This window comes from Panthera pardus, unplaced genomic scaffold (genome assembly GCF_024362965.1).
Source record: "Panthera pardus isolate Hobbes unplaced genomic scaffold, ASM2436296v1 HiC_scaffold_3, whole genome shotgun sequence".
Taxonomy (NCBI): Eukaryota; Metazoa; Chordata; class Mammalia; order Carnivora; family Felidae; genus Panthera; species Panthera pardus.
The window spans coordinates 14,094,959-14,232,805 of NW_026526876.1; the positions used below are offsets into that span (position 1 = coordinate 14,094,959).

Here is a 137,847-nt window from a genome sequence, read left to right on the forward strand (position 1 = left end):
AGTTGATTCACTGGGACCCCGCCTGCATCCCCAGCAGCCCTAGGAGAAGCCAACAGCCCCAGGCTCTGGGGAAGCAAGTTTGAGGAGGTAGCCCTGCTGCCCTTGCTGGAGTGGGGGACCGGGTGCAGCTTGGGCAGGGGGAGCGCTCCAGCAGCTGCGTGGGCTCCCAAGCAGTGGCCAGCCCTGGGTCAGCTGGGTCGCAGAGCAGCCAGCCCCTAAATCATTCTGGGCCCGGCCTGCCCGAGGGGGAGGCTTCCGCTCCAGGTGGGTGACTGGGGCCCTAGCTATCACCTCCACAGTCTGTTTCCTCTTTCCTGTGCTGGCTCCCTTGGCCTCCAGGGGCAGCCTCCTCTTAGGTGGAGCCTCCCAGCTTCCGGAGGCCTCCGTGGGAGAGCAACAAAATACCTCTGAAAGGAGCCTGTGATGTTGGGAAGCTCTGGTGCCCCGAAAGTTTGTAGGGCAGGCAGCCAAGAAGCCCAGAGTGCCTGAATCTTAGGTGGAGAAGTGGGTCTCACTCAGCATGGCAGAGGGGGGGCAGGCACCGCTCACCACTCGCAGAGTCCCCTCCACATCACCCTGGTGACTCTGCCCAGCACCCCTGGGCTGGCTTTTCCTTCCCTCCCCGTGGTCAGCACAGAGGGTCCTTGCCCCCCAAACAGCAGGGAAAGGGTGCATCTCACTCCCGTGTCCACCCCGAACTCTCACCAAGGAGACGCCCAAGAGGATGGTGTGCTGTCCCCCTTCCCTCTGCTTTGCCTCTTCCTGTGCGCTATGCGCCCAGCCACCGGATGGGGCCTGTTTAATTGATTCAATTTGTCCAACAGTAAAAACACTCTGCAGATGTCAGCCTCCCAGCACCCCACCCCCAGGGAGGCAGCAGACACCTGCCAAGGCCCTGGGGCTGGGAGTCCTTCAGGGGCCACTACAGCCAGACTGCGGGGGAGGCCCCTGGCTCCCATGCTGCTTGCTGGGAGCTGGAGCCAAAGAGCCACCTATGGCTGAGGGACTGTTCCAACAACCGCCGAGAGGCATTCTGAATGCTGATCAGATTAGAATCTTTCTCAGGGAATTACGGGTTTTTCGGACTCCTGGTTCCAGGCAGATGACTCCTGTTTTGGTCAAGGCCCTATTCCTGGGGCCAGTGTTAGGGTGCCATCTTCTCCATCCTGTAGGGCTTGGGGGCTCTCTCAGGTCACTGTGGGATGTGAAGGGGACCGAGGATTCCCTGGGGCCTGACAGCACCCCCCCCCCCCCCCCCGCCTGGCAGCTCCCCCCATAGCTTGGTGGTCTCCTTGGTTGCCACCTGGTGGAAGAAAAGGAGCTGAGGCTCTGAGCTCCTAGCTTGTTGGGGATTCCAGGCCCCTGTGTAGACAGGGTAATCCTACATCTCAGGTCGGGGCAGACCTGCAGCGGCCTCTGTCTGCCTGTGGCAATGTGTTCGCAGCCACGGCCTCACTGGAAAATGCTTTCCAATGCATTTTCTGGCCCTTTCTGGAGGGAAGGTGGTGGGCTAGGAGGGAGGCTCGGACCTGAACCCCTCCCTCCGTGTGAGGGCCCCTGGCTCCTAGAGTCACCACTTTCTACCGCAGAGGGAGACCCCTGGAGCGAAGAGCAGGGATGATTTAGGGAGGGTGTGCACAGCTGGCCAGGCCGTGCTTCTTTCTGCCCCACCCCCCACCCAGTCCCATCTGGGACAAGAACCCTCAACCATGATTGGGAGGGGGCTGTCACCCGGAATACGGCCACGGGTTAGCCAAATCCGGACACCCAGTCTCCCCTTCGCAGCCCTCCCCCACGTGCACCTTCTCGGGAAAAATCGGGAGACTTTCTATCATTCACTTGTTACATTTTACAAAGATCCCAAGCTCATTTTTTATGGCCTCTTCTCCACAATTCCTAGGAGACAGGGAGAAAGCAAGGGTAAGGGAACCCAGCAACGGAGAACGGAAAGGGCTTGTCCAAGGTCAGACCCTGCACAGGCCGCGTGTCAGGCGGGTGATTCTTTCTCTTGCGTGTGAATAAGCTAGGGGCTGGGGGAGGCCGGGCCCCCCGAGCGGCCATTTTGGAAGGACGTCGGGCGGCGGCCTGCAGCCCCCCCCACCAGCTCCCCTGCGGCCCCGGCTCCGGGTTGGGGGGGACCCGGGCGGCCGGGAGCGGGAGGCGGGGCCCGCGGCGCCGAGGAGGAAAGAACAAAAGGGAGCCCCGCCCCCTCCCCCGGCCAGCCCGCGGCGACCAATCGTCGCGGCCGCTGCTGATGGCGCTCTATGATTGGCTGAACGGAGACCAATCCGGCGCCGGAGCCGCGAGCCCGTGCGGCCCCACGTGGGGCGGCGCGCGCGGCCCTTCGCGGGCCGCAAGCGGGCGGGGCGTGTGGCTCGGGGCCGCGCCTCGGAGACGGGACCGGCGACCGCGCCCGCGCTCCGGCCCTGGGACCCCAGCCGCAAGGCTCCCCGCGCCGATCCAGCCGTCGCCGAGGCCCCCCGAGTGCCCGGAGCGCGCGAAGTGCTGTGCCGCTTTCCGGGTGATTTGCTGTGCGGGGCCGGGGTGGTGGCTGCCCTCATTGCACACGCGGAGGTGAAGTGACAGCCTCAGAGCCACCCAGCCTGTTAGGGAGGAGGCCGCTGAGGACCCTGTTTCCTGATCCCGCTGCTTGGCCACGGAGCATCCCTTCCCCTGAGGGCCTGGGCGCAGGGCTCCCAGCCCACCCCAGCCCTGTACCCCCAGAGGACTGCGCTCAGGGTGTGACGGGGCTAGGCCCTGGAGGCTGGAGCAGGTGGGGCGGAAGGAAGGACCAGGTGGTCTGCTGTTGGGTGGTGGAGGGACCTGGTGGCATCAGGTCATTCATTGACTGAGTCAGCTATTGATGCTTCTACGGTAATGTCGTGGGGATACAAACACCATGGCCCCAGCGGGGGCTTGGGGGCTAGCCTCCCCTGGTTTCCATGAGTTACTCCAAGCTACACCAAAAGGAACATACAAGAATGTTCTTTGATAGGAGTAATTGACGTGGTCTTACATTTTCATAGCACCCTTGGAGGGGGTATTTGAACGGAGGGTTGAACACACGGAAGTCCAGTGAATTAACGGAGAGATAGAGTGTGCGGTACCCAAGGCCAGCAACAAAGGGGAGCTGTTAACCGCTCCAGACCTGAAGGGCAGCGGTGGTCCTGGGAGAGGCAGAGCCCGCAGGAGCTGTGACCTTGGGGAGAGGGGACGCTGCGACCTGGCACGGAGGAGAATGAATATGTATACTGACCTCACTTTCCTCCTGCCTGCTCTTCTTGTCTGCGGGCTCCTCATTGGCTAAGTCCAGCCAAGCAGGGGCAAAGGAGTCCCCACTCCTTTGGACAGCTTCTGGCTACTGTGTGCAGGGCAGCTGGGGCAGTAAGGTGTCCAGTGCCCCTTCTGAAGTGTGAAGAAAATCATCTTTGAAATGTTGCCGTTTTGTTTCATGGGCAGTGGCATACGATGTAAGTGAAACGCATGTGCATCCTGTGCGGAGGTGGCCTCCAAGTGGGTGGGGGAGGGCACAGCTGAGCCCCTCCCTCCTGCAGAAGCCTTTGGAGCCTGTCCTGCGAAGGCATCAGGCAAATGATGAGCGGAACACAGGCAGGGAGGTGCACGAACAGCGCTCCTGTCAGTGCCTATGGGCAATGAAGTACAGGCGCCTCTCCTCCTCCAGGAGGCCTTCCTGGTCGCTCCGGTTTCATTAACAGTTGTCACGGGGGACTAAATCCCAGTGGCGGGGACTGGCCTTGTTCACTGTCCTCTCTTCACGGTGGTCGTACACACTGGAGAATGAACGGACCATGCTTTTTGCCTGGGTGAGGCCAAAGACTGTTCCTTCCCTCTGAGGCGGGGGGCATTTATTTGCCCAATAAGCCTTTTTTTCTGGGGCCTTTCTCTGCCCAGCCAGGGCTCCCCCTCCCAGGGCCCCAAGGAGAAAAGGATGTGTTCCAGGAGCGAAGTCCATGGTCGAATAGCACGGCCACACATGTGTTTAGGATGAGGAAGCCTGAGCCAGGGACTCCTTAGAGGGGCGGGAGAGAGAGGACTCCTTGCAGACCGGGAACCAAGGAAACAGGTGGGACCTGAGATGGCTCTGAGGGGCAGGGAGGAGTTGGAGCAGTGGGCAAGGTGAAGCCAGGGGCAGAGCTGAAGCCAGAGGTGAAATCACGTGGCATCTGGGAGCCTGATCTCTATGTTCATAGGGAGCCACCCTGCCTGTCCTCCGAGGCTGGCTTCTTGCTCAGCACAAACCGTGTCATCCGTGGCATCACTGTGTCTGTCTGGGGCTTGTTCTCTTTCGTTGTATGGGCGTGCCACGGTTTACGGTCCCGGTCTCCGGCTAGTGGACACGGAAGCTGCCTCCAAAGTTTAGGAACAGTAGTGCTGTGGACATTTTAGCGCATGTCTTCCGGGTTTGTGCCTGGCAGCGGAATGCCGGGGAGGCAAATGTTCAGCTTTGGTAGATGCCACAGTCCTTCAGGTGGCGGTCCTGACCGCCATTTCCACCAGCAGTGTGGGACGGTCCTGGTGGCCCTGTACCCGCGCCAGCCCTCAGGGTTATTTGTCCTGTACTCTTTGCCATTTGGGGGCTGGGGGGACACATTCCATCCCTCGATCGTCCTTATGTCCCCGCGAATAGGATGCTGACCTGAAGCAAGGGGCCGTGTCCTGGGTATAAGACGGACGCTCTGGGAGGTGAAGCCACGGCTGTCGGTGAGCCCTGGAGCTGCTTCTGGAAGCCCAGTCTCCATGCTTTCAGAAAATGGAATGTGGCTGCTGTGGCTCTCTGGATGGCCGTGGGCCTGGAGCTCCCATGCGGGGTCAGGACTGGTGCGGAAGAAACTGCACTGGGGAGGGGACTCTGGGCTTCGGGGGAGGGTGGGCAGCGGCAGGGGCTGTGGGAGCCCAGGAGGGGCGGTGGGGGAGGGCGGTGGTGTCAGCAGGGCCAGCACCCATCTGGTGGGGCTTTGCCGGGTGCACGTTTGTGCCCAGACCCTGCGTTGGATGCCGGGACATAATGGTGAAGGCACACGGGCGGGGGCCCTGCCCTCAAGTTAATGGCAGTCCAGGGCAGCAAGGCAAAATCAAGGAAACCCACAATAAATACCTAATTACAGGCTGTGATGAGCTCCCTGTGCCGCGAGAGGGCTGACCTGGCCTCAGAGATCACAGACTCTTGAAGGAGGTGTCCCAGCAGCATGCGGATGAGGGGCCGGAGGAAGGGGAGGGCTGGCGGTGGGGGTCCTCGGTGTGTGGCCCGCAGCCACAGAAGGAGGAGCCCCAAGAGCCTAGGGGTGGGCTGAGCCATACCCAAGCTCTCCTCAGGAACTCCAAAATAACAGCGACTTCGACAGGGAGGCCTTTCTTTCTCTTTCACATGAAGGCTCCGGGAGAGTTTGGGAGGCTCCAGGGTCATCAGGAACCCAGGCCCCTTCTTTCTTTAATATTTAAAAAAATTGTTTTACTGTTTATTCATTTTTGAGAGAGAGAGAGAGAGAGAGAGAGAGATGAGAGCATGAGCAGGGAGGGGCAGAGAGAGGGAGACACAGAATCGGAAGCGGGCTCCAGGCTCCAAGCTGTCAGCACAGAGCCCGACCCAGGGCTCGAACTCACCACCGTGAGATCGTGACCTGAGCCGAAGTCGGACGCTCAACCAGCTGAGGCCCCTGGGCGCCCCAAGAACCCAGGCTCCTCCTGCCGGTTGGCTCCGTCATCCTCAACCGTGGCCTCCTCCTCAGGATCCAGTGAGGCTGCTCCAGCCATCAGTATACATTACCAGCGGCAGGAAGACACAAGGGACGCAGAGGAGCCTGTATTTAAGGACCTTGCCTTTGCACATGACATTGCTGTGCACCCCGCTGGCTAGAACTTGGTCCCCGTGTGGCACCTAGCTGCAAGGGAAGCTGGGCAGCACGCTCTCGCCCCTGGACATCAGTAACTGGAAACCAGGAGCTGCTGCTGAAGGCCAGAAATGACCAGTGGATCGGATCCCCGTCCTCCCTGCACAGAATATGTCCCGCAGCGTCCGGTGGCAGAGGCCGCGGGGTCACGGGGCATGCTGGAGCCTCCCCACGCTGTCCTGCTGGCATCTCACTTCAACTCATTTTCACAGATGAGGGAACTAGGTCTCAGGGGAGCAAGTGGCCTGTCCAAGGGCCCACAGCTGACAGGCCAAGAGAGGCAGGACCTGCTGAGAATTTTCCAGAACTTTTACCCACCGGGCGTGCGGTGGGGGTGGTTCAAGACCATGAGGCCCCCATCACTCCCTCACCCAAGATGCCTCTTCTCTCCTGGTCTCTTGTTGACTGAGGCTGTCGCTGCCTCCTCTTTAAGCAGGACACAGGAGTGACCATAAACCCCTTCCTATCTTCCAGAGCACGGGAGGCAAGGCAGGGACAGTGACAGGTGGCCAACCTCTGGGTGACCAGCGTGCCCTCAGCACTGGATGGGAGCCCAGGCAGAGAGGAGAGGACCTGGAGCTGCCCCTCTCAGTCCTGATGTGCTCCCCGCTGCGTCCCCTCTGCTCACCCCCACCCGCCCCACAGCGGATCAGCTCTCCGCTTGGGCCCCAGGGCAGCATCCTCCAGGGCCAGAACTCGGTCTCAGTCTTAGTCACTGATGCTAACTCCCTGCCGTACTCTCTGTCTTCACATTCACCTTAAAACTCACAAAGGGGCACACGTTTATAAAAATAAAAGCAGACATTTCCAAGGTGCATAAGGTCAAAAGTCAAATTCTGCTCCGCAGGTGTGCTGATGCCTGGGTCGCAGGACCCGGAGCTGAGAGCTGACTTGGGGGTGGCGGTTGCCAGACTGTGTCTATACCTGCATGAGTGCCGCACGCACACAGATGCACGCACTGTGCGCTGCCCTGCGGGCCAGTGCGCGGCCGAGTTTGTTCGGATGGCTGCAGATGGGCACGTGGGTGCTTCCAGTTTTCCGTGGGAAGCGTTGGCATTGCGGTATTTGTGCAGCGGCTTTGTGGGCGTGGGTCCCCAGAAACTCACCGCCCTCTCTCCCTCATCAGGCCTCCACCCACCCCTCCCGCCACCAGACCGCCTGCGGGACCAGAGCCACCGGGAGCAGGGGGCACAGCGGCCTGGAGGCTGTCCTCTGGCTGCCTGGGGAGAGGCGGCCGCAGGGCTCTGGCCCCAGGCACGGCGCTGGCCTCTGGGTCTCTTGTTCCTTGGCTTTGCTTCTCTCTGCACGCTGGCCTCCTTCTCTTCAGGTTTCTCCATGTCGCGGGGGGGGACGGGGCATGACCCAGACAGGGCCCAGCCACCTGTCCCAGCTTGGTTACCCAGTAGGAACACAGGGTTCTCTCTCCACGTCCAGGAAAGGGGCCAGGGGTCAGTGCACTGCGATCTCCAGGCCTGGGTCCCGAGCTGCCCCCTGCCTTGGGGGTGGGTGGTGGCTCTACAGATCTGGTGAAGGCAATTCCTGCAGGAAGCGGGGACATCTGCTATGGGAAGAAATGGCCGGGAGGCCCACACTCTGGCCCCGTGGAAGCCACACATTGTCCCTCCACTCGCACCCCCCCTACTCCGGGGGCCCTGCCTGGCACAGCATACTTCCTTCCCAACAGAGGTCGACCTGGGCCACTTCACTGTGACAGTGGGAGGTGACCTGGGCCACAGTCCCCTGGGGCGTGTCCACCTCCCTGAATTCTGGTCAGGTTCTGCCCGGTGTCTGCAGCCTGGAGGAGATGCCAGGGCTACCCGCTGCCAGCACGTCTGACACTGCACAGCAGGAGGAAAGAGGAGGGAAGGAGGAGAGAATAAAGAGCGTTCAACCCCGGACAAGTCAACATGACGTCCTTGCTTCTCCCCACGGGGTCACAAGCCACCGTCGGTATCTGTGACCCCTCTGCTGCTGATTCTCCACGTTGCCCTCGCCTCCAGCCAGTGCCTCGCGGGTAGGTTCTTTCCCTGCCGGGCTGATCCAACCTTTACTGCCCAGGGGGTTGGGGCCCTTGTGCCTCTTGCCCTCCTGGGGTTGCCAAGGTCTCCCACCAGCACATCAGCATGGCCCAGGGGAACGCTCCTGAGGTCCCCAGTCCCACCTGCGTCCTGGAGGCCAGATGGGTACTCCACACCCCCTTTCCCCATTCACTGGGTGTGGCCCCAGCTCCTATTTTCTGGGCTGGCAGTGTCCTCCCCTGGGAAACACACTGCAGACCAGCCTAGCTCTGAGTCAGGACAGAAAGCAGAACCGAAGATCACTGGTGTGACATAAGATGCTTGGCCTGCTCCCCCAGCTCCCGGACCCAGGCCCAGGGCTGAGCAAGAAACACCCCTTCTGCGGGTGTGTGGGCTGCACCCCCGAGCCTGGGCACACGTGCCCGGCTGCGCGTGGCCCAAGGGTGGTCGCGTTCCTTGCTGTACCTGTGCTCAGAAAGGAGTCCCTTGGTTGCAGGGACTGGGTGGGGTTTCCTGAGCACGTCGAGGGGTCCACAAGGCCCATGACACAGCCAAATCCAGAGCAGCGCCTACTCCTGGAGGGGACACGCCATGATAGAAGGACCCAAAGTAACCCACTGGCCGCTGCACAGCTGCCTGGTCCCCTAGGGTATCACAGTTGGGATCTGAGGTCTCTTGTTGCTGACAACTGGGTATTTGTCCGAGGGGATCCAGGTCAGCTACAGGGAGGAGAGGTTCATGGTGGGGTCCTTGTCCATATCCTTCCTGCCTGCCCACTGACGGCGGGGCGGGGTGGGGGGGCTGACAGGCAGCCCCGGGGCGGGTCACATGCCTGCCTGACCATTACTAGCTCTTCTGCAGCGGGGCCTCCGATGATATTGACATGAGCGGGCAGGCGCCCGCTTCTGGGCACCGTCCACCACGTCCGTCCGCTCTCCTTCTTGGACCTGCCTGAGTCATCTGTCAGTCGTTTGCTCTTTCCAAGTCCCTCATGTCTGGCCAGATGGTCAGACACTGCCCAGGACTCTGTGTAGACCTTGGCCTTGGACATCCAGGGCCTCTGGGATGACTGTCCTGTAAAGTTCTGTCCTCTGGGAGGACTGTCCCGTAAGGCAGGGCTGTAATGGCACCGTGGTCCCCTTGGGGCTGGTGTTGGCACACGGGCGAGCCCACGCTGCTTCCTCGGCCAGCAGATCAGGGGGCTTCACAGAGGCCGTGAGTTTGCAGCAGGAAGTCGGCTCCAGCGGCCTCCTGTGCCTTAGGGCCTGCTCGGCCTCTTCTGTGGGCACCCTTTCTGCTCCATGATGGACAACTGCTGGGTGTACCTGCTTATGCTCAGGTGGGCAAGGGAGCGCCCGGTTTGACAGTTGGGTCTCAAGGTCAACCCACTGCCCCGCAGTAGCAAATAAATACAGGATGTCGTGTAAATTAAAATTTTAGATGAAGGGCGCCTGGCTGGCTCAGTCAGTAGAGCTTGTGACTTTTTTTTAATGTTTTTAATATTTATTTATTTTTGAGAGACAGAGACGGAGTGTGAGCGGGGAAGGGGCAGACAGAGAGGGAGACACAGACTCCAAAGCAGGCTCCAGGCTCTGAGCTTCAGCACAGAGCCCCACGTGGGACTCAAACTCACGAACTGTGACATCATGACCTGAGCAGAAGTCAGATGCTTCACTGACGGAGCCACCCAGCTGCCCCCACAGCTTGTGACTCTTGATCTCCAGTCGTGAGCTTGAGCCCCACGCTGAGGGGTAGAGTTTACATAAGAAATTTTATTTTATTTTATTTTTATTTTTATTTAAAAAAAAAATTTTTTTTAACGTTTATTTATTTTTGAGACAGAGAGAGACAGAGCATGAACGGGGGAGGGGCAGAGAGAGAGGGAGACACAGAATCAGATGCAGGCTGCAGGCTCTGAGCCATCAGCCCAGAGCCCGACACGGGGCTCGAACTCACGGACCGCGAGATCGTGACCTGAGCCGAAGTCGGACGCTTAACCGACTGAGCCACCCAGGCGCCCCTTACATAAAAAATTTTAGATGAACAGTGAATAATTTTTTAGTATGAGTATATCCCTAATATTTCACGGGCCATACTTACGCTAAAAGTTATTCCTTGTTTATCTGAAAGTCGAATTAAACTGGGTGTCCTGTATTTTTACCTGCCGACCCCCATGGGCCAGGTACGCAGGCCTCCCTGAGCACAGCACGAAGCCAGGAGACCCAGGTTTCACTTGGGTCCCCCAGGAAGTCGGTCACCAGCTCAGGCTCTCTGGTCCACCTGGTCCTGACGCAGGCCTTCGCCGGCCTCCGAGGCTGGCCTGCGAAGCGAGGGGCAGACTCTGATTGGCTCAGCTTGGGTCACGTGCCCACCCGAAGCCAATCACCGCGCCAGAGGGGCCAGGCACCCTGATTGGCCCGGCTGGGGTCATGTGAGCGAGGGGAGGCATGGCGGCCCGCGTGGCTGCGTCAGGTGGCCCTGGGAGGCCTTCGAGGGCTCGGGACTTTCTCAGGTCCGCGGGCCTGGGGCGGCGTCGTTTCCCGCTCTCTCTCTCTCCCCGGAGGCTCGGGCGGAGGTTGTCGCCGCGCAGGTTGGTGCCTGGCGGCGGCCTCGCGTGCCCTTCCCGTAGGGACCCCCCGAAACCCGCTTCCAGCCGGCGTCCAGCGGGCGTCCAGTGGGGAGCCCCGGCCCCCGGGTACCTCGCCCAGCATCGGAGGGGCGGCTGAAGGGCGCGGCGGTGAAAAATACAATTACCCTGTCAGTGCGGGGGCTCCCGACACTCGCCCTGCTCACAGCCGGCCCCCAAGTCTGTTTCCTATAAGTGAAAACAGATTTCCTGACAAGGGGCAAGATCTTAAACTTGTTCAAAGGCTCCCAAATAAAAAGGGTGGTTTTAACTTTCCCCGCTCAGCAAACCAAATTGTAGGAGGCCTCTGAACCCTTCCATCGCTGCGGGAAGGGCTCGGGGTTAGCCCACCCCCACTGCCATCTGGAGCCCGAGCCCCGGCCTGCAGGCTCAGCTAGAGCATGGTTCCTACTGGTCTCAGGGCCAGCCCCGCCCAGGGTCAGGGACCCGGGCCCAGAGGTTGCCTTCCACGTCACTATTTTCTGAGATGATGCGGATGGAAGGTGGTTCCCACCCACCAACCTCTCCTTCTGCCCTCCTCTGAAAGCTGCTTCAGCTTGGATGTTTTTCTTTGGATGAAACCACTTAAAGGAAGCAGCTGACATGCCCCTAGAAGTACTTTCAGCTGGGGGCTGGGTTTCCTGGGAGCAGAGCAAGAGGGCTCCCTTCCTTGGGCTCCTTGACCTGGACTTCTTGGCCTCACTAAGGAGGGGCCCTGCTTAGCTCAGCTAAGCACAGCTCCTGTGCTGGCCATCTTCTCCACTGCCCTCTGAGCTCCTGGCAGGTGGGGACTTCCTGAGATCCCCTCAGCTCTGCATCCCAGTGCCTGGCAGAGGGCCCAGCACACAGTAGGTCTTCAGCATGTACTTGTGGAAAGGACAGATGGATGGATGGCTCAGATGCAAACAAGTTGTGTTCCTGCCAGGAGCAGATCACATCTTCTTTCTTTCTTTCTTTTTTTTAAATCTTTGAGACAGAGAGAGAGAGAGAGAGAGGGCACGGGAGGGGCAGAGAGAGAGGAAGACACAGAATCCAAAACGGGCTCCAGGCTCTGAGCGGGCAGCACAGAGCCCGATGTGGGACTGGAACCCACGAACCGTGAGATCACGACCTGATCTGAAGTGGGATGCTTAACTGAGTGAGCCACCCAGGCGCCCAGGAGCAGATCAGTCTTAGCAGGGACTAAGAAACCCCTTTTCTGATGGGCAGGGTGGCTGGTTCCAGGATGTTTGTAGCTTCCCCACCAGCCCTGGGTATCAGTAGGGGCCTGCTATCTCTCTCCGTCTAGGGAGACAAGACCGGTGAAGGTTTTTTTCTGGACCGTAGGCATTGGCCTTGGACACCTTGGGTACTGGGTGAGTACCTTGCCTTTTCTTCCTGCAGACAGGTGCAGTCTGCCTCGGGAGCCCTGGAAAATCAGACAGGAAACGCCCATGGGAGAGGGCCCCCGCCGACTGAATTTGGGGCAGCATGTGATGAAGAGAGCACCTGAAAAGTCAGGGTGACTAAGCTGGAGAAGGGGGGCGATGTCAGGGGAATGCGGAACCAAGCAAACAGTGTTCTGAGTTCGCGGTGGCGTCAGGTGTCCGTGGCCTTGTGGTGTGCTCCTTACGAGCCCTTCTCTGGGCTGCAGGCAGCTCGCTCTGTTAGCTCACCGCCAAGGCAGTAACAGGGCAAGTGTTTGGGTGCCATCCAGACACGGCTGCTTCCAGGCACCGCTCCTTCCTGTTTTGTTTGGGAGGGCCTCTCCCCAGCTGTCAGGACGCGAGTGGGCTGAATGGAGTCAGAACACGTGTCTGAACTTCACACATTTACATCTGATGTAAATGCTGGAGAACTCTGCTCACGGACTCCATCCCCTCGCTACTGTGCCAAACGGGGGCAGTTTGGAGGCTGCCCCGTCCCCTTTATGCCTGAACTGGGCCCTCTCAGGACTCCCAAGGGTGTGGGCTGGGGCTGGGAGGCTCTGCAGAGGTGGGTGTCAAGACTATAGAACAGTGGGTCGGGGGTCCAGCCAGGTCAGCGGGCCTGCCCCCCCCCGCCCCCCCCCCCCCGCCCCGCCCTGCCCCGCCCCACCCCACCAGCCGGTTACAGCCTTGACGATTGCCGTGTCCTGCAGTGGCCTCTCGCCGTCCTGGCCAGGCTGGCCACGTGTGACCAAATCTGCCATGCCTTGAGTAACCAACTGGCTTTTTGTTTCACGGGAGCTGGTCTGGGCTCCCGGTAAGGAGGGCGATGGAGGGGGTCCCTGTGCAGCCCGCCCACAGCCACCCAATCCGTCTGAATCCTCCTGGAGTTCTGGTCCCTCGCCGATCTGACGGAGACGCGCCGTGGGCCCTGTGTCCAACTGGACACATGAGAGTGTGAGTCTCCCGACAGGGCAGATCCCAGGAGCTGGGGCCCAGGGACGTGGCACCCGGCGCAGGGAGGAGGGGCAGCAGAGAAGGGGCTTTGACATCTCCTACCCCGGCTTCTGCTCGGAAGCCTCCTCCCTGGAGGCTTCTCTGCTCACCTGGCCCAGAGGCCTGGGTGTTGCCTCATTCGTCTTCCTCTGGTGCTGTTTGTCGCAGAGCACCTGTCTCTGCAGCCCCCATGTTTCTGCCATCCTTGGGGCTGGTCAGGGAGCTGCATGGGGCCATGGCATCCCAGACTAGCGTGGGGAGGGGGCGGCTTGTCCGGTGGCTTTGGGACCCCACCAGGCCTTCTGCACCCTTCAGGGGTGGCAGGTGGGTGCATCCCTGACACTTAGGTGGTTCTGTGATCATTTGTCAGAGAAGGGGGTATAGCCCCCTACAGGCACCCCCAGGGAAGCCCCTGTGAATCCCTGGGCTGAGCCTCTGGGGAGGCCGCAGGGACCCTTGGTGGACTTGCTGTGGCACCTTCCTGGGCCCTGAGGAATCGCCAGGTGAGGGACAGCGGGGCCCTCAAGCTGGGTGGGGGTAGAGTCTGGCTCCACTGCATCCAGCCTGGGTCCTGGTGTGTGTCCCCAACCCCAAGTCCTGTCACTGCTGGCCAGAGGATGAGGAGACAGGGTGCTTAGGCATGTGAAGGGCCCAGCCCTGGCTCGGCCATTGTCCTTTTTCCCTGGGGCAGCGGTGTGGGGCCCAGAGGAGGGCCCTGCCCGCGTGTGGCTCCAGAAATCCCTTCTGCCACCTCTTGTGAACCTCACCTTACTCTCATCGGTGGGCAAGAGTCAGGGACCCTGTTTTACAGATGAGTTTTCTGAGGCCCAGGCTCACCCCTGCCGCCTCATCCTGCCCACCTCCATCCGTCCTTCTCTCTGGAGGCCCGAGTCATCCGGCCTCTTGGTGCCCCTGCCAGTGGTGGGCACTGAGAGGACTCAGCCTTTAGCGACCCCCAGCCTGTCTGCCTGGAGCTGGTGCGCGGAGCGGCCCTGCTTTCGTCACCGGCCACTGTCCCGGCTCCGAGCAGGGGGCCCGAGTCAGGTGCCCGGAGCAGGGCACGGGAGGCCTGACTTTTAGAGGAGACGCAGCTTTGGAGATGTGCTGGCGTTCACTGGGAGCCCTGGGGACTGGGACGGGGTGGCAGCAAGGGGGCCGAGACCCCTGGACTCCCGGCAGGAAGCAAAGGAGCCTTTTAGGGGCACTCTCCTCAGTGCCACCTCCGTCCACTTCCTTAGCTGGTACCCGGGGTCCCCAGGACAGGTCCCTCCTTGCCTCTTGCAGGGGCCGTTGTGGCCCGCAGCCTACAGCTGGCCGTGTGCCCGATGCCCCCTCGCCGGCCGGGCCGCGGAGCCAACCTCTCACCTGTCCGCGGCCCGGGTCTGACACCAGCTCCCACCCAGCCCTGGGGCCGGGGCATAAACAATTTCAGCCCCGCGTCCCCAATTGGTTTGTGGTATTAAAAACGAATTGCGATCGGCCAGGTTGTCATTTCTGCCTGATAAAACATCACTCGTATTGATCTCCCCCACCTGGTGCCATCATTTATCCTGCTTCGACGCTTCACATAATGGCTCGTTTGTCTTGATCAAAGTGTAGTCCTGCACGTTTAACCCTTGGGGCTCCACTCGTGTCCACCCCCTTCCCTCACTTGGGCCCTGTTCTGTGGGCTAGGAGGTTCTAGAAGGCAAGGGCCACCTTGTTGGAGTTACGGTGGGAAGTGGGAGGCGACAGGGAGGCAGCTGGAGGGGCTGGGGGATGGGAGGAGGTGGTCCCCGCTTGCCGTGTCCTTGCGGTCACCTGCCCACATTCCCGGTTCCGTGGCGACCCTCCCTCCCGTCCCCTCCCGTGGTTTCCCGCCCTCAACCCCCCTGAGTCCCTGGCCTGGCCCCGTGCTCCTGGCCCCCACCTCAGGCCTTTCTCTGGGCACCAGCTCCTTCCCCTCCCCGGGGCTGGGCTGGCCCCTCTAACCCTGACCCAGGGCCGCAGAGGCAGTGGTCTCAACCTGATTGTGGACCCTCTGCCTACGGCCTTGGGTGCGTCCTGCTGTCCGGGAGACTCCATCCCGCGCCGGGGTCACGACCTGGCCTGTGCGGAACTCTGGCTCCAGCACCAGGCCCGCGTGCCTCCCAGCCACCGGCAGTGTTCCTCGGCTACTTTCCGCCTGCCCTGCCCTTCCTCCAGGACGGCCCGGGTATCCCCTCTTCCAGGAAGCCCGCATTGGCGGTTCCGGGGGTGGTGGTTCCTTTGTGTCCTTGGATGTCCCTGCCGGTCTGGCTGCAGCAGGGAGCTCAGTGCTGGAGCTACCAGGCCTGGCTCAGCCCTGGCGCTGACCGTGTGTGTAGTCCATGGGGGACGTTGTCTTGGCCGCGCGGCTGTTCTCGCCCTTGGCCGTCGGCCTCTCTCAGGGCCCACAGTGTCGCAGAGCTGTGGCTGCTGGTCCGGCATCCCCACCTTGGCCGAGGCACCCTGCTGGCGCCGGTGCTGGCTGGAGGACTCAAACCCACAACCTGCCAGCAGGAAGAGCTTCCCCACCCAGCTCCTGGGCCCAAGTCAGTGCCGCCCTTTCTGTATTTTGTCACCCCTCCCACCCTGGCCCCTCCCCGCTCTCTTGCCCCATAACTTCCCTTGTGACCTCTGGTGTCTGCTGACCTCCCCACACTGTACCCACCGTGCCCTGCACTGCCAGGCAGGTCTTGGTGTGGGCAGGAGGCGGTGCGCTTACAAATCCTGGCTCAGGGGCCCCAGGCCTTCCTCCCTGCCCTGGCCCCGTTTCCCGCCGCCGCACGTAACCAAAGGTACCGAAGGTACTGAGGCTGGGGTCTCCTGAGCCTCTGGCCCCGCCCTGGTCCCTCCTCCCCTGCCCACAGAGGCTCCCTCAGCCAGAACCCTAGGTTAGCAGGCTCCCCTTCCCCCAGAGCTGCCGCCCCCGTCCTATCAAGTCCCAGCACTCAGCCCGGCCTCTACGGTCTTCTCTGGACCCTCTCTGTCCCTCTTCCTGATGCAGCCCTCGGGAGAGTTGGGGCCACGGGCTGCCACGGCTGGAACCTCGCCAACTGACCTGCATAAAGCGGGGCCCGATTCCCGGACTGAGTCTAGGGGTAGAATGTGCCCGCCTTCAGGCACAGCTGGCTGCGGGAGCGCAGACTGTTTGGTTTGGGGCCGCTCAGAACAGATTTGCGTCCCGCCCCGGCTCTACACAGCCAGGGGCCTCCTGCTCAGGAGCTCGGCTCGAATCTCCTCCGCCTGGTGGGCTCAGAAGAGTTCCTGGGCCTCTTCCATCCCGTCTCTGCGCTCAGGGCCCTGGCCGGGTCACACGGCCTTGAACCTTCTCCTGCACCCCGGAGAGGGGTCACGTTCCCTGTGCTCTCTCTGGCCAAGTTGGTCCAGCAGAGGAAACAAGAAAGGGGAGCAGGCTGTCAGCAGGGCCGGCCGAGGGCAGCCCCAGTGTGGTTGGTGGTTGTGTGTGTGTGTGTGCACCCAAGCACGCACGCTCATGTGGGAGTTACGTGCCCACAGAGGCGGGGGGGGCAGGCGTCTGGGTCACGGCCCCGCTCCCCGCACTCACCTTCCTTCTGCATATCTGCCCTAATCTGAGTCCCTCACTGAGGTCTCTAATCCCAGCTGGGACCTCCCTCCCCAGGGACCCTGAAGGTGGGGGGAGAACAGAGTGTGCCTCCTTTCCGGCTAGGTGGTAGGGTTCCCGAAAGACCTCAGGCCTGCAACCTCGGTGGGCAGGGCTGTCTCTAGCTAGGAGCTTGTTGGGGTGGCTTCCCTGCCCCAGAGGTACCCCTCCTCCTGACACCCTCCAACCTGGGGACTTCAGCTCTCCATTTAACAATCTGGAGCACTGTTTATTACCTCTCTACACAGTCATCAGCTGAGAAAACGTTTGTTGAATGAGTAACTTCACGCCCTCCTTGAGGAGGGTGTCTGCTCTCCAGTGTGCCGGCACCCCTCCCCCAGCTGGCCACGGCACTTTGGAGGCCACCCTCCCCCCTGTGCCTTGTGGGGGCTGACCCTCCCTCCTCTCTTCTGGGACACCTGCCCTGGTCACGTGGACAACCTGACTCAGCTCTGGTGAGACCTGTAAAGAGGGGAACCTACATCTTGGGGGGTCACGAAGGCCAAAGCCACCCCAGAAACAGGTAGCACGGTCCTGTCACGTGTGCGGGGCTCGGCGCCCAGGGGCTCCGCTCTGGCTGACACGGGGACAGACCCGGCCCAGGCCTGGACGTGGGGCTTGGGCACGTCCGCCGGGACCCCCGAGCCTCCGGGGCCTCCAGGAGTTGCCGTGCGAAGTGCACGCGGGCGCCGAGGCACAGTTAGGACTCCGGACCACTGAACACCTGTACAATAGTTCATATATTTATTCTTAAGCAAGTTATCAATAAAAAATTTAATACTAAAATGCCTTTACATAGAGTTTGCTGTTCATAAAACCTTTGTGTTTTGTTTTTTTTTTGTTTGTTTGTTTTTAGTGTTTACATTGGAAAAAAAAAATCCAACCATCTTAATTTACACATGTACAATAGTCGTGCTTCGCCAGGTCTAACCACGGTTAGAGGGAGGGCCGCACCGCCCACGCGCACAGATAGAGGGAGAGAGAAGAGGCAGAGAAGGCGGGGGAGGAGGGCAGAGAATCGACACGAGGGCCAAGAAAAAGGGTTTCCTTCGCTCGGTGCCTGGGGTTCGAACTTTTGCGGCCGGGCTGTCCCCACTCGGCGCCCGGGCACCGGGCAGGTCTTCTCCTCCGGGCAGCCTTCTGCTTCTCCAGCCGCGAGCAGGCCCTCGGGCACCGCCTCCCGGGTGACCGCCAGGAATGAAATATTGCACTCGTGCGGAGACAAAGGGGAGAATGGGGTGGGAGAGGTAGGCCGGGGCGCAGGGGACCCCCCCCCCCCCGCCCCTGCATTTCCCACGGAGCCGGGAGTGGGAGGTGGGGCCGGGATGGTTTCCTGGCTGAAAAGGAAGGGGGCGGAGAGGGGCCGGGTTGGGGTGCCGGGCACCTGCCGACACCCCATGTTTCCCGGGGACCTGGGCTGCAGGTCTGTGGTCACACAAAAACTCGTCCTAAGGAAGTGACTAACGTGGGGGGCTTTCCGGGGGCTCCCAGTGGGTGTGGTGGCACATGAGGACATGTGGCCCTCAGTACGTTTCAGGGACAAGGGTGGTTGGGCCGCGTCTGGCTTGCCCTGTCTCCCTCTCGGTCTCTCTCTTGGAGAAGTGAAGAGGTGACAAGTGTTCTGAGGCTCCTGGGGTGGCGCCGAGAGTCTGGGCCACCCGTCCAGCACTGGGTGGAGGGCTGAGCGCCCCGGAGGGGTGCTCCCTGCACTCGGCTAGGGTGTGGGCTCGGGCGGGCAGGAGGGACCCCTGCTCGCTCCGCACCCCAGGCACCAACTGGTCATGCTGTCTGCCTTCCCAGTGGCCACAGAGAAGGCCCAGAAACCTCCATGTAAGTTGGTGGGGGCCAATCCCGTCCCTGCTCTGAGTGGAGGCTAGGCAAATTGGCCATCAAAACGGAAATCAGAAAGAACTTGGAATATCAGGAAATAAAATGAAAACATCACTTTTTCGTATCGATACTTAAAAATATTTGTTCATTTTTGTTTCGTTTTTAACAGAGGTAAGATACATTTATGGCTGCTGTCACGATCCCGGGCTGGGGGACCCGCTGATCCTGATTTTTATCTCAGCTTCCGGAATCCCTTCTCTCCCCAGGGACCCTCACCATCGCCCTCCTCCCCTGCCCCGCCCCCCAATACGGTCTTCCTAGGAGGTGGATTAAAAGGAAATAAAGTCGAGTGTGACTTCCATCTCAGCCCCCGAGATGAGTGGTGTACCCGAGGGTCCCCCTCCTGTGGCCGCCCCCACCCTCAGCTGCCTCTGTCGCCACAGACGCCCCCGTCGGAACTCAGCCAGGCTGAGCAAAACAGTGCATTTTCAACGAAAACCCCCCAGAACAAAGCCTAGACACACACCCACACACACACGCACACGCACACGCACACATGCACATACACCCTTGTCACGCGTGTGGGGAAAAAAATCCTTTTCCACTATTTTTTTCCATAAAACTTCCCGCAGAAATACAATATTTACATAGAGAAATAAATAGACAACACACCTGATTTCTGCTTTCCCTGGTGGGAGACAGTCGGAGGTACTAGGGAAAATATGGCTTGGATTCTAATCTCTCGGGAACGGCCGATGGGGATCCGGGGCGCCGGCTGGGCCGGCCCAGGCTGGACGACTCTCCGGACGGGACGGGCCGCACGCGGGAGCGCCCGCTCGCCAGGGACAGTGATGCGAAGCCGGCGCCCGCCGCGGGGTCAGGGGGTTGCATATTTGCTCCTGGCTGCGGCGTTGGTGGGGGGGGGGCTCCCCGGCTCTGCCCACGCAGCCGGGCTCAACACAGGATGGGCGCCCCGTCGGCTGCCACCAGCCGCCCCGTGGTGGGGTCATAGGTGCCCGCCAGGTAGTAGAGGTCCCGCCGGTCCTGGTCCTGGCACTTCCGGCTCCGTGTCATTTGCTCGTACTGCTCCCGCCCCACGACCTGGCACTTGTGGGAGATGGTCTGCACGTCGTTCTCGTCCTCGTGGCAGGACTGGTACAGCGCGTTCTGGGGGGGAGGGGGGGGCGGGCAGCAGCGCTGGGACCGAGGCCTCGCGCCCCCAGGGCAGGGTTGCTCGGTCAGCCTGTGGACCGTGCCCACCACCTGCAAACCTGGGCTCCTGCACACCAGAGGGCGGTGGGGTGTGTTCCACCTGGAAGTACGGGCCGTGGGGGGGGGGGGCTGCGTGCCCCCCACGGTGAAACTACCACCCCTTTCACAGGGAGCCATGGAGGCCAGGGAGGGACCCTGTGTCGTTTCCTGTGAGGCCCGGTGGTGGCCCTGGGCTGGGAGGCCCCGCGGTGTCGGGGACGGGGAGGGGGTGTTCACGAATGAGACTACTCCTCCCGTGTTGGCTGCCACCCCCCCCACCAGGTCTCCATTCCCCCAGGCCCCCTGCATGCCCCCCACCTGTCCCGGGCCCCCTTCAGGCTGCCCTGTTGCCCAGTCCTCCCAAGCTCCCCACTTGCCCCAGGGCCCCCCACAGGCTCCCCACCTGCCCTGAGCTCTCCTGCCCCAGGGCCCTACGGGGCACCGCCCCCTCCCCCATTCTCTCACCTTCCCATCACTCTGCCGCTTCCCCAGCTTCGTCTCCTCCGGGTGGTAGAACCACTTGACCTTCACCACCATGTTACTGCCCCAGGACTCCCACATGCTCTCAATGCGGCCGATGTAGGGCAGGTTGGGCCGCCCGGCCGACAGGAAGACGGCACAGTCCCCGATGCGCAGTGTCTCCTTGCCCCGGACGATGGCCTTGTAGAACAGCTTCCTGGCTTTCCCCTTCATGCCCCGCCTCTGCAGGGACACAACCGGAGGCCGAGGGCAATGAGGGGGCCCAGGCGGCAGCCAGGACAGAATGACAGGGACACACACACAAGGGGAGGGAATACGCAGGAGGGACAGACGGCATGTCGTGTGTGCAAGCGTGCGTGCACGGGCACCCCAGGTCCACGCGGGGCACCGTGGCGGCTGGAGGAAGGCCAGCACAGCCAGAGGTCCGGGACGAGGTGGCCACACCCAGACCTACCCTGCCCACCGGTCAGGATGTCAAGATCCAAAGCGCCCATAAAGGAACAGTGGACCTGAGGCGGGGGTGAGGTGGGGAGAGAGCACGAGGCGTCCAGTGCACACACGTTTGCAAGGACAACACGCCCCGGACAACCGGACGTCCACACGTAGAGTATTAGCAAAGAACAACGTTCGTGTCCATGCAACGAGGTGCTCGAGGTGCTCAAAACGCGCGGAGCTGCCTGTGTTGTTCACGGACACGGAAAGACGCGCAACCAAGCGGGCCTCTGCCGCTCGAGAAACGCTGGGGCGCCTGGGGGGCTCAGTCGGCTGGGCGTCCGACTTCTGCTCAGGTCATGATCTCACGGTTCGTGGGTTCGAGCCCCGCGTCAGGCTCGGTGCTGACAGCTCGGGACCTGGAGCCCGCTTTGGATTCTGTGTCTCCCTCTCTCTAACCCTCTCCAGCTCACCCCTCTGTCTCTCTCTCTCAAAGATAAACATTAAAAAGAACAATAACAAAAACAGGCTGCCTGCCCCAGTGCAAACATCCTGTACACGATCTTACAGGCAGAGACAAGGACTTGGAGGGGACAGGGTGGCTGTGGTCATCTGCCTTGTCCCATCAGGTGGCAAGGTTTTCTCTTTCGTCGTTTTCCTTTGATTTTCTTTCTTTCTTTTTGTTTGGTCGACATTAAATAGGACAACCCAAAGAAAGAAGCGAGAGAGGGAGCAGGCCGGCCTCCTGGGCACCAGGGGCTCCTCGCTGCCCTCCCCCTCCCCCTCCCCGGCTGGGAGACGGGCCCACCTACCTGCGTGGGGTTCCCCGACCACTTCCAGAGCTGCCGGGCAGGCAGGAAGGCTGAGATCTTTGGCCGGTTTTCCACGGAGGGCAGCCGCTGCCTCCGGGAAAGCTCTTTGGCTTTGGAGAAGCTCAGGGCCTCCTTGCGCTTGAGCTTGGACTTGCCGCCGCTCGGGCCGGTGCCCGCGCCCCCGCCGGCCACCGCGGCCCTGGACAGGAAGCAGCGCTGCGCGTGCGCGTGCGCGTGGGGCCCGCCCCCCTTGGAGCGCAAGGCCTCGGGCTGGGCCAGGAGGGCGGGCACGGGGTGCGTGAGGCAAGTCTGCAGGAGCAGCGCCGGGTCCTCGTCGTCCGAGCTGTAGGACGAGCCCTCGTCGTCCGAGGAGCAGAGGCTGGAGGTGGACAGGGAGCCCGAGGAGGAGGAGGTGGTGGAGCCTGAGGAGGAGGACGACACGGACAGGCGGGCGAGGAAGCGGGAGGGCACGCCGGGGGCCAGCCCGGGCCCGTCCTCCTCGTCGTCCGAGTAGGAGCTGTGACAGTCGCTGTCGCAAGGCAGCGGGAACTCGGCCTGGCCCGCGAACTTGCGCAGCGCCAGCCCCATGGGCAGCGGGTGCACGGGCGCCCGCCCCTTCCTGTCCTTGCCCACGAGGGCCGGGTGCGCGTAGCTGGGGCTGGGCAGGGGCCGCCCCAGCTTGGGCCCGAGGTCCTTGTCACCCATGAGCAGCGCCTTGCAGTTCTTGTTCTTGGGGGAGGTCACGCCCTCGTGGTCCAGCTTGACCAGGAACTCGCCGCCCGCCCGCCGCCGCGCGCCCTTCTCGGCCTCTGCCCGCTCGGCCTTCTTGGCCCGCAGCAGCTTGTGGGCGCCCCCGGGCAGGCCCGGCCCGGCCCCGCCGACGAAGGGCGCGTACGAGCTGGCCAGGCTGCTGAAGGAGTCGGCCCGGAAACCGTTGCCGAACACGGGCGCGGCCACGCTGTGCACGGGGAACAGCGCCTCCCGGGCCCGCAGCTTCTTGGCGCTGCCGTTGAGCTGGAAGAGATTCTGCAGCACGCCGGGCCCCTTGCCGCCCGCCGCGGCCGCCGCCTTCCGCTTCGTCTGCGCCACCGCCGACCAGCTCAGCAGCGGGCTGCCCCGGCGGCCCAGGAAGTGGTCCGAGGCCCCGGCGGCGGCGGCGGCGGCGGCAGCGGCGGCGGCGGGGGCGGCGGGCGGGGGCTTGGCGCCCGAGGTCAGGAGCTCCGCTTTGCCTGGGGGGAGGCCGGGTAGAGTCAGGGGGACCCCCGGCTCCACCCTCCCCCCACCCGGCCCCGCGCCTCCCGGTCCCCCACACCCGGAGGCGGACCCCCACGCCAGGGTTCTGGGTGGTCCCACGAGTACCAGCTTTGTCTTTGCTGACGGATTTCTTCCCCGGGGGCTTGGGGGCTTCGGGGCCTTCGTGCGCCTTGGGAGACAGGCTGGGGGCGGTGGTCTCGCCGGGGGGAGGGGCCTCGAAGGAGGCTTTCTTGGTCCTCCGGCAGCTGCCGGACACCAGCAGGGCGGGCGAGGGCTCGGTGCCTGCGGAGCGGACGCGCGGCCTCAGCGCTGTGCCTCGGGACCTGGGCGCTGGCTCCACGGGGAGGCCCCACCCCCGCGGCCCCGGCACTCACACTGGATTTTGAAGTCCGGAGGCAGCAGCCTGATGTTGGAGACGGCGATGTGGCCGGTGTCCCCGTCATCAAACTCCACGACCACGGAGTCCAGGTCCCCTTCCTCGTCACTGCAGGCACCTGGGGACGAGGGCCCCGTCACGGTCGACCTTGGCGCCCCCCCCCCCCCCCGCCTCCCGCGGCCCGGCCTGAGCGGCCACGGCACCACGGTCCATCACCCCCGCCTGGGGCACTGCCCGCTCGCTCACCCACCTGCCTGCCCCCCGGGGGCTCCACATCCCCTGCCTGGATGGGGGGCTGCTGGCGGCCTCGTGGGGAATTCGGGGGGGCTTACCTCGGACCACGTTGCCTGGATACAGGCAACGTGATTTCTGGCTCCAGTAGGCACAGACCCTCGTGCCGGGTGGGAGGTAGCGGCTGGACTGTGGCCGGACATCCAGCACCTGGAGGACCGGTGGGGGGGGGGGGGGGCGTGAGTGGGCGGGGGAGGAGCTGCGGGGGGGCGGGGCCCAGGAGGGGCGGGGGCGGCCAGGCCCACCTCCCCGGGGCGGCGCGTCCAATGGGGGCCGTCCCCTCACCGCCTCCTGCAGCAGCTGCTCCAGCGAGTAGATCCTCTGCCTGTTGCCTCTCTCGCCCTCGATGACGATGCTGTAGCTGAGGGGCGAGGGGGGCGTGGCGTGTGAGAGGGGCCTGCGGGCCGCGGTCGCCCACCCTGGCCCGGGCCCGCTGCCCTCCCTCCCCGCACCCGGGCCTCACATGTCGGGGGGCTGCAGGGTCCTGACGCTGCCCGCGTACAGCAGACTGTCCTCCTTGGGAATGAGCACGGGCAGCCCGTCCTGCAGATCCTCCTTGTGGATGGTGCACGAGCCAGCTGAGGGGACAGGCTGTCAGCGCCGGCCCCGCCCCCGCCCCCGCGGCTGCCTCCCGGCCACTCACCCAGGGCGGCGCTCTGCTCCGCGCTCAGAGGACCGCTGGCCCCAGCAGGCTCTTCCTCCGCTTCGTCCTCCTCCTCTTCCTCCTCCTCCTCCTCAAAGCTGCCGTTGTCGTCAAATGCAAAGTCGTCCTCCACAGCAAAGCTCTCCAGCAGCCGACTCACTGCCCGGCCCTTGCCCTGGGGGGCCAGAGGGGTCAACTCCCTCTGGAGGGGGGGGGGGGCGGGAGAGGGCTGCAACCCCGACTGGGCGCCCCGGGGGGGTGGGGACGCTACCTGCTTGCCGACAGCCTTGCTTTTCACCTTGCCCACCTTCCTGCCCTTCCCCAGGATGGCCTTGGCGTTGCGTGGCGACAGGGCGATGGACAGGGCCCCGTTCTTCCGCTGTTCGGGGCGGGAGGGAAGGAACCGCGGTGAGGGGGGCCCCAGCCTCCCTGCTCACAGCCTCCGCCGGGCGTGGTGCAGGCTGACCCCGAGTGTGAGTTCAGGGGTGTGGGGCAGGCTCACCCCCGGGCGAGCCACATGAGCGGGCAAGGGGGACAGGGTGGGAGCTCCTTCTGTATCTGACGCCCGCCCGCGGAGCCCAGGCCAGCCGGGGTGCCCCGTAGCAGGGGTGCCCGCAGAGCCTACCCGCAGTCCCGGCTGGAGGATCGTGCTCTTGCGTGTGGCCCTCTTGAGGCGCTCGCTGGCCAGCTTGCTGCCCTCCTCACGGCAGGTGAAGGCGCGGGCGGGGCTGAAGAGGGTGTCCCTGCTGGGGGTGGTCCCCGGCTCCGCCCGCAGGCCACCTTTGGCCTTGCCCTTGGCTTTCTTTTTGCCTGGTGCGCCTGGGGGCCTGCGTCCTGGGGCCCGCTCCAGCTTGGTGCCCACCTTGGCCTTCACCGTGCGCCTCTTGACCTTGACCTCGCTCTCTGGGCTGGACAGGCGGCAGGCCCCTGTGCGGGGAGAGGGCGGCCGTCACAGGCGTCCCGGGTGCTGGGCCCTCGGCCGCCAGGCTGGCCCCAGCCCGCCCTGGCCTCCTCGTTACCTAGTAAGCCCTGCCTCTCCTTCTTCTTCTTGGCCTTCTGGTTGGCCTCCATCTTGACCACGGAAGAGGGTGAGGGCCCCAGCACGGCCACACCGGCCCCCCCCATGCAGCGCCAGCCCGGGCTCCTTGGGGGGTGCCTCTGTCCCCAAGAAATCTATGCCGTTCTCGCTGTCGTAGCCGGCGCCTGGGGAAGGCAGAGCGTCCAGATGACTTGGTGTCACAGCGACGCCATTTTGGGGGCGGGGGATCTGTTCATCTGCATGCACGTGGATGGGCTGGGGGGCGGGGGGGAGGGGCAGGCACCTGGGCCGGCCTCCTGGTGAGGGTGCGTGGACGAGCACGAGCACGGGTTAGGGGAGGAGCCGCTATCTGACCTTCCTTTCCCTGTCTCTATTTTCCTTTCTTACACCCTGGGCAGTGGGGCGCCAGCCCGCGGGCCTGGGGATCCCCCTCCTCAGGGCAGCTCCGGCCCCTTACTGCCCTCCTGCTTCCTGCTTCCTCTCGCCCTCCCTTTGTTCTCAGGCGCAAGCTGGGTGCAGGCAGGGCGAGGCCTGGTGGGGAGGAAGCACCTAGTTCTCCAGGCTCCTGTCTCTGGACACGTGTGCCTGCTGGAGGCCAGATAACCCCTCCAGATCAGCCTGCAGGAAAGCCGCCTCCAGCCGGCAGAGGGGCTATTTTTAGCCCCCTTTCCGGGATGTATCCAGAGGCCTCTTTCTTTCCCGTGGTTCTCGTGGCCCCACAGGGAGCCGCAGGGCAGGGTCTCCTTCCCCCCCGGCTGCCCCGGCGGGGAGGCTGTCCCCGGGTCCCCCACACTCCACAAGCCGCCACCTGGCTCTGATGGCCGTCTGGGCCCGGCGGTCCCGGCTGCGGCCCTCGGACCCACTTGCCTGCCTCGTGTGCCGGGGCCACCGCCGACTGGGCTGGGAACTTGGGTGTCTCCCTGCTGCCGCCACCGCCATCCGGCTGCGTGTGCCGGGCGGCCCCCGGCACCTTGGTGCTCTTGGCTCTGGACAGCTTCTTCCGGATGCGTCCCCCTGGGGCGGCCTCCTTCCGCCTGAAGGGGCTGAGGCCGGCAGGCAGCCCCTTGCTCTTCACTTTCGGCTTCAGCTGGGCCACCTTGTGGGCCATGGCAGACGCCAGCTCGCCCTGACCGCTGCTTCTCTTGCACCGGACCTTTTCCTGTGAACGGGAAGGCGGTGGCTGTGCTCAGCCCTGTGGCCTTCAGCCTGCCCGCTGCCAGCGCCGGCTCACAAGTGGCACTTCCTCGGCCCCCGTCCACTGAAGGGGCCCAGGGGGCACGGGGCTCGGCCACTGGAGCCCAGCACCCCTATCCCCCGCTCCATGGCACCTCCCAGACCGCCCACCCTACTTGAGCTTGGGAGACGGACGTCGAGGGCCCGGGTGTCTGTTCTGGGAGGGCCGGGCAAGGTGACAACATGCTCAGGTGGGGTGACAGCTGCCTCCAGGCCACCCACTGCACACAGGGTGCACCTGACACTGGGTTCACTGCTGAAGACTTCGTGACCTATAACATCGTGCACTTTTTCTTTCTGCTGGAGTGAGCATCGCCAGCCCCAGTCACACCTGCAGGCCCAGGGCCGGCCTCTGCCGTGAGGCTCACCGAGCCCCAGAGCCCAGGGCGAGGCCGCTGCAGTGCTCACCGCAGAGGCCGGCTGCAGGCCCACGTAGACGCTGCTCTCCAGTCGGCTTTGCTTCCTCGCAGGCTCCTCGCCACCCCGCAGCTCAGCACACAGCAGGCTCAGGCTGGACCGCACCGCCCTGGGGGCATGGGGGCGCAGGTGGGCATGGGCCAGCTGCAGGCACGCCTCGGCACCCTGGCCCCGTCCTCGCTCTGCCCTTTCCCGAACGAGGCTGCGCTCCTGTGCCGGGCTCCTTGGAGCACGCGCCGTGCTGCCAGACGGCCCGGAGGCCGAACCAGTGCTGAGCCCCAGCCGCCTGCCTGCCGGCCGGTCCTCTCGCTGACCGGGGAGGGGAGGCCTAAAGCTCAGGGGCCGGGGCTCTGTGGCCAGCTGGACCACTGTGTGTCCCAGCTGTGGCCTCAGTCTTCACACCTGGGAAACAGGGACGGGAACTATTACGGCTCTCTGCAAGGGTGGGGGAGGTCGGTCCCGGTCCCAGGACTGGCCCTCGGTGAGTGCCAAGGCCAGCGGCCACCACGGTTTGGAACAAGGACGGTGTTAGAGAGGCTCCTGAGAATGGGGTCCCCTGCCTCCCTCTCCGCCACTGCCAGAAAGAGGTCGGGGCACAGTGGCCAGAGACACTCCTGTCCAGGGTCTGCCTCCCAGCCTCCTGGGACCCTGACTGCTGGGCTCAGACACCTGCTCTTAATCCCAGTTCTTGAGGGAGGGGAGCCTGAACCCCAGCACCCACATGCGGGGGGGGGGCCTGGGAGTCTACTGACACCAAGTCTCGGTTTCCCCATGTCCCACAGGTGTGGGTGGGGCCGGGCCTGTCACCTGCCCCCTCCCCGACTCACATGGTGTTAATGAAAATGAGTCACAGACGGAGCCTGAGAACCCTGGCTTTGTGGGGACAGACATCACCTTTCACCTTCCCGCCCAGAGAGGGGACCAGGCAGGAAGCCGGCTGTGCAGTGAGGCTGCCCCCACCCCCCACCCCCCCAACCTTCCACTTCCTGCCTGGTCCCAGCTGTCGGCAACCACCGCAGGGCACGGCCCGCAGCGGGGGAGAGCCCGGGATTCAGGAGGGAGCCGGATCCTTGAGGAGGGCGGGCCCGACTGTGTGTCCTTCCTTGTCCTGAGGCTGCTACCCTCCAGCCAGGGCCGGGCTTTGTGGGTCAGTGGAGGAAGTGTTGTAATGCCAAGTACCAGGCCGGGGATTCCGGGGACGGGGGCCTGAGGGCAGCTCGGGGCAGCCTCGCCAGGACCCCCTGACGCAGCCACTGGCCAGACTCCGGCCTCGGTGGGCCCTACCTTGGCCAGAGGCCCCGACAGCGCTGGCTGGTTCTCAAAGGGAGAGCCTGGGAGTCCCCTGGCTGGGGACACCTGGGCAGCGGGGGGAGGGGCAGCTCGGGGAGACGCCCCCCCCCCCCCAGCCATATGGCCTATCCCCGCCACCGCCCACAGGCGATGCGAACCCCCCTCCCTGTAACCTTCTCTGCATTTGCTAATGTTTTGTGACATAAAGCCCTGAGATTAATTTTTTGCCTCTGTCTTAATTGAAGGAACCATTTAGTGCCGATTTAACTATTATTACCAAATCATCAGGATTGATGCAGCGCGCACGCAGGCTCGCCAATCGCGTTTGGAGCAGCTCGTTGGATTTATGCAAATAGGTCTGCCGGGAGAGGCAATTTGTAGCCGGGAAGGACAATTATGCCCGGCCCGGGAGCGTGCCAACGAGTGCGCCGGGCGGGTAATGGATAATAACACTGCGCCGACAGCGTGCGCAGCACCGCAGCGTGACCAACGGTGTTACACGGTGCAGACAGAGAGGCTTTTCCGCAACGCCGCCTGGCACCCGAGGGGGCCGGGCGCGGGCAGGGGTGATGCCCCGGCCAGGTGTGTGGACCTGGTGTGGCCACGCACCGGGCCCGGCGTGGGGCAGAGGGAAGGGGAGAGGTCTGCAGCGGGCTCTGTCCGTGGCTACAGCTCTGGGAGAGGGGAGCTGGGTCCTCACGGGAGCTTGAAGCGGCGGGGGGGGGGGGGGCAGCAGCGTGCGGACAGGGGCGTCGAGGGCACCCTGGGCCCACCCCAGCCCCGCCACACGCACCCCCAGCCCGGGGCACCCCACGGCGGCCCACGCACCGGGACTTACTTGACTTTCTTGCCGTCGCCCCTGGGGAGCTGGCCCCCAGGACGCAGGGCGGGCAGCAAGCTGGGGTACTTGCGCTTCCTGGGCCGGCCGGGCCCCCGCCTCGCGGGGCTGCGCGAGCTCTCCTCTCTCCTGCAGGCCACGGGGGTGGGGGGGTGCTCAGAGGTTTGCACCCACCCTGGCCCCCCTGACAGGGGTTCAGCAGAGGGCACTGGCCTTGGAGGGCTGCAGGGGCGGGGCAGGCCCCCCCCGAGACTCGGGGAGCTGGGCCCTCACGTGGCCCAACGCGCCAGCCTTCCTCCCACGGCCTCCAGGGGCCATCCTGGACGCCAGCCTCCAGCCCAGCTCAGCCCGGGCGCGCGTGGGGTGGCTCCCTGACCCCGAGGTGGTGGTCCCGGGCCTGCACAACGGTGGGGGGGCCCCCCACCCGGCCCGCCTGGCTGCCGCCCGGGGCCCTACTCGTGGTCGTGTCTGCGCTGGAGGCGAGCCAGCTCCCGCTGCTTCTCCTTGTAGCGCCGCTGCAGCTCTGCCAGCTGGACGCGCATCTCTACCTCCTGCGTGTCCAGCCGGTCGATGGCGGCCTTCAGGGGGCAGACCTGGTGGGCAGGGGCACGGGGGCCTGTGAGCCCAGGCGGGACCCCACGGCGGGGGCGGCCGGCGCGGGTGCTCAGGGGGCCCCTTGGGTTGTGGCACCGGGGGCGACCTGGCCCCCCCCCTCCCCCCCACTCACAGGCTTGGTTTTGGGGGTCCAGGTGTCCTTCCGTTGCAGAATCTGCATGCGGGGGGTGAGTGTGGGAGCCCTGCAGGGGTCGGCAGCGGGGGGCCGGGCAGAGGAGGAGGGGCTGTCCAGGCCAGCGGCCTCCACCAGGGACCAGGCTGAGGCCAGCGTGGCCAGGCGCTGCAGGTCGAATGCCAGCACGTCCTTTTCCTCTGCGGGGGACACGAGGGTCAGTGTGTGTGCGGCAGGCCGGCACGTACCGCCCCTCACAGGGTCTCTTGTTGTCTGCCTGCATCTTGGTCTGGCCCGGACCCTCCAGGCTGCCCGGCTCCCCCAGCCACGAGGACCAAGGACCAGGGTGAGGTGGTGGGAAACAGCGAGATGGGCACAGGGGCAGGCACTGAGCACCCTGCCTCAGCTCCGGGGAGAGGAGAAGTCCCCCCTGGCTACTGTGGGCCAGGCCAGTTGGGGAAGCGCCCAATCCGTCTGATAGAGGCTTGTGGCTTATTCGGCCTCAACAGAAAGTGCCTGTGCGTTTCCTGCCCCTCCCAGATTCGTGAAGAGTGGGGTGAGAGGAACGGCCCAGGGCAGGGTCCGAGCTGAGCCAGTGGAGGGCAGCGTCCATCCAGGGGTGAGGCCTGGAGCGGAGACTCGGGACGGGGCAGGGTGGCGGCGGAGGTGGGGAGTCAGGCCCCCGCGGGCAGGCTGTTCCCACGAGGAGGCACAGCCAGGGAAGGGGAGCCGGCCAGGGGGAGCCCTGCGGGGTCAGACGGCTGCTGGGGCTAAAGCCGTCCACGGGCAGTTGTGCTTTTCAGGACCTACAGGACACACAGCTCCTCCGAGGTGGCCGGGGAGCAGCGATACCCCAGTGGCAACGAGCACATCGAACACCCTGAACGTGGCTTCTAATTCCACCTCCCTGGAAAGGAGCCTGGCTCCTGGGAGAAATGGCTGTTGCCAGGGGCAGGGGCAGTGTGTGGTGAGCCAGGAACACAGGAGGTGCTTGGAAGGTGAGGGGGACACGGCGGCGGGCACATGGGCCAGCTGCAGGGGCCGAATCTGACACAGCTCCAATCCTCGGTTAAATAGCGAGAGTGCAGATTACAACCGGCCAAAGAGAGTAAGAATCCGCGAGTCACCCTGCCACAAACAGGTTAAATGCACGGAGAGAATGCGTGAAGAGGCAGGGAGAACTGCTTCCAAGCACCTCCCTGCGAAATACTCGTTAACCGCAAAGGGGGGACGCGGCCATCAGGGTGAGCCGGCCTCAGCAATGGGACAAGGCGGCGAGGCGGGTGCCAGGAGCTGAAACTTCTGGACGCCGGTTCTGAGCTGAGGCCACAGGAGGCTGTGTCGGGTGGCCCCGGAGCGGGAGGCTAAGGGGCTCTCTCCTCCTAGGGCGTGGGCTGCTCTTCCCTCTGGAAGCCAGGGCAGGGTTGTCCGGAAGCCCTACTTCAGCGACAAGTCCCACATGGTGTCCTATCTGTTGGGGTCACTGTGGTCACCAGGAAGCTCCTTTGCTCCCCTGCCCGGGCGGCCCGGCCCCGGTCCTCAGGCTCAGCCTGCTGAGCCGGTACAATCCCGTGGGTGAGCCTGGGAGGGGTGGGGGTGGGGTTGGAGACGAGGTAGGGAGGGCTTTTCTTGGCTTCAAACAACACCTTGCAAAGCTCTGCAGCCCTGGGGGCTGTGGAGAGAGAGAGAGCCCCACCCCGATGCCCTGGGGTGTCTCTAACTCCTGTCCCTGGAAGGGCCTGGGGCCAGGCTGCCCAGACAAGCCGCAGCTTTGCAGACCTGGATCCCAGGCTCACTCAGGAGAAAAAGGGGCATCCACACTCCGGGACGGACAGGGCCTGGGCTCCCCAAACATCCGGGGTGGAAGGGAGGCTCAGGTGGCTCTCCAAGGGCGGGATGTTCTCGTGTCTCAGGGCTGGGCTCCTGGGTACAGACCTCCCCATCCAAGGCCAGGCAGACACAGGGTCTGACTCCCCGCCCTTCTCCCACCCGAGGGCTCAGTCTGGGGCTCAAGTCCCTGCATCTGGTGCGGAGGTCTGAGGGCCGGGCAGTGCCCCCACTGAGGCCCCCCCCAACTTGAGCCCAGGTGGGGGCAGGCCAAGGGTCCTGCAGCTGAGGTCTTCTGGGTGGGGCTGAGGGGCTCTGAGGACCCAGGTCAGTGAGGTTGCCCATGAGCAAATGGCCTGGGGTTTGAACTCCTGCCCCACCACAACTCGGCTGCAAACCTGCCAACCTCCTCGTCCCTGCTTCCCAGGGGCCTTCCACCAAATGCCGTGCCCGGCCTGGAGGGGGTTCAGGAGGTCCCTTCTGGGGAGGAAGGGACAGGAGGCTCTGCTGTCCCTTGGGACCCCTGCTTCCTGGGACACACTTCTCCCACTTTCTCCCTCTGTGAATCTTGCCGCTCATCTGAGATCACAGCCAATCTCCTAATTCATTTCAGGCAAGGCGGTCATTGTGCTCATAGGGAACAGCTCTGGATCTGAGAGTGCACAGACTAGCCAGTTAACTGGGACAGAGGACAGGATGGGGCCTGGGTGCTCTAAGAGGGGAGGGTGGGGGTCTGGGTGTTCCAGGAAGGGAGGGTGGGGGCCTGAGTGCTCCAGGAGGGGAGGATGGGAGCCTGGGTGCTCCAAGAGGGGAGGGTGGAGGTCTGGGGGTTCCAGGAGGGGAGGGTGGGGGCCTGAGTGCTCCAGGAGGGGAGGGAGGGGGTCTGGGGGTTCCAGGAAGGGAGGGTGGGGGCCCGAATGCTCCAGGAGGGGAGGGTGGGGGCTTGGGTGCTCCAAGAGGGGAGGGTGGAGGCCTGGGGGTTCCAGGAGGGGAGGGTGGGGGCCTGGGGGTTCCAGGAGGGGAGGGTGAGGGCCTGGGGGTTCCAGGAGGGGAGGGTGAGGGCCTGAGTGCTCCAGGAGGGGAGGGTGGGGGACTGAGTGCTCCAGGAGGGGAGGGTGGGGGACTGAGTGCTCCAGGAGGGGAGGGTGGGGGGCCTGAGTGCTCCAGGAGGGGAGGGTGGGGGCTTGGGTGCTCCAAGAGGGGAGGGTGGGGGCCTGGAGGTTCCAGGAGGGGAGGGTGGGGGCCTGGGGGTTCCAGGAGGGGAGGGTGGGGGCCTGGGGGTTCCAGGAGGGGAGGGTGAGGGCCTGGGGGTTCCAGGAGGGGAGGGTGAGGGCCTGAGTGCTCCAGGAGGGGAGGGTGGGGGACTGAGTGCTCCAGGAGGGGAGGGTGGGGGACTGAGTGCTCCAGGAGGGGAGGGTGGGGGCCTGAGTGCTCCAGGAGGGGAGGGTGGGGGCTTGGGTGCTCCAAGAGGGGAGGGTGGGGGCCTGGAGGTTCCAGGAGGGGAGGGTGGGGGCCTGGGGGTTCCAGGAGGGGAGGGTGGGGGCCTGGGGGTTCCAGGAGGGGCGGGTGGGGGCCTGAGTGCTCCAAGAGGGGAGGGTGAGGGCCTGGGGGCTCCAGGAGGGGAGGGTGGGGGCCTGAGTGCTCCAGGAGGGGACAGTGGGGGCTTGGGTGCTCCAAGAGGGGAGGGTGGGGGCCTGGGGGTTCCAGGAGGGGAGGGTGAGGGCCTGGGGGTTCCAGGAGGGGAGGGTGAGGGCCTGGAGGTTCCAGGAGGGGAGGGTGGGGGCCTGGGGGTTCCAGGAGGGGAGGTGAGGGCCTGGGGGTTCCAGGAGGGGAGGGTGAGGGCCTGGGTGCTCCAGGAGGGGAGGGTGGGGGACTGAGTGCTCCAGGAGGGGAGGGTGGGGGCCTGAGTGCTCCAGGAGGGGAGGGTGGGGGCTTGGGTGCTCCAAGAGGGGAGGGTGGGGGCCTGGAGGTTCCAGGAGGGGAGGGTGGGGGCCTGGGGGTTCCAGGAGGGGAGGGTGGGGGCCTGGGGGTTCCAGGAGGGGAGGGTGAGGGCCTGGGGGTTCCAGGAGGAGAGGGTGAGGGCCTGAGTGCTCCAGAAGGGGAGGGTGGAGGACTGAGTGCTCCAGGAGGGGAGGGTGGGGGACTGAGTGCTCCAGGAGGGGAGGGTGGGGGCCTGAGTGCTCCAGGAGGGGAGGGTGGGGGCTTGGGTGCTCCAAGAGGGGAGGGTGGGGGCCTGGAGGTTCCAGGAGGGGAGGGTGGGGGCCTGGGGTTCCAGGAGGGGAGGGTGGGGGCCTGGGGGTTCCAGGAGGGGCGGGTGGGGGCCTGAGTGCTCCAAGAGGGGAGGGTGAGGGCCTGGGGGCTCCAGGAGGGGAGGGTGGGGGCCTGAGTGCTCCAGGAGGGGACGGTGGGGGCTTGGGTGCTCCAAGAGGGGAGGGTGGGGGCCTGGGGGTTCCAGGAGGGGAGGGTGAGGGCCTGGGGGTTCCAGGAGGGGAGGGTGAGGGCCTGGAGGTTCCAGGAGGGGAGGGTGGGGGCCTGGGGTTCCAGGAGGGGAGGGTGGGGGCCTGAGTGCTCCAGGAGGGGAGGGTGGGGGCCTGAGTGCTCCAGGAGGGGAGGGTGGGGGCTTGGGTGCTCCAAGAGGGGAGGTTGGGGGCCTGGGGGTTCCAGGAGGGGAGGGTGGGGGCCTGGGTGCTCCAGGAGGGGAGGGTGGGGGCCTGGGGGTTCCAGGAGGGGCGGGTGGGGGCCTGGGGGCTCCAGGAGGGGCGGGTGGGGGCCTGGGGGTTCCAGGAGGGGACGGTGGGGGCTTGGGTGCTCCAAGAGGGGAGGGTGGGGGCCTGGGGGTTCCAGGAGGGGAGGGTGGGGGCCTGGGGGTTCCAGGAGGGGCGGGTGGGGGCCTGGGGGTTCCAGGAGGGGAGGGTGGGGGCCTGGGGGTTCCAGGAGGGGAGGGTGGGGGCCTGGGTGCTCCAGGAGGGGAGGGTGGGGGCCTGGGTGCTCCAGGAGGGGAGGGTGGGGGCTTGGGCGCTCCAAGAGGGGAGGGTGGGGGCCTGGGGGTTCCAGGAGGGGAGGGTGGGGGCCTGGGTGCTCCAGGAGGGGAGGGTGGGGGCCTGGGGGTTCCAGGAGGGGCGGGTGGGGGCCTGGGGGCTCCAGGAGGGGCGGGTGGGGGCCTGGGGGCTCCAGGAGGGGAGGGTGGGGGCCTGGTGGTTCCAGGAGGGGAGGGTGGGGGCTTGGGGGTTCCAGGAGGGGAGGGTGGGGGCCTGGGGGTTCCAGGAGGGGAGGGTGGGGGCTTGGGTGCTCCAAGAGGGGAGGGTGGGGGCCTGGAGGTTCCAGGAGGGGAGGGTGGGGGCTTGGGTGCTCCAAGAGGGGAGGGTGGGGGCCTGGGGGTTCCAGGAGGGGAGGGTGAGGGCCTGGGGGTTCCAGGAGGGGAGGGTGGGGGCTTGGGTGCTCCAAGAGGGGGCGGGTGGGGGCCTGGGTGCTCCAAGAGGGGAGGGTGGGGGCCTGGGGGTTCCAGGAGGGGAGGGTGAGGGCCAGGGGGTTCCAGGAGGGGAGGGTGGGAGCCTGGAGGTTCCAGGAGGGGAGGGTGAGGGCCTGGGGGCTCCAGGAGGGGCGGGTGAGGGCATGGGGGCTCCAGGAGGGGCGGGTGGGGGCCTGGGGGCTCCAGGAGGGGCGGGTGAGGGCCTGGGGGCTCCAGGAGGGGCGGGTGGGGGCCTGGGTGCTCCAGGAGGGGAGGGTGGGGGCCTGGGGGTTCCAGGAGGGGCGGGTGAGGGCCTGGGGGTTCCAGGAGGGGAGGGTGAGGGCCTGGAGGTTCCAGCAGGGGAGGGTGGGGGCCTGGGGGTTCCAGGAGGGGAGGGTGGGGGCCTGAGTGCTCCAGGAGGGGCGGGTGGGGGCCTGGGGGTTCCAAGAGGGGCGGGTGGGGGCCTGGGGGCTCCAGGAGGGGCGGGTGGGGGCCTGGGTGCTCCAGGAGGGGAGGGTGAGGGCCTGGGGGTTCCAGGAGGGGAGGGTGGGGGCCTGGGGGTTCCAGGAGGGGAGGGTGGGGGCCAGGGGATTCCAGGATGGGCGGGTGGGGGCCTGGGGGCTCCAGGAGGGGCGGGTGGGGGCCTGGGGGCTCCAGGAGGGGCGGGTGGGGGCCTGAGTGCTCCAGGAGGGGCGGGTGGGGGCCTGGGGGCTCCAGGAGGGGCGGGTGGGGGCCTGGGGGCTCCAGGAGGGGCGGGTGGACTGGCGACCTGGCCATGCATCTTCCTCGGTCCACACACCCCAGCGACTGAGGCGCCTGGGCTGCAGTTGCAACGCCCAGAGGGGACTCACGTGGTCTCCACGTGAGCGTCCTTTCAATGAATGGGCCGCGGTCCAGCAGGCATTCACATGCACAGACTGGGTGGCCACACACACTGGGCCCGGCATCCGCTCGGCACTTTCGTGCCAGCCACGCTCACGTGGTGGGTCTGGGCAGCCCGGGCCCGGCCCGGGGCTCCCCCCCTCACCCTACGGCCCGGAGCCCTAACTCGGGCCCTCCTGGGGTCCAGCTGGGAGTCCGCGGTGGGTGCTCCCCAGCAAACTGCCGTCGGCACAGCGGTGGGCCCGTCTAGGTGGGCGGGAGGAGTGACACAGAGGCCTCTGGGGAAACTAACTTTACGAGAACATTTGCTTTATCTCCAAAGAGCACAAAAGGCGCCTGTGGCTGGCAGCAGAGCGCTTTATGCGTCAGGAAAACAAGTGGGCAAGCTGAGAGAACTCTGTTGGGCTCTGTCTATAAATATCAGCGCGCACGATGCCTGGTTGGGGGTGCTCCGCGCGAGGGTTTCCTCAGGGGGCCCCTCTGGGGCGACTGCCCCGGCTGGCCTGTGTGGGGTCCCCACGGGCTCCAGTCCAGGGCTCACCATGGGGTGGCACCAGGCCCTGTGCCCGCACCCTGGGGCCCCTCTGGGGCCGGGAGCCCAGAAGCATCTCAACCTGCATTCAGCCCCGGGACAGGAAGGACCGGCACCTCGGCCCCGGTGACGTTGCGGGCGACACGTGGTCAGTCTTGGACCACTTCCCCTGGGCCTGGGAGGCAACAGCCGGTGCGGTGCGTCCTAAGCGGAGACCTGGCAGGCCTCGGGCCAGGAGCCACACAGGCTTTCCTCTGCCTTCCCGGAGGCAAGGCCCCAGTTCAGCCACCTCATCCCCCGAGGGTCTTGGCTTCCTCGTAATGTGACCGGGGGACAGCGTATGGGGACAACTGTAAGGCCCCCACGGGGCGCTGTGGACACTGCAACATACACGGGGCATGCTGACCCAGACCCTGTCCTTCTGAAACCACGGTCAGGGTGCAGTCCTGGCCCCGAGGGTCCAGCTTCCAGAGCGTTCACAGGGTGGTGCTTACCTCGCAAGGCGGGCTCCCTCCTTTGCTGCTGGATCTCCAGGTCGGCCAGCTCGCTGAGCAGGGCAATTCCATGAATCCCTGAGCTACAGGGCGAGGGGGCTGTGCGTGGGGGCCCAGGGGCAGCGGCAAGCTGTGGGTCCGGCGGGCTGACACCTGGCAGGTCCCCCAGGTCGATGGTGGCGGCCACCAGGGCGTCCAGGCCCGGGAGTGCCCTGGGCAGGTGGCTGTTCTTGGAAGCTGGCCCCCGGCCCTCCTCCTCCTGCAGCTCGACCTCCTGATACTCAGCCCCCTCTTCCGGCTTTGCTTCCCTGGGGGCCTGCCAATTGCCCGGCCCGGCCTCACCGAGGGCACCTGGACTCTTCGGCTGCTGCGGGGCTGGGGCGCTGGCCCCCGATGAAGGCCCTGGCCCCACCTCCGTGCCCCTCTCCACCGCGGCCCCCTCCTCTGCAGCCCCTCCCTGAGTAGAATGAGCCTGGCCGATGGCCTCGGGGCCCCCTCCCTCGAGGAGGGCCCCACATCGCAGTTCTCGAAGCCCCTCCAGTGGGCTGAGGTCTGCTGCCTTCCCCAAGGGTCCCCGCTCGGCAGGGTGGGGGGGTGGCGGCAAGGTCCTGGGTGGCCTCCCTGGCCCCCAAGGGCAACCCCGGCTCCTGTGGGCTCTGGGGGCTTCGGGGGGGCAGCTCCCCGGGTAGTAACGTCCTCGCTGGCTCAGGCTGGACCCTGGGAGCTGCAGTTTGCATAGTTTTGGGGTCCGAGAGGTCAGGAGAGTGCACGCTGGGGGACAGGGAGAAGCCCGAGCTGGCCACAGGGCACGTGTATCCGGGAGGCAGGTCTGTGAAAGAGGGAGTGTTGTCAGGAGAGGGCAGCTGGGGGCACGGGTGGCCCTGTGCCAAGAGGGTGGCCTCAAATCCCCGACTGCCACCTGGGAGGGAGGGTCTCCAGCCTGCCCTCTGCCTTCGAAACAGGTGAGATGAGGACAGGGAACACGTTACACTGAGGGGGCACCTGACGGCAGGAGAGGAGGTCCCTGGAGCCAGCGCCCCCAGCTCAGCCCAGGACGCTCTCCCTGGCCAGACGGCTGTGACCACCTCAGCTCCTGCCGTGGCCCCAGGGGTCCACAGGGGTGTGCAGGGGCCCTCTGGGACACGGCGTGCTGTGGCTAACCAGAAGGGGGGTGGTTTAAAACAAGATACTTGGACCAGGCTTTCTCAGAACCAGAACGAGCCGGCAGCCTGTCAGAGGCATGCCCCATTAACTGCATTAAAAAAAAAAAAAAAGCTAAGAGGAAAAAAGCTAGCAACGCTCCCCACCCCAAAACCCAAACCCCCCAAAAACAAAAACACAACTTCTGTTGGCTCAGTCTCCTTATTGTGGGACGGGGGCAGGTTTTATGTTTGCCACACGGGTTTGCCGCGTCAATGTGGGGCCTTGTTCCGGGACAGCGAGAGCCTAGGGGCGCGGCGGGCGGGCGGTGGGCGGCAGAAGCCCAGACGGCTCCAGGAGGAGCTCCCTCGCCCCGCTTCGCCGAGACCCGGAGCCAGGGACGGGAGCCGGTCCTGCGGCTGTGCCCAGGTCCTGCCACCGGCCCCAGCAGGCCAGGCGCTTCACTGTCCGTAGCCCCCACTGCCGGTCAGCTGAGCCCAGCCCTCATCCCGCCCCGTCTGCCAGGAACTGGGGAGGAGGTGGTGGTGGGGTCCCTCGGTGCTCACCGCATGGGTCATCCAGGATTGTGGACGGGTAAGGACAAGGAACAGCGCCCTGGGCCCTACCTGGAAGGCCTTTGCAGGTGCCAAACCAGGTAGCCCCCTCAGTTCAGCTCTGCCCACCCAGAAGTGGAGAAAAGCCTCCGAGTGGAAGGGGGCGGGCCCAGGTCAGCCCAGCGCTGCCCACTCTCACCTGGTTCCAACGCGCTCAGGTCGGCTCCGGACCGCCGGCCCTCCCCACTCTTGTCCTCGGAGCTGGGCAGCTTGGAGCCGGGCCCGGGGCTGCCCGAGGGGCGGACGGATAAAGTGCACGAGGCTCCGGGACGCGGTGGCGGGTGGCGGTGTGGGGCAGCTGGCAGGGGGCTTCGGGGTAGGCGAGTGGCAGCAAGGGGACAGCTTGGCAGGGCCTATGGTGGCAGGTGAGGGGGTGCCCTTGGCTGTGGGGGTTAAGGCAACTGGCTTGTGGGTGGACTTCAGGGTCTTCTCCTGGGTGGGCTCTTCCTGCTCCAGGTGGTGGTCCTCGGGCTTCCGCTGTTGGGGGGGGGAGGGAGAGGCTCAGCCGGCTCGACCCCCTGCTCAGGGCGTTGGGGGGTGGGGAAGCCTGGAGCAGAGAGGGAGGAAGGAGCCCTGGGTCCCCGCTGGGTGTGCCCTGGGCAGGTACCTGGACGGGCGCAGCCCTCTGCTGCTGCTGCTGCTGTAGGGCATAGAGCTCTTGCTGGCGCAGGAGCTGGGACCGCGAGTACACGGGGAGCTGGCCGGGGTGCTGCACGTGGGAGGCGGGGCCCCGGCCCCCATACATGGGGGGCCACAGTGAGGCCTGGTCCATGACGTCAGCTGTGGGCAGGGCCAGAGGAACCATCAGACAGATGGGCCAGGACCGGGCCCGTGCCCTGCGCCCCGTGTCCCCAGCCCCCTGAGCCGGCCCCTTCCCCGCCCCTCACTTACCTTGCGCCTGCTTCCTGGGCCTGGGCCACGGGCGGGCGGCCCCGCCTCACTGTCCCCACGGCCGTGTGGGCTGCTCCCTTCTCCAGACCCACTTCCCACACCCCCCTCCCCATACAAACAGCCGGCCCGGGAGGCTCTTACCAAGCGCGTGGGGGGCTGTGTGGGGCGTGGGCTCCGAGGGCAGAATGACGAGCTGTGCAGGGCTGTCCTGGGAGAGGGGGAAGACGGAGGGTATGGAGCCGGGCACAGAGGCGGCGAAGCCGGGGGGCAAGTTCTGGTGCAGGGCGGGGTGCCCGAGGCCTGGGGAGACAAGGCCCGGTCACCAGGGCGCGTGCAGCACCGGGTCCTGACACTCTCGGGCCTCCCACACCAGGCTGAGGACCGTCCGTCCAGCCCGGTCAGGACGCATGCCCCGCCTCAGGCATCCTGGCTGTCCCTCCCCCACCGCCCCCACCGCCTGCCCTGGGAGCACTGACCGTAGGAATGCCCCCCCATCCACAAAGAGGGGCTGCGGGTGCGGGGCAGCCACGGGGGGTGGGCGGGGTGGGGGTGGGGGGCTGGGTCCCCGCCCAGCTGGCTGTTCTGCAGCGAGGAGCCGCTGGCGATCATGAGATGAGGGGCCAGGTCTCCGGGGCAGCTGCCGGGCGGGTGGATCCGGGAGAACTCCAGGCGGTCCTTGTCCCTGTGCATCACCGAGGGTGGAGGGGGCTCAGCCCAACCGCCTGGCCACCTACCCACCTCCTCCACCCCATCCTGTGGACATCAACCTTGGAGGAGGGAGTGGGGCTCAGAAGGTCCCAGGTACACCACAGGATAGGGCGGGCCTCAGTATTGGGGGCCTCCACCCCCACAGCAGAGGGAAAAGTTCGCAGAGCTCCCCTCGACATGGGCAGAAACCCCAGCAAACCCGGGGTGGGGGTAGGCAGACCTGCCCGAGTCAGGCCACAAAGCCTGACCCCCCCCCCCCCCCCACCGCCCCCGCGGCGGCTGAAGCCCTGTTCTCACTGAAGCAGGAGCTCCCGGCCGGCGAGCCCCAGGCGGTCCTCGGACAGGCGTGCCCTTTCTTCCTCGGCCTCCAGGTCCAGCACGTGGGTGGAGCGGGGCCCAGCTCCTGCTGCGGACATGGCAGAAGGGACAGGGGCTGGGGCGGCCGGAGAGCCAGAGGCTAAAGCAAGCAGGGCAAGGGGGGTGACAAGCCGAGGGAGGGTCTCCCGCCCCATGGGCCTCGGGGGTTCTGCCGAAGGCAGGTGTGGGGAGTGGTGGCTTCGAGGGATGGGGGCGGGCCGGTCAGCCCAGGGAGGGACGGGACCGAAGACGTGGGGCGGGGACGGCGGGTGAGTCCAGGGCCCGCCCTTTGTGAGCTCCGGATGGGCAGAGGAGGGCAGGCCGGCCACACTCCCCGCCTCCCTCCCTGCGCAGGGGCCTACCTTTGAATGCAGGGGCTGCCCGGCCCTGCCGCCCGGTGTTGGTGCCGTAGGCCATCTCGGGCCGGCTCACCGTGTCCTTCTGCCGGGACAAGGCCACCGCGATGCCCACGGGAGGCTGCCTCACTTCTGCGTCACTGTGTGGGGTGTCGTGTTCCCGGCTTCGGGCACAGTCGGGCCTCTCTGCCTCGCCCGGGGCCTGGGCTGGGCCTTTGGAGGTGGGGAACTTCACATCCTGCTGGGCACAGCTGGCCTTGAGGCCACCCAGGCCCACGAAGGGTGCCTTCTGGCCGACGACCAGCGCTTGGTTGCTGTATTTGAGCAGGTTCTTCATGGCCGAGACCTCATCGGGTGGGGCGGGCAGATCCTGGGGCAGGAGTGCGGCCTGCTGCAGGCTGCCGCTAAAGGGGTCCAGGTAGGTGCCAGCCTTATGCTCCTCGCCAATGGCCATGGCAGTGCCCTGGCCCGACTGGATGCTCCATGGGGGTAGGTGGGGCCCACCATAGCCCAGAGACGCCAGTTCCAGGGACGTGCGCTTGGCTTCCGCCCCACTGCCCCCTGGCTCCACCTCGGGGGTCACCAAGTGCTGCTGATGCCGGATCCGGGCCACCTTCTGGGCCCCAGGGGGACCGGAGGGGGCCTCCTTGCTGGCGGTCTTATCTAAAGTGCAGCAGGCCTGGGTGACCTTCCCACCCAGCGGGTCCTGGTGACTCGGCCGGGCACAGTCCTGTGAGTGGGCAGGCAGCTCGAAGTAGCCACTTTTGTCCAGACCACCTTTGGGGAGCCCAGAGAAGGGGGTCTCGGGGCCTGTGCTGTTGAGATACTCCAGGCCCTTTAGCCGGGGGTTGAGAGCCGCCTCGAAGCCCCCAGGCCGCCGCTCGGCCTTGCCCTCGGCCTTCAGGTGAGCGTAGGAGACCCCATAGGGCACGGCGTGTTCAGGGGCCAAGGCCCCTTCGAGGTGCCGGTCTTTGCCGTCACCTGCCACCGCACAGGCCTCGGCTGCCTGAAAGGGGCGGCTCTTGTCGGCCAGGTGTCCCACGGAAGGCACGAAGGTGGGCCCGCTGGCCTTCAGGTCTCGGGGGACTTTGTCCTGCAGCGGGCAGAGCCCGTCCGGGCCCGCGTGCAGCTGCAAGCAGGGGAAGGAGCCGGTGGCCGTGCTGAGGGGCGGGGGCGGCCCGGCGGGCAGGCCAGACGGCACCGCGTAGGACGCGGCCTGGCACCGCGTCTGCCGCCTCTCCAGGCCCTCGCCGAAGGCCGGCCCGGGCTCTGCGGGGCCCGCCGCCTCCTTGGTGCAGCGTCCGGAGGCCGCGACGCCCACGCCGGGCCGCACCAGCATGCCCCCCGCGCAGCTGGCCAGCGAGGCCTTGCCCGTCTCGCCGTTGAGCACCTTGGTGTTGAGGAGGCAGGAGGCGAGGTGCTTGGGGCGGCCCTCGCAGGCGCCCCGGGGCGCCCCGCCGCCGTCCTTGCAGTGGCCGTCTGCCGGCATGGGCAGCACGAGCTTGTGCCGCTCCTTGCCGCCGTCCTCCTCCCCCGCTGCCGGCCTCTCCTTGCCCTCCGCAGCCTTGCCGGCCTTCTCTCTGCCCAGCTCTCTGCCCATGAGGAAGCGGTCGAACTCCTTGGCACCCTTCTGCAGGGGGCCGGCCTCACCTCGGTCGCGGCTACAGGAGCTGATGGGGTGGCCGGGGGCGGCTCGGGCCACGCCGGGGAAGTTGTGGTTGGCAGGCAGGAGGGTGGGCTGGGGGGGCAGGTTGCGCAGGTAGAAGTTATCTGCGTGCCGAGAGAACCGCGTGGTCACCGGAGGGCTGGGGGACTTCCCCAAGACACAGGCTCCAGGAGCCTGTCCACCGCCTGCTGGCAGTTACCGTCTGAGAAGGTTTAAAGTTGTAAAAGAGACGTCACGTCGGGTCTCCCACTTTAACCGTGTTTAAGTGCGCCGTCGGCTGGCACTGCGAACCTTCACGGTGCCGTGCAGTCGCCACCACCGTCCGTCTCCAGAACTTTATCGTCCTTCTGTCCCCGGTAAACACTAACTCCCTCTCCCTAGGAAGGTTCTGACTCGTGTTCGGCCCCCCGGGAGGTGGGAGCTGCGAATGGCCCGGGGCCCCTGCCCTGCCCGGCGCCCACAGGGATTAGAGCCGGAGGGGTACGGGGCCACAGGCATCTCCCCCGCCCCAGGCAACGCCAGGGCCTCAAAATCGGCCATCAGAACCTTAAAAGCAGGGGAGGTGGCTGACTCACGGTTCGGGGCTGCCTAAGTGGCCGGTGGCACACAGCATGTGGCGTGATGTGGCCACCACACCGCTGGCTGTGCCCGGACACCCGGCCACTGCAAGCGGGACCGTGCACTGTGGACTGCGAAGTGCCCGTCTCTGACTAGGCCCCTGTAAGGGCTAAGACCCAGGAGAAAGTGAGGCCAAGTCTGAGGATGGGCTGGGGGCGGAGGACCCCGCTCGCCTACCTCCCGAACACCCTGGCAGGCCCCCAGCTCCTCTCTGCATGTTAACTGTGGGCACCTCAGGCCGGGGGATCCGGGGATGCTTTGAAGGGAGAAGAGGAAGTGATCGCAGCCGGCAGCCCCCACAGCTCTGGGCCCATGGAGGCTGGCGGTGGGTGGTGGGCAGTAGGGGGCAGTGTACCCCCAGCTCCCTGGGCTGGGCCGTGGCCTGCTGTCCAGCCTGGGCCCTGGGCCAGCCCTTCCAGCCTGGGGCCGCCCGCTGCTCCCAAAGCTGGGCTCCTGTCTCTGTGGACCTGGGGTACCCCGAGGGGGCAGACAAGGGGGAACAAAGAAACATTTGGAACTTGTAAAACTGTCCTCATGCATGTAAGTTCCTTGTCAATTTCCTGCTAATTAAAACTGGCAGGGAGGGGGGCAGGGGGCGGGGCGCCGGGGAAGAGTAGCCTGGGTGAAACCTAATTAGCTTGATTTCCGAAACCAAAATGTTCTTGGGTGGGGCTCCACCACAGCACTGAAAGCTCAGAGGCCACGAGCGCCCCATTGCTGCAACGGCAGTTCTGGGCTCGGGGTCACCGGGTCGGGCTGTCACCCCTGACAAATGCTGTCAAAACGGCTGCACGCGTGGGAGTTTGGGGGACCCCGCCTGGGGCCGGTGGGGGCTGTCCTCTGGCTGGGTAGCGGAGCACCTGGCCCCACATGCGGGAAACTTGGTTTCCGGGGAGCATCCCTCACCTACCCATCTCCTGGGGCAGGGGGTGGCGGGCTTTCCTGGCCCTGGCACAGGCCGACCCTTGTCCGAATCAATCCCAGCCAGCCCATCCTCGGCTGAGTCAAGGCCAAAGCTTTCCGGACCTCAGCTGCCCCGCCCGGCCCAAAGGCACAAGACACAGCAATGTCCGGGAGTGGGAAGCTTGTTGGGAGAAAGGACTGGGGCAGGGCTAGGAGGACATGAGCACTGGCCATAGGCTCCACCCCCAAACTGCCTCACTGGGGGTCACCTTGCTGGGGGCCTCCCTTCCTTCCCTGAGGCCCCCTTCAGCACACTCTGATTGAACTGCTAGGTCCTGAAGCCCAGCCCGGTGTCCTGTCCATCAGCCAGACCCTGCTGGGTGCTTTGTGGTCCCCTCCTCTGCCTCCACTGAGGGCCCCAGGCTTGGGGCTCCTTGGGATCCCCGGAGCTGTGTGTGTGTCCTCACCCAGGTTGGCCCCTCTCCCTGGGCTGGCTCAACCTGTCCCCCACCATGTGTGTCCAGCCACCTCCCGGATACCCCTGGGAAAGTCCCTCTGTGTGGAAGACGAACTCACCCCTCCCCTCTGAGCTGCTCCCCCGCAGGTGCACCCCTCCCACAGCCTGGCCATGAATGGGGCTCACCTAGGACCTCTTGACCTGCATGTCCCCTCCACACCCCCAGTGGGACCCCCATGCCCCAATTCAAGTCCATATCACTTGTCATCTGAAACATGGTAAGGAACCCAACAGCCTCCCTGCCCATCTACTGGCACGACCCCAGAGAAACCTTCCTAAAATGCAAATGAGATGTGATCCCATCCAGGAAAAATCTAGGCGACAGGGCACTGAGGGCCCCAGCCACTCCCCCGGTGGCCACATCTCCTGTGGGCTCCCTGATGGGATCCATGACCTTGAGGTTGGGCTTTTGCATGAGAGTGCGTGTGCACGCCCGAGAGGGCACGCATGCACGTACACACGTGTGCACGTACACCCTCCCCACAGTCCCGTCAGCCCTGCCTTCTCATCAGCAAAGCCCTGACCTCGGTGTCCCCTCTCCAGAGACACCTCCTGGGGGCCCCCTCCTGCCGATGGAATGAGAGCCCATCCTCTGCCTGCTGGGGCACATTGACGCCCCAACACAGCCTGCAGCCCCTGTCTGACCTGAGGCCCTGGTGTGCAGCTTGGGTGAGGCAGGAAGTGCAGGCTTCTGGGGGCTTCCTCCCCCCCCACCCCCGCCCAATGGCATCCTCCCCCCTTGAGCTGCCCAGGGCGGTGGGGATCGGGAAATCGTGTGTGCAGGTCAAGGCTAGGTGCCGAGGGGCTAGGCACCACCCCTTAGGGGCTTCGGTTGTTTGGGAATCTTCCACCGGAGCCGGAGACGTCCAGACAGCATGGCTGTGTCTTCAGGGTGCGCACCTAACCCCAGCACATGACCTGCCTCTTGGCCATGGTCCTGAGACTTTAAATCCTCCGGGAGCCTGAGAAGCAGGCTCCCTGTCCTCGGTCCCTACCCCGCCGTGGCCTGGGACCCGGAGAGGAGGGTCTGCCCAGGCTGGCCCTCTTCACCTGGTACCCAAGAAGCCCCCAGCCCCGCCCGGCCCCGCCCTCCCGGATGCCCTGTGCCCCAGACCCCCAGCAAGGCCCCAAGCCAGCACTTGCCTTTTTGGGTTCCATAGAAACGATGTTGCCCATAGAGAACATTGCTGTTTCCATGGTGATCCAAGTGGCTCATGGGTAGGAAGGTGGATGCCAGACTCCCCGAAAATCTGGGGTACCCTGGAGCTGGAGGAGCAAGGACACTGGCTGCAGAGGCACCCCCGAGGCCCTGGCCCGCATGCGCCCGGACCCCAGGGAGGGGAGAAGCGGTGGGCGGCCCAGGAGCGGCGCCCCGCAGAGCCTGGTATACAGCCCGCCGGTGGGAAATCAACCCATCAATACATCATATTAACTCTGACTCGACTAACACCATCCCTCTGGTGCGGCACAAATTGAATTGCTGATGGGCTGGGAGAGAGGAAGATGGGAGAGGGCGCCTGCGGTCCCTCCCCCAGTAGCACACGGCGGGAGCTCTGAGGCAGGGCAACAAAAGCTCCTCTCGGAGAGGCATCTTGGGAGGACGGGGCCGCAGCAGACACACATGCTGGACGGAGGCCCTTGCTGCACAGGCCGAACTGCCGGCCAGGACAGCCAGGGCCAGGTGCCACCTCGGCCCACGCCATCCAACGGGCACCTAAGTGCTCGGGCAGCCCGCACCCTGGGGCTGGCGCCGTCGGGGGGTGCCGACTCGCATTTTGCTGGGGCTGCCAGCATGGCCCGGTTCTCCAGTGGCCCGGCCTCCACTCTGAGATCTACAGAGGGAGCTGGCCCCCAGCCCTGACACCCCCCCCGGGGTCTGAGTCATGCCAGGCAGGCCCTTCTCCGTCCCTCTGGGGCCTGAACCGTCCTTGGGGCCTGGCCCTGCCCAGCACAGGAACGCCAGCCATACCCTGGAGCTGGCCCCACCTGTTGGCCTCGGACCTTGGGGGCTCCTGCCACCTGGGACGCACGCCGTGTCCCCAGAAGGGACGAGGACAGACAGGCGTAAGCACAGCCTGGGGGAGCTGTGTCTGCTGGATGTCCAGAGCCACCAGCCACCCTGACTGGGGCTCCTCACCGCTGGTCCTTCCCCCTCATGGCCCAGCAGGGAGGGGCGGGGTGGGGGCCCACAGCTGGGGCAGGCAGGAGACAGTCTTACTCTAAGACTCCTGCTTGGAGCTGACGCTCTGATCGTGCTCTGTAGGAGTTTCTGTCACCCCATGGTTGTCCCAGGAGCGATCAGCTCCCAGGAGCGCCTTCGAACCCTTCAAGGTGGCCTTGGCTGTGAGGAGGGAACAGCCATCCAGGGTCTTCCCCGGGGAGCAGCGGCCACAGGGACAAGGAGGAGCTCGAGTGGGGCCCTGCGGACAGCAGTCCTGGGCTGGGAGGGCAGGCCGGCCCCCCAGGCTGGTGTGTGTGGCCCGTCGCCCTTGATAAAAGGGAGCCGTGAGCCCCGTGCCTGGGGAACGGGCACCAGCACCCCTCCAAGGGTCACAGTGGAGTCCGGACGAGTCCCGGGGCAGAGAGCCCCATTTCATCCTGCCCATTAATTGCTTCCCTGAGTCCATTTACGACAGAAGCCCTCTGCTGTTCGAGTGGAACGTTCTTTGTAACAGCTGGTGGCTGAGCACCCCACGGAGTATCTTCTGGGAAACACCTTTCCAGAAGGGGCGGTGCCAGAACCACGGGACAGGCCTCCAGTCCCCCGCGTCCTCAGAGGGCCTGGGGCATTACTCCCGGCCTGAGGCCGGTCTGCCTGGATACAGAGGCCGCAGAGGCGGAGGGTGGAGTGTGGAGGCCGGCGTGGGGGCTCTATCTCAGTGCCGGGGGCGGCGGTGGAGGCAGCGGGGGTCAGCCCCGGAGCCCACCGCGAGCACCAGGGGCCCGGGAGCCCCCTGGCAGGCCTGAGGCTGGGGGCAGGGCGGGGGGGTGCGCTGTGCCACCGTGGATCAGGCTGCGTAGCTCAGCTCAGAGGTAAGAATGCAGCCGCAGGGGCAGAGCTTGGAATGGAAAGTGGTCAGCGCCAAATGGGGGCCGTCTGGGATCCCCCAGCCCAAATGGGGTGGCCTGCACCCTGATCCCAGCGGGCTCGGTCCCTCAGACCCAGATGACGCAGTTTGGTTCGGAGGTGGAGCTGTGGAACCCTGTCCCCAGGGGACGTTCCCAGCAGCCCCATCTGGAGGCTGGAGGAGTCCCTGGATGGCTCTCTGCTTAGGGCTCACGTCCCCAGGCACATGTGAGGGCTCGGGAAAGGTGCCAGCCACCGCCCCGGCCTGTCCCCTCCTAGCCCCCTCCTGCCTGGCCAACTGGCCTAGTTTGTGTGGGGAGACACATCTGGAACAGCTGTTCCCTAGATTAAACTCAGCTCCTGGGAGACTTGACAAAAGCTGAGAGCCGGACGGGCCGGGAGCAGCCGGGGGCGGCGGGCGGGGGGCCGGGGCCTGTGTGTGCCGCGCGGGCGGGGGCCGGGGTGGTAAGCCACCGCAGCTGTCCCCTTTTAATTGGCCGCTGTTAAATGTTTTACGGGGCCTCGTTTTGGTAAACAGAAGTCTGTAAATTCCTCCTTCCCAGAACCCGTTTCCCGGGCGTGGACACCCCCGCCTCCCCGTGACCCCTCGGGAGGTCTAGGCCTGCCGCCCACCCGTGGCGTCCGCTGGCTGAGCGGGGAGCCCCTCCCTGCGGCGCCCTGGGTCGGGGGGGGTGTTCGGTGTTAGGGTGCCTGCCCGAGCCCCTCTCCTTTTGAGCGGAGCTGGTGGCCATCCAGGCCAGGGAGCAGGGGACTCCCTCCCACCTCCAGCTGCCTGAGGCCCTGCCCTCGGGGATCCCACATGGAGATTCGAGCTGTGGGGAGGAAGTTGGGGGAGAAGGAAAAAGCAGAAGGGGCATGGGTGGGGGGACTAGACGGGGACATGGAGGGGGCCTCCCAGCCAAGCATAGAAAGGTCCCTTTCTTTTCGCCGAGATCATCCTCTCTGAACTGAAGAAAATAAAGCTGATCTTACAAACCACAGCAGCTGTCATGAGAAGGCATGAGGCAGGGCCGCTGTGGGTCCTTGACGGGGCCACGGCAGAGGGCGGGGGCTGTGGTTCTCAGGACGCCTCGGGGTGCAGGGAGAGGGGCAGGGGCTGGATGCCCAGGAGCCCAGGAGCCCACATTCCTGCAGGGAATATGGTGGTCCAGGACCCCGTTCCAGACCCTCGTAATCCTTGAGGTGGGAGCTAACTGACAGGTGGCAAATCTGTTGAGCAACGGCGCACGGTGGGGAGCCGGGCCCCAGGTCTGTCCCTGGCCTCCCACTGCCTTCCAGGCCCTGGAGGCTCTTGAGACTCTTGATGGAGCTCTGGGGAGGGGTCCCGGGCCTCAGTGGATGTCTCACCGATGACACCGTCCACCCTGCCCGCTGCTGTGAGTTGTCAGGACACTCAACCCCACGACATAAGTGAAAATGGGGGACCCTAGAGGGTCAAGGCCATCACCCGATGGGTGTGATGAAATGGGCATCCTGTCCCCTGGGGACTGCTCTTGGGTCTCTCGGGAGGCTGGAGGGCAGGCATGCTCCTGGCCAGGTCTGGGGCGGGGGGGGGCTGCGGTGTGTGGCCAGCCAACCAGAGGACCAGGGCTCTCTGGTGGGGAGGCCAGGGAGCCCCAGCCCAGGCCCACAGAGCTCCACACAGAGGCAGCACGCTCAGCAGACTCTGGGAGGCTCCAACCACCTTCACCCCGCCAAAGTCCTGCCCGGCTCTCAGGACAAGATCCTTCGACAACAGACGCCCCCGTGCCCCGGGCCACCTTCACGAATAGCACTGTTGTCTCCCTGGAGGGCGACTCCCTCCCCTATCCTGAGGCTCCAGTTGCTGGAAAGTTCTCACCGGCCATCGAGCCTCAGGTTGTAGCTGCCAGCTGATCCCAGCATCAGCTCCCAAGGGCAGCTCCCCACAACACGACCACTAGGCCCAACTGGCCACCCCGGGGCGGGCTCTTAGCAGCTCAACTGCCCATCTGACCAGTCAGAGCCCATCTCCTCTGGGTCAGGCCCTCTCTGGGGATCAGCAGGGGTAAGTTCCCCCAGATGGAGCCCAGCAGCCCCCCCCCCCCCCACCTCCTGCCAGCCCTGAAGGATCCCACACTTACTTCACCCACGATGACCTCCACAGAGACACCCAGGGACGCGGCTGGGCAAATGCCCCTGCTCCTGGGGCCCTGATGCACTGCTATCATTTAGGATTCTGCCACAGGTACCAGGCTAGGGGTCATGGCCCAATGCCCGACACTGACTGGACGCCAGCTCCCTCCCACGAGACTCCCCTTTCACTCAGGACGTCAGCGGGTTGCCATCGTGGCGTCAAGTCTACCAGATGATAGGGACAGGCCAGACACTGGGTTAAGAAGGATTCTGAGGCTGCACCTACAGGCGGCTCGAGTGCGGCGATCGGCTGATCACGCCTGCCCGGGGAGGAGCGCTAACCTTGCCACAGCCCCTCCCCTGGTCCTCCCTGCTTCTGTCCACAGGCCTCCTCACGCCTGGTGGCCAGACCCCTGGGTGTCCCCCTGGACTTTGGGACGACCTGCGTGAGACCCCCTTCTCTGGGAGGGGGCGGGCTTTGGAAGCTCGGCCCTCGGGGAGTGCCCCGGCCTCAGCCTTCCGCAGCTGGGCGGCCAAGCGCAGGCTTGTGTGCATCCCTCTTCCATCCCCCCCGTCGAGGTTCCAGTTCAGGCGCTCCCCGCATACTCACTGCCCCCCGCGGCCCAAGGCGCGGGGCCTGGCAGCCTCGGTCTCTTCCCAGGCTCGGAGGAGCACTAGGTGTTGGGGGAAGGGGCCAGGCTCCTGCAGGCGTCTCTGGAGCACAGGCAGCGGGCAGCCTGCCCAGGATCCGGGCGGCCTGCGGACAGTCCCGGGCTCCTGACACGTGCTCCCAGGGAGGAGGGAGGCTCAGGCGGCACAGCTTAGGGGAGAGCCCTCGGAAGGAGGGGAGGCCTGGGAGGGCTGGGGCCCCAGATCGCTGCAGGCCTCCAGGCGGGAAAGACAACAGCCCCTCAGAGCTAGGAGCTGGAGGCGGACCGGCGTCACCCCCAAAACCTTCGCCGACATCCCACCATGCAACTGGCTGCCCGGGAAATGCAGGGGGGCTGCCGCCTGCCCTGCCCAGACCTCTTGGCCCAGGCTCTGCACCCTGCCCTCCGGAGGGCTCCAAGCCCCCTGGGTGGGGCGTCCCGGCCACACTCAGGCCATTGCACCTGGGGGATCCTGGCTGCTCGGACCCGTACAGTCATGCTGCGGACAGGCCATGTGCCCAGGCAGCGACAAGGGGCCTCCCCCTCGCCCAGCCAGTGCTGCCCCCACACACGCTCCCACTGCAAACGGCGGCCCCCGGCCCAGCAGCGGACGGCTGCCGCGGGGAACAGGCCAGACGGAGCGGTCGGCGGCAAATGCTTCGTACTTGCTGGCTTTGACTGTGTCACGCTGGGTCTGAAGGGTGAGGGCGGTTTGCAGATGGGGAAACTGAGGCTCAGAGGTGCGCTGGCTCTCCCAGCCTCCCGGGCGCTGTGGACTTAAGGCTGACGCAGCTCTTGAGCAGTGACGATGACCCTTACGAGGGGCAGGGGCCTTGGGCTTGGTCCAGCGTGGTGCTGCCCCGCCCACGGCTGCCTGGGCAGGGGCCCGAGAGGCAGGTGCCCGCGGCCGGGGTCCCAGAGCAGCCTCTACGCCAGCAGGAGCTGGAAACGGGGAACATCTACTCCCGACACAAGGAAGGCAGAGGGAGACAGGCCTCAGAGGGCAGCCAAGAGAAAGAGAGGACCAGACGGCCCCCAGTCAGACTCTTTGGACTCAAAACCCACCACACAGCTTCCCGAACCTGTTTCCTCCCCTATAAAATGGGTGAACAACCGCCCCCCGTATCGCGGGGTTGCTCGTTGAAGTTAACGAGGCAGGTACCCCTGGGCCAGCAGCAGAACAAAGCATCATTTTCCCAAGCACCACAGGTGTGCTACCTGGCCTGACCTAGAGCTAGGGATTGGCCCTGGCATCCCTACCTCAGGGCCACCTGTGGCTGCAAGAACCAAACCAGGGCTAGGCAGGCTGGCCCAGTACAGTGAGCCCGCCGGGGACTAGCCTCACAGGGATCAGGTGGGACCCGTGCCCTCAGCAACCAATTGCTATGTAAAGAGCCCCATGAAGGAAATGGTGGTGAGCCGGGGCCACGGAGGAGACCTGTCAGGGCATGAGGGCGTGGGGAAGGGTGAGAGAAGGCCGGCCACAAAAGCCCCATGAAGGCTCTGGAGGGGTCAGAGGTCCACAAGAGACCGACCTCCCTCTGGCCGGACATGGCCTATCCGGCGGGGCAGCCCCGATTTCTGTGTTGGGATCTGGGGAGTTCGGGCCCCTCCCCACACTCTGTCCTCAGATCTCAGAGCAGCCGGCCGCCCCCACTTGTCTCCTCCTTGCGTCCAGCATGGGCAGGACTCAGGGAGGCAGGGCGAGGGGTACCGCAGCCTCGGGGCCACCGGTACCCAGCCCAGGACGGGGTGCACTAGAAGGGCGACCATCGGTGGTTCTGTGGGGGCAGAATCAGAGGCAATTTTAGCCATCGAGGAAACTGAGGCCAGGAGAGGAAGAAGGAGCCGACGGGGCCTGGGGGAAGGGGCTGGGGTCCAGGGCGGAGACCTACATCAGACAGCCCCTCTAGACGGTTCTGGGAAATGAAGCTTCCGCAGCCAGGACGGCCTCTGAGGTCACACGGAGGTGGTGGATGCCAGGTGACACCTGTGTCCCTCACACAGACATGACCCCAGGCTCCTGCTCCCTCCCAGAAGTCCCCATGAGGTCTCAGAGGGGACAGAGGGGGCAGAGGGGAGGCCGGGGGCCGGGAGCAGTGGGGAACATCCAACCACACTTTGGTGTGGTCCCCAGCGCTCCTGGAGGCCGGCCCAGCCCTGGATGGAGAAGCAGGGCCTCGGATAAAGAGGCCAGCGGGGCCCACAGCCGGCGATGGCACGCGTCCCGCTGCCACCCAAGGCTCCCCTCCAGGTGGCACAAGAGACCACAAGTAGCGGGGCTGTGGTGCGCAGCAGCCAGGGGGCCCCACCCCTCCCCAGCGGAGCCCCCAGGAACAGAATCTCCTTTCACCGGCCCTGTGGGTGGTCCCAGCCAGGCAGCTGGGGGCGGGGTGGGGACAGGGGGGCCGGACTCCATGACAATGGGACCAGCTGTGCTGTGCCCCCGCCCCTGCCCCAACCCCCCCAGGGCAGGCGGGCTGGACACTAGCTCACCCCTGCCCCGGGGCCAGCTCTGACGCCCACTCCCACCCTAAGCCTCGGTGGGGAATGTCCAGTCTCTGGCAGGACCCCTCACTTGGGCGAGCCTGGAGGGGGGAGCAGGAGGCCTGGGGGCTGGGCAGACAGGCTCTGCCTCCGGCCAGATGTTCCGGGGTGGCTCCTCCAGCTCCAGGGTGCCTCCCCTGCACCCCAGCTGCTCCGCCAGGGAAGCGGAAGCCTGGGCCCCTGTCCTGGCGGCTGCCCCCCCAGATGGCAAGCTAGGTCCACCGGTGGGAGGGTGGGGAGTCCTGCCTGGAGTTGGGGGGGGGGCACGTGGGCCCATCTCCCCTGACCCGGCCCCCACTTACTGCCGGGGCCGGCCTGGCTGCCCTCCTTAAGATAGAGCCATTTCAGAGGCCCCGCCCCGGCCACCCCAGGTAAGGGAGGGGGTGGGGAGCAGGTTCTGCTGGGCACCTGCCGCCCTGTGGTGGGAGGAAGCAGGACTCGGGGGAGACCAGACCTCTGAGCGGCCCGCCCAGGCAGCCCACCATGCCTGCCGGCCCCCACGCTCCGGCCGTGTCGCGTGCCCCCCGCCCGCCTCACCCCCCTTCTCTCCGAACACACACGGCAGAGAAACAGGCCCCTGCACGCGGGGAGCCAGCTGGCACCCAGTCAAACTAGCAGCCAGGCACGCTGCCAGGGCAGGCAGCCAGCAAACGCTGCCACTCGCTCGGGCCCCGCCCGCCCGCCCGCCTGCCGGCCTTTACGCTCCAGGCTCACAGCGAGGCAGCCGGCACCACGTGGCCTGTCGGGGAGCGAGGCTACAGCAGGCAGACAGGCGGAGGGCGGAGGGCAGGGAACCCCCGCAGGAAGGAGATCCCGAGGCGGGGCGGCTTCACGGAGGGCAGAGAGAAGGAGGTGGCGAGGGGGTAAACTGAGGCACGGGCCTGGAAGGTGTATGTGGTTGCACGGTCGCCAGGATGTACAGATCCCGGCTACCGCCAGGTGGGACCTGGCAGGTCGGGGGTGCCCTCCGCCTCAGGGCTCCTGCCTCTCCCGAGGCTCCTCTTCGGCCTCGGGTGGGCCCTGCTCCCTGCAAGGCCTTGTGCTCAGGGGGGCTGGGCGGGGAGGGGGGGGGGGCGCTAAGATCCACACCCTGTCTCCCTTTGTCTTTGGCCACCTGTGCTTGTCCACTAAGCCCATCGGCCGGGCAGGCGTGCCCTCCCCCACTAGGCTGTGGGCATGTCCAGCCTGAGGAGGTCCAGGTGGATGGGCACATGACTTGGAATCCTGGGGCAATCCAGGGCTGGTCTGAGCCGGAGCAACGGACCCTCTTCCTGCTCAGGCTGCCCCTGCCTCAAAGAAGGTTCTACGGGATGCAGGACAGGGTGGAGGCAGGCAGGAGGCCCGCACGGGCCCCCCCACCCGGCCAGCGGACTCCCCTGGGGCTGCAGCTAAGGGCGGCGGGGAGCCCTGAAGGCCAAAAGCCAGGCCGCCAACGTAGCCGTTGGCTCAGGGGAAGCGAGTGGCGGGAGGCCGTTGAGGACGCCGTCTGCAGGCTGCCTCCCACCCCGCCCTCCCCGCAGCCCCCAGAGGGGCAGGACAGGGACACCTTCTCCCTGGGCCCCAGGGCAGGTGGCACTGCCCACAAACCGCCCTCCGCGCTGCTGAGGTCCCCAAGGGCGGGCCGGAGGGGAAACTAAGTCAGCCAGCCCGGGTGTGCCCATGCACCTGTGGCGGGGCCAGGGTGGGGCCGTGGCCGTTCCTCCGTTACTTCGTTATTTTGAGGTGGTCCCACGTGGCTGCTGCAGCCCCCCACCCCTCCCTCCTACAGACATCCTTCCCAGATGCTCCTGCCAGGGCTGGGAGTTTGCCTGGCGGACAGAGAGGCGGAAGAGCTGCAGGGGCGGGGAGGGGGAGAGGCACTGAGTGCGCGGGGCCACCCACCGCTGCCAGGGAAGCCTCGCCCCAGCGCCCAGCCCCGCCCGCACCAGCGGGTCCCCCCTGGGGAGGCTATTAAGAGTGCGGGGTGGGAAGCGGGCGGCGGGGGGTGGTGAGTCTGGGCCGGGGACCCTGCCCCGTCCACCCGGCCTCCCTCCAGCAGGAAGGAGACCTCTTGCTGCTTATCGCCTGCCCAACATGTGCACCCTGCGCAGCGCTTAAAGCCTAGATTATTTTAACAACTGTCCCTCACTTGTCACCTGTCCTGTTTGGAAAACAGCCCCTTTCTTGTTGCACAAAGAGGTTTCTCTGGCTCTCCAGCAGCGCCGGGCGCTAATCTCCCTGCCTGGAACACGGACGGCGGGCGCGGCGTGTGGGTCCGCGCTCTGCAAACGCAACGCTTGCCGCTCAGCAGTCACTGAGTTACGGCGGCGCCGGTGCCAGGAGCGGAGAGCCCTCTGTGCCCGCTGCCAACTGCAATTACCTCTCCGCGTGCCAGCCACCGCCGCCGGGCTTAACCCTTCCCGGGCCGCGCGGATACCAGCAGCCACGGGCCCGGGCTGCCGCACACGTCCCAGTGCGAGGGGCTGAACAGACAGCAGGCGGTTGGGAAACCGGAGGGGAGCCCCAGAGTCCCCGAGGGGCCCCCGGGGCTGTCCTGCCGGGCGGCCGCAAGGCCTGCGTGCACAGGGCCGCATTCCGAGGGGAGGCCAGGGGCCTGGGAGGGGCTCTGCTCCGGGCGAGGCCCCCGAGGTGGCTGCAGGAGCATGTTGACAGCTCTCTCCACCCCCCCCTCCCCACACCTCCCTCCCAGCTGGCACATCTGGAGCCCATACCGCTCTGAGTCTGGGGAGGTGGGCGCAGCCCCAGGCAGAGGGTGCAGCCCGGCCCTGGCCTGCCCAGCTGTGTTCCACATTTCCTTGGCTCCCCCAGAGCCCTCTCGGCCCCACCTCCTCCCCCCCCCCCCCCCTCGCCGCCCATCTGCGGTGCACATCTGGCCAGGACCACTGCCTGGTGGGGCCCGCCCCCCGTTTCCAACCAATTACCACCTCCCCTGTGCGTGGGGGCTTCCTCTCCTGGCCCCCGGCCCCTGGCCCCGGACTCACCTTCATGGGAGTGAGAGAACCAGATCTGGGAGGTGGCGGGGTGGGGGCCGCGGTAGGCCTGCTCCGAGGGGGCGGGGGTGGGGCCGCTGGGGTGCGCGGGGGCCGCCGAGCCCAGGCTGCTGGTGAGGAAGCTGCCCATGAACGAGGGCGCCGGAGAATTCCCCATCAGGCGGCTGCTGGCTGTGGACACAGGGGGCAAGGGTGAGTCTGGACCGGGCCAGCCCGCCAAGGAGCCCGTCTCCAGGGGTGACTCTCGAGCCCCAAACCCCCGGGGCTGCTGTCTTGAGAAGCAGGAGAAACGGCCCACTCGGGCTCCCGACAGACACGCTCGGGGTCCCGTGCCCTCCTGCCACTGTTGGCACTTTTGCGACCAGCGCCGCCCCCCGCCCCCACCCTGATCAATGGGATGCCGAGTGCCGTGCCCGCGGGCAGCAGGCGGCTGGCTCTGCGGTGGGCCTTCTCCTCAGAGGCCGAGCCCCTGACTCTCCCAGGCCACGGTGGCGGGCAGCTCCGGGGCCCCACAGCCACAGGCGCACCTGCCAGAGCGCTCTACCCACACCTCCCAGAAAGGCCCGGCATCAGCCGGGGGCCCTGCTCCAGCCTTGTGGGTCCCGCAGCCTCTGCCCGCCTTCTGGGCAGCGCTGGGGGGACCGGCCCCTCCCCACAGTGGGGTCCTCGACCTTCTCCCCAGGTGCAACCAACGGACTCATCAGCCCCACCCAGGTGAGAGGGACAGAAACGGAGGCGGAGGCAGACAGGGATGAAGCCAGACCTGCTTTTTGTCAGCCCCCCGGGGCTCTCAGGGTCACACCCCGGCCAGCCTGGCAGGCGGACACACACAGTCATCTGTCCCCCAGGACACTCCGCGCTGGCGCTGACAGCCGGCTCTCCGTGCCCACCTGCACCCCCGCCACTGTGTCCCCTCTCCCTGCCCAAATCCAGTGGCCAAGGCCAGGCTGAGCGCGCCTCCCTGGATTTCCATGGCGACGGCAGCTTGCGCAGGAAGGACGCAGGCGGACACAGACCGCTCTCTGAGGAGCAGCCCCTGGGGGTGGTGGGGGGTTAGGACAGCCCTGCTTGGCCCCCACCCCGCCATCTCGTCAGCCCTGTTCACAGGCAGTGAGCCTGGGCTTGGGACCAGCCCAGGGATGGGGAGCAGCGGCCTGGGCGCTCAGCACCCCATCAGGCTGGGTGTAGGGAGGGGCCTGGTGGGGTTCGCAGGAGTTCTCAGGGGGTCCCCCGAGGCTGCAGGCCCTGCCCTAGGTGAGTCAGGGCAGCTGTTTCCCTGCCCGGGAGGCAGGGGGATTTTGTGAATTTGTGATTCCTCATCCAGCCCGGTTTTGGCTCTGGGAGCTTCCCAGACACCGGGTGACTCAGCAGAGAGGAGGCAAGGCCCAGAGCAGGGGAGAGGGAGGGGCTGCCCTGGTGGGGACCCTGGCAGCTTCCCTCCCCTCCAGCGTGTGAACGGGACAGACGGAGGAGGGGGGCCTCTCCTGGGCGCCGGCCACAGAGGCAGGTGTGTGAGTGCGGCCAGGGGCTGGAGCACACGCCGACCTCTGTGGTGGGTGTCAGGATGCAGGGAGACCCTGGGAAGACCCAGGGGCAGGGGACGAAGGTGCCCAGGGGCCAGGGACTTCCCGGACCGCAGGGCTGGGACTGCCATGGGCCGCGGCCAGACCACAGGCGTCCAGCCAGGGGAGGGGACTCTGGGCTGGGAAGGGAAGTGTTGGCCTCCGGGGGCCGCGGGTGGAGGGGCAGGAGTGGGAGGGCGGCCCCTGCTGGGCCCCAGGGATCTGGGGGGGGGGGGCCATGCCTGGAGGATGAGCAGCCTTTTCCTGCCTCGCCCAGGCCAGCCTCGAGTCTCCCAGGCCTCCCCACCCCCGCACCCTCCCAGGAAGGTCCCTCCCACCCTGCTCCTCCCGGGACACTGGGAAGCAGCCCAGTCCAAAAGCCGGGTCTGGATAATGGATTTCTCCAGGAGCTCAGCCTGAGAAGCCCACACCTTGAGCTCTCCCACACCGCGGGGGCGAAGCGGCGGGCCAGGCTCCAGGCTGGACAGGAAACGCAGCTCAGGGTCCCACGGGGCCCCCTGGCCCTGGGGTCCAGGGAAGCCGAAGCTTCCAGGTGGGTCCCGTGCAGGGTCTCCCGGGCCTGAGGCTCTGGCCTCAGAGGTCTGGCCTCTGCAGACCCCCCACCCCGCCGCCACATCCCCAAGGGTCAGCCACCTGGGGCCACAGCGGGTGGGGAGCAGGGCCTGAGGCCCAATACTGGACCTCCAGGCTAAAATCTGGGTTGGGGGTCCCAGGACCTCATGCCCTCCTCCGGACACTGATCCTGGCCTTGGGGGGGGGGGACACTCACGGGTGCTCTGTTCTGACCCTATCCCAGAAGGGGGTCCCACCGCACGGGGGGCTAGGAGGGTGGCACCTCAGCTCAGCCGGCCCCTGGTCTTAGCTCTGCAGAGCAGGGGACATACTGGTGACAGGCTACACTTCCCGCCTCGGCCAGAGACCCCAAGCCTGGGGCCCACCTCGCCCCACACCGCCCGTCTCCTGATGCAGGGGACCTTCTTGGGGGCCCTCAGAGAGCTGGCTTCTCTGCGTCTAGGGAGGGGACCCCTGCCCCACAGTGTGGGGAATGTAGTGGAAATGCTGAAACACTGTTCCAGCCCAGCCCTCCTCCCCCGCCCCGTGGCAGGGCTGCCCCTGCCCACCCTGCTAACTGAGGGGCTGCCCCGCTGGCCTGGAGGCTGACTCAGACATCCACCTGGGGAAACTTCTCCACTCTTTTCCTTTCAGCTGGAAAACAGAAGGGGCTTGTCACGCAAACAGGATGACACAGGGAAGGAAGCAGAGGGCGCTGGAGACCCCATCGCCCCCACACCACAAGTGCTCTGGGCCCAACAGCGTCACAGAGGCATTGGCCGGCCCTGGCTGCACACACAGACACCCCGTGCCCTGAGCCGCTGTGGGAGACTCCTGCGGGGACCCAGGTGGCCTCTCCCTCCTAAGACCCCGGTCTGCAGCGCCGGGTCCCGCCAGGGGCTCCCATGCCCGACCCCCACTTCCTGCATGCCAGTCCCCCCTGCCTGGCCCTGTGCGGCGGGCTCCACGGTCCTTGCTCTGAATGGTTCGGTCTCTTCCCCACCGTCCTGGCCTAGAAGCGTGGACGCAGCCGAAGGTACCACAGGCCTTGCCAGGTGGGCTGCGGGGCCGGGTGGCGGGGAGAGGGCTGATGGCCCCTGGAACCTCCCCCCACCCCCAGCCGGCTTGCATCGTCACCTCCACCTCCAAGGAGTCTGCAGCTGGCAGCGTGCCTGGCCAGCAGGGGCCTGGGGCAGACCTGGCTACCAGCTCCCTAGCCCCTCCCGCCAACCAGTAGCCAGCCCCAGACAGAGCGTGAGCAGAGGCGGCCTGGGCCAGGGCCAGGGCCGGAGCCTCGAGGCCAAGTCTGGCCGGGAACTGGGCTGAAGGCTTCTTTCCTCTTGGCAAGGTCCTTGCCCACGGAGCGCTGCGGTCACCAGCCTGGGAAGGGACGGTGGGAGCCTGAGCAGTAGGGAAGGCCAGAGGGGTTCCTGGTTTGGATGCCCCCGCCCCGGCTGGGAGCTCCAGTCCTCCAGTCCTGGAGCCACTCACACTACCCCTCTCAGACCAGGGGCTCTACAAACCTCACACTAATTGCTTTCATGCAGTCCCAGACAACGGGCCACCACGGGGCTGACCAAGGAACGGGGCATCGTTAGTCTGGACCCCGGGGTCCCCAGTGCCTCAGCTGAGGTCTGAATGAGGCCTATCCATCCTGAGGCTGCCCCGTCCAGTAGGAGCGGTCATGGTGGCCACTGCCCTGAGATTCTGTCAGCTGCCGTCACAGATACGTCCCACGTTCACGATAACCTCGGGGAAGGGGCCCGAAGCTGTGTGACGTTTCAGCAGGGCCAGAGGCGAGCCGCCGTGTACTGAGCGTCATGCATGGCCCGCCGTGCCGCCAGCCCAGGCCAGACACGGGGCTCTAGTCCCGGCTGTAGCACCGCCTTCGCTCTGCCTAGTGCCCCACGGAGGCCTGGCCTGGGCGCCCGGCTGGCTGAGAAAACCGCTCCGGAAGCCAGCATGCCCGGGGGGCCTGGTTGACACCCTCTGGCGGCCTAGGTCCTCGGGCACGGCCCCGACCCTGGAGCCCCATCTGACCCTACACCCCGAGGCCCAGACGACCCGGCCCCTCGCAGCTGCCCCAGCTGGAATGCCCCGGACACCCCAGGAACCTCCAGCGACCACTGAGTCCGGCCTTGGCCCGCTGGAGAGGGGGCACCACGTGGCCGGGCAACACTGGAGAACGGGGTCTTCCTCCATCAATCTGTTTGCCGGGCCCACCTGCCACGGCCAAGGTGCTGAGGACGCCCCTGCCCCAGAGCACAGGTGTTGCCCGGGGGAGAGCCTACGGTCTAGGGGCCTCCGAGACCCCTGCGGGCCTGACTGGCAAAAACACGGGTGGCCCTGTGCCGTGCACCCCAAGTCTGAGGTGCCAGGTGCCCACCGTGCCCTCTCCGCCGCCCGCATCTCCCCACCAGGCTGTCCCGTGGTGGGGGTGCTGAGAAGCCTATCTCCTCACCGTGACCCCAGGCTGAGGGCAGAGGGAGCGGGAGTCGGGGAAAGACAGGCGGACAGAAGGGCCTCCGAGAGCTGGGCAGAACGGGCACTTATTGTGTCTGACGTGAGCCACAGGGACGGCATCCTCCCTCTCTGGAAACCGTGACACGGGCTGCGAAGGCCTCACCGAGATGGCTGCCGGCCGCCTCCGAGAAGCAAGCCCTTCCCGGGCTCTCAGGGCTCCTGAGGCTCCTGAAGCCCAGCTGACTGGCTACTGGCGGGGCTTCCCCAGCTCCCCCTCTCCCGCTCATACCTGCTCAGGCTCCCCACTTCCCTCAGGCCTTGCAGGGCCCACCTGGGTGCGCGGGGAGCACCCGGGGTCTCCCCCAGGACACCAGAGGCTGCTGAGACACTGGAGGGACAGGCAGTCCGCCTGGGGGGCCAGAGTGCCCCTCCTGTGCTGAGCCAGGCCTAGAGGGAACTGTCAGAGAAGAGGAGGCAGGAGGTCCGCCCCAGGGACCTGGCCACACGCCTCCCGTTCCAGGACAGGGGACAAGGAAGGAGAGTGTCCATCGGCGTTCAGCCCTGGTCCTGCACGGACTAAGATGGAAAGGCTGGGAAGCAAGCGGGGGGAGATCCACCCAAGAACGGTCCCGGCCCGGCTGGAACCCACCGCTGGCCCGGGCACACGCGTGCGCGTGCACAGAGGCAGCACAGTGACCGTGTGTGGGCGCTCACGGGGCGTGTCCGGGCGCGCGCTCGTGGCCACGGGTGTACATGCTGGCTACGGGCGTGCACACAGGACACAGATGTGCACGCGTGTCTGAGGCACGGCCCCGAACACGCACGAGGTGGCTGACCCGATTCTTGCGAGAGGGGGGCCTCAAAGACCCGCTTCCCAGGGTCAGACCCCCACCAGACTGGTCCCCTTACTGGCCCCGGAAAAGGCCCCTGACCTTTGATTCCGTGTGCCCCCGGGGTGACGTGGGAGGGGCCGCAGGCCGCCGGGCCCTGCCCACCTCCTCCCCTGCCCTGGGCAGTGGGAGCACATTCCGGCTCACCTGTGCTGGAAGGGGACCCTAGCCTGTCGTCTGCACCAAACTAGAGACCCCCGAGCCCGAGCCCCTGCTGCACGGGAGCAGGCCCCTCCCTAGGCCGGCTGCTCAGCCCCCAGCCACCCGGACCTGACAGTGGCTCCAGGAGTCGTGTGGATTCTGGGGGACAGCTGGCAGGCCACGTGGCCAAGTTCGCCTCCCCATAGGCAGCCCACCCCCCTCTGCGGTGGAGAAGCAGCTTAGACTGGCATGAAGTCCCCTCTGATCTGTGACCCCCCCCCGCCCCCCCCGCAGGGCAGGCTATCCAGGACCCACGCATCGTCCAGATCTGGGGCGGTCCCCTCCGGCCACAAGCTGGCCGCCCCCAGATGTTGGCCTGTCTGGCCCATTCCCTCACTCCGTCCCACCAGACACCGGGTCTGCCCTGCTGCTACCACGGCCCCTAGGAGTCCCTGAGGGCTCCTCCCAAGGATCCCGGCTGCCGTCCATGACTCCGAGACGCTGGCCGGACGAGAGGAACCTGAGACGGGCACAGGGAGGGAGGAGGGACGGGCGGAGGAGGCAGGACTGTGAAGCCGTGGGTGAACCTCCTGGCCGGCCCAGCCCTAGGATGTGGAGACAGCCCAGAAACATGAGTGTGTCACATGGGAAGCCCCTCTCCGCTGGCCCAGGAGAACCTTCCAGAAGCCCTGGTTGGCCCAAAGGCAGCAGTTCTCAGGCCATAATAGGAAAATTCTGTGGTTGCTGAGCCACCCAGCCGACAAACGTGGAAGCAAGATGACAGGGGAGGCCCAACCACCAACAGCTCAGAACTAATAAAAGAAAAGGAAAATCGGATATAAGTCTGGTTCTTATTAAAAGGGTAAATTTAGCCCTTTGGCTGGGCAGAAGGGGCCGCCCTAGGACTCGGGGCTGAGAGTGACTCAGAGGGCCCCTCGGCCGGGGGGTCTGGGCAGCAGCGGCTGAGGGCCGCCCCCTCGCTTCTCTTCACACGGCCTTCCTTCCCTGCACACTCTCCCCGGTGGGGCAGCCAGCACGTCCCCCTCCAGGACACTCCGGAGGGCAGGCAAGTGGGCTGGGGGGGCGTGGAGAGGGCCGAGCAGGTCTGCTCTCGGGGTTTGGTCTGATCTGGTCCTGCCGGCACGGGATGGAGACCGCGATGGGCGGGTCCCGATGGGACCACGTTCATGGGAAGGCTCCATGCCTGGGGGCGGTGAGTCTGCACTGCCAGCCAAGAGGACCAGACACCGGGTCCTGTGTGGCCTGGCAGTGGACTGGGGCCCAGAGACTGTGATCTTCCTCCTCCCGCCCCAGCCTCGCGAAGGCAACACCACTGGCTGCGTTGGGCAGAGGCCCCGAGGCCAGCACAGCCGGAGAAATTGAGGGGTGGGGGGCAGGTGCTGGCTGGAGGCCATCTGGGGTCAGGTTCACCCCAGGTGCATCCCCCATCCTGTGGATCCCTCTCTCCCTCTTTCCCTCCATCCATCCTGCCCTCCATTTACCCATCCATCTATCCACTTCTCCATCTGTTTATCCCTCCTACCGCCCCCAGATCAAGGTGCACGACTTGTCCCTCTCCTGCCACCCCTCACCCCCACCCAGAGGCCACCCCTGTTGCATGCCCACCTGGGTGCTGGCCCCGGAGCAGAAGGCATGTGCGCTGCAGCTGTCGGGGGCACAGGCTCCCCACGCCATCACCCTAGCCTGCTGGCCACGGAGGTGGTTCTCTCGGCACTCAGAGCCGGGCTAAAGCATCACCGAGCCTGGGTTCGTAAGCCCCTCTGCTGCCCCAAGTAAATGCAGGACTCTCGCCCTGCCCGGAGCCTGGCAGCTTCAGGATGGGGCCCTTGGGGACGCCACATCTCCCCAGTGTGAGGAACATCCTAGATGACACCCCACATCTAGCCCAGGTCCAGACACAAGGCCTGGAAGCTGGGCTGGCTTGGGTGGGCGTGGAGGGGTCTGGAGACGCCTCCCAAAGACACCTAGTGAGGCTACAGGCTGACCAGGCACCTGGCGCCCACAGCCAAGCGGGAGAGGCACTAGTGTGCGTCAGCGAGCTCCAGCAGAGTTGTGGCCGTGGGGCAGCGGGCGGGGACGGCCGTGAGCACTGGGGTCACTACCTCCGGCCATGGGGCCGGCTACCATGTTGGGCTGGGAGAGCTCTGCCCGGCCATTGCAAGGACCCAGGTCAGCTTCTGCTCCCTCGTGCCTGAGAAGGACCGGGGACCGAGGGCCTGACTCCCAGAACGGGGCTGGCTCGGGCTGGAGTGGGGCCAGAAGGGGCACCGAGATCTCCATGGGTCACTGCATGGAACAGCCTGTCAAGAGTCAGCTCTTAACCAACTGAGCCACCCAGATGCCCCTTTCCTTTTTCCTTCCTTTTTTTTTTTTTTGCCAGTACTGACTTTCTGTCCTCATTTCCCAGCCACCTCCTTTAGGTCTGGTTCGATCCAGCCACGTGGGGACTCACGCTCTAGGGCTGCCCCTTCTAGAATACATCCCTTCCCGCCTCTTTCTCAAGGCTCAGTGTGCACTCGGCCTCCTCCGTGAAACCCAGCCCGACCCAGCCCTCCACTCGGCACCCGGCAGTGCGTCCAGGCACTAAACACCCATCGGGGCCCCGAGGGAGAGGCCCGCTGCCAGGCACGGGCCCCTGGCGAGTCCAGGGTCCCAGCAGCTCAACCCTACGGAGAACAGAGACCAGAAAGCAGCAGGGACGGGCTGAGGAACACCAGGGTGAGGCCACCTGACCCCAACGCCCCTCGGAAGCTGGTCCTGCCTCAGGCCCAGTCAGCGCAAGGCTGCCCTCAGGGCCAGAAGGGTCTCTTGGCCCACAGCGCTTTGCTCATGGCAGGGGGCTCCTGAAGGAGGGGACACGGGACCTGGCAGGAAGGGCACAGAGCCAGAGAGAAACCCGGGGCAAATGCCCACAGTAGAAGAGCCTGGGGACGTGGAAAGGAACAGAAGTCCTGAGAGCAGTGCCCGCAAATGCTTTGCAGGGTGTGGGATGCGAGGGCCGGGGGAGGGAGGTGGAGAAGAGGCAGGGGTCTAATGAACCAGAAATGCCGTTCCTCTCTCAGACTGCACCACCGTGCAGGGGTGGGGGGGTGGGGGTCAGAGCAGGGGCTCCCGCCAAGCCGATACCCTTGGCCGCGTGGAGGCCTGGCAGTATCCTGCCAAGAGAGCCAATGTGACTCGTCCAAGAGACGCCTGCGTGAGACCAAATCCCCAAGGGGACCCTGGGGGGAGCCTGGATCTGGGCCTGCCCAGCACCCGTGTCCAATGTTCCCAACAGACGGGGTCCCGAGTGACCCAGGCCCCGGGCCTCTCCTGGCCGAGACCTCTGGGCAGCCCGACCTTCTGAGGGGCCGTCCCTCCGCACCCCTTCCCTGCTGGCTCCTGGTGGGGGGTGTAGACCCCTCCTGGCCCACAGGGCTCGCAGGGCAGCCCGGGGAGGGGACGGGTGTGCACCGGGGGCTCTCCGCACCCTCGCCGTGTCTTCCTGCAGCCAGGCCACTTTGACGAAGCACCCCATTCCCTCACACGTGTCAAGATGAGATATTCTAGTCTCTAAGAACAGTCAGAACACGGGGCGCCCGGGTGGCTCAGTCGGTTGAGTGTCCGACTTCGGCTCAGGTCATGATCTCACGGTTCGTGGGTTCGAGCCCCGCGTCGGGCTCTGAGCTGACAGCTCGGAGCCCGGAGCCTGCCTCAGATTCTGTGTCTCCTGCTCTCTCTGCCCCTCCCCTGTTCACGCTTTGTATCTCTATCAAAAATAAATAAACGTTAAAAAAAAAAAAAAAAAAAAAGAACAGCATAAGTAGAAGGAAAACTCACTCCTCAGAGGTAAAACGATGGTGCTTCTGGGGACTCTTGGAGTGCAGGGCGAGGTGGGGGTGGGGAAATTGCACCCCACTGATCCAGAGGCCCCCAGGACAGAGCAGTAGCCCTGAGGTGGGAGGGGAGGCCTCTGGAATGGGGCCAGATTGAAGGCCAGCCCAGGGGAGGCCGTGGGGGACCAGGCCAGGGCTAGCCCAGCGGGGGCTTCCAAATGACAGAAAACCCAGCGGCCAACCCCCCATCCCAGCTCACCTGCCACCTGGCACCCTGCCCAGTGCTCCCTGGCTGCCCAGCCGCTTGGGGCCGGGGCCGGGGTGGGGGGCGGTGGGCTGCACGGGTCCAGGGAGGAGGCACGTGGGCAGAGAACCAGCCCGGGGCTTCCGGCCCGGAGGCCTGTGCTCCCGCATTGCTCCCAATGTGACCAAGGGCAAACCAGTGGTGTCACTGAGCCTCTGTCACCTGGACCCCATCTGCCCCAGGAGGCTCGTCCCCGAGCCTGAGGGTGATCCCCCTCGCCCAATTCACACCCCGGGCTCCCAGCGAGTGTCCTGTGCAAAGGAGGGGAGGGGGCTTTGCGCTGGGCTGCCCAGACAGGACAAGGTCCCCCAGAGGACACCCCACACATAGCCTCCGAGGGTCAGAGGCCACAAATGTGCCACGACCTCTGGCTACCTGTGCGGTGGCCAGCCTGGGGCCAGCTCCCCTCTCCTCAGGGGGACCCAGGGCCTGCACTGGCTCCAGGTGGTCCAGGGGGCGGCCCAGGTAAGCCCAGGGCACCTGCACCGGCACAGAGCAGGCGGCTGGTTCCGGAACAGCACAAAGTGCTGCCCGGACTGACGGTGCGACGTCCCTGTCACCCAAGCCACAGCCTGAACCCCGGGCTCCGTCCGGAGAGTGAAACTCTAACCAGGCTCATTCATTAGACAAACAATTACCAAGTGCCCGCAAAGTGCGGGGTCACCCGCCCTCACCCAGGCCCCGCCTGGGATCCGAGGAAGCCGCAGGCCAGGCACCCTGGCCTCCAACAGTGGCCCTTGGATCTCTCGGTGACCTGCACCGTCCTCGAGGCTATTTTGGGACCGGCCTGCTGGCCTGGTGGTGGCATCTCTGGGAGCAGACATCTCACAGGTGGGAAGATGATGCCGTGCTTCTGTGGACGACACGCCCGGCCAGTGGGGTAAGCAGGCCCACGCTTGTCTGAGGGCCCTCTGCCAAGCAGGGATGGGGCTTTTGAAGGGGACGGGCCAGAGCGGGGTCCCCGTGACCAAGTGACGACAGGGTTGTGGAGCAAGGAGGGGGCAGGGGCCGAGAGGGAGGGAGTTCTCCAGCGGCTGGGCCGGGTCACACGCAGGGAGCCCGGGGAACGTGGGGGCCTCGGCTGGCCAGCAGTTGGAGGAGGAGGGCCCGGGCCGCAGAGGGGACCTGGGAGTAGTTGGCATACTGGGGCAGTTATGGCCTCGGGGGGGGTCCAGATCCAGTGGGGTCCCCCACGAGCCCTGACCCCTGTATGGAACCCCCTCCCCTTGAGCGTGGGCAGGATTAGATTCACTTCTACGAACAGAAAACACCCTTTGGAGATCAGGTCATAAAAAGACCATGGCTGCCGCCTTGCTCACCACCCTTGGAACCGTTGTCACCAGCCAGCAGTCGACAAGGAACTGGGGCCTGTGACAGCCACGTGGGGGGGCAGGGGGAGCTTGGAAGCGGGTCCCCCACAGCCAAACCTTGAGATGCCTGAAGCCCGGGCGAACACCTTCACTTAGAATCCCGAGCCACAGAAACAGAGAGACAATAAACGTTCGCCGTTGTAAGCTGCCAAGTTTGGGATGATCCGTTACACGGCGGGAGCTAACTAAGACACAGAGAAGCCCTGGAACCCAAGTGCAGAGGGTTTTGTAGCATTTACAGTGGAGCCCGGAGCAGAGAAGGAAGCTTCAGCAAGGGGAAGGGAGGATCAGGAGGGGAGTCGGCAACTCGGGGAACAGATCTGCTTCTGCAGACAAGCCAGAGATCCGGGTTTATGTGGGAAGTGCCCCAGCCCCGCCCTGGCCAGCTGGCAGCCTCCCAGCCCGGCCACACAGAGGTGCCCCCCACCTCCCTTCTAGCAGAGCCGGAGCACCGTAGGCGCTTGTCATCAAATCTGCAACAGGTTACGAAGGACGAGGCAGCCGCATGTGCACCTTTCCAACTTTTCTCGGTCTTATCTGTATTCACACACGGTTAGGGCTTCTCAAGAGCTGGCCTAAAGATGTATTACAACTTAATTTAGATTTAATTCTAATGTTAATTTAAAATAAATTAAAACCTTATTTTTAGGAGACCCAAAGGGATGCAAAAAGTCTCAAAAAGGGGACCAGCTTCAGGCTAACTGCCCACAGGCGGCCTGCTGGCCGGGGTGGCTGGGGCACATGATGGGCTGCCTGGATGGGGACACAGGACACGTCCTGCAGGCTCCGGAGTCCAGCCCCTCCCCCTCCCCAACCTGTGCAGGGTGAGGAGGGCAGGGCACACAGGCCGGGGACAAAGGGATCTGCTGTCACCTTCCTACAAGAAGCCGCTGAGGCCAGAAGGCAGCTGGGGGCTGGGGCGCCTGGGTGGCTCAGTCGGTTGAGCGTCCGACTTCAGCTCAGGTCATGATCTCACGGTTTGTGAGTTCGAGCCCCGCGTCGGGCTCTGTGCTGACAGCTCGGAGCCTGGAGCCTGCTTCGGATTCTGCTTCTCCTTCTCTCTCTGCCTGTCCCCCGCTTGTGCTCTGTCTCTGTCTCTCAAAAATGAATGAATGAATGAATGAATGAATGAATGAATGAATGAATGAAAAAGAAAAAAAGAAAAAAAGAAGCTGGGGGCCCAGTTCTGCCCTCACCGCGTTCTCATCCATGTCTGGGTCCTGAACCCACCACCTGCTGGCCGCCAGGGCCCTGGGGAGTGCAGAGGAGGAGGCACCCGGGCTAGTGCCACAGGGGAGGGAGGGCAAGGTACCTTCCTGAGCACACGCACAGGGACAGGACAGGGACAGGAGCAAGGGGCTGGGAGGGAAGAGTGACTAGGGCCTGCAGGGGCAGGTGCAGGGGGCTTGTGGGGAAGGACCTCAGTGAGCCGCAGGCTGGGGTGGCCTGCAGCCCAGCTGGTGTTCTGGGTCAGGTCAGCACACAGGCTCGGCTCCACGGGGCAGCCCCCCGCTGGAGAGCCAGAGGAGAAAGGGAGGACGGGGAGAAAGGAGGGAGGGAGGGAGGCGCTAACCTGAGAGTTTCCGGGCCTCTCGTGCTCAGTCAGGACCTGAGTGGCAGAGGACAGAGCCAGCCAGCTGTGGCTGGGTGACCCTCCCCGTCTGGCAGTCGGTGGCCGCCACCCAACCTCCCCCCCCCGGCAAGTGTCCCCAGCCCCGGGGTCTTGCTGAGTCTTGCTCTCATTGGCCCAAACTGACTACAAGTCTGGGCCCAGGTGCCTGTCTGGGGCCAGGGTTTGGGGGTATAGAAAAGGGGGAGCAGAAAGGAGGCTGGCTGTGGAGTCCTGCTCAGGCCCTGCCAGGTACACATGTGCTCGGGGAGGCCCGGGACACACACAGGCCGGGAGAGGAGAGACATAGGTCCACTCACAGCCCCAGGCCAGAGTCCTGGGCCGCGACCACCCGCATCTCTGCACACTCACGAGGGAAGAGGTGCCCACAGATGCATCTCTCCCTGCTGACCCGCCTGGGGGGTTCAGGGTCGGTTCACAGGCAGGGCCCCTCCAGGATGCAGTGGCACCTAGGCTGAGGAGCCCAAGGGTGACCCCAAGAGCCTCCCTTGCCCCAGGTAGAGAACAGCCCTGCCCTGGGTCATCTGCCCAGCCTCCCGGGCCATCTTGCCTCTGACCTTGGACAGTTCCCTGTGGGCTCTGGAGAGAGATCCCCAGTGTCCCCTCCATCTACCGACCCAGGGCCACCCACACCACGCTGCGGGGCTCTAGGACCTGCAGGCCGCTCGGCCCAGACCTGGGTCTCTACCTCCCCAGTGCCGGGGATGGTGGCAGGACCCCAGTGCTGGGGTGCAAGAGCCAGAATGCATTTTTTAAAAGTTTTTTTTAAAGTTCATTTTTTTTGTTTTGAGAGAGAGAGAGGGAGCAGGAGCAGGGGAGGGAGCAGGAGCAGGGGAGAGAGAGAATTCCAAGTAGGGTCCACACTATTGGCACAGAGCCTGACACGGGGCTTGAACCAACCAACCGTGAGGTCATGACCAGAGACAAAAACCAAGAGTCAGACGCTTAGCGGACTGAGCCCCTCGGGCGCCCCCAGAACCCCTTGTCTAACTCTGTGGTCAGACTAAGGCCCCAAGACCACAGGACCTCAAGACAGACACCACGGAGAAGGGCCGGGGGGACTATGACCCGTGAAGGTCTGCCTGACTGTCCCCAGGGAAGCAGCCCTTCCTGCAAGACCCAGGGCCCTGTCACTTTGTCTCCAGGCCTCCAGGCACATCCTGAGGCAGGACTGTGTACGAGCACGTGTCCAGCCAGCTCTAACGGGCTCCTAAGGGACAGAGCTGGGGCTGCCGATTGTCAGAAAGCCTGGGCACGGCCAGTCCCGCCATGCACACCTCCCAGGGCTTGAGCTCCAGAAAGCAAAGCGGCACAGTGTGAAGGCTTGCCTGTCCGGGACGGAGACACCACGGTGGCAGGGGGTGAGACCCACGACCCCTGCCTTCTCCCTGCCCCCTTTTCCCTCCACAGCTCTCATCTTCCTTTGGTTGGTTGCCCCCCCCACCCGTGACCCCACTGCCGGGCGCAGCCACCCACACGGCCACCAGGGAGGGGAGGGGCATGTCCTCCCCTCCCACCAGCGCCCTGTGACCCAGGTGAAGCCTCTGGCTTCTGCCCCCAACCCCTGCCGTCAGGTGTGATACTAACACAGGGGAGAGCTCACTGTGCCAACCTGCTCAGCTCTGACACCTTTTAGAATGTGGCACAGCTTGGGAGCCTCTGCAACGACACAAGATGCTTCTGGAAGGTGAGGAGATGCTGCCCTGGCCCCTGGGAGGTGGCTGCAGAGGCTGGGGACAATTGGAGGGCACCGCCAGCACAAGCGTCCCCGCGTCGTGCTCGGGTGTGGGGGCGGGGCAGCTTGGTTTTAGCGAGGAGACCTAGGGCCAGTGTAGGCCCTGGCACATCTCCCCAGGTCGGTTCCCCCAGAGAGGGTCCTGGTCTCCCCTCTTCTCCAGCGTGGGGGTGACACTGCAGGACAGAGACCTCGTGTCCACAGGCACACACGTGCCGCCCGAGCACGGCACACACCCCCCCTTACGGCCTCCCCCGTCCTGGGTGGCCCAGCTCTGGCAGGCCGCGGGGACAGAGGACACGGACACCCCACACTCAGGCCCCTGCCGTCCACTGGGGAAGGGACCCCCCACCGCCACGGGTCAGGGCGGCTGCACTGGGATGGCCACGGAGCACGTGGGGCAGGAGGTGGGCTGCAGGCGCAGGAAGGCCCTCCGGAGTAGGACAGGGGGAGTCCGAGCAGAGCTGGGGGCACGTTCGGGGCTGGGGGGCCTGGGCAGAGCTGCATGGCAGAATCACTTGGGGCTCTGGAGGCCGGGACCCTCTAGGGCCAGCTGCGGATCAGAACAAGGGCGGGGGACAAGGCCTGGGCACCGGCGGCCTAGGCACCGGCTGGAGGGTGGCTCCGGGAGGGGCGGGGGGTAGGGAAGCAGAGGTGCGTGGGGCAGTGCAGTGGCCATGGGAACAGCCTGCGGCAGGCAGGGGCCTGGGCCAGGGGCTCCGGGGTCCACAGCGAGAGGGCAGGAAGGAGCTAAAATGAGGTGGGCAGCTCACCAGGTCCAAGCCCCGTAAGTGAGGGCCCCGAAGGGGCTCCACCCCGGCAGGGGCCCCGGAGCAGGTGGCGGGAGACAGAGCAGCGCACACATTCAGGTCACTGGGCAGGTGGGCGCAGAATTCGGGTGGGATTCCCCGAAGGCTGGTCGTGGGTGAGCGTGAGACCTGTCTGGTGGCCTGAGCACAGGTGAGCAGGGTGTGGCCTGCATCCGGGCCCCGGGGGCACAGCCAGTTACCCTCTGGCTGGCCCACTGGGGTCCGCAGGGTGGGCCTCTGCCTCTGTCCACAAAGGGGACACGGGCTGTGCCTGAGATGGAGTCTGTCACTCAGTGCTGCTGGGTGGACACCGGGCAGGCAGTGCAGCCCCACCCACTGCCAGCACCGCTGTCCCCACCCTGGGCTCCGTTCCTGGGGCCCCCAGAGGGCCTTCTTCTCACCCCTCTCCAGCCGTGCTCCACCACGCCTGCCTCTGGGTCGGGGGGGGGGGGGGGGCCACAGTGCGCTCCCCCGGAGCTGCCTGTGGTGTGGACATCCCCCGGAGGAAAGCCCCTGGCTTCCCGGAGGGACAGGCCGAGGGACCCGGCCGAGACCACCTTCCTGGGAGGACGGCACAGGGGGTTGGTTGAGCTCTTATTCAACTCACCTCAGGACTCACTTTCTTGACAGGGTGCCCCAAGAAGGCACTGCTCCCTGACCACCTTCGGGGACCCCAGCCTGCTGCTTTAGAGGCTCCTGCGGACAGCACACCCATCTTCTCCTCCCCTCCCCCATTTCTGGAAATTTCCAGTGGAAAACCAAGTTCCTGCCCTGAGGAGGGCGGGGGGGGGGGGGGGGCTTCATCTTTCCATCCGGTTCCAGGCACACAGTGGGTCCCCCCACCGAGCCTCAAAAGCATTTGCATGGAGAGACACTGGACTCTTTGTTGGGGGGCCTGGGAGGGGACAGGGGGCAGGGAACCCAACCCACCTGTTTATTCCCTTCTCCTCCTCCTCCCCCCACCCCAGGTCAGAATGAAAAACTCTTCCTGGCTGATCCAATCTGGAACCTAATCGTCTAGACAGCTGCAGCGGCCCTCAGATGCCAGCCCGGCTGGCTCCCAGCTTGGGCGCTGGACGCCTCCCCGCCAGGCCCTCGGCAAATCCAGCACCCCCACCTCCCGCGGGCGTAGCCCAGTTCCCACCGGCCGCCTGGCCTCCGGAGGCAGCTGTTCACAGGGCCACAGGAGGCAGTAATATTATATATTACAACAAACAGGGGCGGCCCACTGACAAATAGACCTGCGTGATCTAAACGGTATATTATCCCATAAAAACGTCAGCGGGCAGAGCGGCAGAGCCAAGGCAGAGCGGCAGCCCCACGCACATGGGCTCCCAAGGCCCGAGCTCGGTCGGCGCGGCCGGGAGGCTGCGGGACATTTTCTAGAGGCCGCAGGCTGGCTCTGATTTTGTGGTTTGCTTGTGGTACCCAGTCTTTGGTGCGACAAGGGAGACCCCAGAGGTTAATGGGGGCCGGAGACCCGGGAGCTGGTCCCTAGTGGATGAGTCGGGGGCGGGGCGGGGAGGGGGGCGGTAAGAGCAGAGCAAGGCGTCTATCTGCCAGACAGGCTGTGAGCTCTGCGTCCCAAAGCCCCACGCCAGCGTGGAGAATGTCGTGTGATGCGAAGGCCCCAGGAAGAATGGGCAGCAGCAGGGCCACCTCTCCAGCGGGCTGCGGGCGGCGACTGGTTTGAGAACCTTCTCTGGACAGGTGACGATGAGCCAGGCTTTCCTGCAGAGGGGCCTGTCCTGGGGGAAGCTTTCTTCTTAGAAACTGCCAGAAGTCGCTCAGGGTGGATGCTGATAGGCAAGGCAGCTGCTGTCTGAGGACGTGAGACCACGACAGCGTGGCTGTGAGGGGTTTTCTCGTGGCACTAGGTGACAGAGAGCAGCCCGGATGCGGGGCAGAGGCCTCACGTCCCTTCCGCGCCGGCCCTCGCGTAGACACCGGACCCCTCTGAGAAGACCACGCCGAGGGAAGGCACGGGCGACGGGCTGAAATCAGGGGGCCCGGTGGGGACCCCCAGGGACTCTGGACACGCCAATCAAGACAGCGGCCACACAGGATCCAGGGGGTGGAGGGCAGCTCCCATCTGCTGGGGGCTCATATCCAGAGGCCTCTTCCAGGATGCAGGGAAAGATGGCTGGGGGGGCGGGGGACGGGGGGCGCCCAGGGCCCCTCTCCACCCACCTGGAAAGAGTTCACTCCCAGGGGCACTGGCTGAACTCTCTCTGTGCTAGGGAACCCCCCCCCCGCCCCCACTCCCTGGAGCTGACCCAGGGGCATCCTGGGAAGTGTAGTCTTTTAGGGATCAGGAAGGCCTGCAGGGATTTCTGGGGGTGTTCCACCGAGGAACCACGGAAGAAGAGGAGGGTGCAAAGGGGACTACCTGACCCTAATCCCTGCGGGAAATTTAACATGCCTGAGAACGGCTGAATTTAGACATCAGCCAATGCTGCAGTTCCGGCCCCAGGCCTTTGCGTGCTGGTTTCTCTAGCAAGCCCACCAAGCTCTTATTTTGGCGGGGAGACCCGGGAACTCCCTAGAGAGGAAAGACCTCGACCAAAGTGCCCCCCCCCCCGACCTCCTGCCCTCCTCTGGCCACTGACCCCAGACACCAGGAGAGAGAAGCGCCGGCCAGAGGACAGGGGTGCTACCTGGCGGGCTCCAGGAGAGGCCGCGACGCATCCCGCACACTCTAGAACATTATTTACGCTCACAGCCCGCTCTGATGACATATGTAAGTTGACAGCGAACATCCTATCAACTTGCTGGAGTGTATCTTGATTGTTAAAACACACTCTTAAAGGTGTACGATCATTTATCAAATTAAACTAGCCGCACCTTGCCTGTCTCTTTTCTGCCTCCCCTGACCGCCCCCCCCCACCCCCACCCACGGCCTCCCTCCTCCTCCGGCCTCCCGGGCACCCCACCCTTTCACCCAGGCCCTGCTCCACCGTCCTGTGCTTCCAGGGACCCTAGGCCCAGCGCCCCCCACCCCCAACCCTGCCCCAGGCTAGGACAAGCCCACTAATCGCCAAGAAGTGACAAACGCCAGAAGCCCCACCAATTAAATTTAAACTCATGCAAAGCTCAGTGGCCAGTAAATTATTATTTTTATTAGCTTGAACCAAGTTCCCGTAAGAGAGAAAGTCAACTTGCTCCCATGAATGGCTCTTGTATAATTTATTTAACTCTGTGCTCTTTGCCAAAGCCTGGAATATTTTTAGCCCGTTCTGTTGTTGGATTTGGCTTTTTTATGTGTGTTTCTGAGGGGTATTTTTAGCCTCATCCGTGTTATTCTAACAGACTCCTATGCGTTCGGTCCTGTCTGTGCGGGCTGTTGAACCCAGTCTCGAAGCAGAGGAGGGAGATTTCTAAGAATAACCGGGGAGCGTTTGGGGGGGGGTGCGTGTGTTTTCCAGGGGAGATGTGCTATCTGTACGAGGCCGCTCGCTGCCTCGCCGGCTAATTTGCTTTATTACTCACGTGACCTGAATATTCCTATAGGAATATCCTTATAGGCAATAATCAGACATGGGCAGCACAAGCCCCACTGAGAAAAAACCCACATTCCAAAAATGGCTTCGGTGGGGCGGGCAGGGCGGCCACAGCCGGGCTGGTCTACGCGGCCGCCGGGATTCCCGGGGCTCTGCGGCTGGGCGGCCGCTTTCATGTCTGGTTCTGTCACTTTCAGAGCAGGATGGGTAGAGTCTTCAGAAAGTAACTCTTTTCACACCTACTTAATGTTGGTAACTGTTGCAGAAACACTCCGTCGTGTCATTGAGTTAATGAGGTATTTACGAAAATGTATTTTTTTCTTTACAAAAAAATATCACATGATGAGGGAGGGGGAACCTTTGATGGGGTCTTTTCACACTAGGAAATTATCTTTTTTCCTCTAGTGTGTTTTGCTTTCTTTCTTTTCGAGGCTGGCAATCAGAAGCCCGTTCAGCAGGGAAGGAGTCTGCGGCACTCCCAGCAGAAGGGACCTGGCGCCCGATTTATTCCCAACGTCCCCAGGCCCCAGGCACCTGGCTTCCAGGCCGGACCATTTATACCATTTACACCCCGAGAGAGAGAGAGAGAGTAGAGGTAAAGAGGAGAAGCCAACCCACAGCCAGATTACTGAAACCAAGACTCTCCGCCTACCTCGGCTGGAGGCCCGATGATTCTCGAAGGCTGGGCCTGATGGGCCTGAGGGGGTATGGGCAGAGGAGGATACAGGAGGCCTGGAGCTGACCGGCCGGAAGAGGCGGTGGGGGACCCGCTTCTCCCAGGCCAGGCTGCCAATTTTTTAAATGCTCCGAGAGAGGCGCGGTCCCCAATCGCTCCGGGCACTAGGACTGATGAAAAATCTTGGGTTGATGCGTTGTTGATTTTCCTCCCCCCCCCCCACCCCCCCAGATTTCACAGCTTTGCCTCCGGACCATCTGTATTAGAGACAAAATCTAACACTGCACTAAAAATAATGATTCCAAACATTTTAATTGCACCTTTTGGTGACAAGGTTACTGGAACAGCACTTTACCATAAAATCGTACAGCCCGATTCTAAAGCTACCAGCACTTCCATTTTTAGAAAAACAATGGAAGAAACCTGACGTCCCATCAGGGTCCTCAAGCTGACATTTTGAAAACACTGGGTGGGGCAGCACGGGTGGCGGCCTGGTGGCCGGAGCCCCTGGGCCCGGCCAGGGTGGCCGAGGCGACTGGACCCTACTCCCCCGTCAGACCTGCACACAGCAAGAAGCGCAGACAATTCTCCTTTCAGCGGGGCAGTCGCAGCGGGGAGGGGCGGCCGGCTGCGGCAGCCTTGGCCTGGCCTGCGGATCCGAGGCCATCTGCGGAAATGGGAAGAAGAATCCGCCAAAGTAGCCATTTGGAAATCCGTGCACAAGATGGGGAAAAATTTTTTTAACTTAATTATACTTTTTTCTTTCTAAACTAGATCATATATAGATACAGACCAGAGCAAAGTGATCTGGTGTACAATTCCTTTAAAAAAAAAAAAATTGATGTAGCTAAATTTTAAAAACCAATACAATATTCTGGCTTTCAGCAATTTCAAAAGGCTTTCAGCAGCAGATGTTTCTTGCTGGATGCCCGCTCGGCCAGCCTTTCTGTCACTAATGGGTCGCACACCTCCAAGCACAATAGGTCTCTCTGGTCCCCCAGGGGGGTGGAAATGGCCTCCAGGAACAGGGAACACGTGGCCCTTCAGCCCCCCGTCTGAGGGTGCCCTGGGGACCTCCAGCGCCCTCTAGAGCACCCTGCGTATGGGGAGGCGGGCTGGGTCTAGGTCAAGGACACACACCCGGCCAGCGCCCACCCAGTATCTCCCAAACCCAGCATGGCCTCTGCTCCAAGAACCACGTGGTCAAACTTGAAAAGAGCAAGACAATGGTTCGGGCCACCCCGACCGCATTCCCACCTGACTTGGCGGTACCTCCATCTAGCAAAAACAGCAGAAAAGGGACATGGTGGCTGACCAGGACCTGGCTAGGCTGTGGGCGGATGAGTGGGGACAGAAGACGCAGCCGTGACCTGAACTGACGGGGAATCCCACCTGGCTGTGCCTCCCCAGGGTGGGATAGCCCTGGGGAAGCCTCAGTGTCAGGGGCCCTTCCAGACCCTTGTTTTTTTCTGTGATGCTACTACCTTGCTAGGCTAGTGGGCCTGGCATATGGGGGGGTGGGGGGGGGTGAGTACAGCTGCTCTCTCCCCATCCCCCAGCCTGCAGGCTCGGCCTTCCCACCCTCAGCAGGGGCTGCAAGCCAGCAGCCTGGAGAAGGGGCTAGTAGGGGGGTGTGCTGTCCCTGCTGCCACCGTGAGCCCTGGGCCGCAGCCCCCCAGTGTGGGCTGAGCCGGGTGGGCAGCACCTCCAAAGCAGGGGCAGGAGGGACACTTAACTTCAGGGACAGCCTGGCCGGATATTTTTAAATCACCCATTTCCCAAGCAAGTACTTTTCCTCTTTTGAGTTATAAATCTAGAGAGGGAAAAAAGAAATGGATAGAAAGAGGAAACAGCAAGGAAGAGAAAAAAAGGGCAGCCTTGCCGAAGGCTCGCGCTGGGGCAGGAAACGGCAAGGGGCTGATTCCAGGAGGGCACGGGAGCCCAGCCCCTCCACTCCCTGCCTTCGTCTAAGTTTCCGAATCTCTTCATGTTGTAAATGCTAAAAGCCCATTAGTAATTAAGCAATTTTCATATTTTTTCTTTTTAGGAAATTTATGTTTTCCTTTCTGACTGCCCTCCCTTCTGACTTTTTCCCTTCTAGCTCGACTCTTCCATCCGTTTTAATCCACACGCTAATTGTAATCCCATTAAAGCAGATATAATTTTATTAGTATTCACAGTTCATCAAGCTAGCAATAATAACTGTTACTGCCAAATTGACAAACAAAAAAAAGCGGCAAACAACATTTCTGATGTTTAGAACAGACTGTAAACAAAAGCAAGCCAGCCTTCAAGGGTGACCAGCAGGCCCCCACACCAAGCCCCAAACCATTCCTGCAAACTCTGTGGCGGCTGGCCAGTGACCCCGGGTCTCCTAGAGGGAGCTGCCCCTCGGCTACTGGCTGCCCGGCTCTGCCTCTCCCCTGACCTTGCTCAACAGTAATATCAAAGCCACCTCAGGAGGGTTAGGGTGGCTCCGGAGGCCTGGGTCAGCCCTGCCAAGGACCAGCCCTCTCCGGAAGGGGATCCGAGAGGACAGGAACGCCGGGCAGCCACAGTTCCCTCCTCTTGGAGCAAATTCGCTGCGAACTCGCCTGCACCGAAATACGGAGGCAGTCCCGCGCCACCCCCAGCCCGGCCGGCGCCCGGCGCTGCCCTCCCCCAGGGCCGCGGGCCGCCAGCCTGGGCCGCGCTCTGGCCACGCTTTGTCCGGCTTTAGCAGGATACCAGAGGCACTTGTGAAAGCACACGCAGCCCCTGCAAACCCATTCTCACCCTGACACTTCAAGGCTTTATATAGAAACAGGATTTGCTCGTCTTACACCGGCAGTCCCTATTAACGCTCACCCCGCGCGCACACCGCCCTAATCCGCCAGGCCGCGGCGCCCCCCCACCCCGCCCCCCAGTCACAACAGCCGTTTTGTTCCCGCAGAAAGTGCCTCGTTGTCCCGGCCCCAGAATGTCTTAAGGATGTGAATGCAGAATGCAGAAATGAGGTTTCCGCGGAATTTAGTTCTTCTGCAGGAACGGGTGGGGGAGGGGGGCCGGAGGGGAAAGGCTTTATTTTTAGCCGGCTCCGGGGCTGCCCCTCCGAGACCCCGGAGACCCCGGGGAAGGCCGCTCTAAACCGCGATGATCCGGCTCGGGGGGCCCCGCTCGGGGCCCGCCACCGGTGCCCGTGCAGGGAAATGAAACCGAAGGCTGCTCCGCAAGCGCTCCGAGCCGCGGAGGGGGCGCGCGCCCGGTCCCCCAGGCCCGCGCCCACCTCGCGGCCGGGCCTCCTCTCCCGCGCCCGCCCGGGCCGGCACTGACCTGTGTGCGAAGCCATGGGCAGCGGCGACGGGAAGTACTTTCCGGGCTGGAAGTGCGCCGGGGGCTGCGCGGCGGGCCCGGCGGGGGCAAGGCGCGCGGCGGCGGCGGCGGCGGCGGCGCTGCGGTGGCCCAGGCTCCCGCGCTCCGACAGCAGATGCGGCGGCGGCGCGAAGTCGCGGCCATCCATGCCGGGCCCCGGCCCCGGCCCCGGCCCGCCGCCGCCGCCTCCGGGGAGCAGCGCGGCCGGGGCCCGGGGGCGGCTCGGCGCGCGGGCGGCGCGCGGGCGGCGCGGAGGAGGCGGCGTCCGGGGTCACCGGCGGGGTGGCGGGCCGGTCAGCACGCCGGCGGACTGGGCTCCTCGGCGGGCGGCCGCGCGCCGAGCCGGCGGCCGCCGTGCGGGTCCATAGTCTGCGGAGGCAAGCACAAGAGACTCGGTGACTCGGGGGGCTCGGCTCGCCTGGGGGTCCTCGCCCCGCCCGCCGGCCGGAGCCGCGGCCGGGCCGGGCCGGGCCGGGCGGCCGGGCCCGGGGCACGCGGCTCGTGTCCCGCCGCTCACGCGCGCGCCGGGGCCCCCGGACCGCCCGGTCCCCGCGCGCACACGCACCGTCCCGGCCACGCTCGGCCCCGAGGAGCCCGGGGGAACCCGGCTGCAGCGCTCGCCGCTTCCCCTCCGCGTCCCCGCGGGTCCCTGCGGCGAGGGCGCCGCGGCAAAAGGCTGCTGGCTCCGCTGGGTGATAAAAACCCAAATCTGCGAAGCCATCACGCACACGCACACACACACACTCACTCACTCACACGCACACCCTCTCCCCTCCCCCGCTGCCCAGAGGTGTCTCGGAGGAAAAGGCCCGAGGTCCACGCTCGCCTTTTTCCTCTCCCCCGTCATTCCGAGGTCCAGCTTTTACTACATTCCGCTTAACCGAATAACCATGCTAATTAAGCGAGTAATTTTATTGATTGTAACTCAAGACTTTTTTTTTTTTTATAACCTTCCTTTTCTCCCCTTCTCCCATCCCCCCATGCGTCTTTCGGCCCATTCTTTAGAACCCTCCGCCCTCCCCCCTCAACGGGACGAGGCCCCCGTCCCCAGCACCGAGCGGGGACCCTGGGCCGGGGACCCCGGGCCAGCTCCCCAGAGTCCCAGGAGTCTGCGTCCGCTGCCGGTGTCACCTGGGCGGCCACGCCGCAGTGCCCGGCCTGCTGTCCCCGAGCCGGGAGCTTCCCAGCGAGGCTGGAACAATTACCCCGCCCCCCAATCAAATTCGCCCAGGATCTGCCTCTGCGGACTGGGGACTTTAGGGAGGGGGGGGGGGTGCTTTGAGAGTCAGAAATTGTTTTCTCTTTACGCCCCACATCGGCCATAGAATTTCTCCCTGCAGCGCCTGCCCCGGGTCTCCCGGCGGCCGGCAGCCCGGGGCAAGCAGGGTCTGTGGCGGCCAGCTCGGCCCTCTGGGCGAGGAAAAGTCAGCCAGCCCCCGTGCACCCTTCGTCCCGGCTGAGGCCCCAGCAGACCCTGGGACTCAGTTATGGGTTTCCACCTCCCGGCAGGGACACTTAGAAACACCCCCCACCTCCCTTCTTTTCCACCCCCACCCAACCAAGGGAGTGCACTGCGGGGCTGAGCGTGGAGCCACGGAGCCGGGGACAAAACCGCACCACTGTGAGTGAGCGTGTGCAGCTCTCTCACCCTGCATATCGCTCTTAACCTCCTAAACCTGCATTGTTTTAATGTTCTTTATCACCTCCAACAAAAGGGAGATGGGTAGGCTCAATGTTAATTGTGAACCCTGCAGGAAACCTGGTTTGTTTGGGGTTTTTTTTAGCCGTCCCACCGTGAGGAGAGGGCGAATAAGATGTTTTCCATCTCGTGAATACCATTTTAAATTGCTATATTTAATGCTACGAGTTCTACAACGTCTTATTTGCAGACTATTTGGTGTTTGATTTAATCTATAACCGAAAACATAATGTATTAAGTGAATACATATTTGCTCAGCTGATAAGCTTTTTTAATATTTATTCGGAGAACTTTTGCATTGTAAATAAACGGGACCTGGACAAAGAATTCTCTTTGTCTCTCAACTTCATACAAAGAGGTTTGGGGTTCCCTCGCCTCTAGGGATCGCCAGCTCTCTCCCCCGGTCTAACAAATAACTCGACTCGCCGCCGCTCGGGCCTGCAAAGCGAGCGCCAAGCCGCCAGGGCCAGGGCAGCGCCGGCGAGGAGGCTGCCCGCGCCGGGGTCAGGGGAGGGGCGGCCCGGGCCAGGGTTGGAGGGGGGGGGGCTTGGGGAGTGACAAAGGGAGAGAAGGAGGGGAGGGAGGTCGGGAACCTGCAGCTTCAAAGGCGCCGAGGGCCCGCGGCTGCGCCCGCGGGGGTGCGAGGCTTCCCGGCGGCCTCCGGGGAGTCGTGTGTGCTATGCTTTTGTTTTGTGGGGGTTTCTTTTTTTCCAGTACGAGATTTCAGAACTGCCGAGAAAGCGCGAGCTGCTCGCGATTCTCGGGACGCGGGCTCGGCTGCCAGCAGCAGTTTTAACCTTCCACCCCTGGCCGGCGGATCGCGGGTTCACCAGCCCGCCAGTTTTTTTACGCAGACTGGGGGTGAATTATCGTCGCCCGTCCGTGCCACTGAGATTCTTACTGGATTGGAGGGACTTTTCTTTGTGTCCTTTGCTCCGGAGGAGAGGCCGCGCAGCGCCTCCTCGGCCGCCAGCGAGCGGCTTCCGCGGCCTGCGGAACCCAGGCCGAGGAGGGAGCGGGGCGGGGAGGCGCGGCCGCCGCAGCTAGGGCCCGAAGGCCCCGTGCCGTCACCCGCCAGTCCCAGGGCTCCAAGCCCCCTCCCCCCAGCTGCTCGAGAGGCCGAAGCAGAGGACAGCACAGCAGCCACAGGCCTGGCCGGTCTAAGGAAGGAAATGGGAGGGAAAGCGGCGGAGAACAGGGGACCCCGCGCCGGCCGGAGAAACGATGACAAGGGCATTTTGGAAAGAACCGAACCTCGGAACGCTCGGCTCCTCCCTGGCTTGGCGGGGCTCGGTCCCCAGAGCCACCGTCCCCGCTTTGCGTGGCTCACGCTCTCCTGAATGCGGGGCTCCTTTAGGTTTGCTTTGGTTGTAACTAAAGGACTAAAAATCCCACCGTCGCTTCGGCCGCCCCCCGGTTAAAAGCACCCATTCCCGTGCGCCTCCCCCGGCGCCCGTCTCCCAGCGCGCGCGCGCGCGCGCCGTGGGGCCTGCAGGCTGGGCTGGGGCCAGGGGCACACCGGGGCGCGGACTGCTCGGGCGCCGCCGCAGAACCCGCTCCCTGCGAAACGGCCGCGCCCGCCCCCCCGGGAGAGGACCGAGGGCCCGGCCGCACTAGAGCCCGCGGCCCGGGGCGCACTCGCCCGCAGACCCCGCCTCGCTGGCCGTGGCCCGAGCCCCGCGCGCTGCCCGGAACGCGCGCGGTGAAAACGCCCCGCTGCGCCGGCCTCGTTGCCCCCCTCATCCATCCTCAGCGCCCCCCACCCCCCAGGAAAAGAATTTCTGAAATGTTCTGCAATGAATTAGGCTCTGGAAAGCGAAACCCGAAGAACTCGCGTTACCCCTCCCCGCCCCGGCCCCTCGCCCGCACCCAGCCGGCGGCCGGAAAGCCCCTCCGGTCAGCGGCCCGGGCCGCCTAGGCCACCCCAAGCCGGCCCGTTCCCAGCGCCGCCGAGCGGCCGGGCGGGGCCGACCCGGGGCTGCTCGGGGGAGGGAGCGAGATGGGGGGGCAAACAATCGGGGTTCGTTCGTGGTGCAGCCGGAGCTCGGCGCTCGTTGGCGGCGTCCGGGGGTCCTCGCCGACGGTCCGCCCGGAGCCGCCCGCGCGGTTCGCGCTGGACGCAGCCTGGCTGTCCCTGTCCTGTCGCGATTATTTATTTTTAATGCTGGGTGTCGATCGAGACAACAAGCGCTCAGAGCAAAGCAAGGACGCATTACGGGGGGAATTTTAAACCGATCGATAAGATTTTTCAGAGGAAAAAAAAAATCGCTCTCCTATTTAGACCATCTTTAAAAAAAAAAAACCTACTCCACATTATAACGGAATTTTAAAAAGGGAAGATATATATTTCTTAACATCACAAGCCTGAATTTCTCTTGCTAAAAAGAAAAAAATGTAAATCCCCAAAGCCAAAATAAAAAATAAAATAATAATAAAAATACAAAAACAAAAAAAATGAAAGCAATTTCAGTTACTTACTGGAGGTTGTTTCCTGGATACAATTGAATGCAATACAATTAAATCAGTAAATGTGACTTTGTTTTGTATTCCTATTGGTATTTTCAATGTGCTGACTGTTGCACTGTAAATGCACCGCTTCCACCACAACGACTCTAGCGAGCCCATCCAGAGCGGCTCTCAAACCTGCAGCCCGGCGCGGCGAGCCACGGGCCCTGCATACTAATAAGCTCGTGCCACTCAGCCCCGAGCAGCCGGCGCGCTGATTGGCCGCGCAGCCCTCCGCGGCCGGGAGCTCGTGCCACTCATTCGGCGTAAACAGGCCTCCCAATAGGCTGGCGCCGGGCCAGAGAGCTGCCAATCAGGGAGCAGCAGGGCTACTACTGAGCCCGATGGCGCCTAATTCAAGCCCGGCGACTGCGCAGCTCCTCTGCGCAGATCGTTGCTGTTGAATGGGAATGTGGTGGCGCAGGGCGGGAGAGGGAGCAAGGGCGAGTGGGAGCGCGTGTCCGCGCATAGGGGGAGGCTTTTTCTTTTCTTTTCTTTTCTTTTTCTTTTCTTTTCTTTTCTTCTTTTCCTTTTCTTTCGTTCTTTTTTCTTTCTTTCTTTCTTTTTTTAAAATTAATCCAGCAGGTCTAACGTTTGGCTTCTGGTGCAACAGAGGCCGGGAGAAAGAAACAACACCACCCGTTAAAGCAGATTTTTTTTTTTTTTTTTAATACCTGGGATGTCTGGCAGGTGGCTGAACCCCGCACAAGTAGGTCCGAGCTCCAAGCGTAGAAGCCTTCTCGGGTTGCCTGGTCCTTCCACCATCCGGACCTTGGCCTGGTCGCACCGACCTCGGGAATGCCTGCACTCCCGAGGCCAGGGCAGCGCAAGCCCCAGAGTCACCTGCCTGGTCCCCTCCTGTCCCTTGCCCTGCGGATCGGACCTCAGGGACATGGTCCTGCATCTCTGGCTATCTATCTACCAGCTCTCATTTTTATCTCCCTTGGCCATACTTTGCAACGGAGCACCGATCAAAATGAAAATCCGGAATTCATAGCTGAGACAAAGATTGCCCTTTTCTTCAGCTGTAACTAGATTTTTAAAGTATGTTCACCTTGATAATGCACAATGCGAAAACCTTGCATTTCTCAAAGCCAGTCTCCTGCATATCAACTAAATTCTCCCCACAATTAATAAGAGCCACTGAACAATTATCGTTATTGGATTTAAAGCACTTTAAAAAATATTCTCCAAACAAATATTTCTGTTAGAATTTGATTTCCCGACAACATGCTATTTATTTATTCCCGGGGAGTCAAGGTGATGTTTTAGTAGTGATGGATACATATTTACTCCTCTTTCTCCTTGTGAATCTCTACCTCCCCCTCTGGGAGACACAAAAAAAAGGATATTTAAACTAGATGCTAACAAACTCATGCACACGAATTAGAAATTCTCCACCGGCTCATTCCAATAGGGACACGAAGGGGTTAAGCCTGAGGCCTTCTGTTGTCTCCTTCCTTTTCCCGCCCCCCCCCCCGCCCGCTCCCGCGGGACCGCCGGGATTGGCTGGCACGTTGCCAGCAGGCTGTCAATCACCGAGTGTAAACAAGGCGCTGATTGGCTGTTGTCCAGTCCGCACAGGGCCTCCTGAAAAAAGCAATTACTGGCTCCGCGGTTTCAAGGCGCCCAAGGCCGCTTGATGAAAGGAGATAAGCTGGGGACAGTTTCCAGGACCCCCACGGGCCGACCCCAGCAGCCCGGGAGCCGAGGTGCGCCGCAGAGCCTGCGGATCAAAGGAATCCGGAGAGAAAGGGGAAGCAGGCGCACGGCCCGGGCCGGCCTTCCCCCGCGGGCATCTCTGACCTGGGGTGGGGGCTTGGGCGGCGGGCGGGGGCTCCGGGATTGGGCGCCCGCTTCGGGCGGCGTGGCCGGCGGGGCGGCTCCGGAGAGCCCGGGGCTGGCAGGTAAGCACCGGGACACCGCGAGCGCGGGACAGGGCGCGCGGTCCCGAGCTGAGGCTCCGGCGATGCCCCGACGCAGCGGCAGAGATAAAACCCCAGCTGCCGGAGCCTCTGGCCAGTCCCGAGGCCGACGCCTTCGGAAACGACCCCAGGCGGCGCGCGGCAACCGCGGGAGGAGAGGCAGCTTGCATAAATCCATAAAGCGCCTGGAGATCCGATTAGCGCGCGGCTATTCATTAGGCCGTGGGCGATTGAATTAGGTCCCCGTTGCGGACCCGGGGGGGCGGGGGGGGGGGCCGCTCGGGCTTGGCGCGACCATCGGGGTAGGGGGTGGCTGACGCGGACCACCGGGCTCGGCCCGTGGCTTCTGGAGGATGGAGTCGCAGTGACCGCCCCGACATGTGTCGGGGAGACGGACTTCCTCTGGGTCCCGCCCCTACGGGTGCGTGCGGAGGCCCCCCGCTTCCCACGCACATCCAGGAAAGCCGGCCCGGTTGGGGAGAAATCGCTCTCGCCTAGAGGTGGGTCGGCGGGGACGGCCTCCAGCCTGGGCTCCGGAACCCCTTGCAGGGCCAGGCGAGGCCGGAGCTCGGGCTGGAAGCGGCTTGCCGCGCCGTCCCGGAGCGCGCCGGGCTCACACTGCGTCCCTGGCCCCGGTGGCCTGGTGCGCGGAGGCTGCTCGGTCCGTGAGCCCTGGGACCCTCACCAGCTTCCCGCAGCCCCTCGGCACAGCTCTCCAGCCGGGACTTTGAAGTCTAGACCCCCCCCGGCAAAGCGCCCCTAGCTGACAGCACGTTGCCTATTCTGGTTTGGTAGCGGAGTACCCCATTGCTGACATTCTCCAATGAGTTGTTTTCCGGCCCAGGAACCTTCTTTTTTTTAATGTAAGATTGAGTTTTAAAGTTCCGTTTGAAATGAAATATATATGTGAGCAAAATACATATAAGAAAAAGATTCTCCATCCAAGGGAAAGAACACCTTGGCGACCGGCGGAATCCCTGGAGTTTCTCTGAGTTCCCAGAGCTGCGCCCGCCGCCCGATGCCCATGGGCCAGGAGGGGACTCCTGGCCTCTGACCGCCTGTGGGCGAGCCGTAGGGGCTTCCAGTCTCCAGGATCCCGCAGTTTGCGCAGAAAGGCACCCGCTGGGAAATCCCCATTCTCTGCTCCCCACCTCCTAGGGCAGAAGATTCTCTGAAGGTCCTGGAGCCTGGCTGATGGGCCCCACCCTAGCGGTACTGGAGGGAGGCCTGCAGGCTGCTTCAGACCGCAGAGAACTGTACGATTCCGGGACCTCCCTGCCCTTGCGGGTTGCAGCTGGCGTTCCCCAGATTACTAATTCAGGGGGTGAGAATTGGCTTTCAGGACCCCCATCCCCAGTGCTGTCCCCTGCCCCTGCTGACTCGCATCCAGAGACAGGCGGCAGGCCTGGGGAGGGCCTAGAGGCCTTGGATGTGCTTAGGCCTCACTCTTCCCTGCCTAGCTATGGCTCCCCCAACCCCACCCCCTCCTACTTCCCCCAGCATCACTTAAAACAAATCTAGTGGGCTCTCCGCGCCCCCCCCCCCCCCCCAGTGCTGTTTCAAAACAGTTGTTACAGCAAATAGTTGCCGATAGGCCTGCTGGATGCGGCAGGGTCTGGCAGCTTCCCAGCTCGGGCACCGGGCCGCCAGGCAGCTCCCCAAGTACCACCAAAATAAGCTGCCCGTGTTCCCCCGTGAGGCTCGGGCCGGGGCATGTTTGGCTGGAAGCACTATCAGCAACGAGGAAACCTCCGGTTTCCTTTTCACTCTCCCTGCTGCCCAGAGCTAACAAATGTTTTTAATTTCAGAGAAACATGGTGTAGGGATCTGAGGACTCGCCTTCCACTAGGGCGGGAGAGACCCCGGGAGAGGGCAGACGCGAGGAACGAGGGGGTCCTGATGGGAGGCCAGGTTGAGCCGGGGTGTCCAGGGCTCTGCAGCCGCCTGCGGTTTCACAAGGGAAGGGACCCCCACACCCTGGCCGCCCGTGGGCCTGGCCCCAGCCTGGACCACTGCCAGAGGCATCCTCCAGCTCTGCTTGCTTCCTCCCTGCAGGAACCCCCGCGTCCACATGCCTCTCCTGCCAGACACCCCTCCTGGCTTGCCCTCTGGCCTGGGAAGAAGGTAAACAGATGCCCGAGAAGCCAGCTGTTCTCTGACACCTGGGCGTGCTCTCTCAGCACACACCGCCCCTGTGCACACGCGTACGTCTCACACACACGTGCGCGTACATCACACTCAGGCGCACCCTTGAGCACCACGCAGCACGTTACACTCCCATGTGCACGAAACATACGTGCACACGCTTCGTCTCACACAGCAGCCCACGTTTACACGTGGCCCGGCGATCTGGAGAACCTGCCTTGCCCCACGCAGCCCGGGGGCCCCTGACACATCCCCCCCAGCCTGTCCCCAGCCATGGAGTTTCATCTACAGTGCTCCCAGCTCCCAAAAGACCACGATCCTGCTCTGCCTGGAATCATGAAATAATCATTTTTTTAACACAAGGGTGTGGGGGTGTCGGGCGAGTTACGTAAAATTGTGAATTAGTCCCTGCTCCAAATAAATGCCTACTTGGGCCAGAGAACAGCAGAGAGAGAGCTGCGCGCTCCGTAATTGTGTGCCGGGTGTCTCTCCATTGTTCCCAGGGCCATTAGTCAAAGGGCAAATTAGGAATAATTTCTTGACAAAAATTGACTCTTAATTCGCCCCCACCCCCTGCCAGGCTCAGGGGGCCGGGTCCAGAGGGCAGGCAAGCAGGCCCGCCTGAAGGGGGGGCCCTGTATCCACAGGTTTGCACTGGGCATGAGGGGGAAGGAGGGTGAGCTGACCCAGCACCCCCTACCCTCCCTCAGCGGGAGAGCGGTGCACATCCACTCTCTTTCCAAGGACAGTACGTGAGGGGTGTAAAAAAAAAATCAGGCCTGTTCCCAGAAGCGCCTTAGCTGGAGGAGCTCCCCAGGCACCACTGAAGCCTCCAGGAAGCAGGGCTGGGCCCCAACACCATCTTCCAGAAGGAGGTCTTCCACCAGTTGGGGGGGGGGTAGGGGGGGCGTGGGAGGGTGCGCTGGAGGGAGCAGGGGTGTGGGGGGAAGGGCAGCCCATCCAGCCCACCTGAGAAGCCCCCAAATGTGGCTCCCTCACTAAGCACTCCCCAGAGTAGCCTGGATCCCTGCCTTCCCGGGTGCTCCCTGGCTGTGGGTGGGACCCCAGGAGGTCCACTCCAAGGTGCTGCACCGGGAATTTGTGCCTGGACTGGAGGGTGGCCTTAGCTGCCACATCTTCAGCTTCCGGGGCTTCTGCTTTGTTGGGGCAGCCCACTTTGGAGCGGAGAGAAAGATGAAAATCCCCAGGACTCCCGTCCCCCAGAGAAGGATGCTGTTCCCGCAGAAAACAGTGCCTCCAGTCACAATGGGCCTGGTGACAGGAGAGAGGCAGCAGACACGGAAACAAGAGTGGTTGGGGCCAGGTCTGGCTGGGAGGGTCCCCCGCCACGCCTCCCCCAGGAAGTCTTCCTCCAGCATCACCAGGCTCTGTGCCCTGGGCCGAATCCCTCCCAGATCCCAGCTCCTGAGCCAGGGGCCTGCTCACTCGGAAACCTCCCCCACCTCCCAGGCGCAGCTGACCCCTGCAGGCCACAGACAGGCTCCCAGACAGACCTGGGGATGTGGCTGGGAGTTTCAAAAGGCAGCAAGAGCTGCTGGGGAGCCAGACTTTGAAGTTGGGTGAGCAGGCCTTCCCAGGGCCCCTCCCTCCTGGGGGGTTAAATCTGTTGCTGGTTGGTCCGAGCAGGTCAGGAGGCTGCCCGGCCCCCTCGGCGCAGGGAAGGTGCTTGTTAAACACAAGAGTCGTAATTTGTGGCTAAATATAACCCAGTGTGTTCACACGTAAAGTATAATTCAGGGTGCTGCTTGTGTGAGGGTAACAGGAGACCCATCTGGGTTAAATTGAAGTGATTTTCATAAAAGGGCAGGAGCATCCCATCAGCCAGCTTCCCCTCCCCCCGAGATGTTTTATTAGTGGGAACATGACTGGTGGCCTGATAAGGAGGATGAAGGGGCTGGGGAGAGGCCTGGGACCCCCCAGAGGAGAGGGAGCCCCTCATTGCCCCCCACTGCCTGCTGCCCTCCCCGCCCACCCCCCCACCCCCGGCCACTATCTCATACAAGCTGGAAAAAGGCAGGGGAACCCCCAGGAAGTCTGTAAAGGAATGAATAGTGTGTGTGCAAGGCTGCCCTCCCCTAAAGGCCAGCTGGCCCTTCCTGTGAGGAAAGACCCTACTGATGAACAGAGCACAGCCCCATGGGAAGGGAGGCCGGTGGCTTAGTGGCTGGACACGTCCTGCTGGGGGACAGAAACTCTGCTGGGGCCTAGCGAGGGGTCAGCTACGTGCCGCTTCCAGGCACACACACCGTCACAGACGCCGGAGGCTGGCTGTACACGCTCCCTGGAAGGACACCTGCCTCCTCCCAGACCAGGCCTCCCAGACCAGCTAGAGGAAGTGCCCGGTAAGCAGCTGCTGCAGGCCCTCCTTCACGGCTGTGTTTGGGTGTGTTTACACATGTCGCTGTCAGGGTATGTCTGGACAGGGTCTCTGGGGCCGGACTTCCCGGGGGCCTGGTCTCACACTGGTGGGAGGGCCCTCAGACTGATATGCCCAAATTCGAAAGACCCCCAAGAACAATCCACCAGAGTCCAGAGTCAAAGCCAAGCGGCAAGGGTCGTTTATTGCAGGTTCGAACCCGGACCTCCGCACACTCGTTACCGGTGACGCTAAGAGGTCCCGAGCGAGGATCTTACAGCTTCTTTTATAGACAGGCACAAGCAAGTTATGGGGAAGTTAGGGATTTTTCGCGGTTACAGAGCTGTTATTGGTTGACATTTAAATTTGAACACTCAGCAGAACTTGATTGGTTCCCGCCTTTTTTTAAACCACTCAGCAGAACTCGATTGGTTCCCGCCTTTAGGTCAGACCACAACCGGGCACGGCCTGGCTGGTTCCGGGAACGGCGAGGGGGGGGTGGTCTTTTCTTTGCAGTTGTGGGTACACCTGGTAATTTTTCTCTTAGTCTCTCATTCCCCCCTTTCTTTGGTGCCTTAAGAGCCAATCTTGGATCTTATGTGTCTGACTCAAATGTTTCGGTAATGACGGGTTGGTATTGGGTCCTAAGGACCATCAGTTGGATCGTGTTAACTCGGTCTTTGATAAAGGCAACTAGTTTATTAATAATATAAGGCCCGTGGGGAGCCTGGGTGGCGCAGTCGGTTAAGCGTCCGACTTCAGCCAGGTCACGATCTCGCGGTCCGTGAGTTCGAGCCCCGCGTCAGGCTCTGGGCTGATGGCTCGGAGCCTGGAGCCTGTTTCCGATTCTGTGTCTCCCTCTCTCTCTGCCCCTCCCCCGTTCATGCTCTGTCTCTCTCTGTCCCAAAAATAAATAAAAAACGTTGAAAAAAAAATTAAAAAAAAAAAATAATAATATAAGGCCCGAGGGGCGCCTGGGTGGCTCAGTCGGTTAAGCGTCCGACTTCAGCTCAGGTCACGATCTCACGGTCCGTGGGTTCGAGCCCCGCGTCGGGCTCTGGGCTGATGGCTCAGAGCCTGGAGCCTGCTTCCGATTCTGTGTCTCCCTCTCCCTCTGCCCCTCCCCCGTTCATGCTCTGTCTTTCTCCGTCTCAAAAATAAATAAAACGTTTAAAAAAAATAATAATATAAGGCCCGAAGATGAGGAGGAGAAGGAGGAGTATAAGGGGCCCAGCTAGAGCAGAAAGGGTGGCTAGCCATGGGGACTGATTGAACCAAGACTCAAACCAGCCTTGTTGTTCTCGCTCATGCCTCCATTTGGCCAGGCCTTCTCTAACTTTAGCCATGGACTCTCGGACTACTCCGGTGTGGTCAGCATAAAAACAACATTCTTCTCTTAAGGCTGCACATAAACCTCCTTGTTGGAGGAAGACTAGATCTAGCCCCCTTCGGTTCTGTAGGACTACTTCAGAAAGGGAAGTCAGAGATTTTTCAAGGTGTGAGATTGAGTCCTCAAGTCTGGCTATATCTTCATCAACGGCTGCCCTCAGGCTGTTGAACCCCCGGTGCTGGATGGCTAGTGATGAGATCCCTGTTCCTGCCCCTATGGTACCGAGGCCAAATAAGGTGGCCAAGGTTATGGCCGTAAAGGGTTCCCGCTTTGTTCTCATCGACTCTCTTGCCTCCGTCCCTTCTGTCCACAGATCATATACAACATTTTCTTGGTGGTAAATAACTTTTGGAAACACTAATACCATGATAGAATATTCTGTTGACGAATTAAAGACATCCCTGCTAACACATGGGGTGAGCCCTGTCTTAGAACAAACCCACCAACCGTCAGGGGCTGGAATTATCCATTTAGACTCATTTATAGAGTAATTAGTCGGGGCACAAAGCTGGATATGGCTAGAGGGGACTTTTCCTATACAAGTCCCATTGCCAGTGACCGCTTGCAGTGAGGCCGGGGCTCTTTCGATTCCATTTGCAAGCTGCTGGTGACCCTTCTCCTGATTGTGAAAAAGGGGCAGCCAGACCTATGGCTTCGTAGAAGGGGGGTTTTATATCATAACATAACCAGCAGGCCCTTGTCGCCTCAGGGTCCGACCGGTTTAAGGCCTCATACGCTGCTGTTAGTAATTTCCATAGGGAGTCTACGCCTTCTGGGTTCTGATTTTCTTGGATAGCTTGTGTTTTTACTCCTGGGGTAAGGATGGGGGTTCTGCTGGAGGGAGTAGTGGAGATCTGCCCGGGGATAGGCTTATTCTTTTTTTTCCTAATACCTGATTTGGCCCCCCTGGTTGTACAAGAGGGGAGGGTTTTAATTTTATTTGAATGGCAGTCCCAAAGAGGGGATATTGATATAAGTAGAGTCCCCAAGTGAGTCCTGAGACCCACCGCCTGTCCTTTTTTCCTTCCTCTGTAAATCTTATATGAATAAGGTTACAGTTCTCATCATACCTGGTGCGGGTACATGGTTGGACATGGGACATTTCAATAAATTGGGGTTTTGCTTCCCACTTCCATTCCCCATCATTGGTGGACACAACTCCACGCTGCGCAGTAGAGGGTTTCGATCCCTCCACATGTGTGCCTCATCGCCCCCGTCCTGAATCCCGGACACGCGTAAAATCCATTTCTGCTTATTGATACCCTCCTTTGCGGTTGCCTCCATCTACCCTCCATTTCTTCTAATGGACTAACTTTTTCTAAATTGAAATAGACATCTGGCCACCAAGTATTTCATGGGGCAGTTCCTTGGGTTTTGTTGTAGATTTCGTGAGTCTCTAAGTTAGTAATTTCCCATGTCAAATTATAGAGGTTGTGGGGGTTCGGACGTACAGACAGAATTTGCAGAACAATCAAGAGGAGGGCAAGTACCATAGTTACGGCTCAGTCCGTTGGCGGCGTAGGGTCAATTTCAAAGGATTGTCCTTAGTCCGGTCAACAGTCCAGGTTGTCTTTGAGGGTCCCATGAGGTCTGAGAACGGGTCCACCGGTTTGGCGTGGGCGAAATGGATCCAGGTGGCGATTCCGTCTACTTTGATGGCAGTAGGCGTTGTCAGGATGACTTGGAAGGGTCCTCTCCACCTGGGTTCCAGAGTCCCCCGCCGATGACGTTTGACGAGGACCCAATCCCCGGGGCAGAATCGATGAGGAATAGGCGGGGGTCCAGTCTCATAAAGTTCTCTTAATTTGGGCCCTACATCTTCATGGACCCTCTGCAAGGCTTGTAGGGAGACCAAGAATTCAAGACTATTATCGTTCTCAGCTTTGACAAGGTTATCTTTTAGGTTAGGGATGAGGGGGGGTGGTCTACCATGCATTATTTCATAGGGTGTGAGTCCCAGTTTGTACGGGGAATTACGCACCCTGAACAGAGCGTAGGGGAGAAGGACCACCCAGTTAGCGCCAGTCTCCATGGTCAATTTGGTTAGGGTCTCCTTTAAGGTTCTGTTCATTCTCTCTGCCTGTCCTGAGCTTTGGGGTCGGTATGCACAGTGTAGTTTCCAATCAGCCCCAAGTGTGGAAGCGAGTCCCTGACTTACCTTAGAGACGAATGCAGGTCCATTGTCTGACCCTATCATTACTGGAAAACCATACCTGGGCAGGATTTCTTCCAGGATCTTTTTGGCTACAATCTGCGCCGTTTCATTCTTGCTTGGAAAGGCTTCAGTCCATCCTGAAAAGGTATCTACAAAAACTAGCAAATACTTATATCCATATTTTCCTGGTTTTACCTCCGTGAAATCTACTTCCCAATAGGTCCCCGGTCTGCTCCCTCTTTGTCTTACCCCTGTTGTCTGAGGATGGCTACTCACATTGTTGAGTTGGCACACTGTACATTTAGCGACTACTTGATCGACCTCATCAGAGACATTTCTGATTTTTAGTCCAGTCTGCCTCAGTAAGTCCAACATTCGCCGGGAACCTAAGTGGGTGCTTCGATGGATCCTCTCTAGAACTTGCCATCCTAGTTTATCTGGGAGTATAATGCTGCTTTTGGAGTCTCTCCACCAGCCATCTTTGATTCGGGTCATAGGGAGTTTACTCATCCATTGAATGTCGCTTTCTGAATACTCAGGGCTGGGGGGCAATTCCCGGGGTCCGGGGTCTGGCAGCTGTAGGGTCAGCGATTGCGCTGGGGGCCGAGCTATGTTTTTTGCAGTCTGATCGGCCAAATTGTTGCCCCGGGAAACTGGGTCGGTTGTCTTCTGATGTCCTGGGCAATGCACAATCGCTAGCTTTTTGGGTTCCCATAAGGCTGCTAGCAGGGCTAGAATCTCTTCTTTATTTTTGATGTCTTTTCCTTCAGCTGTGAGGAGCCCCCGTTCTCTGTATATCGCCCCATGTACATGAGCGGTGGCGAAGGCATATCGGCTATCAGCGTACACGGTTAGCTTGCGATGTCTTCCTAACTTTAGGGCCTGGGTTAAGGCTATTAGCTCAGCCTTCTGGGCCGAGGTTCCGGGGGGTAGGGCTTCTGCCCACACCACTTCGGTCTCTGAGGTCACGGCCGCCCCCGCATACCTTTGTCCTTGGTGAAGGAAGCTGCTTCCGTCGGTGAACCAGATGGCGTCCGCATCCGACAATGGTTGGTCCTTCAAGTCCTCCCGGACCCCATAAACTTGAGCCAGTATGTTGGCGCAGTCATGGAGTGGGGTTCCCATGTCTGGGTCTGGCAGCAGTGATGCCGGGTTCAGGGCCTTCTGGGGGGTGAAGATCACCCTGAGGGGGTTCAGCAGCAGTCCCTGGTAATGAGTGAGTCGGGCATTGCTCAGCCATCGGTCGGGCGGCTGCTTGAGGATGCCCTCGATGGCATGCGGGGTGGTGACTTGTAGCTCTTGGCCCATGGTCAGCTTATCAGCGCCCTTTACCATTAGGGCAGTGGCTGCAATCATCCGGGGACAGGGTGGCCATCCGGCGGCCACTGGATCTAGCTTTTTAGACAGATAGGCTACTGGCCTGCGCCAAGAGCCTAAATGCTGGGTTAGCACCGCCTTAGCTATGCTTCGGTTTTCATCTACGTATAGGTGGAAGGGTTTGGAGACATCGGGGAGTCCCAGGGCAGGTGCTGATAGCAGAGCAGTTTTAATCTGTTGGAAGGCCTGTTCGGCTTCTTCCGTCCAACTAAAGGGCTGTTGATCTTTTGCTGCCTGGTATAAAGGCTTTGCTAATTCAGCAAACCCTGGTATCCATAGTCTGCAGAACCCAGCCGACCCTAGGAATTCCCTCACCTGTCGTGGCGTCTGCGGTCTGGGAATACGAAGGACGGTCTCCTTCCGGGCATCCGTTAGCCAGCGTTGCCCCCTTTCAGTAAGTAACCCAGATAAGTTACCTCTGACTTGCAGATCTGAGCCTTCTTTGCTGAGGCGCGGTAGCCTAAGGTTCGCAGGAGACCTTCGGTTCCCTGGATGCAGGCTTCGGGCATCTCGGCAGCTATTAAGAGATCATCAACATACTGCAGGAGAGTTATATTAGGGTGTTGTTGTCTGTACTCACTTAAATCTTCGTGTAGAGCCTCGTCGAACAGGGTCGGAGAGTTTTTGAATCCTTGTGGCAGTCCGGTCCAAGTGAGTTGGCCATTTATGCCTCTGTCTGGATCTGTCCACGCGAATGCAAATAGCTCTTGACTTTTAGGCGCTAGTGGTAGGCTGAAAAAAGCATCTTTTAGATCCAGAAGAGTATACCATTGTTTTTCTGGGCTGAGGGCGCTCAAGAGAGTATCGGGGTTAGGAACGGTTGGATGTATGTCCACTACCCGCTTATTGACTTCTCTCAGGTCCTGCACTGGTCTGTATTCCCCGCTGTTGGGTTTGCGCACGGGCAGCAGGGGGGTATTCCACGCTGAGTGGCAGGTGCGTAGGACCCCGAGGTCAAGGAAGCGGCGGATGTGCGGTGTGATGCCATTTTTGGCTTCCACGGGCATCGGGTATTGGCGCACGCGGACGGGGTCCATCCCGGGCTCGACCTCTATAAATAGGGCTGGGCGATGTTTTGCTAGCCCTATACCACCCGTTTCTGCCCACGCGTCTGGGAAGCGTTGAAGCCAGGGCTCGGTGCCCTGATCCAGAGGAGTGGGTTCCTGATGGAGCCTGTATTCATCTTCTAGTCTCACAGTGAGCACAGATACGGGTTGGTTGTGAAAGTCAGTCACTGTGGGTCCTCCCGGTTGGAAATGAATTTGGGCCCCCATTTCGGTAAGCAGATCCCTCCCCAACAGGGGGCAGGGGCTGCCGGGAATGACCAGGAAGGAGTGGGTTACCTTCCCAGTTCCCAAGTCCACAGTCCTCTGAGTTGTCCAGGGGTATTTTTTTTTTCCGGTGGCTCCTTGTACCCAGGAAGATTTTTCAGATACTTTTCCATGGGGCTTGACCAGAACTGAGTGCTGTGCCCCGGTATCAACTAGGAACTGGACCGGGGTCCCCCCCACTTGCAGTGTTACCCTAGGTTCGGGGAGGGGATCCGAACCCCGTCCTCCCGATTCTGTATCTTGGGTAAACAGTATGGGGGCTGTTTTAGGCTGCCATTGTCCTTGGCTGGGGTGGGGTTGTTTCTTTTTGGGGCATTCTCGGTGCCCAATGGCCTTTTTCTTTACAACAGGCACATTGATCTTTATCTAAGTGCCGCCTGGGAGGGCGTGTTGTTTGAGTGCCTTCTGGAGGTGGCTGTTCTTTCTGGACTATAGCGGCCAGGACTTTAGTCATTTTCTCTGTGGCCTTGATCTGTCTCTCTTCTGGGGCGTCCCTGTTGTTGTAGACCCGTTGTGCTATACGGAGCAGATCCTGGATCTGTTTACCTTCTAAATCCTCTAGACTTTGGAGTTTTTTCTTAATGTCAGGAGCTGCTTGATTTCCAAAGGACGTAACGACAGCAGCCTGGTTCTCAGGGACTTCTGGATCCATGGGGGTAAACTGTCTAAAGGCTTCCATTAGTCTCTCTAAGTAAGCAGCTGGACTCTCTGTCTTTCCCTGTACGACCGAATATACCTTAGCCAAATTGGTGGGCTTGCGAGCTGCAGCCCGGAGACCCGCCATCAGAGTCTGGCGATAAATGAGTAGCCTTCCTCTACCTTCTGCCGTGTTATAGTCCCATTCGTCCTGTGGAGGTCTGGTTAGGGGAAAAGCCGCATTAATGAGGTCAGGGTTAGATGTCGGCTGACCGTCGTCTCCGGGAACCAGCTTTCTTGCTTCTAATTGGATCCTCTCTCGCTCCTCTGTAGTGAACAGGATGCGGAGGAGCTGCTGACAGTCGTCCCAGGTGGGCTGGTGGGTGAACACGACACTGTCTAGAGAGCTATTAGGTCTTTAGGGTTATCAGAGAATCGAGCGTTCTGTGTTTTCCAGTTGTAAAGGTCACTGGTGGAAAAGGGCCAATACTGGAGTCGGGGGTTGCCTGTTTCATCGGGGGGTCCTATTTCCCGCAGGAGTAGGGCCACAGTGGAGTCGGGGAGGCGAGGGTTTGGCTCACGCTGGGTGCGCCCGCGGGTTCGGCCGGCTGGCCCCTCGAGGTAGGTTTCGTTTTCTTTTTTTTTTTTTTTTAATTTTTTTTTTCAACTTTTTTTTTTTTTTTTTGGGGACAGAGAGAGACAGAGCATGAACGGGGGAGGGGCAGAGAGAGAGGGAGACACAGAATCGGAAACAGGCTCCAGTCTCCGAGCCATCAGCCCAGAGCCCGACGCGGGGCTCGAACTCACGGACCTCGAGATCGTGACCTGGTTGAAGTCGGACGCTTAACCGACTGCGCCACCCAGGCGCCCCTTTTCAATGGGGCCCGACGCAGCTATAGCCTCCCGTCCTCCTGGTTCCGGCGCAGCTGCCGCTTCCTGTCTTCCCGGTTCCTCTAGGGGGGCAACTAGCGGGCGGCTGGTGGGGCGGCTGGTGCTGGTAGGGCCTGGGGTACGAGGGGAGGGGGATGATAGGGTGGAGGGTCTAGGGATAGTAGGTCCTGACTATCAGGCAATATGGGATACAAGGGCGCGGCTGGCGTCCTTGATTTTGGGGGATCTGCAGTCCGCATGGCAAGGACCTTACACGTTCCTGAGGACAGGAAGGGGGCCAACCAAGGGGGTGGATTTTCCACCAAATCTTGCCATACTAGAATGTAGGGAATCTGATCCGGGTGTCCCTCGCGACGCGGTAGAAAAATCTTTGACTTCACCTTAGCAATTATAGGGAGGCAGAAAGTTCCTTCGGTTGGCCATCCAACGCCGAAGGTTGGCCATTCGGAGCGGCAGAGGGTTATTAATTTTCCCCTCCGGATGTCTAGACTCAAATTCTGTCCTCTGGTTCTAACATCCCTGAAGTTAGCAACAAGGAGAGAAAGAGGAGTGCTTTGAGACTGGCCCATCTGTATCCTGGAGGTGGAGAAAAGGATTAAAAAGGAGAAACAGTAAAATTATGAGGATTTCTGGTTGCGCCAGGCCAGGTCACCTGTGAAAGAGAAGGGGTTCAACACTTAAAGGTTATAGAATAGAGAACACGAAACATAGGTCACTAGCGCGTTTCGGGTGTCCGTAACCCGAACAGAAAAGCTCCGATGGGCCAAATTGGCGCCCCAGACGGGTACCAGAGGACGTCTCCTACTGGTCCCAACCGACTGCCCTATAGCGCGTCTGCCAGGGCCGTGTCAGTCCCCGATACAGATCCCGCGCGGGAGAGAGCCAGAAACGAACAGACGATATACAGACAGAAATGGACAGAGCCGGCTCACTTACTGATCGGCTTCAGGGACGACCCGTTGACTTGGGGTCTGGTGGGCTTGGGGGTATCCCGGACGAGCCCCCAAATGATATGCCCAAATTCGAAAGACCCCCAAGAACAAACCACCAGAGTCCAGAGTCAAAGCCAAGCGGCAAGGGTCGTTTATTGCAGGTTCGAACCCGGACCTCCGCGCACTCGTTACCGGTGACGCTAAGAGGTCCCGAGCGAGGATCTTACAGCTTCTTTTATAGACAGGCACAAGCAAGTTATGGGGAAGTTAGGGATTTTTCGCGGTTACAGAGCTGTTATTGGTTGACATTTAAATTTGAACACTCAGCAGAACTTGATTGGTTCCCGCCTTTAGGTCAAACCACTCAGCAGAACTCGATTGGTTCCCACCTTTAGGTCAGACCACAACTGGGCAGCCCTGGCTGTTTCCTGAACGGTGGGGGGGGGGGGGGGGTCTTTTCTTTGCAGTTGTGGGTACACCTGGTAATTTTTCTCTTAGTCTCTCAAGACAGGGGTACAGGCTGGGGTGTCAGGGTTTCCTCTGATAAAATCCAGCTGGCCCAGGCAGAGCCGCAACGGGCCGGCAAGGTCAGTAGTAAAACCCAGAGGAGGAGTCTGGGGCCAGGCTGACCCCATCTTCAGGGCGGCAGCCCATCAGCCCCCACGCCGAACTCAAGTCCAACAAGGTTCCTCGGAGCACCAGTTATGGAGCTCAGGCAGGAGGGAAGGGCCCTGAGATATAGGGGGGGAATGGCACCTGCCCCCTCCCACCCCAGGCTCCAGGGTGGACGGTACCTCAAAGCAAGCTTCCCTGCTGGGTCTCTTCACATTCCCAAAGGTGGAAAAGCCCCAGCCGCTGCTAGTCGCCCCTTCCTACCTCTGCCCCGGCACCGGGCTCTGGGAAAGACCCTGCCTACGGCCTATTCACACTGGCTTCTGACACAAAAAAACGAAGGCCTGGACGGCTCAGTCTGGCAAGGTCACACGCCCGGCCCTCCTGTTCTCTTCCTGCTGTAAAGTTGTTGCTGGCCAAGCTCCACACTCACACCCCAGACCCAGCTGTCTGCGGTGGGCCCACCTCACCAACTTCCTCTTGCACTCGGGCTGAGCCACAGCCCACACCCCCTGTCCAGAGGCCATTGGGACATTTCTCCCAGCCAGATGCCCGAGGCTGGAGGCTCCCTCCCTGGGCTGCCTCTGGTTAGAAACCAGGGCTGGGAAGGCACCAGATCTGCCCGCTCCCCTCTTTCTTGTGCTGGCCTGTTTACCTGCAGCGTATATGGACCAGAAATAAATTAATTCCCTTCAAAGTTCCCATAGAGCAGCCGGGGCCTGTGGCAAAGCCCTTTCCCCTTCGGTGCTCGGAGGCAAGCAGTGGGGCTGGCCAAGGCGCAGCCACAGGACCACCACTGGGGCCTGATCTGAGCACGCCCGCCCACCGCCTCTTTTGTTAACAGGGCAGTAGACCCATTTAATTAAAAATCATTCAATAGATCCGTTGTTTTTTTGTGTTTTTTTGGCCTGCACAAACATATATTCCGTCCCAATTCATGATGCATCAGTATCGGCTGCAGGTGGTCACTGGGGGCGGGAAGCTTCCGGGAAAGGGTCCCAAAGGGAGACTCCCCCGAAAACTCCCTAGTCCGACAGGGCAAGCCAGGACGGGCAGAGGAGGCTGACCTGGGGTCAGCGTTGCGCCGCCGGCGCCCCGACGGCCACTTCCGCCGGGGCCTTCTGGAGCAAGTCGCTGCCGGCGCGGCCTCTGCCCCCGTGGGCCCGCGGGCAGGGTCGGTGTCCACACGCGGACTCAGAGCCCGGCGGCCGCTGCCCGCTCTGCCCCGTGGAAGCGCAGGCGCAAATCAGGGAGTTTTCTTTCCACCGAAATGATTTTCTTTGCACAAGTATTTTTTAGTAGCGGGCATTATGAGGCAAAGAGCCTCCGCCCGAGGCGGGTGGGAGCCAAGCGAAGCCCCGACCTCCGCGCTGGAAACAAAAGCCCTCTGGAAGGAGCCGCGGGGCGGGCGGCGGGGCGCGGGGCGCAGCGGCCCGCGTCGGGAGAAGTGCACGTAGCGCACGGCGGCTTCGGGGCGGCTCGGGCCGGGGTCCCGCCCCGGATCCCCGCTCCGGGAGCGGCCGCGGCGCCGTCCCGACCTGCTCTCCGGAGCCCGCCCGGTCCCGGGAGCGGGGAGGCGGCTGGAGGCGCCATAATCGCAAATTTATGGCCTGGGTGACGTGCTTCCCTCTCCCACAATGGGGCCCGGTGACATTAAACGGAAAATTGATGGGAGAAGAGCGGAATCTAATCTCTACCCTCCACGCCGGCTCTACTCGCTTTTCGAGGAGGGGGCTGCGGGACGGGACGCGGGGAGGGGTCGCCGAGAGTTGGTGCGCTCCGGGGGCCCCGCGCCCGGAGCTCCCTCCCGAGCTCTGCCCGGTCGGCGGCGGGCTTGGGGGGGGGGGAGGGGAGCACCCAGACCGTCGCCGCGACCCCCGGCGGCCCTCCGACTCTCCGCCGCATTTCGCACCCCGGTCCGACGCGCCCCTGGCCTTCGCTCGGCTCCCCAACTCCGGGGGGCCCCCCGTCCGGCGAGGAGCTCCCCGCCCCCACCGCGCAGAGCCCAGCCCCCGCCCGAGTAAGTGGGAAAAGGGCAAGTGACCACGCGGGGCGCGCCTGGGGTGGCTGCGGGGCTGGCCGCGGGCGAGCGCCCGCTCCCCTCCGCTCCCCTCCGCTCCCCTCCGCTCCCCTCCGCTCCCCTCCGCTCCCCTCCGCTCCCCTCCGCTCCCCTCTGCCGGCGCTGCTCCCCCGGGGCGCGCCCGGCGCCTCCTGGCACCGACCCCGCCGCGCCGCGTCCTTAAAGGCGCCGCCCGCCCTGCCGGCCTTTGTCCGTGCGGAGAAGGTCACGCCAGGGGGCGCGGGGCGCTGTTCGCCACCCCCCCCTCCATCCCCTTCTCCAGCCCAGGGGCGAAATTCCGCCGCTGGAGGCCTGCAGGAGGCCGGGGCTCAGTAGATGCCTGGTCCTGCTGGGGTACACAGCTGGGGCCAAGGATCCGGCTTTCAACAAGTGACGGTGAGGGGGTGTGCTTCTCAGAAGGAGAATGAGTTGCAGAAAAGAAGGGCCACGTGCTCAAGAGAGAACAAACCCACACACACACACACACACACACACACACACACACACAAGTGGGGCAACCTGGCAACCTAACTGAGCTGCCCTCTGGCCAATGAGGGGCAGCCCCAGGGGATGGACACACTCCTGGCTGGGAGCTCAGACCAGGATCCAGAGGGCAAGCCTTTCGGGCCACTCCACTGGTCGGCCTCTGTGGCCTCAATGAGAACGTGGACATCTGGGTTCCAGGTGGTGTCCTAGACACTCATTTCGTCCTCTGGACCGCCTGGGACACAGATGGCATGATGATCATGCCCATTTTACAGATGAGCAAACTGCGACCCGGACAGTAAATACTTGGTCTGTTCTCACCCAAGGGCTGCATATCTGGGCCCCAGACTCTGCAAAACCAGATTGACTGATCTGTGGGTCCCGAGCAGCCCCAAGGCTCTTGGACATGGCAGACTGTGCAAGCCCTTTATGCTTCTTGATGAACAGCAGAAAAACATGGGTCTCATGATGCCACGTTGTGGGCCACAGCACCCACAAGAAGGACGCCACCGGGGCCCCATTTTCCCTGGGAAGCCCCCTCTGCAGGCGCTGCCAGCCTGGCCTGTTTTTCCGAGTCACTGGAAGCAAGACACGGCAAGGCAGGTCAACATCTCCACAGCTGGGAAGACCTGCTAATATATGGCAAGAATCTGGAAGCCAGATTCCAAAAGGTCACATTGGACTGAAACCAATAAGATTATGTTTAACAGGCTGGATATGAACCTCCACTTTTAGGTTCAAAAATCAGTTGTAAAAACGCAGGCAGTTTCCCGCGGAAGACGTGATGGGCCCACTCGCAGCTGTCTGCTCTGTTCAGGCAGAGCCAGCTCCCCAGCGCAGGCCCCTTGTGAATTTCGCCAGAGCCCCAGCAGCTGAGCCTGTGCCCTTGGGGGCCCTCCCCGGGGTGTCAGGCTCACTGGGGGAGGGGACACAGCTGGAGACGCCGGAGAATGGGGTCCTTGTGCGGCTATCATCAAACCCAGGGCTGGATGAACACAGCTTTGTCCGCACCCACACTCCCGTGCTCACCACGGGACCAGGGATCAGGGCTGGGGGCGCCTCGGAACAACAGTGGCTGCTTTTGGCCTCAGTTAACCCTTGAGTGGGTGTCGGATGCATGGTTTTCCCCCAGCTCTGTGCTTGGGGGCCGGGGGCTTGCAGGAGAAGGGTAAAAATTGGTGTCAGTGTCCAAGGTTCAAAACAGGGTTGTTAAACCCAATTTTTTCTAGATTTAAACGGCCGCGGCCATTGGGGAAGATGAGAGGGTGGCCCTGGGTGAGGGGATCCAGGTGGAGGTAACTCTGAGACAGACTCAGCCTTCCCCACAGAATCCCCTTCCTGAGTCAGGCCCATCCGGGAATAGAAGCCCAACCCGATGGCGCCCCAGCCCTGGCCTGGCTCTGGCATGCACCTCACTTTTGGAGAGCTCTTGGTCATGCAGAGCGGGTCCCACATGGGCATCCCTCAGCCCTGCCAGATCTCAGCCCCCACGATGGGGAGACCCAGGCGACCCAACCTCAGCGGGAAGAAGAGTCCAAACATCCTTGGCTGGAAACCCAAGGACCTTGTGGTGACTTCAGAGGAAGTTCGGGTGGGAGTCCGTCAGGAGGGGCATCCCGGAGGAGGGAAGGGCAGACTGAGGTGGGGAGGTGGTAGGTGAGGGTGATTCGCAGGCCTCGAATTGGGGGTCTGGGCTAGGAAATGGGGTCCTCCCTGTGAGTTTGCATTGTTCTCTCTTAGTAAAAGGCCGGGTGGCGAAGGCCCAGCGACTTGGACAATAGGGGCACTGGAGCGCCCAGGGCTGCTGTGTCGCCGGTCCAGGCCATACCACCTGCCGCCTCTCTCCTCCCCCTGCGCAGGCAGCCTTGGGGAGGCTCTTCTCTTCCTAAATTCCTCAAATTTCTCTTTTGAAATGTATTCATTTTGTAATCACGGAAAACCGAGATAATCAACATTACCCCCCAACACACGTCCAGGCCCAGAGATCCCGGCCCCCTCGCCACGCTCTTGGGAAGCCCTGGGACACCCTGCTCCCTCTCCTGGCCGCCCTGTGAATTCACTGCCCCCGCTGGGTGCTCGCGGTTCTGCGGAGCCTCTCCGCCCCATCCCTGCCCCACAGGCTCCCTGATGGTTTGTGCGCCCTGGGGAGCCTCAGTTTGCCCTGCACCCACCACCCCCAGGCCCCGTAGAGACCACCGGCTGGACCCAGGGCAGATGTGGCCTGCTCCGGCTCTGGTCCCTCAGTGCACAGAGTCCAGGGGGGACGCAGACCAGCCCCCAGAAGCCCTTCCCACTTCCCCAAAGCTGGGATGTGACCGGTGACTGGGCATTTGTGTCCTGAACACCCACAGTAAAGTGAGCCCTGGACAGTCAGACCCCTGCTCGTGGGAGGCCCACGGCCAAGGCTGAAGGCGCCGGGTACCCCACGACGGCGGGGCATAGGGGGCCCGGTCCTCCAGGGCTGAGCCAGCCTCCCGCACCCCGTCGAGGGCCTTGGGAAAGGCTCACCCAGGGGTCAGGGTCCTCTGCTGCAGGCACACCCGTGTGGGGGGCCTCCTGATGCCTCAGGTGTGGGCGAGGGTGAGCTCACTTCCTTCTGGATCCCCAGTGGGATCCCTGGGCCCCCTGCACCCCCTGCCAATGCTGTGGCCCCACCCTGCCTGCAGAGGGCTCCCGGCGGAGGTAGGCAGAGGGGCTGGAGCCCCTCACCCAGCCTGCCCCTGTTTTCACCACAGTGATTGCTTTGTGGGCTGTCGGTGGATCTGCCCTGCCCCCTCTCCAGGATCAAGGGCCATGGGCCGGAGGCCCCTTGAGGGTGGCTGGGTGTGGGGGTTGCGGAGGATTTTCAGCGGAGCTGCTGGGTGAGAGTTTGGCTGCAGGGAATCTCTGGCTTCGCACAGGTGCCCGGAGGGGGTGCCCGGAGTCCTGGGGCCCCCGGGAGGGGGCAGGAGAGACCCCCCCCCCCCAACAGAGTGAAAACAGGAATCTGCAGTGGGGGGTGGGGAGGAAGAGAAATGGGCATGGCTGCCAGCTAGGCCGAGGGGCGCCAGCCATCACCGCTGACCAGGAGGGAGAATGGAGCTTTCCTGAGTGCCAAACCTCAGCCAGTGGGTGACCCCGATTCCCGGCCAAGGCCACTCAGGCGGGAAGGGGGAGCCAGTATCTGGACCCAGGCCATTCACCTCAGTCGGAGCTCCAGCCCTGAAAACCCAGAGACACGCAGGGTTTGGGTTCTGATGAGCAACCTCAGAGGGGCCTCTGTGGAGCATTTCGGCGGGGACAGATGCCCCCGTCCTTGGCTGAGCCCAGCTCTCGGTCCCCGGTGGCCGCAAAGCACACAGCTCCCCTTGTCCTCAGACGGAGGTAGGGCCGGGCAGGTGGGCTTGTCTGTACTTGGGCTCAGGTGCTGGGTGATTTCCTCACTTGGAAAGGCCTCTTGGAGCATGGAGGCAAGGCCGGGCTTGGGGTTGGTGGGGAAGGGGCTGAGGTGGGGGTGCCTGGGAGAGAAGGGTGAGGCCCGGCCCCAAGGTCGAGGGGACAGGTAGGGGGCCAGGCAGAGGCCAGTGCCTGCTTCTTCCTCCTGTTGGGTGTTTCGCATTATATGAACCCGAGATACAAAGGTCAAAGGTTTGAGTGGCATATCAGTGTCACGAAGGTTCCCTGGCCTCATCTCCAGCCATTCTGTGCCGCTCCGGGACAGAGGCTGAGACAGGCCCCGGCCAACCGCGCAGAGAGGAAGTCGGCCCCCTGGGCCCCACGTGTCTCTGGCAGCCTAGGCCACCTGCAGCCCGCTGTGCACCCACACCAGTGCCCCGTCCCCTGTCACACACCATGCAAGGCCACACCCAGGGCCCACACCACACCAGACACCCACAGGCCCATCCTGTGACCTGGACCCCAGAAACGGAGCCTGTTGGGGGCACGTCCGAGGTCCCTTTTCCTCCTGTTTCTAAGGGGCTGCCTAGCATTCGTGGGGCCCAAGTCTCCCATGGCTTGGGACGAGACCCTTCACTTCCTGCAAGCTCTCTCCAGCCCACCTGCACCTGCTTTGGTTCACCGAGGGCTCCAGGACCACCACGGCCAAGCTGACGTGTGCCTCCTTGGTCTCAGGAGACCCGGGCCCAAACCCAGGTGTGCCACGTACCGCCGGTTGAGCCGGGCAGGTCACGTCCCCCACAATCGCGGGGAGGACGTTCTGTAGGTGGGGACTTGAGAGGCAGACGGTGGGGTGGTCCCAAGTGACAACGGAGAAGCCTGGGGGCAAGTGTCCGTGCACAATGGTAGCCCCCAGAAGCCAAATCCACCAGGCTCCTATGAAAGTGAACTTGTTTGGAAAACGAGTCTTTGCGGATGTAACTGAGATAGAGACCTCGAGATGAGGTCATTCTGCATTAGGGTGGGCCCTAAGCCCAACGACACGTGTCCCTTTAAGAGAGAGGCAGAGGGAGATTCAGGGAGGCCGTGTGACGACAGAGGCCAGGACTGCAGGGATGCGGCCACATGGCGAGGAACTCGTGGGGCCCCCAGAAGCCAGAAGAGATGGGAAAGACGTGCCCCTGGCGCTTTCCGAGGGGGTGAGGCCCTGCCACACCTGGATTTTGGACCTCTCGCCCCCAGAGCTGGGAGAATACATTTCCGCTACGTTAAGCCCCCGGTTTGTGGTCATTGGTTTTGACAGTCCCACGACACCAACCCCCACGCTGTCCCTGGCCCCAGGCAGCTCCTCCGATCTTGGGTGGCGGGTGAGGGTGTGGGCTTCTCTCCGGGCAGAGCCGCGATGGAGGGAGCATGTGCTGTTGGGGAGCAGCCACCAGCCGGTCAGGAAAGGACCAGGATCCCAAGACCCGCTGGGACAGGTGGGCAGAGAGGTCTAGGTCATAGTGATGCCTGATTGATTTTGGAGATCACTAGTGTGGAATCCGGGGCACTTCGAAGTGGGTTTGAGCGGCCACTGATTTTCTCTCTGGAGAAGGGCTGCTGTCCCCTGACGCATCTCGCAGAGCAGGGCCGTCCGCAGTAACGCTGTGAGCCACACACACACAGAATTTAAGCCTTCGTGATCGCCAAGGCCTCCGTCTCCCCTTCCCCAACGCAGATTTCCAATGAATACGTTGACGCCCGTGCGCGTACGAGCACACACGTTCATACGTGTGGGCACACCGGTGCAGGAGTGTCTGTAAACGCTGGTTCTGGCCTCCTGCCTTGACCTGGCCCTGGCCCCTCACCCCGGAGCCAGGTTTCCCCCTGGAGCGGAGGGGGTGAGGGCTGAGAACTTACACACCCGTGCGGCCGGCAGGTCCTCACGCATTTGACAGTTGGGGAAACTACTGTTCAGAGAGGTAGAGGGAGGTGTCTGAGGCCAAGCTTCAAATAGCGTCACCGATGCCCCCCAAGCCCTGACAGCACCCACGTCCCCATGCTTCCCCAGACCCGAAGGTGGGTACCCTTGCCCAGCAGGCATCCCCCCAGCCTGAGGTCTGGGGGGAGGGGTCCTGTCTTAATCAGGGGACAGCACATGTACACTAAGGTGCACTGGGTGAGGACAGAACAAGTCCCACCCTGTGGGGTGACCTCAGGGTCTTCCTGGTGTATATTTTTTAATTTTTAATGTTTTTTTATTTTTGACAGAGAGAGAGACAGCGCATGAGCAGGAAAGGGGCAGAGAGAGAGGGGGACCCAGAATCGGAAGCAGGCTCCAGGCTCCGAGCTGTCAGCACAGAGCCCGACGCGGGGCTGGAACCCACGAACCGCGAGATCATGACCTGAGCCGAAGCCAGAGGCTCAACCAACGGAGCCGCCCAGGTGCCCCACGGGGACCTTGCAGTGTTTAACTGCCCCTCGTAGCGCGTGGATTTGCTTTGTTTCTTCCTTAATCTCGGTGTCTGGCTTCCTTCAGTCCACGCTGCTTCTGTGAGACTCCTCTGTTGTGGTTGCACGTGCCAATACTTCCTCCTTCTGGCCCAGTGATACGGCATCACAGGAAGAAACCACCGTTTGTCCATCCAGTTCTCCTACTGATGGGTGTTTGGGTCGTTTCCAGTTTGGGGCTTGCTGAGTATGTGCCCCACTGAAGGGTGCGTGAACCGGATCCTGTGAATGTGCCGTTATTTTAGGAAAAGAAGTAATTAGTTAGTGATCCTGAGATGAGACTACCCTGATTAGGGTGGGCCCTAAACCCCAAGACAGATGTCCTCATTAGAATGGGGCAGGCTGAAGAGAGACACAGAGACACAGGAAAGGCCACAGGGCGATGGAGGTGGAGATCAGAGTCATGTGACCACAGCAAGGGGTGATGAGGATTGTCACAGCCGCCCGGAAGCCAGGAGGGAGTCACGAACAGAGGGACCAGAGCTGCGGATACCTTCCTCTCAGACGTCTGGCCTCTTGAACTGTGAGAGGTACACTTGTGTTGTTTTAAACCAGCCAGTCCGTGGTCCTTTGTCACAGCAGCCACGGGACACCGACACAGTGCGCCACGGAATAGAGAGATTTCGTGTAAGGAATTGCCCACGTGACTGTGGGGCTGACAAGTGCACAGATGTGCACCTGCTGCTGGAAACCCGGGAAAAGCTGATGTTTTGGTGTGAGTGCTAAGGCAGGAAAATATGGGTGCTGCAGCTCGGGTAGCTGGACAGGAGGGGATTCTCTCACTTTCTGGAGGGGGCCCCTCTTTGTCCTCCTCGCCCGCTAACCCATTGGATGAGCCCACACAGAGTAGGGAGGGCAGTCTGTGGCTTTAGACGTTAACCCCATCCGAAATCACCCTCGCGACACGCTAGGATGATGTTTGACTATATGTCTGGGCAGCCCACGGCCCAGGCACATGGACACATAAAACTAATCACAGGTAGATCCCTAAGAGTGCAATTACTGGGTCCCAGCTCTGGCGTGGGGATTGGTAGAGATTGCCAGGCGGCTTTCAGTGGGGGCACGCCAGCCTTCACCCCACTGGGAGTGAGGCTCCCAATGTCCCACAGCCTTGCTGGCACTTGACTTCTCGTTTTAGCCTTCCTGCTGGATGTGAAGCGGTATCTCATTGTGGTTTAAATGTTTGTTTCCCTGATGATCAATGAGGCTGACCAATTTTACACCTGCGTACTGGCCATCTGGGTGTCCTAGAGGTCTGTGAAGTACCTGTTCAAGTGTTTTACCCAATTCAAAAATGGCCTGTTTGTCTTTTTTTTTTTTTTTTTTTTTTTTTAATGGTTTTGTGGGCACTCTTTATACGGTCTGGACATGAAGTTTTCGTTGGGTTCCTCTCTATCTATCTATCTATCTACCACTACACAGAGATGTGTGGGGGCGCCTGGCTGGCTCAGTCAATAAAGCATGCGACTCGTGATCTCGGGGTTGTAAGTTTGAGCCCCACGTTGGATACAGAGATTGGCTTAAAAATAAAATCTTTATGAAAAAAAAAAAAGGTGTACAGATGTATGGAGTGGATATTGTCGCCTGTCTGTGGCTTTCCCTTTTCACTCTTTTAACGGCATCTTGATGAGCACATGTTCTTAAATGTAATGAAGTCCAGTCTTTCATGGTGAGTGCCTTTTGTGTCCTATATGAGAAATCTTAGCCAGTGACAATATCTTGAAGAGATTCTCTTATTTTTATTCTAGGAGTTTTTTGATTTGACTTTTTCACATGGTGGTCTGTGATCCATTTTTAATTAATTTTTGTATATGCTATGATGTGGGGATCAAGGGTCATCTTTCCCCATCAAATCCAACCGAGATGGCACCTTGAATGAGAAGGCCACCCTAGGCCATCCTTTCTCCCTGCGCTAGAGTGGCCTTTGTTATAAACCAGTTGATTCGGAGATGGGCTGGAGGGGGTGTCTCGTTCTGGACCCTCTCTCCTGTTCCGCTGGTCTGTTTGACTATTTTTGTGCCAATCATCAAAGCCTTTTGCTCACTGCTCAGTGAGTCTGCCCGCTGGCCGGAGCAGAGGAGGCTTCTGGAAGGAGGTTCCAAGGCTGGCCTCTAAACGTCCACCCAGCTTGCTCCTCTCCACCCCAGAGGGTGGCCTTCCTCTGTCCGCCACTGAGCACAGCCACCCCCACGGAGTCTCTGCAGAACCCGGAATTGCCAGGCCAGCAGGTGGCCCACGGCCCTGAGAGCCAGCTGCACCTCCCAGGCTGGGGCCCGACCTCAGACCTGTTACTGAGGCCGAGCACACCTTCCGGAGGATGCTGCGGATGAGAGTGAGGGCAGCTCCCAGGGAAAGGGCAAGCCCAGGTCAATCTCACCTGCCATGCAGCAGTCCTCACCACCAACCCTCTCATTCAGCCACCACACAGTCACCTGGGACCAGGCGTGGGCCTGGTGTGTGCGCACAGGGAGCTGGGACCACGAGCTGACCATTGGAGCTTACGCCGCAGTGGGACTGGGGTGGGGCCAAGAGCACGCACCAAATGAGTCCGCTATACAGATGCTCCAAGGGTGTGCGCAGAGCCCAGGAAGCTGGCGGGGCGGGGGGGGGGGGTGCTGCGGTTTTAGATAGGGCACTCGAGAGGACGTTTGAGAAAAGCAATAAAGGAGATGAGGTGCATTAGGGGGAGTCGGGAGCATTTCAGCCAGAGGAGCTGGCAGGTGCAAGGCCCTGGGCTTCCGGGAACAAAAGGAGGCCAGTGGGGGCAGGAGGGAGGAGACCTGAGGCAGGGGCTGGGGAGCCAGGGGCTGGTGGGGACACTGGGAAGACCGGCAGGGGAGGCAGCGGAGAGCTCTGAGTGTGGGAAGGACGCCTGTGCTGCTGGGGGGTGCCTCTTGGGGGCCCCCCATGGAGCCCAGGGGAGGGGGCTGCAGGTGTGAGGGTGGCTGGAGCGGGATTTTTCATGAAGTTTGTAACTCAGAGCCACGGAGATTTGCCCCGGGGTTGCAAGAACAGAGTGGAGCACGACTGCAGGCTTGGGCCTGAGCCTGGAGGGCTGGGGGGCCCTTGGCCAAGAAGGGGTGCTGAGGGCCGGCAGGCTTCGGGGGGGGGGTGCTCAGGGGCCAGGGTGCGCTCTGCTCTGCTCGGCATGAGGGCGGCGATGAGGCAGCAGGTCAGGCTGGACAGTGTGAGAGCCACCGACTGGCTTGCAGAGTCCCCGGCTGGCGTGGCCGGCAGAGGCGTGGATGAGGCCGGTGCAAGAGTGACAATGGACGGTCTGGGAGTGGGGGACAGGCCAGAGAAGCAGGAGGGACACCAGGCCTGGAAGCCTGGGAAAGCAAGGTCAAACTGGGCCGGCGTCACCCCCTGGGTCACCCAAGAGCAGGGCTGAGCACCGACCGTTGCATCCTGGGCAGTGGCGGCCACCGGTCGCCTGGACGGGCCCCTGCTTCTCTCCCCTCCCCCTCTCAGGCCTAGCGCCAGCACACAGAGCTGAACCCCACCCACCCCAGGGTCCCCTCCCTGAGCTGGCCACCCGGCCCCAACCTCTCAACCCTGCAGGGAGGCCCCGGCCCCGAGGAGCATTCCCTGCGTGCCCCGGGAGCCCCGCCGTGGCCCCGAGGTGCCCAGGCGCCTCCTTGGTTACAGCCAGCGCTCCTGGCGGGCGAGGACTCCCGGAGGCCCCGATGGGACTCACACTGCCTGAGGGACGGGACGGGCTCCTGCCTCCCGCCTTACTCCTGCGAGACCCTGCCTCAAACCCCGGGGCGAGTGTGGCCCGTGGCCCCCGCCAGGTCACCTCCACCAGGTCACCCCCGCCAGGTCACGCGCTCTCTCCTTACCCCCGGGGGCGCGCGGACCAGGCGGGGCAGGGCTGGGGCCCCTGAGGCTGAAAGACAGTTCTCCCCCGCCCCCCACCCCGCCCTCCAGCCTCCGTCTCTTCTGTGTCTCAGATCTCCCGCTGCCTTGCTCTTTTCTCCTCTTTAAAATTTTTACTTTTTTGCAAAAGCTGTGGTGAAATGTACATAAAATGGGCTCCTTGAACCACGTGTAAGTTCAGGGCTCAGGGCATTAAGTGCACCCGCCCTGTTGTGCCTCGAACCCTGGTGCCTCACTTTACAAACACCCTGTCACCCGAGTCCAGCCTTGGTCCCCAGGAGCGGGGAATCAGGGGTCTGTCTGCTGTGACCCCGCGTCTCCCCCCTGAACACTGGGCTAACCAGGTGGTTGTGGGAATGAATTGCTCGCCTCGCAGAACAGCAAGGAAGGGCCAGCAGCTTCCCTCAGGACGCCCAGGCCTCCCAGCCCCTCACCCCACCCCAGAGGAGAAGCACAAGGAGGGTGGAAGGGGTCGGGGCATCAGGGGGCCCAGGACATGCGTGGGGTGAACTGGCTGCTCCCAGCAGGGGAAACGACCCGGAGTCCTGGAGGGTGATGTCCTGGGCTGGCCCCTCCCGCCCCAGCCGCAGGAGGACAGAAGGATGGGCTCCGGGGACGCCGGGGCAGCAGCGGGCAGTTGTCCGGCCCACCACAAGAGCCTCAGGGCCCTCCGTCTGCCCCTCCACCTCTCCCGGTGTGAGCCTGGGGGTCACCGGGCAGCCTGGGGGAGGGAGGGCCCTGGCTTCTCAGCTGCCCCCAGCAGACTTTGGCCTACAACCCTCAGCCTCCTGTCCCAGCGCCAGGCCTGACCCTGCTTCCAAAAGGGGGAAAGGGCCTGAGCGTGGGACCCTGGGCTTGCCTTCTCTCCCAGCCACCTCCGTCAGGCCCTACACCTTTGCAGGTAAGGGTATCGCTGTGGGCCTGGCCGCCTCCAGAGCTGGGGAGCACAGAGGGCTGGACTGGCCACCCACTTGTGCTTCCCAAGGCTGAATCTTGGGTGAAGTCTGGCAGCCAGACCAAATCGGTCTCCGTGGGCAGCCCCAGGGCCCCCAGTGGAGGAGGAGCTCATCTGTCTACAGGTGAAGAAGAGAGGTCACTTGCCAAGGCCCCGGGGTTGCACACAGAGGCCGGGCTGCCTGACCCCACCCTGCGGGCTCCAAGGCCGAGTGTGGGCCGAGTGCCATCCAAGGAGTTGGCCGGGACACCGGTCATAGCTGAACCATCCACCCCCTCGGCCCCACTCAGTCTCTGCAGCACCTGGATGTGAGCTCAAATATACATCAATGTTTCACTGTGGCTTTTCTGGCCTCTTCCAGCCTGGGTGTCCTGGGAAGGCAGCCCAGTCGCCCAGGTGCCTGGGTGCTGAGGGCACTGGCCTGGGCCGGTTCCCTCTCGGGCCCGTGCACCTGCAGTCATGGACAAGGGGCCGGGCTCCAGGTCCCGGGTCCCTCCTGGTTCTGGCTTACATCCCTTTTCCACATGAGGCCATCGTGGATTTAGGTTGGGCCCTAAGTCCAGGGATGGGCACCCTTGTGATAAGAGAAAGGCAGAGGGATGTGTCAGACACACACACACACACACACACACACACACACACACACGGAGGGAGAAGTCCCGTGAGGAGGAGGCAGAGATTGGGGACACGCCTGGGGCCACCAGCAGCTGGAAGAGGCCAGGAAGAATTTCCCCGGGAGCCTCTGGAGGGGCTCAGCCCCGACGACACCTTGGTTCGGGACTTGTGGCCGCCTGAACTGTAAGTGAAGGCCGTCCCGTTGCTGTCAGGCACCCGGTTAGTGGGGACCTGTCATGGAGGGTCCCAGGGAGACTACAATCCTTCAAAAGGAAGGTCCGAGCGGTAGAGACCATAGCATGAAGGGGCGCTCCGGGGGCCTGGCGCCCTCCTCGCAACCACGGGGGTGCGTGGCAGCCCAACCCTGCCCCCCGGCAGACCTCAGCGGCACCCGCGGGCACACGCATCCAGCTCAGGGCCTTGCCCGGCCCGCCCCAGGCTGAGAACACTCCCATTTTCCCACGACGGTTCCCCTAGACTCTCCGGGAAGGCCCGCCCAGACCCCTCCTTCTCCAGCAAACCCTGAGGGTGCTGTCTCCTCTTCCAGCCACGTCTGGGCCGGTTCACTGGAAGGGGTGGCGAAGGAGGGCTCTGGGGCACAGGGGGACTGCGGGGTGGCTGTGGCAGCGGGAGCGGGGAGCCGGCTCGGCCAGGACACCCAGGAGGCTGCAGGGCTCGGCTGGCTGCCGCCCCCGGCCGGTGATGGACGTGCAATTAACCTGCCTGTGGTTATGTTGGCAAGGGACTGGAACAGGAAGTCAGCGTTATAAACCAGGGCCTTTCAAGTTATGACAAATTCATCAAACAAATGAACCCGTGAGCACGGAGGGCAGCCCGCCTCCGTGCGCGTCAGGAGATAAGGTCCCCTCCAGCTCCCAGGACTGCCGTGCCTTTCAGTCCCTTCCAGGTCTTTCCCCGAACTCCAGGCCCTTGCCTCTCTGGCTTCAGACACAACTGTGCACAGGGCAGGCACATAAGGCAGGTGTGTGATCTTTCGCTGGGCCTCAGTTTCCGCCTCTGGGAGCGGCCCGCACTGTTTGATTCCCTCTTGAATTCCGGATGCCAGACCTGGCCTGAGGCTGCCAACACCAGGATCCCTGTCCATCCCTGCAGGAGGCAGCAAGTTCCAGAACCCCGTTCTCTCTAGGATCTGGCAGTGCTTAGCAGAACCTCTGGGGTGCTGCCTGACCCCTGCACTGCCCCCACCCCAGTCCCCAAAAGGTCTGAGCAGCTGACACCTTTATGGCTCAGGCCTGTGCTCATAGAGGTAGGTGTCTTTTAAGTTTTAGGCCCAGGATGGTTTTCGAAATGGCCCGGATAGCACAGCAGAGCCTGAACAGTGTGGGAGGGGGACACAGCGTCAATGGGGCATGGCCCCTCTGGTGCAGCCGCGTCATCTCACAGGTAGGAACCTGAGCCAGAGTTTCCGGCTTTTGCACCAGGGCCACTCAGCTCTCATACAAAGACCGAGTCAGCCTCTCGTGCAGACCCCCCAGAACCACTCTGGCTCGTCCAGACCTGAGACCTGAGGTCACTGCAGCACCAAGGCTGGAAGAATCAAGACAGGTTCCCTTTGGGGTCCTGGGGCTCAATGCCGGCTGCAGTGCAGGGGGTCACCGGCCAGCGCTGCCCTGGGCCTGGGTCGAGTGAGCTGACATCGTCCGAGGACAGGTTTCCCACGTCCGGCCCACAGCCACCTGTCCCTTGCTCAGGTGAGCACCTATTGGCATGAACTTGCTTTTTAAATATGGAAATAGACGGAGGTGGGGGCCGCCTGGCTGGCTCAGTCAGTGGAGCGTGTAACTCTTGATCTCGGGGTCGTGAGTTCAAGCCCCACGTTGGGCATAGAAATTACTTAAAAATAAAATCTTAAAAAAAAAGAAATCGATATTAGTGTGTGTGTGTGTGTGTGTGTGTGTGTGTGTATGTGTGTGTGTGTAGGGGGGTTCTTAGCTCTGTCTGCCCACAGGGCCCAGGAGCAGTGACGTCCCAGCAGCACTGAACACACCTGGTGCCCAGATCTTAGTTTCCAAATTCCATTCTCCTCTAAAAGGGACAAGGGCCTTTTGGAGAAATGGCGGGCTCCAGGGCTGGGGCAGGGAATGTCCAGATGAGCGTTGGCACCGTGAGATGCCACAAAGGAAGGAAGCGTCCACAGAGAGGGAGACACGTCTAAGATACTACTGCCAGATGTGGAAGAAGGAGACAGTAACGGACGGCTCTCTTCATCTGTGGGGTAAATAACCCGTGTTGCAGATAGATGGCCGGATACCTAGACGGCAGGGACGGAATACAGGAATTAGCAAACTTGCGTCGGGCAGCCCACAGATTCATCACCGATTCAGGCAAGAGTCAACAGCAAGGTCTCTGCTGGCGGCGAAAGCCTGGCGAAAACGGGACATTTGCACAGACTCAGCAAATCTCCTCACGAAGTTTTGACTAATTATTGTTTATTGACTGTTGAAAATACGAATTAATTAACCTTACGGTGGAGGAAGTCGGTAGACGCGATCTTAACCGAGTGATGAACACCGACGTCACCTGCACTGGGGACCCACAGACACCGAGTGCCTCCCAGTGGGATGAGGCACCAGGAGAGAGATTCTGCCGGGAGCGCAGAAATGGAACCTAATCATGAGGAAACATCAGACAAACCCGCACTGAGGGATGTTTTACAAAATCACTGGCCTGGACACTTCAGAAAGATCGCAGTCATGAAATATAAAGACCAATTCTAAAGATACAGATTTATTTATCACATTTTTAAAGTAAGCTCTATGCCCACTATGGGGCTTGAACGCGTGACCCGGAGGTCAAGAGTCCCACGCTCTGCCGGTCGAGTCAGCCAGGCGCCCCTTTTTATCCCGTTGTAAAAACCGTTATTGAAGGATAGTTGACACACAACATCGTATTCGTTTCAGGTGCACGACATGGTGAGGAGACGTTTGTACACATTGTGAAATGGCCACCATCCCCTCTGTCACCACTCGAAGTCGTTACAATATCCCCACGCTGTTCATTCCACCCCTATGTCTTATTTACTTTGTAACTAGAAGATTATACCTCTTCATCCCCTTCGCCTATTTTCTCCATACCCCTCTGGTGACTGCCAGCGTGCCCTCTGTTTCTGTGAGTCTGTCTCCGTTTTTGGTTTTGTTTTGTTTCTCAGGTTTCTCCCTTCCGGGTGAAATTATACGGTATTTGTCTCGCTCTGACGGACTTATTTCATTTGGCATTATACTCCCTAGCTCCATCCGTGATGCTGCAAATGGCAAGACGTCATTTTTTTTGTGGCTGAGTAATATTCCGGTCTGTGTGTGTGTGTGTGTGTGTGTGTGTGTGTGGATACACCCCATCTTTATCCATTCATCTATCCACGGACCCTTGAGTTGTTTTCATATCTCGGCTATTGTAGATAACATCACCACAAAGAGAGGAATGCGTGGGTGTTTTCAAATTCGCTTTTTTGTTTTCTTTGGATGAAAACCTGGAAGGGGAATTGCTGGGTGTTAGAGTTCTTCTTTTTCTTCTCCTTCTCCTTTTTCTCCTTCTCTCCCTCCTCCCCCTCCTCCTCCTCTTTCTTCTTTGAGAGAGGGAGAGCATGTGAGCTGGGGAGAGGGGCAGAGGGAGAGAGAGAGAGAATCCCGAGCAAGTTCCACGATCAGCACGGAGCCCAACGCGGGGCTCAGTCCCACCGCCCTGGGATCGCGACCCGAGCCAAAATCAAGAGTTGGGCGCTCGACTGACTGAGCCTCCCAGGCGCCCAATGGATCGTACATTACTTCAATTTTCAGTTTTTCCAGGAACCTCCATGCCGTCTCCCACAGTGGCTGCACCAGTTTGCGTTTCTACCACAGTGCACGAGGTTCCTCCACATCCTCTCCAACACTTGCTATTTCTTGTCTATTTGATAACAGTCAATCTGACGGGTGTGGGGTGGTATCTCATTGTGGTTTGGACTTGAATTTCTCCGATGATGAGTGAGGTTCAGCATCTTTTCCTGTGTCTGTTGGCCATCTGTGTGCCTTCGTTGGAAAAATATCTATTCAAGTCCTCTGCCCATGTTTAAATTAATTATTCACGTTTTTTTTTTCATATTGAGTCATGTGTATATATTTTGGATGTTAACTCGTTGTCAGATCTGTCATTTGCAAATATCCTCGCCCTTTAAGTAAGTTACCTTTTTGTTTTGTGGATGGTTTCCTTCGCTGTGCAGAAAGTTTTTTTAAAGTTTATGTATTTTTGAGAGTGAGAGAGTGAGCAGGGGAGGGGCATCGCGGGAGGGGACAGAGGATCCGAAGCGGGCTCTGTGCTCACAGCAGAGATCCCAACGTGGGGCTCAAACTCACGAACCACAAGATCATGACCTGAGCCGAAGTTGGATGCTCAACCGAATGAGCCACCCAGGTGCTCCCAGAAAGTTTTTTTTTTTTTCAAGTCGTCTCTACACCCAACGTGGGGCTCGAACTCAGGACCCTGAGATCAAGAGTCACATGTTCCACCAGCTGAGCCAGCCAGGCTCCCCAGTGTGCAAAAGCTTTTTATTTTCGTGTAGCCCTATTTGTTTATTTTTGCTTTCCTTAGCCTTGCCTGAGGAGACAGACCCCAAAAATACCACCAAGACCCAAGTCAGAGAAATTACTAGGTTTTTTCTAGGAGGCTTGTGGTTTCAACTCTGACATTTAAGTCTTGAATCCATTTTGAGTGTATTTTTGTGTATGGTGTAAGAACGTGGTCCAGTGTAGTACTTTTAAAAAACACATATACAGGGGCGCCTGGGTGGCTCAGTCGGTTAAGCGTCCGACTTCAGCTCAGGTCACGATCTCGCGGTCCGTGAGTTCGAGCCCCGCGTCGGGCTCTGGGCTGATGGCTCAGAGCCTGGAGCCTGCTTCCGATTCTGTGTCTCCCTCTCTCTCTGCCCCTCCCCCGTTCATGCTCTGTTTCTCTCTGTGTCAAAAATAAATAAACGTTAAAAAAAAAAATTAAAAAAAAATAAATAAATAAAAAAAAACACATATACATTTTTAATTTTCTTAAATTTTTATTTATTTATTTTTTTAAAGGAAATTCTATACCCAACGTGGAGCTTGAACTCATGACCCCGACCGAGATGGAGAGTTGTGCATTTCACTGACGGAGCCGGCCAGGAGCCCTCAGTGTATCACTTTCTAAATTCGATTTTGAAAAAGTGACTCTTCTGTCCTCTGACCTTCTGGGTTGCCTTAGCAGTGGACACCAACATCCAGAGTCCCAGGGCATACAGGGTCTCAGGGCAGGGGCTAGTGAGCCCAGAAACCCCACGCTCAGCTAGTTGTGCTTTCCTGAGCAAGCCCCCACGTTTTCTGGCCTCGGTTTGCCCGTCTGCTAGACAGGCTTTGCCTGGCCTGCTTCCCTCCCTGAATTCCTAGGCGCTGAGCCTGGCCCTCAGACCGAAGTGTAGAACACAAGCTTTCCCAAGCCTAAGTGACAAAGCCACAAGGAAAGAACTGAATTCCAAGTTGAAGGAGACTAAAGAAACACGACAACAAACCCAGTTGGGTTCTGGGACTCTAGAAGACTTTTTGGGGGCAATCCGCGACATTCTCTTGGGGCTTGTGTCTGAAGGGTAGTGTCGTATCCCCATTAATGTCCTGGTTGTGACTGCTGTGCTGGGGCCACTCGGGGGCTGTCCTCGTTTCAGGAAGTACACGCTCAAGTGTGAAGGGATGACGGGGCTCACGTCTGCAACTTACTCTCAAACGGTTCAAAACAATAGAATAAGAAAATGTGGTAAGACGTTCATACCTGGGGGACGTGGGTGAACATTGGGGCTCTTGGTACCGTTCACGCAGCTCTTCTGTAAGTTCCAAACTGTTCAAAAGCGAAAAGCTAAAAAAAGGAACCCACCCCGTCCAAGCTGCGGACCGGAAGAGGACACAGGCCGACCACAGACCCGACCAGGGACGAGTGTGGGAAGCGTTTCTGACGTTACAGGTGAATCTCTATTTCCAAATAAGCATAACAGCAACAATAAACCCTGATATTGGTGTCGTGCAATGTGATTTTATATCAACGCTAAATACATATTGCTGTACAATATTTATTTGTTTGCTTATTTATGTAATTTGCGAGAGAGAGAGAGAGAGAGAGAGAGAGAGAGCATGAGTGGGGGAGGGGCAGAGAGAGAGGGAGAGAATCACAAGCAGGCTCCACCCTGTCAGCGCAGAGCCCGACGTGGGGCTCGATCCCACAAACTGTGAGATCATGACCTGAACCGAAATCAAGAGTCAGATGCTTAACCAACCGAGCCCCCCAGCTGCCCCTGTGCAATATTCATCATAAACATTGGCACACGCAAATGACGTTTTAAGTGTTTAGGGGGAAAAATGCCAGTCTCTGGGTCTCTGGAGTTGCTGCTGGCAAGGTCGGCGGGCTCCCAGTTGATTCTGTTGCGCACTCGAACAGAGAGCTGTGGGCTCTCCAGGGTCTGCAGAGAAGACAGAGGCACAGCCCCGCATTCCAGCTCACTCCTCGGATTTGCCAGTGTGCTGTGAGCAGAAGTGGGCCTGGGGGGCAGAAAACAAAGCAGGGACGCCAGCTGCTCGCGGCTCCCAGGCCTCCAGGGGACGGAGTTGAGGTCCCGCAGCACAGGCAGCCGGCAAGGCCAGGGCCCCCGGACCAGAGAGCATCCCCCCTGTTCTCACCTCTTGCATTTCATGCCTGCGGGGGCGGGGGGACCCCTTGTTCACACTCAGCTCACAGCCCCCTCCCCAGCCAGGCCTGGGGCCTACCCCTCTGTCTCTCCGCCCAGCTCTGACTCAGGGCAGGAGTGGTGACCTTGGCCGCTCACACTCAGGATTTGGAAAAACCAGGAGAAACTCACTCTGATGTCTTCGGAAGTGAGTTTCTCCGGGGGATCCTGCCTCAGAATCACTGGCGGAGCCTATTGTGTGAGCTTCCCGGCCCCGCCCTGAACGAAGAGACCAAATTTCCCGGGCAGCGATCTGAATTTGAAACAGACTCTCCTGGGGATTCTTCTGCACCGGAACAGGCGTCTCAGCAGTTAGACTCTCCCTCCCCGGAATTTCCACTTGGGCAGCGACAGAAGCTTATGTGACAATTCCTTCGTGCGGTAGTTTGAAAAAAAAAAAGATGCTTGCAGATAGCTTGATACACTTTGCACTGCGTCCCCCCAGCCCCGTCAGATGGGGCTGGTCCTGCTCCCTGGCTTGGCTGCGTCCGAAAAGACCCGCAGCTTCGACCCGGTTCTCTTGGTGTGCGGGCCTTTGGAGGCCCGAGCTGTGCTGCAGAAAACATGGTACCCAGGCTGCCAGGTCGTGTGGCCCAAGCCACCAGGAGAGACACCGGAGAGACCGACAGCTGGAATCAACCACCAGAAAGAGGAGCGCGGGTGTTTCCAGAGGATTCCAGGCCCCCGGCCATTTAAGTCACCGCCAGCTGTCTTCCCAGCCCAGACCCCAGACACTTTTGTCCTGTGGGGCGCTTGGGGACGCGGCTCTGCCCCCATCTGTGAGCCAACCCATGTCGCTCCAGGAACCCTAACTGATGCAAGGGTGCTGACCAGGAGGAGCTGTGAACGCCAAAGAGGAGGTGACCAGCAGACGGGGGTGGAGGGGGCACAGGGGGGCGACTGGGGCAAGAATCTGGACATTCTCTGGGGCGCCTGGGTGGCTCAGTCGGTTAAGCCTCCAACTTCGGCTCAGGTCATGATCTCACGGTCCGTGGGTTCGAGCCCCGCATCGGGCTCTGTGCTGACAGCTTAGAGCCTGGAGCCTGCTTCCGATTCTGTGTCTCCCTCTCTCTGACCCTCCCCTGTTCATGCTCTGTCTCTCTCTGTCTCAAAAATAAATAAATGTTAAAAAAAAAAATTAAAAAAAAAAAAGTTAAAAAAAAAAAAAAAAAGAAAAGAATCTGGATGTTCTCAGCACTCAGGCGAGGGAGGTCCAGCCCACGGTGTGATTCTCCAGAGAGAGCATGCAGAAGGCCAAGAGGGGGCAGGGTGCGGTGTTTCGAAGGGTGGGGGAGAAAGAAGGAGCCAAGAAGGACAAGAAGCGGAAGGAGGAGGAGAGACCGGAGAGCAATTTCAGTGAAGAAAAGGCACGAGGAGGTGGTGAAGGAAGCGCCCAGGGAGGGAAGGGCTGAGGAGCCGCAGGGAGCCGCTGGAGGCCGTGGGAGGGTGGCAGCCGGGCCCTGCCCTCGAGGGGCCGCACACCAGGCCCGGCTGAGGGGCACCGGGGCCCAGAGTGAGCATTTAGCAACTTTGATGGCAAGCTGACAGGGTAATTCGGATCTGTGGAATCTGACAACACAAAGTTAGGACCCGCACTGTGGATGTCTTAGGGGTTTTTGTTTCCTTTTCCTTTTTTGTTGTTGTTGTTTTTTGTTTATTTTTAAGAAAGAGAGACAGAGCATGAGCAGGGTGGGGACAGAGAGAGAGGGGGACACAGAATCCGAAGCAGGCTTCAGGCTCTGAGCTGTCAGCACAGAGCCCGACGCAGGGCTAGAACCCACGAACCGCGAGATCGTGACCTGAGCCGAAGTCGGACGCCTAACCGACTGAGCCACCCAGGCGCCCCTCATTTTTCTAGTAATTCAAATTTATTATATTTTACAGAGGTATTGGTTCCAATGGATCGGGATAAAAACAAACCAAAACAGAAGCCCTGAGTCACTAGTCTTTCCAGATGTTTTGCCGAGGAGAGCCGGAGGGGGACAGAGCATAAGCCAAGGGAAAGTCAGTGTACAAGGAGGTGTTTGGGGTTGTTTTGTTGTTGATGATGGTGCTGTTTGCTTTTAGGGTGAGAGAAACTTGAGCGCGTTTATACACTGGAGAAAAGCCAGTGGGGAAAGATGGGTCACAGGACACAGCAAAGAACACACACACACACGGAATAAGAAAAGGGATGAGACACACAAATGCAGAGTGGTGTGGGTTTGTTCGTTCGTTTTTATTATGAGAATGCGTGGTACACCTCAGCACCCACAAAACAAAAAACAATCTGGATTATTTTCTAGGGGAAAAAAAGTAAAACTGACTCAAGAAGAAGTAGAAATAACCATCGGAAGTTGGCAAGATGGACGAATCTATCCGTAAAAATGGCTCCAGGCCCAGACGGCCTTCAGGCGCGTGCAGCCACATTCTCACGGAGCAGATATGGAGACCCCTCCAAGCGCAGAAGGTAGGACTCTGCCCGACTCTTCTACAAACCAAAGCGGAAAAACCAACGGAAATCTGTTTCAACCTCCTGCGTTCTTTTTTTTTTTTTTTTTTAACATTTTATTTACTGTCGAGAGACAGAGAGAGACAGAGTGTGAGCAGGGAAGGGGCAGAGAGGGGGGAGACACAGTATCTGAAGCAAGTTCCAGGCTCTGGAATGTCCACACAGAGCCCGATGCAGGGCTCGAACTCACAAGCTGTGAGATCATGACCTGAGCCGAAGTCGGACGCTCAACCGACTGAGCCACCCAGGTGCCCCTCAACCTCCTGTGTTCTTTTATGAACTGACTAAAATGTCGAAGTTTCTTTATTGCTTTTTATACATTTCTCTGGTTAAAAACTGAATTTGTTCCTTTTCAATCTTTCTTGCCTTCTAGGACGTAAGGGTACACATTTTCAATTATTCCTTTGGGGTGGCCCACAGGTTTTGAGTACGGTATTCTCATCGCTTCCTCAATTGTAAAGAGTTTATGATTGGTGCTCTGATTTCCTTCCTTAGCCAAGAATTACTCAGAAGGATGTCCTTAAACATCCAAGTGACTAATTTTTATTTAACCTTCTTCCTCTTAATTTCTAAATGATTTCATTGTAGTCAAGGATGCGAGCTTCATGATCTCTGCTCTGTTAATCTATTCGATTTCTTTCTTCCTTTCTGTCTTTTTCAATAAGTAGGCTCCACACCCAACGTGGGGCTCGAACTCACAACCCCGACATCAAGAGCCCCAAGCTCCGCCCACTGAGCCGGCCCGAATCTTTTGTGGCCCAATAAATGGACCACTTTTTGTGACTGGTCCATATGTGTGAAAATAACAGAACCTCTGTTTGTTGATCACCAAGTACTATCACAGAGATCTGTCGGATCACGTCTGTTAGTTGTGTTTTTCAAAGCTGTCATTTCCTTCATTGTCTTTTGTTCACCGGGTCTCTCGGTTTCTGAAACTGATGGGCTGAGACCTTCTACGGTGTGCGGGTTTGCGCGCTCTATACTTTTTTCCTCTCTATGTTTTGAAGAGATGCTGGTTGCTCCACACCAGTTCACAATCGAAGGGGCAGCCTCTGTCCCCCTCGGAGACAGGGGTGTCCACGGGACCCGGTCCTGGCTAAGAAGATGTGGGCAGCCACCTCTGAGGACTTCCCCTCCTAAAAATAAAAGGAAGCTTCGTGGAGACCAAGCTCTACTTCTCGGCCCTTCCCCCTTCCTCATTTTTGGAAACAGGATGTGACTAGAGGCACCACAACCCCGAGGACACAAGCCAATCGCCGCCAAAGGCCAGAATGTGCTTGTGCGGGTCACTATCTGTTAAGTTTTCTGTTATTTGCAACTGAACACCTACGGAAGTGCAGATACAATTGACAAAGCTCCGTGACGACTGGAAGTGAAATACAGTGGACTTTTGGGGGTCTCTTTACATGCCTTTGGCCTTGAATTCAATTTGTCATTAAGATTACTACATTTGTTCCTTTTTTTATAGTCTAGCTATTCATTTTGAGAAAGAGAGCGTGAGCAGGGGAGGGGCAGAGAGAGAAGGGGAGAGAGACAGAATCCCAAGCAGGCTCCCTGCCGTCCGCACACAGCTCAACGCGGGGCCGGGACCCACAAACCACGACATCACACCCTGAGCCGAAATCAAGAGTCGGACGCTTAACCGACTGAGCCACCCAGGCGCCCCTACATCCATCCCTTTTGGGGAGCATTTGATTTCGCATGTTTTCCGTAATCGCATGAATTTTCCTTTCTTTTGCTTGCAGGAAAACGTACGTAGAGCCTTCATCGTGTCAATCAGCGATTCAGTGACGCGAAGAACTCCCACAATGCCTTGCAACCGTGACCACCGACACAGCATTTTGAAACGTTGGACTGCAGCACAAGACGCACGTGCAAAAACACGCCTGTGTCAGCGGCTGCATTACAGACCGTCGCGCAACGAGCGCGCCAACAACCGGCTCACCGAGCCACACGTCTGCCTGCTGCCCCGGGCCTGCCGCCCTTTTCTGGCCTTGCGCAGTGCTCTCTCCCGGGCGGCCGTGCAGGGGGCGGTAACTTGGCCTCACGCTGGCGTCAACGACGCCGCTTAACGTCTCGCACGACGGAGGTGGGCAAGCACCAGGGTTGGCGACTGGGGTGGTTCCGCGTCTCCCAGACCTGGGGGCACATGCCGGGACTCACAGGAGAGATGCGGAAGGGCCGGGTCTGCCCCCAGGCTGGGCGAGGTGGCTGCTGGATGCAGGCTCCCCACCCCGGCTGGGCAGGATGCAGGGGGAGAACGGAGCGCGTCCTCAGAGAGCACTCCGCTTGTCCTGGAGTCTGGCAGCACATGTCCGTTTGCATGCGTCGTGCACAACCGGACCTACGCCCACCCCGCCCGGATCCGGCTCCAGCAGCAAAGTCCCCGAGATCGGCCTGGGCTCTTCTTGGCACCTGGTGGTCTGTGGACCCCTTCTCTGAATCAGGTTTTAACGTACAGGTTTTAACATAACGGGGGCGCCTGGGTGCCTCAGTCGGTTGAGCATCCGACTTCGGCTCAGGTCATGATCTCACAGTTCGTGAGTTCGAGCCCCGCGTGGGGCTCTGTGCTGACAGCTCGGAGCTTGGAGCCCATTTTGGATTCTGTGTCTCCCTCTCTCTCTGCCCCTCCCCCGCTCACACTCTGTCTCTCTCTCTCTCAAAAAGAAATCAACATTAAAAAAATTAAACTGAACAAATACATAAATAAATAAACAAAATACAGAAAACACATAGGGTTATAAAAGAAACCAATTATGTTGAAATACAATCATCAAAGTCTGTATGATTTCTGTACGTATGGTTCGCATGTATGTTAATATGTCATCAAAGTTGATATGCGATATTTGAGCATCTTCATTAACACATTAAATAGCTACCAAAATTTGGAAGGTGTTGACGAACAGAAGCAGTATTTCAAGACATCCGTGGTAATTGCAGTGTGCTTTGAGAGTAAATGTCATTCCAGCGAAGTCCACTTTCATCACCCATGGAAACGCCGAGTTGCAGTTGGGAATGAGAGCAAAGAAAGGCATTGTGGTGCACTCCCGTCCAGGCTCCTGGGCCCTCTGACTCTGTCCGGGAGCCTCCACGGGCCCAGGTCGGTGTGGGGTCAGCCTCCCCCTCACAGCACAGGTCTGGATTTCGAACTTCGACTTACCCCAGTGTCTCTGCCTTTGAATGCATAAAATTTGACTCGTTAGCATTTATTGTGATTATCAGCACACGGAAACCTAGTCCTGTGAGTTAGGGTTAGGTTCTCCTTTGCCTGTTTCCTGCCCTCGCTATCCCCGTCCTGGCCTCACTTCCTGTTCCTGTTCGATTCCAACCTTGTCTTCGTTCCAGTGTTTTCTTCTAATGGTCTGAAAGGTTGGCACCATATTTCTGTTTGCCTAGTGGTGACTTAAAATTTTTAGCGTGCACATCTGAACTCACCTTTCCCTACCCATGTGGAGAATTAATCAGTATTCCGGTTGTCCCCCAAATAAGACACATTTGGCAGTTTTATTTCCCGCCTCCTCTCCCCGCCCTGCTCAGGATGAGCTCATCTGGATTTTCCTCCCAGACTGTTGAGAGTATTTTCCGGCCTGAGTTCCCCGGTAAAAATAGTTTCACTGACTCCTGAAGGCCATGTCTTCCTCTTGGATTCATTTTTCGTTTTGCTAGAGCATATAATCTAGTAATTATGTCAGATAGTATTTGTTGGAAATAAACTCTCTGAACACTTGGCATGACCCAAAAAAGTGTTTGTTTTTCCTCCCAGCTGAATGGCTGTTGGGCCTGGCAGAGAATCATAGGCTCAAATAATTTCCCCTCCAAACTGTGAAGGTGCCCCTGGATTGTTTGGAATCCAAAGTTGCTGATGTCTGACATCAGGCTTATCCTTTTCTTTCTTTTTTTGGAAGTAACATGTTTTTTTTTTCCCCACTGGGAGCTTTTATTTGCCCCCTTTGTCCATGTTCCAAAGTCCTGTCACGGGTTTTCTTCAGTCCAGGGTGGTTTTCCTGTATTCTTTGTTGAAGTCGAGCTCCCCTTCTAGTCTCTGTCCTTTGGAATTCCTTTTAAATAACTGGATGTAGAAAACTGTGGAATTATTTTTCATGCTTAAGTTTTCTTCCTACGTTATAACTTTTTATCTTTTACTCTGCGTTCTAGAGAATTCCTCAGCTTGACTTTCCAGCTCACCCGTTCCAGACTCAACTGATTCTATTCAATTTCTTGGCCCACCTATTGAGTATTTTCCCCCTATTTTTTTTTAAGTAATCTCTACGCCGGACATGGGGCTCGAACTCACCACCCTGAGACCAAGAGTTGCTTGCTTCACCGATAGAGCTGGCTGGGCGCCTCTGAGTATTTTTTTTTTAAGTATCTGTTATTTCAATGTCCAAATTTTTTATATCCCAAGAGAGTTGACTTCTGGAAAGTATCTTTTTAAACTCATTTTTCTTTAAAAAAATTTTAAGTGTATTTATTTTTGAGAGAGAGAGAGAGAGAGAGCAAGCATGAGCAGGGGAGGGGCAGAGAGAGGGAGACACAGAATTTGAAGCAGGCTCCAGGCTCCGTGCTGTCAGCACAGGGCCCGACACGGGGCTCGAACTCACAAACCGTGAGATCATGACCTGAGCTGAAGTCGGACGCTCAACCGACTGAGCCACCCAGGCGCCCCTCATTTTCATTTTCTTTCACAACAGAGTTTTGCCGTTGTCTTTCCTCTTAATATGTAAATAATAAATTCTTATAAAAATGTGTATGATACATAAAATTATTTTTTGAAAAAAAGCAAAAATCATCTGAGCCTTTGCTTCCCCAGATGCTGTTTTTAAAAGATAAACTCTCTTTTCTCTCTGATAGTATTACTGAGGCTGTTTTATTTTTATTTTTTAAAGATTTTATTTTTATTTTTATTTTTTATTTATTTTTTTTAAAGATTTTATTTTTAAGTAATCTCTACACCCAAGGTGAGGCTCGAACCCGCAACCCTCAGATCAAGAGTCACATGCTCCACCGACTGAGCCACCCAGGCGCTGCCCCCCACCCCCACCCCCACCCCCCATGCTGTTTTAAACGTTCTTTGTGTTCCGGAAACTCTTGCTTCTTCTCGTGTTAGCACAAGCGTCGCTGTCTCTCACCTGCCCAGGGCAAGTGTTCCAACTGGAGGCGGGAAGCCCTACCTACAACCCGTGGCTTCCACGGTTGCCGCGCCTGTCCCCGCTCCAGCCACGGGCAGGGGAATCAGGGAAACGTGGCTCCCGAGAGGCTCGGTGCTAGTCTGAAGCTGGCACTCGTTTGCTTCTCCCACGTGCTGTCGGACAGGACCAGTTACCTGGTCACACCAATTGCAAGGGAACCTGGGAAATGTAGTGCAGCCAGGGGCGCACTGGTGGACGGCTGAGACACCCGCAGTCCGCCCTCTGGGCTCCGGAGGTCCGTGAGCACCGGGTTTCGCGCCCCGCCCCCAGGGTGAAAAGCACCTCGTCTGGAGGGAGATGGCCCAGCCCAAAGCCCAAGTCTCTCGAATACGTGCGACCTCCCACCGGGTCCGGCTCTGCATCCTCCCGGTCCATCTGCCAGACTAGCTGTCCAGCGATCTGTCCCCCGCCCCTCCAATCTGGTCTTTCATCAGATCTTCACTGCCGCCCCCCACCCCCGCCCCGCACTGCCTTTTGGCTGAACTGTCTTCACGGGAGGGCCCTGGGCGACATCAGTCGGCTCTCCCACCGTTTGAGGAATAAGCACTTGGCTCTTCCAACGTGTGGGTCCCGGGTCTCCAGGCCTCTCTGAGTGCAAGCTGGCCCTCGCTTTCTGGTAACGTCACGGTGAAGCAGCCGGGACCTGCCAGCACGCACTCGCGCCCGGGCCCTTGTGTATCACAGCCCCGGTTTTCCGAATGTTGCTGCGACATAACGAGGGAAGAGTGTTATTAATTCCGGCTCCCCATATCCGTTTCCCTGTCGTCCACGAGCCAGCCACGAAGCCAACAGCACATATTTTAAGGCTTTGTCACACCCGCTCCCTGGGCACCCATTTCTGTATTAGTTAGGACGGGCGTGTTAGTCAGCTGTTGCCACGGCAATGCTGCATAACAAACCACTCCAAAGTTCCATGGCAAAGCGACAATCACTGATGCCCACTCTCACGGAGCCAAGGGCCGCTGCGGGGCGGGTCCAGGCCTGCTCCGGGCTTCCCTCGTGCTCCTTGGACCAGGAGCTTCCCGTCGGCGCACGGCAGTCTGCCCTTCACTCTGCCACGGGCCGTCTTCTGCCGAACAAGGCCGACCGTGCCACTGCATTCGGAGCCCCCGCTCACTTCGCACCTGCCAAACACCTGTTGGCCAAAGGAGTCACATTGCCAAGTCCCAAGTCGAGGTGGGGAGTATATCCCACTCACCGAGAGGCCGGGGCGCGGAGGCAGATGTGGAATTCTGGTGCAGGGCAGTGAAGAAACGGGGATCACGGGCAGTTCAGTCACCCTGGAAGTGCACAGGGAACGCACAGGAGCCACGGGAAGTGTACAGATCCTGGTGTGACCACACGCACAGAAGAGAAGCTTCCTTCTGGAGAAGCCACAGAAAAGCCTCCCGTATGGCGGTGGCCTTAATGCTTGCCTGCGTTCACAGCCCCAGACTGATGGCCACTCGCAGTCTCCCGGTCCCTTCCGGTCCCTGGGGGTTGTTACAATTTAGGACCCCAGGAGGGGGTTGTGGCCGGTTGTGGGAGTGGCACCTGTCACCTCTGCTCAAGTTCCACTGGAGAGGGTGGGTCTCCTGGCCACACCCACTTGCTGAGGAATTTGGGAAAGGGAGTGTAGCCCGAGCTTGGAGGAAGGGGTGCCTGACCTCGGTGGACAGCTGCAGCCCCAGCCCCCTTCACGCGTGACCTCGTCTGTGGTGTTTGCTACTTCCCACGGGGCTGGCGACTGCCGGTTTGTGCTCTTCATTCGCCACGTTTTCTGTTTGTCCATCAGCACGTTGTTGGTGGCCCCTTGCTACTCGGAGGGTCCAGCAGGCTGCCGAGGACATCAGTGACCGCTCAGGGGACACGGGACCTCAGCTCCTTCCAGGCATTAGTCACCAATAGCGTCTCTCCTCTGTCCGATGCCCCTCCAGGGCACCCCTACAGCTGCCCTTGGCCCCCTCAGCTGCTGCCTCTGAGCCACCTTCACCTGCCAGCACTGGCTGCCTGTGTGCTTTGGGCTTGGCTTCCTCCCTTGGGCCAGAGCAACACCCCCAGCCCATCTCCCCAGAACCCCTGGGGATTTCTGGCCCACTGAGGACACTCCCTCCTCTTGTTCTTCTGGTTATAAGAGATTTTTAAAATTTCTGTCATTTCCAGGCATTGAAGGTGAGCCTAGGGAGACTACTAAGAAGCATCTAGGCCATCATCTTTATTCAGTCTCTGTGGCATCTAAACCCATTCAGTTCTCAAGACTTGGATGTTTAGTCCCTGGGAGCAGAATGTCCAAGGACAAGTTGATGGAATCTGTGGGCAGCAACAGGGCCTGGGCCAGAGAGGTCTGCTGCCGGCCTTCTTGGGCCTGCCTCGGGATCCCCTCGATCTGCAGCGGGGAACCCCAAAATGGAGCCTTAGAGATCACGGTCTTGTGGCCTTAGAAATGGTGACGTTGGTGACATGAGCTCCAGTCATGTGGCGACTGAGAATGCTCAGGCCAAACCCAACAAGTCCTGGGACGTTTGTGACCTGGCCGGTCCCTCTGCCAAGCAGCACCTTACTCGTGTTCCACTCCCCCGGGGAGGGTCCCCATCCTACGGAGCGGGACATTCCCAATCTCTACCTCAATGCTTTCAGGGTGACCGCCCCCCCCCCCCCCCAGGCTGCTGTGCTCAGGATTCTATTTTGGCTTATTTGTGATTTCATTTTGAGCTGAGATTTGGAAACCAAGGCAAGTCTGGAAGCCTCCCTGAGGCCCAGGACCATGTGTTGTGGTCATCTCTCCTCACCGAGGGAAAACTAATTATGTTTGCTACTTTTACAGAAGATACAGGATCCGGGTGGAGAGAAGTCCTCCACGAAGACGCCAACCTGCTTTTTGCGTGTCTCCCTTGGGAAAAGGAGACCAGAACGAGCACTGCGGCATCCTGGAGAGGCTTTGTCACTTCCTCCTTCCGTGAGGAGGCAACAAGGACACTATAAAGGGGTCAGAGCCTTTCTCACCCCCACAGGGCTTGGATGAGGGCACAGGCAGAGGCCTTCCCTCGACCCACTTCTCTAGCAGCTGGAAGAACCCCACCTGCCCGGAGGAGACAGAGCGCATCAGGCATGCAGCCCTGGCTGTGTAGACTTCAGATCTGAGAGGCCCTGGGTGCCAGCTCTTGGCGTCCTGAGATTTCCCCCTCAATATGACCCAGCCCAGGGGGACAGGGAGCCACTCTTTATTCCGGGTGGTCCTTAGAGCCGCTAGGCAAGGAGTGCGGCCAGAACTGGCTCCTGGGCCCCAATCCCGCCCCAAGGGACACAGCACCTCCCTCGGGGCGCCCTCGTTCCCTCCCAGAGCGCTGCATTTCTCTGCAAGTCCTCAGAGAGACGCACGCGGCCCTGGGCGCGCGGAGCGCATGGGGCTGCAGGCCCAGAGCTGTTCTGGCCCCAGTCCCCTGGGGCCTCGGGCTCCCGGGCCCGCGTGAAGTGTCGTCGGCCCCTGCGCACCGCGGGGCGCTTGGACGCGCAGCGGAGGCGACTCCGAGAAGGGAGACAGCCCTACGGGTTGCAGCCGCAAGTCCCTTGTCTCCGAGCCTACGTCTGGGTCCCGGGCGCGGGCCCGCCAGACGCCGCGCGGCCGCGCACGAACACCCGGGGCCCGGCGCCGCCCCACGCGGCCCGTCCGACCAGCCCATTGGTCCAGAGGCGCACCGCCCGCGTGTCCGCGCAATGCCATTGGTCCGAGCCCGCGGCCCAGACAAAGGGAGCGGCGGCGGCGGGCGGTGATTGGGCCGGGCGCGGCAGGGGGGCGCGGCGCGGAAGGGGAGGTAGAGGGAAGGCGGCTGGAGCGCTTCGGGGGGAGCGCGGGCAGTGCAGGGGGAGGACTCCTGTGCGGAGGCGGGGCGGGGGCGGGGCGGGGCGCCCCGGAGGGCGGCGGCCGCGGGGCGCGGGGCGCCCGCCCGCCCCTCCGCCCGCCCCTCCGCCCAGCACCCCTCCCGCTCCGGGGCTCCTGCCCGGACCGCGGCCGCTGCCGCCTCCTGGTCTTCCCCGAGGGCTCCGCGTCCGTCTCCGCCGCTCGGCTGGGAACGCGGGAACGCGGAGCCCCGGCCGAGAAGGATGCGCCCAGGCCGGGGGTAGGACGTGCGGCGAGACCCCCTGCCCAGCGGCGGGACGCGCCTCTCCCCGGGCTCGGCGCCTCCTTTCCGGCCTGCCGGACTGCGGTGATCCTCTGCAGGGACGGCGCACTGAGAGGAGGCGCGGGCCCTGGCACTGGAAGCTGGACGCGGCGCTCGGACAGGAAGCTCCTGGCGCTTCCTGGAGAGTTGACTCGGCGGGGTGCGTCGCCGGGGAGGGAGGGACGGGCCGTGGGGCGACCGGCCGGGCGGGGAGTGGCTTCTGGGGGCCCCCTAGCCAACGGAGGGCCCGCGAGGCCGCCCTCGGAGCGCCGCCAGGTACGTGCGTTTCCTTGTTTCCCGCGCGCCCAGAGCGCACCCGGGTAGAGAACGAATAAAAACCCGGTTGGTGTGTAAGAGCCTTTCGCTGCAAGCGTGTCTTTCTGCAGTGTTCAGGGAGCGCCGCTAAACGCGGGGTGGATGCCGACCCGGATTGCGCCTGCAGTCCCTGCCGGTGCACCGTCTTCCGCTCCACCTCGGGGCCGGGAGCTAGTGCCTTTTTGGAAAAAAGTGTCTTTTTTCCAGGTTCCGTTTAATTCACCGAAGAGACCACGAGCCCTGCGTCGGCCCCAGAGCTGGGGCGACGGGGCTTTGTTTCCTGCCGTCTCTTAACCCTTATCCCCCGGAAAACCCGGATTCTTTTTAGAGCCGCGGTGCTCAGTTTGGGGGAGGGTTGGAGGAAGCTCGGAATGGAGAGACCCAATCTCGGCCCCATGCTGGGCGGGCAGCTCCCCTCGTTTCGTACTGAGCCCCTCCTGGCCCCAGGAGCCCCGGACTTGCCAGTTAGGGGAGACCCTTGGGCTTTGGAGTTATTTTTTTGGTTGGGGGGGGGGTGGTAATAGAGGAGGCCCGGTAGCCGGCCTGGGGCGGGCTCCTTCCCCTCCCCCATGCCCACGTCAAACAAAAGAAGTCCTCCGAGAATCGTCTGGGGGGGAAAGCTCTTCTGAATGTGAACCTGTAGCACCCCCCCCCCCGCCCCTGTTCTTAGAATGGGACTGAGTCTTTACAACAAAGGGGAGCGAGGGTTGGAGAGAGTTGAAGGAAAGAGCGCGCTTTTATTTGGGGACACTTTAAGGAAGAGAATGCACCTCTTCCTCCCCACTTACCCACCTGATTGATGGGGCTTTAGGTGATAGTTGGTTGGGGTGTTTTTGTTTGGAGACTGTAGTTATACGTGGGAAATTGGAAATTCGGCCTCTACCCGGTGGGGGAAAATCCCCCATGGAGTGAAGTGTATTCCTTGCCGTTTGGGGGAAGACTGAAAATGGAGAGATTTAATGGTTAACGCGGATGGGATGATGCTGTGCTCTTTTCTCCGGCTCCCCCCACCATAAATTAGAACAAAGGGCCGAGGCGAAAGAGGTGGCGGTTCGAATGGGCACGCTATAAAAAAAAACAACAAAAACGCCTCACCTCCCGGTCTTGGTGTACACCCGAGGATTCCTGGAGTTTGGGCTGGAAAGAAAAGGAGGCCCCCCGCCCAGAGTCGAGCTTAGCTCTTGAGACCCTCCTTCAGGCCGTCTCAAGTCGCGGTTACCGGACTGCTGAGAGGGAGAGGGGGGCGCCCCCCGAGGTCAGCAAAGGCCCCTCCTCTGGGCAAAGTGCGTGGTTTCGGTTTCCACCTTCTCGGGACGAAGAGCCCGGGTTCACGGCGCCCTTGGCCGCGCGCGTCCCCTCTCGCCCCGGCGTGGCGCTCCTGGCACGGACCCGCATCCACCAAAGCCCGGGAATAAAACTCAACAAACCATAAAGGCTCCCGATTCCAGTAGAAAAGGCGCCGAAGATTTATGGTCCCCCGAATTCCCCACACTCTAATTATCCCCGTTTTTAGTTGACTTATGGGTGGTGACCACGAAAGTCATTTTCCATTTTAGAATTTTTTTTTTTTAAACATGAAAAATGCAACTTTCACTCCTTTCTTACCCGCTTGGGCGGATCTTTTATCTTGTGGGAAGAAGAGAAATCCGGCCTGCCTCTGCTTTCTCTACCACCTCCGCTTGAGCACAACCGGCCCCCGGACCCCCTCCATAGCAATTTAGGGGAAGGTTTTGTTTTGTTTTGTTTTTTTCTTTCTCCCGCCGCCCAAGGGCGTTCCTCCTAAGGAGCCCTGCCTGGTGGCACCCTGGATGCGCCCCGGACTGCGCAGGGCTCGGAACCCTGCTTAGGGGTCGTGGCCCCCCACCCTAGGCCAGTGGCGGAGGGTGAGCCAAGTCGGAGAGTGAGTCCCCCACGGTCCCAGTACGGTCACCCTTCATCCTTCACCTTCCTGGGGACCCACGCAGGGTACGAGTCTGGGGCGTCGAGGGGCCCCCACTGTGCTGCGGGGGGGGGGGGGGACCCCCACCGATCCCTCGCAGCTGCCTGGTGGCCCCATCCCCCATCCTCCCTTTGTTTGCTCCTCTGGACACTGAGTTGAAAGTGGCAGGAACAAAATAATTAGATGGAAGTCAAAGATTAGGCGGGGTGCGCTGGCCGCCCCGGCGAGGCCTGGCCGACACTCCGCCCGGCGCCTCGTAAATCTCCGCGGGCCTGACAGAAAGCCGCGTCCTCAGGTTACCTGGGAGTTTCGAGCTTCTCGATCTGCGCCTTACCGTCCCCCCAACACCCCTCTTCGGGAGAGCGCGGGTGGAGACTCCTTGGGGGCCCCCGACTTGTGGCCAGCGCACGATCCTCCCTGCCCCAGCCTGAAGTCAGTTAATTCTCAGAAATGGATGAAGGTGTCGCAGGGGGAGGGTGTGGTCTGGCCAGCGAGGGCCTGGGGCGCCGGACCCCCATCCAAGGAAAAGCGGCACGCACCCCCACCCGGTTTGCCAACCAAATAAATATTATTAGGGTGCTGCACATCCCCTGCTCCGCGCTGCCCGAGGAGGGGGTGGGGTGGGGACGCAGATGGGTTGGGGGCGGATTAACCCCTCGTGGAGCACTCCTTTGTCTGGCCCGGCCACTGCGGACACCAACCAACCGCGCGCTGGGCCTGAGGGTCCCCGCACCGGTGCGGGAAGGAGCGAGCGGGGCTTCCGAGGCCCTTCTCTGGCCCAGGTGTGCAGACCGCGGGCGGGGACGTTGGACGTCGGTTGGGGCTGAGCCACGAGGTCCCAGCACCGGGTCCGGGGGTCCCGGTGTCTCGTCTTCCGGGCCCACGTGCGCTCCCAGCTACGCCCTAGACGCCTCCAGCCACGGAGCAAGAGAGAACGTGGAAGAAGTCTTGGCCCGCTTAGATAGGTTTTAAAAACTCGAATTAATTGGTAAAATAGAAACCGCGCTTCCCAACACAGAGAAGAGGTTGAGGGGGGAAAGCCTTTTTTTAATTATACCCCCTTGTTGTGGCGGTTGTACCTGACCTTTTCCTACTATTAAAAGAAATGTTGCCACATTTAATTTTTGCTGCCATGAGATATGGAGAGGGTAGCCCAACATTTTGAAGTAATTTGATAAGCCTTCAAGTAGCAAATCCGAAAGGGAGGCTGGTGGCCCAGGTATAGTTGCTTTATAACCTGAATTTACAATGAAAGCATTCTCCTTTATGGATATAATAGATTAGATTTCACAACTTAATTCTCCGGAATGGCTCCGTTTAAGGGAGCTCCGGCTGATTTTATTACGCCAAGCCAAATTGGATGTTTGTGGTCTTAACGAAAAGCGATTGTGACATAAAATATATAATTTTTAAAGTAAAAACACACACACACACACACACACACACACACACACACCCCACGAGTTCGACCCTGTCCCCTCCTGTCTCCATCCTTCCGTCTCAACCCCGGCCCCCCAGTTTGGGAAATACGGAGAGTTATTTGTTTGTTGATTTCTGCCCCAGAGACAGGAACTCACACCCGGCGGCGGGGGGGAGGGGGCGCGAGGAGCAGCCGGCCTCGCGTCCCCCGCGGCCTCCCCGCTCCGCGCCGCCCGCCCGCCCCGTACCGCGCACGCGGTGCCCTTTCCCCGAGAAGGCTTGGGGCCGCTCTCGGCGTCCTTCGAAACGCCGGAATTCCCGGCACTGGCCCCGGAGTGTCGGGCCATCGGAGCATCCGCGGGGGCCGGAGCGTCTGCCCGGGACAGCGGCCCCCCGCAGGACCCTCGGAGGGACAGCGGGGACCGGGCAGGCTCGGCCTCGCTACCGTGTGCGAAACGCCTGCGCCCCCGCAGGGCCTGCTCCGCGCCCTCCCGGACGACCGGGGCTGCCAGAACCCCCTGCGCCCCCCCCTCCCCCCGCCCCGGACCCCTGGAGGCCCCTGGGGAGTGGGCGTCAACTGGAGGAACTTTCCAGGCCCAGCCGGCCCCCGCCTCTAAGCCGACGCCGGAGCCCACGCTTTCGGCACCCCGCGGAGAAAGGCGCGGCCCGCGGAAGACCGAGGTGCGGACGGGGTCTCGGTAGTCCAGCCCGGGCCTGGCCCGCCAGCGCCCGCGGCCCATTCTGCTGTCACTTCTGATTGAGGTCGGGCTCTGCTTACCCCGCGGCGGCGGCGGCGGCATCCGCCCCCTCCTCCTCCCCCATGTGTTGGGTGCTTTGTTGAACACCGAATTAGCCACCCCCCCCCCCGCCCCCTCCAGTCTCCCGGCCGCTGCGACAGCCCCGCAGGACAGGCCCTCGCCCGAGACTCCGGACAAGACGCGGGAGTCGGGCGCGCGCCCTGGTCTTAGGGGGCCGCGGGGCCGCGAACCCTGCACCGCGGCCGCCAGGGCGGTGGCGTGCCGGTGCGTGGCTGGCGGGTGTGGGTGCCGGTGCGCGCCTTAAATTAGATCTTCGCGGCGCCTGACCTGGTTTTTTTCTCGGCCCGATCGCGGCTGCAGCTGTTTTCTCCAGAATTCCTGATGCTGGGGGAGGGGCGTTATTATTTTTTTTTGGTAGTCACAACCTCCCGGAAAAATTCCCTGGCCTCGGAAAGTGTAACAATAGCCCATCGGATTTCTGGAGGAAGCGCCCCCAGCCCTGCTTTCTGCCAGGGACGCCTTTGCCCTCAGGCTGCCGCGGAGACCTCCTCCCCTGCCCCTGCCCGAAACCCCTGCTGGGCCGTCAGCTCTGGCTCCGAAATCTAGGATCGCCTTGGGGGCCCCAGCGCTCCGAACTGGGGAGAAAGTAGCCGCCTGGAGGTAGATGCTGGGGGACGAGGTACAGCCTTCCCACCTGGCCCTCACCCCTACCCTAAGCCCACTTCGGGTGGCCCCTAACCAGACTGTCCCCTCCCCAGGAATTGTTCATGTTTGCTTTCGGGGTCAGTGATAGCCCAGAGGCAGTTAAAGATTAATGGGCCTGGGGGTAGGGTGGGGGGGGCGCTGTGGATGGAGTCCGACAGGGCTGGCTCTTGGTCCCTCTCTCAGTTGGGCACCAAGGCTGCACCCCAACCCCAAGGTTGAACGGAAGGTTTAAGAGGACCACACTTGTGTGTTCACCTGTCCTGCTGGGGGACGGGGAGCGAGATTGGGGAGCTCAGTTGCCAACTACAGCCATTACTGGCTGTCGGCTTCACCCCTGCAGCCTCTTGGTGCATAGTGTAGGAAGCTGAGGGGGCTCTGGCCCTCCTGGCCGCCTGCAGAGTGGCAGGAGAAGCCCAGGAAAGTGGCCATGCCCAGGAGGGGCCAGGCTAGCCAGCTGGTCTCGTGGTGTGTGGCTGATCTGGGCCTCCGGTATCAGCCTCCGCCAGGTCAATCCCATTCTGCTTCTCTGTCGCTGGGGCTGAGTGTGGGGGGCTGCCAGGGCGCTTACACCACCATCTCTTGCCCTCCTTGGCCTGGAAAGAGAGTGGGGAGGTCTCAGCCCCCATCCCTCCTGTCCTGTCCACAGAGGGTCTGCCTTCCCAGGACCCCCTGATGCATCACTCAGGAGGCAGGGACTCCACCTGTAGCCTCCAGGACCTTCCCCGAAGCCTCTTGTTCTGCCCATAAATTTATTTATGCTTGCGTTAGGCCCGGTGCGTGGACGTGACCTCCAGCACCCCCAGTCCGCGTGGACAACAGGAATTGAACTTTAGTCTCTAGGCAATTAAGGCGGCAGGGACTATACTTCATTAATGGTTGTTATGCAATAAAAGCGATTAAATGGCCCCTACTTACAATTTAAAAATGCAATTTATTTTAATTTACGTTTTTAAGTACTTCTAGGGTTTGATGGGGGCAGCGAGGGGATCACCGGAGGGGCCGCAGCAGCCCCTCCACTGGAGGGACAAGGAATGGCGGAGCTGAAATTGGCTGGGAGCAGCAGGAGACACAGAGGAAGCTGCATTTGCAGGCAGCGGCCTTAGGCTGGCAGAATGTTCTGGGTTGCCTTTTTAAAAAAGGGGTGAGGGGGACGCCTGGGTGGCTCAGTCGGTTAAGCGTCAGACTTCGGCTCAGGTCATGATCTCACGGCTTGTGGGTTCGAGCCCCACATCGGGCTCTGTGTGGACGGCTCGGAGCCCGGAACCTGCTTCGGATTCTGTGTCTTCTCTCTCTGCCCCTCCCCTGCTCGCTCTCTCTCTCAAAAATAAATAAACATTTAAAAAAAAAAAGTGGTGAGGGGCACCTGGGTGGCTCAGTTTAAGTTAAAGCATCCGACTTCGGCTCAGGTCATGATCTCACGGTTCGTGGATTCAGCCCCGAGTCGGGCTCTGTGCTGGTGGCTCGGAGCGTGGAACCTGCTTCGGATTCTGTGTCTCCCTCTCTCTCTGCTCCTCCCCCGCTCATGCTCTGTTTCTCTCTCTCTCAAAAATAAATAAACTTTCTTTTAAAAAAAATTTTTTTTAATGTTTATTTGGTTTTCAGAGAGAGACAGAGCATGAGTGGGGGAGGAACAGAAAAAGAGGGAGACACAGAATCGGAAGCAGGCTCCA

The 137,847-nt window shown here is 61.7% G+C and overlaps 2 protein-coding genes and 1 long non-coding RNA gene across 3 annotated transcripts; 1 reads left to right on the forward strand and 2 right to left on the reverse strand.

Annotated features, from left to right (window-relative positions):
• Positions 1-2,388: 2,388 nt before the first annotated feature.
• On the forward strand, positions 2,389-6,729 carry LOC109276786 (uncharacterized). Its single transcript, XR_002084835.2, has 2 exons — positions 2,389-3,470; positions 5,748-6,729. It is a non-coding gene; the product is annotated as an uncharacterized LOC109276786 (long non-coding RNA).
• Positions 6,730-17,302: 10,573 nt separating this feature from the next.
• Positions 17,303-83,025, reverse strand: BAHCC1 (BAH domain and coiled-coil containing 1). The gene is given in 31 exon segments (XM_053892272.1): positions 17,303-19,577; positions 20,127-20,363; positions 21,386-22,614; positions 22,745-22,921; positions 23,014-23,133; positions 23,348-23,456; positions 23,592-23,667; positions 23,770-23,884; positions 23,950-24,124; positions 24,221-24,328; positions 24,575-24,876; positions 24,969-25,071; positions 25,073-25,152; positions 25,856-26,147; positions 26,630-26,747; positions 28,767-28,895; positions 29,223-29,359; positions 29,494-29,693; positions 36,677-37,268; positions 37,270-37,505; positions 38,570-38,711; positions 38,713-38,907; positions 39,038-39,210; positions 39,463-39,621; positions 39,798-40,003; positions 40,327-40,435; positions 40,749-42,512; positions 45,590-45,712; positions 55,807-55,986; positions 78,617-79,024; positions 82,833-83,025. Coding segments are annotated over 30 exon segments (7,986 nt in total). The 5' UTR covers positions 78,804-79,024; positions 82,833-83,025; the 3' UTR covers positions 17,303-19,364.
• Positions 83,026-92,191: 9,166 nt separating this feature from the next.
• On the reverse strand, positions 92,192-100,223 carry LOC109277138 (uncharacterized). The gene is made up of 6 exons (XM_053893064.1): positions 100,093-100,223; positions 99,698-99,850; positions 96,296-96,416; positions 94,645-95,925; positions 93,276-94,057; positions 92,192-92,678 (listed from the first exon to the last, which is right to left on the reverse strand). Exons 1-6 carry the CDS (start codon positions 100,221-100,223, stop codon positions 92,192-92,194), a joined length of 2,955 nt encoding a protein of 984 aa, XP_053749039.1.
• Between the last annotated feature and the right edge of the window lie 37,624 nt (positions 100,224-137,847).

Excerpts from the sequence above, each read along its gene's own strand:
- LOC109277138 (XM_053893064.1), bottom strand. The coding sequence starts at position 100,223 with ATGGCGCCTCCAGCCGCCTCCCCGCTCCCGGGACCGGGCGGGCTCCGG. Across the intron at positions 99,851-100,092 it reads CGAGCCGCCCCGAAGCCGCC|AGCGGGCAGCGGCCGCCGGG; the intron begins GTGCGCTACGTG and ends TCCACGGGGCAG. Across the intron at positions 92,679-93,275 it reads CTCCCAGATAAACTAGGATG|GGTGCGTAATTCCCCGTACA; the intron begins GCAAGTTCTAGA and ends CGCTCTGTTCAG.